General features: G+C 45.1%; 1 protein-coding gene across 1 annotated transcript; it reads right to left on the bottom strand.

Annotated features, from left to right (window-relative positions):
* Positions 1–42,658: 42,658 nt before the first annotated feature.
* ERP27 (endoplasmic reticulum protein 27) lies at positions 42,659–142,714 on the bottom strand. The gene is made up of 7 exons (XM_069233329.1): positions 142,566–142,714; positions 139,613–139,704; positions 77,435–77,572; positions 76,734–76,850; positions 50,885–51,010; positions 44,452–44,649; positions 42,659–43,331 (listed from the first exon to the last, which is right to left on the bottom strand). The coding sequence occupies exons 1-7, from the start codon at positions 142,666–142,668 to the stop codon at positions 43,281–43,283; spliced, it is 825 nt and encodes a 274-aa protein (XP_069089430.1). The 5' UTR covers positions 142,669–142,714; the 3' UTR covers positions 42,659–43,280.
* Between the last annotated feature and the right edge of the window lie 1,465 nt (positions 142,715–144,179).

The following is a 144,179-nucleotide window of genomic DNA, read 5'->3' as shown; positions in this document are numbered from 1 at the left end:
GTTCTTTATGAGGGGGGGCAGACACAGTGGAAGAGGACACGGGATGTGTGCATGGCTGTTGTGGAGGTGTCTGCCAGTGAGGTGTGTGTTCTGCTAGGTGTGGTGATGGTGATGCTGGTAGTGGATGAGCATGTAGTGCATGCAGGTGTGAGTGTAGATGGAACTGGGATGGAGGTGGAGGAGAAGGAGGAGGGGGACACAGTGGAAATTATGGATGTTGGTATTTCTGCATCTGGATGGTGTTTGTGTGAGTGCATGTGGGATTATGTGTGGTGCTTGTGTTTGCCTGTGACACTCTTGTGTGTTGTCTTGTGTGCATGCTCGTCTGCCTGTGAGCTTGGGATAGGTTGGGGTTGAGGGGAATGGGAAGAGTAATTTGGAGGGGGAGGGTGGAAACAGGGACAATGGCTGCCATCAGAGAGGGGGCCAGAGCCTGGATTGATCTCTGTTTGGCCCCCAAGCCAGTGTGAATGCCCTCCAGGAATGCATTAGTCTGTTGCATCTGGGCTGCCAGCCCCTGGATGGCTTTCACAATGGTTGACTGCCCTATAGAGATGGATCTCAGGAGGTCAATAGCCTCCTCACTCAGGGCAGCAGGTCTCACTGGGGCAGGGCCTGGGGTGCCTGGGGCGAAGGAGATGCCCACCTTCCTGAGTGAGCGGGCACGGGCAACTTGATGAGGGGCTGCTGGGAGGGCGGTGCTGGTACAGGGGTGGCGGCTGTACCTGTAGCTGGTTTGGTCACAGAGGTGTCCACCACCACCAGGGAGCTTCCATCGAAGGAGGTATCTGTGTCCGAACTGTCCCCTCCAGTCTCTGTTGTGATGCTCCCCTCACCCTCCATCCCACTGGTGCCCTCACCATGGGTGGACTCTGGCTCCTGTGGGATGCAGCTCCCTCCGTCGCCGGTGCCTCTTCTCCTCCGCTAGATGAGCTAATGCACATAAGGATAGGGTGACAAAACAAAAAAGGGGGGAAGAGACAAAGGTTTCACTGGGTCAATGCCTGCACCAACACCACCGTTGGCGTGCACACCACTCCCACACACAGGGAACAGCCCTACGCACTATGCATTGCACTACCAGTTATATTGCTAGCCACCAAGGCATGGGGAGGGGCACACACAGCCAAATGCAGCACACCTGGGACCCACGAAACCCTGACCAGTAGTGGATGGCTACAAGCTAGTTAGCACGTTGATCACTTCAGAACCCTGGGTACCATGGGACCTACTCTGCAATGTCAGGCCTTGACTAGGAGCACCCACTGACACACATCCCGTACCCGGATACCACCCTATCATGCGTAAGTTGTAATGATGGGCACTGTACTCATCCTCTTGTGGCTGCTGTGATGCCCTCAAGCGCCCATCCGGCTCAGGATAGGCCACCGCCAGTATGCGGGCCTTCAGGGGGGTCAGGGTTCAACGGTCACCACTTCCTCATTGGGAGGCCATCCCCAGCTGGGCCTCTGCTGTCTTCCGTGCCCAGCGCCTCAGGTCCTCCCACTGACAGTGGGTGCTCCACCTGCCGTAGACCCCCAGGGTCCGCACGTCCTTGGCGATGGCACGCCATATTCCCTTCTTTTGATGGGCGCTGACCTGCAGAGGAAATACACATAGGAGAATAGTATCAGGCAGACTGTCCTGCCTGTTACACTTTGGCCCACCATACCACTTCACATCAAAATTTACACACACATGGCCCAGCAGACAACCTGTATGCCGCCCAGGGGACTTCCACCAACCCCCCCCACATGAGGCCTTCACACACACCACTCCATGCATTCATGCCACATGCATAGTGCCCACAGTGTACTCACCTGTTGGTCTGGAGGCCCATGCAGCAGTCCGTACTGGGATAGGACCCCATCCACCAGTCGCTCCAACTCTGCCAAGGTGAAGGCAGGGGCCCTTTTCCCAGTCACACGGGCCATGGTAGGTTCCAGACACAGGTCACAGCAGCACATGCAGTGTAGGTCCTCTCCTGTTGAAGACCAGGTAGCAAGTGAGTGATCAGATGGAAAATGGCAGTCACGTCCACGGCGGTGCATACTGTCACCGCCGGCGTACATCACCATTGGTCACTGTACCCCACAGGGCCCAATGTTACCCAATGAGGAGTTGCACTGCAGTTCCTGACCGCCTCCCTCAACGGCGCACAATGTCAGCGGAATTACCTCACTTCCACCTGTCCCTCCGCACAGGATAGGCAGACGCCATTTCGTGGGGGGGGGGCAGGCCCTGGATAATAACTGCGTCACAGTTAAAATATGGACATACAAGACAAAACCCACTTACCCATTACAAATTAACATCATGCATTGTACTGTTGTGGCTCCAATGTTCAGTTTGTGACCGGCTCCTCACTCTTTTGTTCCTTAGACTGCTACCGCTGCGGATGAATAGGAGATGAAGACATACCCCCGTGTACAGACCCCTAGTGGACTTGGCAACACTGGAGGACAGGCACATTATCCTCACCTATAGACTTGACAGGGCCTCAATCACAGAGCTGTGTGCCCAGTTGTAGCCTGACCTGATATCTGCTATCTGTCACCCCACTGGGATCCCCCCTCTTGTGCAAGTCCTATCTGTGCTCCAGTTCCTGGCAACTGGTTCTTTTTAAGTGACAGTGGGCTTGGCAGAAGGAATATCACAGCCAATGTTCTCAATAGTGCTTACCAGAATTTTGTCTGCCCTGATTAAACACATGTGCAGCTACATTGTTTTCCCCCAAGTGGAGGATTTGGCCACAGTGAAGACTGACTTCTATGTAATGGGACATATCTCCAACATAATTAGGGTGATTGATGGAACTCATAATGCATTTGTCCCTCCCCCGCCAGAATGAACACGTGTTCAGAAATCGTAGGAGTTTCCACTCCATGAATGTCGAGATAATGTGCTTGGTGGACCAGTACATCTCCCATGTCAATGCTAAGTATCCTGGGTCTGTGCATGATGCCTTTATCCTTAGGAATAGCAGCATCCCAAATGTGATAGGCCAACTACAGAGGCACAGGGTGTGGCTAATAGGTGAGCCATGGTTCCCACCCAGTAGGTGTTGGTGTATGGGTATGGTGTTGGCCATATGGGATAGTGTGTGGCTAAATGTTGTCCCTTGATATTTGCAGGTGACTCAGGTTACCCCAATCTATCATGGCTACTGACCCCTGTGAGGAATGCCAGGACAAGGGCAGAAGAACGTTACAATGAGGCACATAGCCTAAGTAGAAGGATAATCGAAAGAACCTTTGGCCTCCTGAAGGCCAGGTTTCGGTGCCTCCATCTAGCAGGTGCTGCTCACCCAAGAAGGTCTGCCAGATAATCGTGGCATGCTGCATGTTGCACAACCTTGCCTTGAGACGCCATGTGCCTTTTCTGCAGGAGGAGGAGGCTGGAGATGGCTGTGTGGCAGCAGTGGACCCTGTGGACAGTGAGGATGAGGAGGCACAGGATGAGGATGAGGACAACAGACCCGCAGTGATATGATAATACTTCCAGTGACACACAGGTAAGACAGTGTTACTTCACATTTCATTGTCATTATTTAGGATAACGTTGGCACTGGCATTCTGTTATTGCCCACTTCTATGCCCACCTACTGTACCCTATGGCAATTCATTTTGCAGATGCTGGTGTCCCACTATCGCTCCTGGTGTGATCACTGCAGGAAACTACAGGTCTTTCCTATGTGAACAATTACTGTAAAGTTGAATTGCAATGTTTGAACCTGGTTAAATAAATATGTAGTACAAACATTTAACATACTCCCATACTTGTGGTTTTTTCAAAGGATGTTTATTGAAGTGCTAAGAAGAAGAGGGGCAAGTGCAATGGGATGGGGTGATGCTGGAGGAAAGTCCATGGTATTGTTCCAGTCTATTTGTAGCACGGTGAATAGTCCAAGGGGACATAGGAAGGGGAGCAATGGCAGTTCAAGGTGGTCAGGGTGACTGAGCGGGACACAAGGGTGACAATCAGGTGAGTCTCATTTCCTGGCGAGGGTCTTGGCAATAGTCTCTGGCTTCTGCCTGGATCGTAGGGAACGTTTGTGGGGTGGTTCACCCTCTGCAGGGGAGGGATGCTGCTGGCCTGTTGGTCCTATGGAAGGGCCTCCTGTCCACTAGCAGCAGCGGAGGCGGAAGGCAGTTCAGATGTCTGGCGAGTGGCAGGGGCCCGCTGTTGTGAGACTGCCTCCCTCATAATATTGGCCATGTCTGCCAGCACCCCTGCTATGGAGACCAGGGTGGTGTTGATGGCCTGCAAGTCCTCCCTGATCCCCAGGTACTGTCCCTACTGCAGCTGCCTGATCCCCTGCACATTGTCCAGGATCTGGCCCATCGTGTCCTGGGAAAGTTGGTAGGCTTCCAGGATCTCAGTGAGTGCCTCCTGAAGAGTTGGTTCCCTGGGCCTGTCCTCCCCCGGCGCACAGCAGTTCTCCCAGTTTCCCAGTTGTCCTGTGCTTCTGTCCTCTGAACCATGTGCCCACTGCCACTGACCCCAGGTCCCTGATTGTCTTGGGTATGAAATGTGCCCTGGGGTCCCTGTAGAGGTGGACACACTGCTGTTTGATGTGTCCCGGGGACAGAGCATGGGTACGCTGGGTGGGTGCTGTGGTGGTGTTCCCTGATGGGGGAGGCTCTGTGTAGGAAAGTACCATTTTGCCTGGCATGTTACCCCCATATTTCACTGTATATATGTTGTTTTAGTCTATGTGTCACTGGGACCCTGCCAGGCAGGGCCCCAGTGTTCATAAGTATGTGCCCTGTATGTGTTCCCTGTGTGATGCCTAACTGTCTCACTGAGGCTCTGCTAACCAGAACCTCAGTGGTTATGCTCTCTCTGCTTTCCAAATTTGTCACTAACAGGCTAGTGACTAAATTTGCCAATTCACATGGCATACTGGTACACCCATATAATTCCCTAGTATATGGTACTGAGGTACCCAGGGTATTGGGGTTCCAGGAGATCCCTATGGGCTGCAGCATTTCTTTTGCCACCCATAGGGAGCTCTGACAATTCTTACACAGGCTTGCCAGTGCTGCCTGAGTGAAATAACGTCCACGTTATTTCACAACCATTTACCACTGCACTTAGGTAACTTATAAGTCACCTATATGTCTAACCTTCACCTGGTGAAGGTTGGGTGCAAAGTTACTTAGTGTGTGGGCACCCTGGCACTAGCCAGGGTACCCCCACATCGTTCAGGGCAAATTCCCCGGACTTTGTGAATGCAGGGACACCATTACACGCATGCACTGTACATAGGTCACTACCTGTGTACAGCGTCACAATGGTAACTCCGAACATGGCCATGTAACATGTCTAAGATCATGGAATTGTCACCCCAATGCCATTTTGGCATTGGGGGGACAATTCCATGATCCCTGGGTCTCTAGCACAGAACCCGGATACTGCCAAACTGCCTTTCCGGGGTCTCCACTGCAGCTGCTGCCAACCCCTCAGACAAGTTTCTGACCTCCTGGGGTCCAGGCAGCCCTGGCCCAGGAAGGCAGAACAAAGGATTTCTTCTGAGAGAGGGTGTAACACCCTCTCCCTTTGGAAATAGGTGTGAAGGCTGGGGAGGAGTAGCCTCCCCCAGCCTCTGGAAATGCTTTGATGGGCACAGATGGTGCCCATCTCTGCATAAGCCAGTCTACACCGGTTTAGGGATCCCCCAGGCCTGCTCTGGTGCGAAACCAGACAAAGGAAAGGGGAGTGACCACTCCCCTGACCTGCACCTCCCAGGGGAGGTGCCCAGAGCTCCTCCAGTGTGTCCCAGATCTCTGCCATCTTGGAAACAGAGATGTCTGTGGAACACTGGACTGCTCTGAGTGGCCAGTGCCAGCAGGTTATGTCAGAGGCTCCTTCTGATAGGCTCTTACCTCTCTTGGTAGCCAATCCTTCTTCCTAGGTAGCCAAACCTCATTTTCTGGCTATTTAGGGTCTCTGCTTTGGGGAATTCTTCAGATAACGAATGCAAGAGCTCACCAGAGTTCCTCTGCATCCCCCTCTTCACCTTCTGCCAAAGGATCGACCGCTGACTGCTCAGGACGCCTGCAAAACCGCAACAAAGTAGCAAGATGACTACTAGCAACCTTGTATCGCTTCATCCTGCCGACTTTCTCGACTGTTTCCAGGTGGTGCATGCTCTGGGGGTAGCCTGCCTCCTCTCTGCACCAGGAGCTCTGAAGAAATCTCCCGTGGGTCGACGGAATCTTCCCCCTGCAACCGCAGGCAACAAAATACTGCATCACCGGTCCTCTGGGTCCCCTCTCAGCACGACAAACGTGGTCCCTGGAACTCAGCAACTCTGTTCAAGTGACTCCCACAGTCCAGTGACTCTTCAGTCCATGTTTGGTGGAGGTAAGTCCTTGCCTCCCCACTCTAGACTGCATTGCTGGGTACCGGATGATTTGCAGCTGCTCCGGCGCACTCTTCCAGGATTTACTTTGTGCACAGCCAAGCCTGGGTCCCGACACTCTAACCTTCTGAGTTGTCCTCCGGGTTCGTGGGACTCCCTTTTGTGACTTCGGGTGGACTCCGGTTGACTTTTCTTCTAAGTGCCTGTTCAGGTACTTCTGCGGGTGCTGCCTCCTTCTGTGAGGGCTCCCTACGTTGCTGGGCACCCCCTCTGTCTCTTCATCCAAGTGGCGACATCCTGGTCCCTCCTGGGCCACAGCAGCATCCAAAAACCCTAACTGCGACCCTTGCAGCTAGCAAGGCTTATTTGTGGTCTTTCTTCGTGGGAACACCTCTGCAAACTTCTTCACGACGTGGGACATCCATCCTCCAAAGGGGAAGTTCCTAGTCCTCTTCGTTCTTGCAGAACACCAAGCTTCTTTCAACAGGTGGCAGCTTCCTTGCACCCTCAGCTGGCATTTCCTGGGCTCCTGCCCACTCTTGACACTGTGGCGACTATTGTACTTGGTCCCCTTGTCTTATAGGTACTCAGGTCTGGAAATCCACTGTTGTTGCTTTGCTGGTGTTTGTTGTTCCTGCAGAAACCCCCATCACGACTTCTGTGCTCTCTGGGGGTAGTAGATGCACTTTACACCTACCTTTCAGGGTCTTGGGGTGGGCTATTTTTCTAACCCTCACTGTTTTCTTACATTCCCAGCGACCCTCTACAAGCTCACATAGGTTTGGGGTCCATTCGTAGTTCGCATTCCACTTTTGGAGTATATGGTTTGTGTTGCCCCTATACCTGTGTGCTCCTATTCCAATCTACTGTAATTTTACACTGCTTGCATTACTTCCTTTTGCTATTATCTGCATAATTTTGGTTTGTGTACATATATCTTGTGCGAACGATTTAGAGACATCAGCTTGGGCAGAAGTGGAGTTGGAGGCTCATGCAGCAAAGCTGGGCATTCCTGGGCATATTTTTGTATTGACAAGGGCTCAGGCCAAAAAGCAAAAAGGACAGGGTAACTTGGATCCTGGAACAATAGACCAAGTGCTCCCTAAAGCTAGGGGTAGCAAGGGTAAATCCCTACCCACTAGCCCTCCCTCTACAGATGATTCTCCATCTGAGGAAGAAGAATTTCCTCCCGGTGCAGAACCTTCACCAGATGAGCTGGCAGCAGACACTGCTGAGCTTTTGGGTGGAGGGGGGCCTGCCAGGGAAGAGCTGAGTGTGGCACAGCAAACCTGTCCCACATTAAAGGGTCTCAGACAGCAAGCTGTCAAGCAGCAAAATGGGTATGTTAGTGACTCACATAGAGTTTACTGGGAGGACAACCTCTTGTACACAGAGGCAAGGGACCCAAAACCTGGAGCAGCCAGGAGATTGGTCATTCCCCTGCAGTACAGAGAGTTCCTCCTAACTCTGGCACATGGCATTCCATTGGCTGGGCATTTGGGCCAGATCAAAACATGGAAAAAGGCTTGTCCCCCTGTTTCACTGGCCTAGGATGTCAGAGGACACTAAAGATTTTTGCAAGTCTTGTGTGACCTGCCAAGCCAGTGGCAAGACTGGTGGCACACCAAAGGCTCCCCTTATTCCACTACCTGTGGTTGGGGTCCCCTTTGAAAGGGTAGGGGTTGACATAGTTGACCCCCTTGACCCTCCTACTGCTTCAGGCAATAGGTTTATCTTGGTGGTTGTGGACCATGCCACAAGATATCCTGAAGCAATTCCTCTAAGGACCACTACAGCTCCTGCAGTGGCAAAAGCCCTCCTAGGAATCTTTTCCAGGGTGGGTTTTCCTAAGGAAGTGGTGTCAGACAGAGGTAGCACCTTCATGTCTGCATACCTAAAAGCAATGTGGAAGGAGTGTGGTGTTAACTACAAGTTCACCACCCCTTACCATCCACAAACAAATAGTCTGGTAGAGAGGTTTAATAAAACTCTCAAAGTTAGGATAATGGGACACCCTGAAAAACTCAGGAGGAGATGGGATGTCCTGTTACCTTGCCTCCTTTTTGCTTACAGGGAGGTACCCCAGAAAGGAGTGGGCTTCAGCCCCTTTGAACTCCTCTTTGGGCACCCTGTAAGAGGCCCACTAACACTTGTGAAGGAGGGTAGGGGACAACCTTTAAAAGCTCCCAAACAAGACATAGTGGACTATGTACTTGGCCTAAGATCCAGAATGGCTGAGTACATGAAAAAGGCCAGTAAAACCCTTCAGGCCAGCCAAGAGCTCCAAAAGCAATGGCATGACCAGAAGGCTGTTCTGATTCAGTACCAACCAGGACAGAAGGTGTGGGTATTGAAGCCGGTGGCACCAAGAGCACTCCAGGACAAATGGAGTGGACCCCATCTAATTGTTGTGAAAAAGGGTGAGGTTACCTATCTGGTAGACCTGGGCACTGCCAGGAGTCCCCTTAGGGTGATTATTGTCAACCGCCTAAAACCCTACTATGACAGGGCTGATCTCACCCTGCTCATGGCAACAGATGAAGGACAGGAAGAAGAGAGTGACCCTCTCCCTGATCTCTCCTCCTCCACTGAAGAGGATGCATTAGTGGAGGGAGTAGTGTTGGCAGATTGTCTAACTGCAGAACAGAAAGACAACTGCATAAATCTTCTTGGACAGTTTTCTGAACTCTTTTCAACTGTGCCAGGCATCACATCTTGGTGTGAACACACAATTGATACTGGAGACAGCTTGCCTGTCAAAAATAAAATCTATAGGCAGCCTGACAATGTCTGGAACTGCATACAACAAGAGGTTCAGAAAATGCTGGATCTGGGGGTGGTTGAACCTTCTGAAAGCCCATGGGCGAGTCCTGTGGTGCTTGTACCAAAGCCTCACTCAAAAGATGGAAAAAGGGAGATGAGGTTTTGTGTTGACTACAGAGGTCTCAATCAGGTAACAAAAACTGATGCTCACCCTATACCCAGGGCAGATGAGCTCATAGATACACTGGCATCTGCCAAGTATCTAAGCACCTTTGATTTGACTGCAGGGTATTGGCAGATCAAATTGGCTCAGGATGCTAAACCTAAAACTGCATTTTCAACTATAGGAGGGCACTACCAATTTACAGTGATGCCCTTTGGTTTGAAGAATGCACCTGCCACTTTTCAGAGGTTGGTGAACACAGTCCTGCAAGGGTTGGAGGCTTTTAGTGCAGCATATCTTGATGATATAGCTGTCTTTAGCTCCACCTGGGATGAGCACCTGGTCCACCTTTGGAAAGTTTTGGAGGCCCTGCAAAAGGCAGGCCTCACTATCAAGGCATCAAAGTGCCAGATAGGGCAGGGAAAGGTGGTTTATCTGGGACACCTGTTAGGTGGAGAACAGATTGCACCACTTCAGGGGAAAATCCAGACAATCATGGATTGGGTGCCCCCTACAACACAGACCCAGGTGAGAGCCTTCTTAGGCCTCACTGGGTATTACAGGAGATTCATTAAAAACTATGGCTCCATAGCAGCCCCACTTAATGATCTCACCAGTAAAATGATGCCTAAAAAGGTATTGTGGACAGCTAGCTGTCAGAAAGCTTTTGAGGAGCTCAAACAGGCCATGTGCTCTGCACCTGTCCTAAAAAGCCCATGTTACTCCAAGAAATTCACTGTTCAAACTGATGCATCTAAATTAGGGGTAGGGGCAGTCTTATCACAACTGTATTCTGAGGGCCAGGATCAACCAGTTGCTTTTATCAGCAGAAGGTTGACCCATAGAGAAAAGCGTTGGTCTGCCATAGAGAGGGAGGCCTTTGCTGTGGTCTGGACACTGAAGAAGTTGAGGCCATACCTGTTTGGCACTCACTTCATTGTTCAGACAGACCACAAACCTCTACTTTGGCTAAAACAAATGAAAGGTGAAAATCCTAAATTGTTGAGGTGGTCCATATCTCTACAGGGAATGGACTATACAGTGGAACATAGACCTGGGAGTACCCACTCCAATGCAGATGTACTCTCCAGATATTTCCACTTAGACAATGAAGACTCATCAGGTCATGGCTAGTCTTATTGTCCTTCGTTTGGGGGGGTTGTGTAGGAAAGTACCATCTTGCCTGGCATGTTACCCCCATATTTCACTGTATAAATGTTGTTTTAGTCTCAAGCCAGTGGCTCCAGTGCTCATAAGTATGTGCCCTGTATGTGTTCCCTGTGTGATGCCTAACTGTCTCACTGAGGCTCTGCTACCCAGAACCTCAGTGGTTATGCTCTCTCTGCTTTCCAAATTTGTCACTAACAGGCTAGTGACTAAATTTATCAATTCACATTGGCATACTGGTACACCCATATAATTCCCTAGTATATGGTACTGATGTACCTAGGGTATTGGGGTTCCAGGAGATCCCTATGGGCTGCAGCATTTCTTTTGCCACCCATAGGGAGCTCTGACAATTCTTACACAGGCCTGCCAGTGCAGCCTGAGTGAAATAACGTCCACGTTATTTCACAGCCATTTACCACTGCACTTAAGTAACTTATAAGTCACCTATATGTCTAACCTTCACCTGGTGAAGGTTGGGTGCAAAGTTACTTAGTGTGTGGGCACCCTGGCAGGGTACCCCCACATCGTTCAGGGCAAATTCCCCGGACTTTGTGAGTGCGGGGACACCATTACACGCGTGCACTGTACATAGGTCACTACCTATGTACAGCGTCACAATGGTAACTCCGAACATGGCCATGTAACATGTCTAAGATCATGGAATTGTCACCCCAATGCCATTCTGGCATTGGGGTGACAATTCCATGATGCCCCGGGTCTCTAGCACAGAACCCGGGTACTGGCAAACTGCCTTTCCGGGGTCTCCACTGCAGCTGCTGCTGCTGCCAACCCCTCAGACAGGTTTCTGCCCTCCTGGGGTCCAGGCAGCCCTGGCCCAGGAAGGCAGAACAAAGGATTTCCTCTGAGAGAGGGTGTAACACCCTCTCCCTTTGGAAATAGGTGTGAAGGCTGGGGAGGAGTAGCCTCCCCCAGCCTCTGGAAATGCTTTGATGGGTACAGATGGTGCCCATCTCTGCATAAGCCAGTCTACATCGGTTTAGGGATCCCCCAGCCCTGCTCTGGCACGAAACTGGACAAAGGAAAGGGGAGTGACCACTTCCCTGACCTGCACCTTTCAGGGGAGGTGCCCAGAGCTCCTCCAGTGTGTCCCACACCTCTGCCATCTTGGAAACAGAGGTGTCTGTGGCACACTGGACTGCTCTGAGTGGCCAGTGCCAGCAGGTGACGTCAGAGGCTCCTTCTGATAGGCTCTTACCTCTCTTGGTAGCCAATCCTCCTTCCTAGGTAGCCAAACCTCCTTTTCTGGCTATTTAGGGTCTCTGCTTTGGGGAATTCTTCAGATAACGAATGCAAGAGCTCACCAGAGTTCCTCTGCATCTCCCTCTTCACCTTCTGCAAAGGATCGACCGCTGACTGCTCAGAACGCCTGCAAAACCGCAACAAAGTAGCAAGACGACTACTAGCAACCTTGTATCGCTTCATCCTGCCAGCTTTCTCGACTGTTTCCAGGTGATGCATGCTCTGGGGGTAGCCTGCCTCCTCTCTGCACCAGGAACTCTGAAGAAATCTCCTGTGGGTCGACGGAATCTTCCCCCTGCAACCGCAGGCAACAAAAGACGGCATCACCGGTCCTCTGGTTCCCCTCTCAGCATGACGAGCGTGGTCCCTGGAACTCAGCAGCTCTGTCCAAGTGACTCCCACAGTCCAGTGACTCTTCAGTCCAAGTTTGGTGGAGGTAAGTCCTTGCCTCCCCGCGCTAGACTGCATTGCTGGGTACCGCGTGATTTGCAGCTGCTCCGGCTCCTGTGCACTCCTCCAGGATTTCCTTCGTGCACAGCCAAACCTGGGTCCCCGACACTCTAACCTGCAGTGCACAACCTTCTGAGTTGTCCTCCGGCATCGTGGGACTCCCTTTTGTGACTTCAGGTGGACTCCGGTTCACTTTTCTTCTAAGTGCCTGTTCAGGTACTTCTTTGGGTGCTGCCTTCTTTTGTGAGGACTCCCTACGTTGCTGGGTGCCCCCTCTGTCTCCTCATCCAAGTAGCAACATCCTAGTCCCTCCTGGGCCACAGCAGCATCCAAAAACCCTAACCATGACCCTTGCAGCTAGCAAGGCTTGTTTGCAGTCTTTCTGCGTGGAAACACCTCTGCAAGCTTCTTTACGACGTGGGACATCCATCCTTCAAAGGGAAAGTTCCTAGTCCTCTTCGTTCTTGTAGAACACCAAGCTTCTTCCAACAGGTGGCAGCTTCCTTGCACCCTCAGCTGGCATTTCCTGGTCTCCTGCCCACTCTCGACACTGTCGCGACTATTGGACTTGGTCCCCTTGTCTTACAGGTACTCAGGTCCGGAAATCCACTGTTGTTGCATTGCTGGTGTTTGTTCTTCCTGCAGAAACCCCCTATCACTACTTCTGTGCTCCCTGGAGGTAGTAGGTGCACTTTACACCTACCTTTCAGGGTCTTGGGGTGGGCTATTTTTCTAACCCTCACTGTTTTCTTACATTCCCAGCGACCGTCACCAAGCTCACATAGGTTTGGGGTCCATTCGTGGTTCGCATTCCACTTTTGGAGTATATGGTTTGTGTTGCCCCTATACCTGTGTGCTCCTATTGCAATCTACTGTAATTTTACACTACTTGCATTACTTCCTTTTGCTATTATCTGCATAATTTTGGTTTGTGTACATATATCTTGTGTATATATCTTATCCTCATACTGAGGGTACTCACTGAGATACTTTTGGCATATTGTCATAAAAATAAAGTACCTTTATTTTTAGTACTTCTGTGTATTGTGTTTTATTATGATATTGTGCATATGACACCAGTGGTATAGAAGGAGCTTTTCATGTCTCCTAGTTCAGCCTAAGCTGCTTTGCCATAGCTACCTTCTATCAGCCTAAGCTGCTAGAAACACCTCTTCTACACTAATAAGGGATAACTGGACCTGGCACAAGGGGTAAGTACCTCTGGTACCCACTACAAGCCAGGCCAGCCTCCTACACTCTGTGGTTGTCTGTGACTGGGCCTGGGTAACTGACTGTCCAGAGGTCCCTGATGGGCCAGGTTGGTCATCCAGATCCTGGCGACTAGAGTTGCTGTCATCACTGTGGGCCTCTTCAGTTGGGGGACTGGATAGTGCTGGCACCTCTTCTTCACTGACATTGGCTGGGATACCTGTGGGTATGTAAATGCTGTGTTATTGTTTCTGTGTGTGACATATTGTGCATCAGTGGGTTGCCCTCTTTGGTTGTATTTGCCCTGGCAGTTTTAACTTGTAAAAGTTGGTATGTGGTGGGCTAGCTGATTCTCTCTAGTGTGCATGCTTTGGTGATAGGTGTCCATGGAGGGCTGTGAGTGATGTCCATGCATCGGTGGTGCATGTAGGGCTTGGCATTGGGATGGGTGAGATGTGATGGTGGGGTGTGTGGGAGGTGGTGGAGTGATGGGATTGAGGGTGGGGGTATTTGATGGCATGCAGGTAGGGGGGTGATAGAAGTATAGAGTTGACTTACCAGAGTCCAGTCCTCCTCCTACTCCGGCCAGGCCCTCAGGATGCATGATTGCCAAGACTTGCTCCTCCCATGTTGTTAGTTGTGGGGGAGGGTCCACCGCCATTCCTCTGGATAGCAAGCTGGTGTCTTGCTGCTATGGTACACACCTTCCCCTGTAGGCCGTTACACCTCTTCCTGATGTCATCCCTAGTTCTTCAGTACTGTACCACGGCTTTGACCCTGTCCACGATCCTTCGCCATAGCTCCATCTTCCTAGCAATGGATATCTGCTGCACCTGTGCTCCAAATAGCTGTGGCTCTACCTGATGATTTCCTCCACTGTGACCCTTAGCTACTCCTCTGAGAATCTGGGGTGTCTTTGTGGTGCCATGTGTGTTGCGTGAGTTGTGTAGGTGAGGCTTATGTGTTGGGGTGTGTGATGTGGGGTGCGTGGGTGGTTATAGGTGTAGGTAGTGTGTGGCTCTGGTTTTGTCTGTGGTCGTGGTGTCTGTCTTGTGCCAATGGTTTGTAGTCATAAGAGGTTGTGGGTAATGTGGGTGTGTGTTTTATAGTGGTGTGGGTGTGTGAGTGTGTATGTCTGTCAGGTGTGTGTAGTTCGAATTGTCCAATGTGGTGCTGTTTTGTTTGAGTGTGTGTATTTTGAGCGCAGCAGTATGTACCGCCAATGGTTTACCACCACTGAATGTCTGCCGTGGTGATTCGTGGGTCATAATGTGGTGGGTGTTGATCTGTTGGCGTAACGGTGTGGGTTTTGCTACTGCCAGTTTATCACTGACCTTTGGTGTGGCGGACTTGTGTCTGTGGCTGAATAGTGATGGATTGGTGTGTGTGTGTCATAATATGGTGAACGGATATCCACCGCTGCGGCAGTCAGCATGGCGGCAAGTGGGATTTACTGCCAATGTCATAATGAGGGCCATAATCTTGAAAGGTCATGACTGTTGCCTTGCCACATTGTAGTTGGTTCATTTTCCTGGCAACCTGCAGTACAGCATCTCTGTCTGCAAAGGTGAATATGGGCGCAATAACAGGGTGAGGTGGACGTGAACCGAAGGATCTGTGGGCCCCATCATTGATGAAGCAGGGATATATATCCTTTGTTGAAATCCATTACTTGAGTCAAGTAGTAATGAAGAATTTTGGTAAGGGGCCATCTGTCCCCTCTGCAACTCCTACTACCTGGAATTGTTGTCTTGATCATCCCTCAGCATCCTTGGCAAGGCACAGCCAGCTACTAGACCATTTTGCAAGGGGTTACATCTTTTGTCTGGAGTCTTTGCATCGAGGTTTCGTCCTCCAGTTTTCTATCCTCTGTCTCTGTACCTCTGGTGACCGCATTACACAGGCCTGCCTCATTAACAAGAGATCCAGGCTTAGCTCACCAACTTTGCCTTTTGGAGAGTTTCTGGATCCCCCTATACTGCAGGCAGGACAGAAGTGGTGTCTTCAGAGGAGGATGTCCTTGCTGTCACCACACATGTCTGGGAATTCAGGATGTACGTCCAGAATCCCGGAGGGGATGAGAGATAAGGTGGTATATAGGGCATGTCCTCCCCCTCTGTAATTCAAACAATGTGATATACATGATTAAGTTCGCCTGTTGTCTAAGATATATAGGCATGACCTTGATAAAGATGAAAATTTACATTTGGGAACGTTGCAGATGTCAGATGTTAGCGAACGCACCGAACAGCACATCACATAGAAAAGAACCATTCTGAGAATGATCTGTATTGGATAGTCATAGAAAAGATAGATACAAAATACAATAGGTCCAAGGCATTATCACATTGCGAACAGCGATGTGTATATAGGCTGCATACCCACATTATAGGACTCAATTATGATATTCCATGGTCCCAGTTAAACTCTGCATGACATAATGTGACATGAAACAATAAACTGGCCTGAAACTGACTAGGATTTAAAAAATACATTTTTAGCTTAACCTTCTACATATGGATGTTGGAACCTTCTACTAACTCTATCCTTAATATAGTTTTTTTTCTGTTTATTTTTAGTTTTTACTAAGACACCTTTTTCACTATATGTTTGGTTGTACACTATAAAGGTCCAGTATGAGAAACACTTTTTGTTGTTATACTGGGTAAAAGAGTACTGTATACAAATGAATACAATAAGCAAATATCAATAGTAATAAGAATGAGGAAGGAAAACTAAAATACTTCCATAGGAAGAGATTCCCCGTCTTATGCCCCTGCCACAGAATTACATTGGGGTCATAAGATAAGTGTAATAAACTCAAGATTTGAGTGCCCAATCTGAAACACACTACTGAGGGTCTGCAAAGGCATGTGTAACAAGGAATGAGAAAATCAACAGTCATCAAATAGGGGCATACAGAGCCTACAATGTGCTTGTAGAACGCGGGCTTCATTAAAAATACATTTCCTATGAGCTCCTCACAGATGCTCTGCATATGCAAATGCAGTGACACCATGGCGAGCTGCAGCGCAATTACGTCCTTTAGCTCAGCAACGGAGGAAAGGATAAGAACAATCCTAATGACTCCTCCCAACCACAATAGTGAAGAAGTAAGTACATGGGGTTTCCCCTGGGTAGGCAACTCCTTATTATGCATGAGGCGTGCTTCTAATATATTTTTGTCTTTCTCTCTCCTTCCGTTTGTGTTGGGGCTTATCACCAAGGGGCATATTTATACTGCGTCTGCGCCGATTGTGCGTCAAAAATGTTGACACACATTCAGCGCAAACGTTGCCCCGTATTTAAACTTTGACGCCCGAGCCCGCGGATGACAAAATTCCGCCGTGTGCGTCATTTTTTGGATGCAGCAACCCGCCTTGTGTTAATGATATGCAAGGTAGGCGTTCCTGTCCAAAAAATGGCTTAACCGGCCGTGCGTCGTATTTATGCTTTTGGGCTAAAATGACGCACGGCCGGGAGGCGGAGCCGGAAAATGACGCACAGCCTGATTTGCGTGCAAAATTAACGCCTGGGTCAGGACAGGCATTAAAATGGGGCAAACACACCTGTATTTAATCAGAACACACAGAACAAAAAGCAGAGCAGCAACAGGGAGCCATGGAGGTGATCCTAATCCATCGTGCACGCAGACGCAGAGCCCAGCAGCAACAACACCAGCTACAACAACACCAGCAGGGACCCCAAAGGCAGCGCGGAAGGCAGGAGAGGATGTTCCATCCCAGAACCACCCTTCAGGGCCTCAGGGACACGACATCATCCAGAGGTACCGGTTGAACTGGCAGGCCATTCAGCAGCTTCTGCGCAACATTGAACCGCAGTTGGCCCCCACTTTGCTGACACCCCGCACCATCCCAACAGAAACCAAGCTGCTTGCCGTACTTCATATGCTGGCAAGTGTTTTTTTCCAAACAACTGGTGCCCTGGTTGGCGGAATATCACAACCATCATTCGCCGCCTTTTTGCCCAAAGTACTGGATGCCATCATTGGACTGACACCCCGTCACATCTGCTTCCCTAACACACTGCAGAAGCAGCAGGAAACAAAACAGGGGGTCTACCTCATCAGTGGCTTCCCACACGTCCTTGGTGCAATCGACTGCACAAATGTACGCCTTGTGCCACCTGCTGCAACTGAACACCTCTACCGCAACAGGAAGCACACACATTCCATCAACGTGCAGGCCATAGTCGATCACCAGGGATTGATCACCAACATCGTGGCTAAATATCCTGGGAGTGTACATGACTCATTCATCTTCCGTCACTGCGCCATCAATGAACACTTCCAGGATGGACGGTATGGCAATGGACTACTTGTTGGTAAGTACAAAAACCTACTTATATACACACACTGCACAGCAACCCTCTAGGACACACAATACATACACCACAACAGCAACATGTGAACAGGAACATACTGAGGTTGTGACATTGCTAGCCATGTTTCTGAGGTCACCATTGAACCTGTCACACATTGGAAATTACTGTCCAGCCTAATGTTAAGACGTCAAAGATCACAACGTGTGGAGTGGGTTGCCCAAATGTCACATTGCAAAATGTAAGTGTCCCAATGACCTTTACATTAATCCATTGCCTAAGTCTAAAGGTATGGGATGTCCAGGGTACATTGATATGAACGTGTTAACAACACTGTCAATTTTAACTGTGTGTGGAACTATCATCTCACCCCCAGTGAAGACACATTGACACCTGTATCACAAGTCACAATGCTAGGGAGGGCACACTGTACTGCAAATCCCAAAACATACTGCTGACAAACGGTTACCAGACAAACACTCATTCAGCCAAGGAAACAACACAATGCAGATGGTACATCCTACAAGCCTAGGATGCTACATTATTACATAAAAGAGTCACAGACAACACAAGACAACTACAGCCATAAAAGGTCATTTCAATAGGGCCAGCTACATCAACATGATCCCAATCATTTTCTCTTGCAGCTGATCAGGGGTATGGCATCCAGCCATGGATTATGACACCATTTGGCAACCCAAGTACTGCTGCAGAGCATGCCTACAACGACGCGCATAGGAGGACACGCAGCATTGTCAAGAGGACCTTTGGCATCCTCAAGTCAAGGTTCCGGTGCCTCGACTTCACTGGTGGTAGCCTCCTATATTCCCCGGAGATGGTCTGTAGGATCATCCTAACATGTGCAATATTGCACAACATTTGCATCAAAAGGAACATTCCCCTCCTGGAACCAGAGAAACACATGCCTGAAGAGGAGGAAGAGGAGGATGCTGGCCTGCAACATGAGGGGGAACTACAGAACACGGCCGCTGGTATACGCAGGCGGCAACAAATCGTCAACAATTTCTTTTGAATAAGATCACCTTCACCACTTTAGTTAACTAATTTAAATAAACACCTATTATAATCAACATATAATGGTCTGGCTATTCATTTTTGCACACCTTTATCTCTACTTATCAGAATAAGAGTGTTGCCTCATGGAGCATTGCTGATATACTGAGTAGGACACTGAAAACCCCAGAGCTAATGTGATGCCTAACATACAATGGTCACACACACACACTGTTAATGACATATATCATGTACATTTCTCCTTTGAAGGCCAATAGCAGAGGACCACAACGATTTCACACATACATGTTGAAACAAGGTCCAACGCAGCATATGGCACACAACTAAGACACCATCACTCAATAAGGGGAAAACAAGCCTCATACATGAGGCAGTCAATGTGCTTTGGCATCAGTAACAGGAATGCCTGACCAGACCCTTGACAGCAGTAAGTCCAACTGCATCCAATATTTGCAAGGACTATCTGTGACTAGAGTCCCATAGAAGCAGAACATAGACAGCACAAGTGCCACACATATGAGCAGCATTGCACACATGACATTCCATGCACGTCAGCCCATTTCCTAACTCCTGCAACACCCATGCACCTGGTCACAACCTACCTGTCGGAAGAGGTCCCTGGAATACTAAGACGTGTACCCTGATATTCCCTTCTCCACACACACAGACCAACATTAGCAAACCAGTGTGCTACACCCTTTCCTATGGTATGCCATTGTCATAGAACATCTGACCGCATGGACGTCAGGTTAATTTATACACTGTCTTCTAGTTTCAAAGCCCTGTTAGCACCTGTAGATTGCTTCCCGTGTGAAAATGTCTGTTGGCCCTTAGAATGCAAGTCTCACCTACAGGACTGGTGAGAAACAGATGCAGCCCACACCTGTGATCACCTCCATGCACACCACCCATTTCAAAAAGCACTGCTCCTGCTGATGCCTGGAACAGCATAGGAGTTGCCATTATGTCAAATACACTGTTAAGCATTGATACTAATTAAGCCGTGTAACACAGCCACTGGGTTCATTTGTCACCTTCAAAAACACAGGACATACACAGTTTGAGATATCAGCTCTCTAGTTTGTCCGCCAAACAGTCTGAGTCAGACCACTGATTATGTAACTTGTCAAATAGCTGGATCCTGAATCACCTTGCATTCTGTCAGCCTGACTGGCATCTGTCTGTGCATCACACTAAAGTATCCCTGTGTCTACATATGTACCGCACTTGCGTCAGCAAACCTCTCATTCATCAGGGGGTATTGGGCATGGGCTCTTCAATGCATACACAAATACATTGTATAGCATCATCTGCCTTTTAACTGTACCATTTGCGTTACATCCTCTTGGAAAAGCAAAATTCATGGCCCATCACTTGTCTGGGTTGTAATTATGCATGAATGATAAAGTGTGACAGTGTCCCAGGGCCGTAGGCAGGGACTGGGTACGGGGCTTTCAGCACAACCAGCAACCTCTGATAATGTCTATGAAAAATACACAAATGTCAGGACCATGACAGTTCACACACAGAATCACAGTGCTCACAACATAGTGATGGGCCGTGTGTGGTGAATAGCTGCAAGAATAATCAGCAGAGAGGCTATGATGTTCCCAGATGCAGTGGGAATTTCAGAGGCTAACCTGTGTACAAATGTTGTAATGACACCTGCTGGAACACGACACCTGAGACATTATGTCACTCAGCACACCAAGGTTGCCCTGTTGACTGTCTCATTACACGTCTTTAGTGACAGGGTGGGACCATCCACATGTTGGTTCACATGTCCACATCCACTTTACTCACATTGATCAACCAAGGATACTCAGTAGATACAGGAATAGCTGCCACTGACTCATGATGAGTCCTGGACCGAACTGTGACAAATTACACCCCAAACAATATACAGGATCATCATTGGACCACACATATGAACAAGATACCTATGTGCAATTATTCACTGGAAATATGTGGACACGTGCTGTCTTGTATGCTGGTCCACCACAGCTACTTGATAGTTGGGGCTCACTTCTACGGCCTCAACTGTGGTGTCATCATACATTTGAGATTCACCCTTGTCTGTCTGTGCAAACAACATGGTACCCACTTCCTCAATTCATGTGTATGACTCACTGTGGGATTCACCAACTAGTGCCTAGGAAGCTCTGACCAATACTCTAGGACATAGGATGTAGAAAATGTGGACCATTGACATGAACAAGCGTCTGCCATCTATCTGGTGCATGCTATGTCACATGTGGTGTCTACGTGACCCTAAATCTTGGAAGTCCACTTTAAGGGTGTTGTTACATGTATGACTAACATATGCCCTCTCTCATTTCCACAATGACTTGCATCTAAGGATTGGACACATGGACATCACATTCATACAAGCATATGTACAAATATGCTTCAAGTGATACACACACACTTGGTCAACAAATACATTAGTTGCCAAAGCACACACTTTGAGCCAAAGGCATTTAGGTATTGTACATATGTGCGTCACATTGCTATCCTCTCCTTATGGCAAACATGCACAATTTCTGCAACACATATATGTAGGCCACACTTATGACCAACTATTGCGTCAGCCAACCGTAAAAATACTGTGAAGGGAGTAGCAGATCATGGTCCACTGCAGTATGATGTCACACATGTGAACATACACCTTCAACACCATAGTGTCTTCAATCAGCCTATCTCTGATGTGTCCCTAATGTTACATAACAAAAAAACAAGAACAATTGCCCAAAACCAGTTAATGCACTGAAATTTTGACGTTCCTATGGTTATGCGTCATTTTTTGTGTACCAAAACTGTATTTGCATCATTTTTTGGGACGCACAGGAGTGAAATTTAGCCCGCATCCAGATATTTGTACAGGCCATGTACTATTATGTGGATGCGGGCTAATTTTCACTTCTGTGCGTCAAAAAAAATGACGCAAATACAGTTTTGGTAAACAAAAAATTACGCATAACGCGAAAAAGGCGGGACTTTTCATACAGGAAGTGATGTAATAGGATATCCTGTTTACAGATCATGTAAAGTGGGTGTACTTTCACTTTCACTTTGCAGTCTATGATCCTTCTAGACTGTGTGGCTGTGTAGAGAGTGTTGTCCTGAGATTTTGTGCTTTTTTGTCCCGTGTGCTATCTGTAAAGTCCATTTGTGAAATACATATTGTTGCTGTATAATGTACTACTGTGTTTTGTCTACATTTGTCCATTTATCTTGTGTTTTTGTTGTTTGTGGGAGTCTGTTGTGGGTAGTGGTAGTTTGGGGATAGTTGGGCTCTTTTAGTGGTTAAGTTTACTTTTCATCTGTATTTGTACCACTACTTTCCCCCTTTTCCCCTTTCTATTTCTCTTACCCCTATTCCCTTTCACTTCTCAAGTTTGTCTGGTAGGCCACGTCTTGGAAGGATGGGGGAAGAGGAGTTGGGGGGGTTCAATTGGCTTGTGTGCCATTTCTTGCCGCTCATGATCCAGGCAGGGGGCAGGGTGATCCAGGGGTATCCAACAGAGGCATGCAGAATCCGGTGGGGAAAGGTGCTGCATTACCTGCAGCGTGTGTATGCCAGCCAGAGGAGTGACCACCAGCTGATGCACCAGTGGGCTGACCTCATCACCAGGGAGCAGGATCTCTTGGACCACCTGGGAATCATGATTGGTGGCACTGTTGATGAGTACGAATCATGGTAATGTGCACGATTAAATGCTCTGTCGTGACATAAGGGGATTAGTACAATGTCTGCCAGCTAACTTGCTGACTGTGTGTAATGCTGGGGAAACATAAAGGGATAATTGATGCACTATGGCAAGGATCACAATTGCTAGCTGTCAGGTAGCACGTTCTCAGCAAACTTACAGGATACTTTTCCATGAAGGAAATTGGTGCAGCCTTTTTGTCAAAAAAGCAAACAAAATAGGAGCCAATCATGTCTATATAGGGTACTATTGACAGAGAAGTACAGATGTATCAACATTTAGGCCAACTTTGTTGACGCAATTGCTAGACTGACTTTAGAATCACTACATGATGCAGAAAATGAGTGCTGCCTTCACGTCAATTGATAATAGCAAAGTGGCTCAGACATATGTCTCATGTGAGTCTGGTGAGTGTGGAAGGAAAGCGTTCACGGAAGTACTATGAATGTGTGGGATTATTGTGTTCCTTGATCTTTTTGGATACATGTCAGATCTGGATTTGAAAACATCGTGAAAAGGTGTAAGGTGCCCTCAGCTAACATCTTAGAATGTTTGTTGGAGTTAGTTGTGCCACATTCCAAATATGGATGGCAGTCGAAGTGTATGCACATGGCTTCACATCTCCATGGTTGGTGAAAATCACCATAGCTGGGCCACATCAATTGAATCAAATGTAACAACAGGGGGGCTTACAAAAGTCTCTGCCCCTCCCTCTGTACATTGTACCTATGTGTCATTAATGTGTCATGGCCACAAGGCATGTTTGACTGGTAATGCAGTCCCCAAGTAACCAGGCTTTGGATGTCTCTCTTGGATGCACATGATGAGACTATTACACTCCATATTTTTTTCTGGTCACCAATTACGGGGCATGTTTGCAACCACATGATAGTTAGGGCCAATGTATGTGTGCAGATATGTGTGTAACTGTCACAGGAGACCCAGGCTATGTACAAGTTGGCCGTGATATATCAGATGCAGTACCATCATGTCTGAATGGCTGCCATTTCCTTATTCAGCCTATACATTGTATATGTTTATGAAATTGTTGCGCTGTGCACAGATTTTGAGCACATTTCTTCCTTCCATACCTTACAGGTGGACCGGCACCCTACACTGTGGGAGAGGTGGTGACATTTGAAGACCCCGACCACTCCAGTAAGTGTTGATATGTCTGTTATGTGTTGTGTTTGCTGGTTATGGACTTGTGGGAGTTGAATGCATAGCAAGGTGTGATGCGTTGGGCAAGTTTTTCTCTTGTTCCATGAGTGGGAATTCAGTTTCTCACATGTTTTGAGTTGGCCAATGCGTATCCAATGGTATTATGTAGGGATTGTAGGCCACTCCTGTAGGCCCCACTGTGAGTACAGGGGTTAGTCATGTGGATGACACTTGTATCACCAAGAGTCGCACTGGAAGTCAGGTGCGATTTAGTCAGCCTGTCAGACCCACATTCTTCAAGATTGGTACAGCAAATTGCTTTCCAATAGACATCTGCTTCCCTATTTACCTACGGAATTATGAAACAGTAGGTAGAACCTCCTAGCAGCATGTACTTCCACATGTAGTGCTACAAGTATGTGGAACTTGAGTGCAATGGCCTAGGTGTGCATGCAATTCATGATCATGGGTGTTCTAGCAACTATGGGGGTCATTCTGACCCTGGCGGTCGACCGCCAGGGCCAACGACCGCGGAAGCACCGCCAACAGGCTGGCGGTGCTTCCTGGGCCATTCTGACCGCGGCGGTAAAGCCGCGGTCAGAAAAGGGGAACCAGCGGTTTCCTGCCAGTTTACCCCTGGCCCAGGGAATCCTCCATGGCGGCGCTGCTTGCAGCACCGCCATGGGGATTCCGACCCCCTTCCCGCCATCCTGTTCCTGGCAGTTTTTACCGCCAGGAACAGGATGGCGGGAACGGGTGTCGTGGGGCCCCTGGGGGCCCCTGCACTGCCCATGCCACTGGCATGGGCAGTGCAGGGGACCCCTAACAGGGCCCCACAATGATTTTCAGTGTCTGCTTTGCAGACACTGAAAATCGCGACGGGTGCCACTGCACCCGTCGCACCCCTGCAAATCCGCCGGCTCCATTCGGAGCCGGCTTCCTCTTTGCAGGGGCTTTCCCGCTGGGCCGGCGGGCGATCTTTTGGAGATCGCCCGCCGGCCCAGCGGGAAAGTCAGAATGACCGCTTCGGTCATTTGACCACGGTGCGGTCTTTTGGCGGTCTCCGCCGGGGTCGGAATGACCCCCAATGTGTCTGATGTAAGTCAGGCCTCACTGGAAGTATATGTTGTGTACCAAGTTCTGCATTTCCTGACATGTGTGGCCCAATGATTGCTCTAGGGTTTGCTGACTCCTAATTGTTGATAGACCTTACCTGTGGTGTGTCTGTAGAGACAAACATGTGTGGAGTTTTCTATACACTCCTCGGTGTACATGTTGTTGGCAAATTATGGTTGTTTATCCACCCCACCACCCTCAAACATGGGCATGGGTTTGTGAATGGGGTACCTAGTACTGATGCTACCAGTATGTTACACATACATGTGAATAAGTGACGGTTTGGTTGCAAACTAGTATACACACTCAGGTTTGTCACTTGGTACTATACTGGCAAGTCCAGTTACAACTTGCAGACCATGTGGCTTTAGTTTTGCTTTCCGTACACTGACATTTGTAGCCCAGGTCTTGGCGGAGGATATGCAGCATGTTTCTTAGCTGATAACTGGCAGAACTCAGATTGCAAGTCAAAGCCAGTTGTTACCCATCTTGTACGTTATGGATGTGCTATGTGTGATGTGACCTTTGTAGTCTGGCCTGCCATGTACTTCCTCAGGGACATTCAATGATCTGTATTGTGATATGAGATGTTACAAGTACAGTAGATGTATTTTCTGATTAACTTCTTGTGCCATTTCACACAATGCAGTTACTAATGTAGAATATCTGCATTTGTCTTCACAGCTGCGAACATGACTCCACACCAGGTCCGTGAATTCCAGCGCCGGGCCATGAGATACTAGCACATCCTGCTGGTGGAGGCGGGTTCCGGAGGATGGCCTGGCGATATAGCCATGAACGGGCCTCCGGGACATGGAGAGCCTTCCCACAGGGTGGGCCTACTTTGCCCACCACAGCCACCACCAGCACAACCACCAATCCGAGCGAGGTGGCCCCACCCACAGCTGGGACTGTTGGTCCGACATCTGCTGGACGTCCAGGCCCCAGCATTGCCACCGGTGCAGGACAGCCCACTAGGTCTGGCACCACACCCACACAGAACTCCTCCACCGGTACCCAGACTGCCACAGCTCCATCTGTTGACCCTGCAGCCTTCAACCAAATGGAACGTAAGATGGACAGAGTGCTGCGCAAGTTGAGCCACCTGAGCCGGGATGTGCGCCACAATAACCGGCGTGTTAAGTCTATTAAGAGGACCCTCCGGAGGGCCAACCTCTAGACATTTTTAGATGGACATGATTCCCTCCCCTCCCTCCTCTTTCCTTGTTCTTATAGTTAGTGGGCTTAGGGGGCTTAGTGTTAGGTTAGTATAGGCTGTTAGTTTAGTTATTGTTAGTGGGTGGGGGGTCCACAATCTTTATATATTTACTTCTTAAGTGTGTGGGTGGGTGGGTGGTTGGCTATGATGGGGTTCTTGTGTATTTAAAAAACAAATATATATATATATTTGTATAGGATAGTATAGTATGTGTTTAGGTTAGTATGTGTTGTCCTAATGTGTCCCGTCTCATAAGGGGGGTGAGGGGTAGATGTTTAGAACGTTTTGTTACATGTGATAAGTAAGTGTAGCTTAGGTTAGTTAGGGACAATTGTGGGTAATGAGTAGTCAGGGTAGATTAGGGTAGGTAAGATTTTTTCCCTTAGTTTCCTCTTCTGTGATTAGCATTTAATAAATATTTGGTTAACCCTTAATAGTATGTGTTGAATAGTACTTGATCGTGGGTTTGGATTCAGTGTACATCAATTTTGTACTATAACATCTGTATCCTATGCTACAAACAAATCCCAACTGAGCTGTACGATTGGCAGCTAGCCCAGAGCTACCTTGCAAAGTGTCGACCCTTCGTTGCAACCACCAATCACAGCTAATACGGATGACAATGTGTTTCTGTTGATAAGTGTGTTTTGAAACTCACAAACAGCGCTTCCATTCTTGGTATTGGGGAAACAGTTTTAGGTCTGACTGCAGTGTTATGATCATGGACACCCTTATAAGATGAGTTCTCATTGGCAATCTTGTATTCTTGTCTTCATGGCTCTCATACATCATTTGTGACACAGTTCAGCATGATTACCTATTTGTATTTAAACTCAGACACCTTCATTTATGCAGTTTTTGTAGAGTTTGCTTAGATTAGTGTGCCATGTTTTTTGTGTTATTTTTGCATGTTGACAACATTTTGCGGCCACTATTTGATAACTTAGTTATCCCCTGAGGAAGCATTCTTCTGTCCAACACAGCATGATGGTGTATGGTTTCTTACTTCATCAGATTTGTCCCTCAGGATGGGCAGAGTATGATGCAATCATGAGCACTGTGCAGTATTCTCTAACTACATAATATCAGGACAGTTGTATTGACAAGCTACGGAATTTGACAGTAGGCACATTTCAGTTATCTACTGCACAGTTGATATGTCACATTACCCAGAGACAGATTTGTTGTGTAAGTGCTATTTATTGAAAAGTGCTGTAGTGCTATCTGTACATTGTCCATGATTGTGAGTCCATTATAGTGACATCTTACATTGTGATCCAACACAAGGGTTTACCAAAATGCTTTTGACATACTGGGGTTGATGTTTCAGACAGTGCAGAGGGACAGAATTTGCCAATGAGTTGGAGAGAGACAATCACTGGGCTGGGTGACAAGATATACAGTGGTTTGCAGAACAGTGCTTGAGTAAAGTTGTTGCAAGACTGGCAAGTTACAAAGCGCAGGAACTTGGTAAATGTGAGCCATGTGGCAGGGACTAGTGCTTCCGGGTCATTTTCCTTGTGAATGTGATCTGTTCCATGTCTTCTTCTTCTGATGTGTGTGTTGCCTCCTCTGCCCTTGTTGTTGTTGGTTGTGAAGGGGCAACACACACCATAGTGTTAGAAGACGTGGAGTCAGACATCCCGGTCGCTGCTCCCTGTGAAGGTCTTAAGGGCAGTACTGCAGCAAGGAGGATCTGCTGGTTCTTGAGAATAGCAGCCACATCACGATGGTAGGCAGCCAGGTCGGCCCTGAGGGGGTCATGATTGCATTCGTGCATGCAGTGGAAGGTTTGGGGTGCGAGGTGTTGTGGCAACTCCCTTACTGCAGTGGTGAATTCCTTGACAGTTTCTTGTAGTCCTTGCAGGATGGATGTTAGGGCTTGCATAGCTGCTGCCTGATCTGCAGATTACATCATGCACAAACGCACCCCCTCAAGGCTGGCTGCCATAGTTTGCATCCCCACCCGCACCTCCTTGGCCAGCTCCTGCTGTGTCGTCTGAGTCCTCAGCTGTATTGGAGCTGGCAGGTCTTACAATTGGGGTGGTGGGTGGATCCTCTGCGATGGCTGCTTGTTCTGTGCTCCTCCTTGTGACTGAAGGTGGGGTCTGGAGGGTTTCAAGGACCTTTTGGATAGTCTCCTGGGGAATGTTTATCAGCTCGTCATCCATGTCATCAGGGAAATCTGGGGCAGGCATATCCGCAGGAGATCCATCTTCCTCTGCAATGAAACAGGGTACAATTAGTGTGTCTGTGTTGTGGCAAATTTGATGTGACGTGCCTGCCTTTTGATGAATTCACTTTGTGATCTTGTTTTGTGTTGATTTCTCCAGTCCTTCAAATGGGCATTCTTCCAGGCCTATGGCCCACCTGCATGTCACATGTATGTTATTGAGTTATCAGACTTGTCAGCTTCATCGCCTCTAGGTGTTGGTTTATGCCAAATAGAGAAATGCCACCTTCTTTTCCTACTCAAGCCTCCGTCTACATCCATTCTCATGGTGAGACCTTTCACTGGCTGTGGGTGTACTGATGGCCCTGGCAGCACACTTAACAATCTGGACCTGCCCCAATCTCTGATCTTTCACATCCACTTAAATGTAGTTTACATGTGGCATATCCTATGCATGGCAATGTTATGATCTGATATGGATGTTGACATTGGTAATGTGTCCTGCTGATGTTGGGGAATGTGTGTTACATTGGATTGCCCTGATAATCATATCAGTGTCCTATTTCCTCCTCTGACTGTGCAGGTGTATTTCAGTGACCAGTTACATGTGTCCCACCCTCAATGCTGTTGTCTGAGCAGTATGACATTTGGGATGTTGCATTGTTACCCAGGCCCAGGATGGACCCTGACATATGCAGCATGGGTGTGTCCTTAGTGCTGTGTAGCTCCTATTGTTGTTTACATTGGCTGATGTTTGCGACAACTATGGGCATTGATATTTGAGAGTACTGGGGCCTTTGTCTTGTTTCTAGAGATTGTTGAAGTTGTCATCCTCACCCCCTAATTTAGGTGTGTATTATCCATGGGGAGGTTACTGCCATTGGCTACTTGAGCTGCTCACCGAGCAGAGGTGGTAGTGGCAACTGTTGTCGCAGTTACATTCCAGTTGTCGGTATGGCTAGAGGTTGTTAAGAGGTCCCTAGTTAATGTAGGGGTATGGTGGCTGACGTGTGTCGGGATGTCAGTTTGACGTTGTGGCCTTCCCTCCTGGCGTGTTTTCCCTTTGCTCCATCATTTGCATGACAGCATGCCCCCATGGGACTGTTGTTGGTGTTGTGTAATGGTGTGCCCCAGGTCTTCTCAGAACGGGCCATGCCCCCCTGCCGTGCCCCTTTACCCATGCCACTCCATGTATAAGATGATTTCCATGCATTTTGTGGTCGGTATCCCCCCCCCTGCTCACAGTTGACATTATTGCATTATAATTCCCCATACGACTTACCCTGCATGTGCGTTGTCTCCTGGTAGTCTTCGCTGTCCTGTCCTTGAATCCCTGTGACGATCCCCTCAGGGATGACGGCTGTGACCATCTCCTCCATGTGGTCCAGGGCCTCCTGGTGTGCTGGATTCCCACCTCCAGTCTGCAGTGCTGCCTTCCTGTTCCTGGCCATCTTTTCCTTGGTCCTGCACTTGCAGTCATGCCAGCGTTTCTTGCACTCGATGACTGTTCTGCGTACTTTTGCCACACTGTTAATCTTGTTGACAATTTGTTGCCATATAGCCTCTCTCCTACTGATTGGCAACTTTGAGGTGGCAAACAGTTGGTGCTGGTGTTCCGTCACCTCTTTAACCAGAATTTCCTGCTCCTCTGCACTAAAGCGACACTTTCTTTTCTTCTTAAAAGTGTCCTGGTTCTTGTGTGGGTCCTCCTGGCTGGTTCCTGGTCTGCTGTCATCTTCCTGGGGTCTGTAGTGGCATCTGGGATCCATTTTGGCTCTCCTCTGGTGAAATGGCAGTGTTCGCGTTTTTATTTTGTACTATTGCGTCAAAAAACGGCGCATATCCGGTTTGTGGGGTCGTAAATCCACCCACAGTCATTTCTGCCGCGTTAACGTCGTTTTGCTTTACGACTTGACGCAGCGGTGTGCGTAAAAAATAACAACTCCCACCTGTGGTTTGCGCCGCCGTGTGTCAAAGTATAAATATGACTCCTGCACGGCATACCAAAATGGCGTTAGCCGGCGGTAATATTTTTGACGCAAAACTGCACCGGTGCAGTTTTGCGTCAAAAAGTATAAATATGGGCCCAAGGGGGTCATTCTGACCCTGGCGGCCGGTGACCGCCAGGGTCACCGACCACGGGAGCACCGCCAACAGGCTGGCGGTGCTCCCGAGGGCATTCTGACCGCGGCGGTTCAGCCGCGGTCAGAAAGGGTAAACCGGCGGTCTCCCGCCGGTTTACCGCTGCCCCATTGAATCCTCCATGGCGGCGGAGCGCGCTCCGCCGCCATGGGGATTCAGACACCCCCTACCGCCATCCTGTTCATGGCGGGAAACCCGCCATGAACAGGATGGCGGTAGGGGGTGCCGCGGGGCCCCTGGGGCCCCTGCAGTGCCCATGCCAATGGCATGGGCACTGCAGGGGCCCCCGTAAGAGGGCCCCGCAAAGTATTTCAGTGTCTGCTTTGCAGACACTGAAATACGCGACGGGTGCAACTGCACCCGTCGCACCCCTGCAACTACGCCGGCTCAATTCTGAGCCGGCGTCCTCGTTGCAGGGGCATTTCTGCTGGGCCGGCGGGCGCTCTTTTGGAGAGCGCCCGCCGGCCCAGCGGAAATGTCTGAATGGCCGCCGCGGTCTTTTGACCGCGGTGCGGTCATTCGGCGGCGGAACCTTGGCGGACGGCCTCCGCCGTCCGCCAAGGTCTGAATCACCCCCCAAGTGTGTGATTACAGGGGCATGCCATACACCCATCCCACAAGCCAGTAGGCTATACGACAAGGGCAGGTTTCATCTTGACAGTGACCATTTTGACAAGAACCACATGTTTTGCATGGAGTTTTAGCCATGTATTCACCATTTTTATAACACAGCTGCATCATAGCAAGCATGAATTTGAGGAAACACATAATTCATAAGTTTAGAGAGAGGAACCCTAATTAAGGAATCCTGTACCAAATAAGCGCCAATTAGTCTTTTAAAACATGCTATATGTATGAGACTCGAAGATGATACCTGAGGATGAATCATGACACCAATAGGGTTTGTGGGGATGAGTGATGTATTGACTAACAACAGAACTTTACTCCGCAGAAAATAAAAAAAACTCTGCTGGGACGGGAGGATCTCCCTGTGCTTGACAAAGGTCCACTGGGCTCTATCGGGCAATGGTTGTTTGTGTCCTTGTGTTTTTGTCCATTTTCCACTGCGCAGATGGTGGTGGTGTTCATCTTTGCCCATTTTCTTGAGGACAGGCCCTGGGCAAGGAGGGGCAAAGGTGTGGCCCACTCTATCACCTCCTGTATCTAGCCAGCCAGCAAATTCCCAGGGGCAGTCAAAACCAGGATGTCCCAGGTTCACTGTAGAGGGGCATGTGCAAATATCCGTAGCTCCTCATTCCCCGTGCTCTCCTACTCTGCCAGGCAGGATACATTCCACAGCTCCCAAATCCTGGGAACATGCTCCCTCCCCCACCCCCCAATTTCCCTATTCAGGCCAGTCTCCCAAGCAGGAGCCCACCAACATGAGAGGCCCCTCTTCCTTCACCAGATCGATGTGAGGAATGACCTCGGTGGCCCAAGGGGGTAACACAGAGGATGATTCCACCTAAGCTGGTGGGGGCAAGTACCCCCCTCCAACCATTGTCACAGTTACAGAATTCCACAGGACTCACGGCCTGTGTTTTGCCGGCTTGGCCGGTGTCCTCTGCTTCTGCCCACCACTGGAGGCTTGTGAGGTGGTGATCCGGTGCCCCCAGAGAATTGCGTTCCGCCACCCTCACAGCTAGTCAAGACCATTCTGTATTACTCAGCAGCTTGACATCCTTCCCAACCACATCGTCTTCCGCTGCCTCAACGGCCTCTTGAAACCTTGCAGGTTCTGGGAGCTCCTTGATCAATAGGGGCTTAAGGGACAGCTGACCAGTGGGAGGTCTCTTCCCCAGGGGCATTTGGGCATGAGGTGGCACAGTCTAGACAACTGTGCTACCTTTGGTCTCCATCCAGTAAAGGAGGTAGCCCAATGGATATATATCCTCCATCTTGTGGTGCTACCCACCATTTTTTTTGGGTAGATGTACACTGTGGCAGCCCCGTAGTTAGCTGTAGGCAGTAAGTTTGTGTGAGGTTGCTATCAGGATCTAGCTGTAGGGAGTATTGCTTAGTAGTGGAGATTAGGCACGAGGCATCCAGTGAATAACAGGATAATCACTGGGAGTAGAGCACACCTACACGTTACCGAAAGGTATAAATACATAAAATAAGGTGGAATTCCTTACGTATGGTGTCCAACACGTTGCCGGATGCGAGTGCAGAGGGCACTGTGGCTGCTGTCGGAGGTCGGGTGCCTGGATATTTTGGTCGGTGAGAGTGCATCAGTGCAACCGGCACAAAATGCTTTCAGTGGCGTAGCAGCAGCAGTATTAGAATGCTCGCCACCATGCCTTTGCTCTGCTTCTTCTGGGCCACAGGTAGGGGTGAGGGGCTGCCCCCATACAAGCGGTGTGGCCCTGTCAAGCACGAGAGGGAGGGGCAGGGTAGGGAAGGGGCCGCAGACAATAAGCGGCCCAGCGAGGAAGTCAGGTGAGGTACAACAAGGCAAGAGGCAGCAGAAGAGTGGCCGGGGGCAGAGTGGGCCTCAGGGGACTTTGGTAACACCGCCCAAGCGTGAGAGCTAGACCGTAGAAGGTCTTACAGCTCTGGAGGCCTCAAGAGTACAATAGAAACGTGGGCAAGGCAGTCCCCGGGTAGTACAGGCGGAGGCCCAGGCATAGACCAACAGGAGGCAGTGTTGCTACTGGCAGCAAGGGAGCAGAAAGGGGACACAGCTTGGGGCAGGAGGACAAGGTCAGTGGTGGGATAGAGGTGAGCCTATCAATGGGTTACTCAGAACAGTTGGCACAGGCCCCGGTAGGGATGCAGAAACAGTGGAGGGAAGCAGGCCTCATGGGGGAGCCTTGGGCAGCTTTGTGTTTTTGGGGGGGGCAGCCACAGCGGGAGCAGGGCAGTATGGGGGCACAGGAGTGGCAGGCGCAGGATGTGGGAGAGGGCACAACGGCACAGGAAGTAGCAGCTCTTGAATGGAGAGAGGATGAAAGGGAACTGGCACATTCCTGGAAAGGGGAGAAGGAGACCTCAGAAGGTATACGCTCAGAACAGGGGTGCTAAGCTGCACTATTTAGAAACTGGGATCAGGCTGGAGACACCATCTTTAACCCCAATAGATAGGTGGGAGGAAGGGGATAGTGAAGTTGAGGGGCATTGCACACCAGACTTACCTTTTTTCTTGCAAGTTCCAGGGGTGAGCAGAAATGCAAACTCGGGAGAGCACGTGCGGCTAACAGACTTCGAGGGGAAGGGACAGCATGATGTGGCACTGCTGGCTGGACATTGGCCGTGGGACAAAGAGATAAGCACCCCAAGGGTCAGTTATGGCCTCGCTGGTGGGACAGCAGTGGGAACGTGCAACATCATCAGCTGCACACAAGGGAGTTTGGTGCGGCTCCTCGGGGTGAGTTGGACCGTCCAATGGGGGACAAAATGACATGTAAGATGTTGGCAGAAAAGGCCCCAATGTTAGAGACAGACAGCACCTCGTTAAAGGGGGCAACAAAGCCACAAAATGTGCAGGGGCAAAGCGCTCATAGGAGCACAGAGAATTTTCAGACCCAGAGGAATTATATTAAAATGAAGAGAGTATGGAGGAAGGGAGAGATAGTGGAGGAGTCTCCCTATAGGGGAGTGCAGGCACAAGTGTCAGGAGATGGGAAGGTCATAATAATCGTTCTCAAGGTAGTATCTTGCAGATGACAACAGCGTGAAGACGTCAGCTGGAGATGGAGAGAGCCAGGGCAGAAACAAAGAGGCAGGCTTCGGAGCAGGTGCTGTCTTTGAGGCCAAGTAAGACAGACAACAAGTATCAAGGGGTAGACACGGAATGGACAGGACCTGGAAGGCACAAGACTTTACAGAGGTAAATATGTAAAGGACACAGGGGTAGGGACTTTGAGTTAGGGGCAGGGAGATGGGGTGGATTACAGAAAGCAAGACGAAGAAGGAATCCAAGGCATTGGGGTCAGCAGAGGTAAGCTCGGAAAATGTTGTTGAGCCAGTCGACGCAGGAAATGGTGAGCAAGGAGGGGGAAAAGAAGGAAAGCAAGGAATTGAAAATAAAAAAACTCCCATACATGGGAGTGACAAAAACATTGGGGGCACACCTCATGTTAACAACAAAAGAGAAGATATGGAAAGGGGAGTACGTTGAAATGTTCACATGATTACATAGGGAAGTGAGGGTGAAGGAAGGCTCCTAGGAGGAAGAGTATGAACTGGCAAAGTGCCCCTGAGTGCCTATGACTATTGAAAATTGAACAGCGGCCTTTTTAATATATGCCAGTGTCTACTGTGAGAGGAACCCGGATAGGTGCGTTGCCCTCTTCCTTACATGGATGTGATCTGTAAAGCGCAGATATAAGTTTGGGGCAACCCCCGGGTGCAATATGATGGAGAGTTTCAAGGGAGATTGGCGGTGGACCCAAAAGTAAATTGGGGGACATTGCTAATGATTTATGGCAGCATACAATGGGCCCTGCAAAATTTGGCAAGACTATTTCTACAGCCAGTGAGCTGCCAATTGTGTACTGCCCTTCTCAGGCCCGTCCCACCCTGGGTTGGGGTACCGAACAATACACAGGGAAGAACCATAGGTGCATGCTGGGACGTCTACAACTGTATGTGTACCAGAGAATATTGTAAGTTCTGTCATGAATGCCCTAAATGTTCAGGGAAACATGCATTGGTCCAATGCTATGGGGCGGCAGGGACTAGTCAAGGGCAGCAAACAGAACACCGATCAACCATATGTCAACAACCAACAGGAAACAACACTTACAGGGGGGTAGAGGAACACAAGGGGCTAAGGGAAAAGGCAATTACTCCGGTGTAGACTGGAGAGGCTGCTGTATTGGCTATCCTTTTTTTTGGACAGGGAGACTGGACAACATTTGCTACTGGGTATTCAAGAGGGTTTTAGGTTAGCTTACACAAGTCCCAGAACATGGAGGTGATCTGAGAATCTTAAATCAGTCAATGAGCACCCTAAGGTGGTTCAAGAAAAACTGTACAAGGAGGTCCAAGAAGGCAGGATGGAAGGGCCATTTAACACCTGGCCTATACAGGACTTGATTGTCTCCGGATAGGTGTAGTCTCTCAAAAAGAACCAGGACAGTACAGGCTTAGCCAACATTTGTCATGGCCAGAGGGCTCGTCTGTGAATGACTTTATCAGGGATGCGCTTATATCAATGTTGTGTTCTTCAGTTGGCATGGCTATGGGGCTTATAGATAAGGCAGGACGGGCAGTATCTATGACAAAATGTGACATTAAGTCAGGATTCAGGCTGCTACCAGTACACCCAGACGATTTTCAACTCCTGGGCATACAATTTGGAGGTCAGTGGTACATGGATAAAGCGTTGCCCATGGGTTGCGCCACATCATGTGCACTGTTCGAGAAACTTAGTTCTTTCTTACAATGGTGTTTACTTAGCAGGCATAATCCATTATTTGGATGATTTCTTCCTGGTCAAGGACGCCGGCTCTGCAGACTGCCAAAGTCTTTTGGCAAGTTTTGAAGAGCTCATGGTGGATGTTGGAGTGACATTGGTACCAGAAAAGACGGAGGGACCGACAGAGGTTATTTCATTTTTAGGCATTGAATTGAATTCCCGAAACATAGAGGCGTGTCTTCCACAGGAAAAAAAGTCAACAATGGAGATTTTGTTAGACAATATATTGATACAGCAAAAAGTTACAATAAAAGAAGTTCGGACACTCTTAGGGCACCTTAACTTTGCTTGTAGGATTGTCCGGGCAGGCAGAACATTTTGCAGAAGACTCAGACTTGCCCTCTCTGGCCTCTCGCTGCCACATCACCAGATACAATTGTCAGATGGAGTTAAAGAGGATTTTTGAATGCGCTGTTTCTTCTTGGATTCCTTAAATGGGAACTCCATTTGCGGGTCCCAGGCAAAGACTGAGATGTGCAAATGTTTTCTGATGCATCAGGAGGGGTAGGCTTTGGCATTCACTGGCAGGGAAAATGGTACGCAGAGGAATGACCCAATTTTTGGAAACAAGGAGGGTAAAGCATTGCATTCTTAGAATTGTTCCCACTGGTGGTGGCGGTACATGTATGAGGTGCACTGCTACAGCACACAAGAGGTATCTTTAGAATTGATTACTTGGCAGTGGTACAGGTAGTGAACAGGCAGTCAGCCAGGGACCCTCAAGTGCTCAAGCTGCTGAGAGTTTTTGTGTTGGCCTGTGTTGGACATTTTTTGCTTATGCAGGGTCATCCTCAATCTTTTTGCCTCCTGTCTCCTATTTTTTCTGACCTGTTGCCGTTGGCTTTTGAACTCTGAGCACTTTACCACTGCTAACCAGTGCTAAAGTGCATATGCTCTCTGTGTAAATTGTATGGTTGATTAGTTTATCCATGCTTGCCATATTTGATTTACTAGTAAGCCCCTAGTAAGGTGCACTAGAGGTGCCAGGGCCTGTAAATCAAATGCTACTAGTGGGCCTTCAGCACTGGTTGTGCCACCCACATAAGGAGCTCTGTAATCATGTCTCAGACCTGCCACTGCAGTGTCTGTGTGTGCAGTTTTAACTGTAAATTCTATGTGGCAAGTGTACCCACTTGCCGGGCCTAAACCTTCCCTTTGCTTACATGTGAGGCCCCCATAAGGTAGGCCCTGGGTACCCCCAAGGGAAGGGTGCAGTGTATGGTTAAGGTAGGACATATAGGGGGTTATTACAACTTTGGCGGAGGTGTTAATCCGTCCCAAATGTGACGGATATACCACCAGCCGTATTACGAGTTCCATAGGATATAATGGATCGTAATACGGCTGGTGGTATATCCGTCACTTTACCGTCACTTTTGGGACGGATTAACACCTCCTCCAAAGTTGTAATAACCCCCATAGTAATGTGTTTTATATGTCCTGACAGTGAAATATTGCTAAATTGGTTTTCACTGTTGCAAGGCCTGTCCCTCCCTTAGGTTAACATGGGGGCTACCTTTAAATCTGATTAAAGAGTAGATTCCCTTTGGGAGTGGATGGATATGTGCAGTTTGGGGTCTCTGAGCTCACAAAAATACATCTTTTAGTAAAGTCGATTTTAAGATTTTGTGTTTGAAAAAGCCACTATTAGAAAGTGAGCATTTTCTTGCTTATACCATTTCAGTGACTCTGCCTGTTTGTGGAATCCCTGTCTGGGTCAGTTTGACAGTTGGGCTGGTTGCACCACACACTAGACAGTGACACAAAGGGAGCTGGGGTGTAGTCTGCATTTCCTGATCAGCCATCTGTGCTAGGAGGGAGGAGAGGAGTGGTCACTTAGACCTGAAAGGGCTGTGCCTGTCCTCACACAATGCAGTCTCCGACCCCCTGGTGAGTATCTGGGGCCTGGCCTGGGCAAGGCAGGATTTCACATTCAACAGAGACATTACTTTGAAGTAGGCCTACCTCAAATGAGAAATTGGGTATAAGAAGGGCACCCAAAACCACAGACTTTAGAACACTTCTGGAAACTAGAGGAACCTCTGCCTGGAGAAGAGCTTAAGAGCTGAGGAAGAAGAGCTGCCTGCCTGTGACGGTGCTTTGTGGAGCTCTCCTGCAGTTGCTGTTTCTGCCAGAGTAAGAGGGCAAAGACTGGACTTTGTGTTCCTTCCATCTTGTGAAGAAATCTCCAAGGGCTTGCCTCCTGTTGTTTGAAGTCTCAGGGACAGCAAAGACTTCTCTCTAACAGCACCTGGAGTCTCTGGAGAGACTCCTGCTCTGACAAGTGGTGCCCTATCCAGTCCCTGGGCCCGTGGAAGGAAAGCTGGTGGAAATTCAAGGAAATCGAATTTGGACGACTTCGGACCGACACCGCTCCTGAATCCAGTGATGTTGCCTGCACCCGACTCTGTAAACTTCGCTGGAACGCGACGACCTTCGCAGGCCCGACATCGCTGCAGCCCTGCCGAAGTCTGCGACTCCGTGGAAGTTGCCGCACCACATCGGGACCGACGCCGCTCGAAGTGCACAAATTCAACATTTCGCACAGACGCCGCGATCCCCGACTTCGCGCATCGGCTCGTTTTCGTTTCTTCACAAGGTACTGTACCTGGGGATCTACGCGACTCCGTGTCCGGCGCCGCTGGTGTCGGATTGTTGGGAACAACTCAGTTACGACGCCGTGTTAACACCTCATTGAAGCATTTTGTGTTTCTAAGCGCTATTTTTGAGTTTAATCTTTAAAAATTCATAACTTGTCTTGGGTATGTTGGATCTTGGTCGTTTTGGTCTTGTTTTGTTTAGATAAATATTTCCTATTTTTTAAAACTGTGTTTTGTCATTTTGTAGTGTTTTCATTAAGTTACTGTGGCCCGTATTTATACTCCGTTTGCGCCGAATTAGCGTCGTTTTTTTCGACGCAAATTCGGCGCAAAACTAACGCCATATTTATACTTTGGCGTTAGACGCGTCTAGCGCCAAAGTATGGGCAAATAGCGTCATTTTTTTGCGTGAACGCCTTCCTTGCGTTAATGAGATGCAAGGAAGGCGTTCCCGTCTAAAAAAATGACGGCGACGCAAATGCGTCGTATTTATAGTCCCGGGCAAAAATCACGCCCGGGAGGTGGCAGGTCAAAAAACCCCGCATTTGCGCCACTATTTAACGCCTGGGTCAGGGTAGGCGTTAAGGGGCCTGTGGGCTCAAAATGAGCCCACAGGTGCCCTCCCCTACCCCCAGGGACCCCCCCTGCCACCCCTGCCCACCCCAGGAGGACACCCAAGGATGGAGGGACCCACCCCAGGGACATTCAGGTAAGTTCAGGTAAGTATAATTTTTTATATTTTTTTATTTTTTTGGGGTGGCATAGGGGGGCCTTATTTGTGCCCCCCTACATGCCACTATGCCCAATGACCATGCCCAGGGGACACAAGTCGCAAATCGGGTTGAGGCGATTTTTTTGCCTCAACCTGACTTGCCCCATTTTAAGACGCCCTAACGTCATTTTTTCCCAACGCCGGCGCTGCCTGGTCTACGTGGTTTTTTTCCACGCACACCAGGCAGCGCCGGTCTGCTTGCGCCGGCTAACGCCATTCCATAAATACGGCTCCCGCATGGCGCTTCAGAATGGCGTTAGACGGCGCTAAATTTTTTGACGCTAAACTGCGTTAGCGCAGTTTAGCGTCAAAAAGTATAAATATGGGCCTGTGTGTGTTGATACAAATACTTTACACCTAGCACTCTGAAGTTAAGCCTACTGCTCTGCCAAGCTACCAAGGGGGTAAGCAGGGGTTAGCTGAGGGTGATTCTCTTTTACCCTGACTAGAGTGAGGGTCCTTGCTTGAACAGGGGGTAACCTGACTGTCAACCAAAGACCCCATTTCTAACAGCATGTCTCAAGTACGACATCGTATTTACTGACAGGCACGTCCCAGGGGTGGACAAGGACATTGCGGATGCTTTGACTCGTTCACAGTGGGAGAGGTTCCATGGACTCGCCACGTAGGCGGAAGGAGACATGACTCTGATGCCACCAGAAATGTGGAAGATAGGTGACAAAGAATGCTTCAGCTGGTGACAGACTCACTGTCAGTATTCACAAGGAAAGCATATGCACAGACTTGGGTGGAGTTTCAGGGAACAGGGCGAGACGGAGAACAACAGAGTGGGAAAGGGCGGAAGAAGTAGTACAGTTCATTATGGGGTAAGTAGAAAAAAGGTAAATCCAGGGTTGCAATAGCAGGAAAGTTGTCAGGTATAGCATTTGTAGACAGACTCTGCTGGGGTTATATACCCTCAGCAAAGGAATTAGGTAGGAGGCTTTTGAAAGGATAGGCGAGGGAACAGTGGAAGTTCAGGTTCACTGACACTGAACATTTGCAAGAAACTACTGGACATTTTGCCATGGATTTGCAGCATGAGTTTTGAGGCCACAATATTTACTGCACTCATGACGTGAATGTTTTTTGGGGCATTCAGAGTATCTGAGCTACTGGGGAACTGTAGGGACAAAGGGCTGAGTTTCGAACATGTCAGCATGCAGACAGTGGAGGTTCAGATTCATCTTCAGCCCTCCAAAACAGATCAAAGGTATTAAGGAGCATCAGTTTTTCTGCTGGCACAAGTGGGAAGAAGATTTTTGCCCATTATCATGGGGTATGCGTTTAAAGGATAGCATGCCCTCACAGGTGGGGCAGATTTTTCGTCAGGACAACGGGAGAGGGGTCACAGCCAGCCCGTTTCCAGGCATTTTGCGTAAAGCATTCGAGGTTTTGGGTATGAAGGCAAGGAGTATGGTACACATTCATTCAGGATTGGAGCGGCAACTGAGGCGGGGCAACAGGGTTGGTCATGAAAAAGGATAGTGAGACGGGGAAGGTGGTCCTCTGATTTTTTTCAGCATTACATTCGAAAGGGAGAGCAAGGTGATGGTCAACGAAAAAAATTCTCAGAATGAATTCTTCAACTCACATAGAAAGAGAAAAATCCCTGCATAATTGTTTTTGTGCAAGAAGGTGTGCCTTCCTGCACAAAAAAACTATCATACCTGCAGCACAGACATGATGCAAGGGTGCCTGCATTGGCACATGGCCAGCCCATTGTGTGCCAGCATGGGGTAACAGGACAAGAATGCACTGTATCTTGTAGGTACAGCGCATTCCTCCCACTTTCTTTGGACACAGGGCCGCACAGCAAGAAGGCTTGCGGCGCTGCCCTGCGTCATAAGATTGTAAACATGCCCTACAGGGTGTACTTTGATGAGATCTTTAACATTTATTAAACACCTTTGTTTACTTTTCTAGTTCTTTTGGCATTACATTTTTTTTACTATGCTGTTGATAATAAATTCCTGATACAACAAAGTGGAAGTAACTCCCACTTTGTCCTCAAACTTCAGAAATGTATTGCTTGAGCTGCATGTTTGATGACCAGTAACCTTTTCAGGTCAAATGAAGATAAAACGGAGGTACTGGTTACAGTGAATCATCTTAAGTCCTTGACCTTCTTTTGGTGGTCACTGGCAATTGTCCCACTCTTAGCCTCTGATTCTATGACTAAAAACATTGATGTTACTATCAGCACAGATTTTGCTGTCTGCTTGCTTGGCAACAAAACTGGCACATGTTACTGCCTATTAAAGGGCATAATAAAATGTGTAATTGCCTTTGAGTTGAAGGAGAAAGATTGGTGATCCAGGCAGCTTTCTCTTCCTGTATGGATTGAAGGAATGCTTGAGTGGATGCCTAAATGTCTGATCTGTCACTTTCAAACTGTGCAAATTGCAGCTTCCTTGCCTGTAATTTACCTTAAGGTGCTTCTGTTAAATCACAGTTCAACTACTTCCTCAGGTTACCAGTAAACAATTTAAAATGTCAGAAATTGAATGAGCCCCAGTGGTTTCTTAGACAAAAAAGCATTCTTAGGTTTCAGTGCCACTTCCTGGTGAAATAAATACCTAATCATTCCCAAAGAGGTACAAATTATGTGGTGAAAAAGACAGCCATTACAGATTTTAGCTTGATTTTTCCTTTGCATGATTTCCAAAGCCTTGAAGATTTTGATAGGATCTCCGGGGTAAATTTATAAGATAACATCACAGGTTTAAGATCATGGGGCATAATACCTCTCAAATACAGTCATAGATATATATAACCTTCAGAATATGATTTCTGGGATAATATCTTGTGAGTATAATCCATGGGATACCGTTTATTAAATTTGATTTCTTGCAAAATATATTAGGGCCAAGGTCTTGATGATAGCATTTTCAGGGATAATATCTATAAGATCACAGAAACATGACCTGGAGGATAAGTGCTAATGCCCTTGCTCCCCTACATAAACCTTCTTAGGGAAGATCTCTGGTATAAGACAACAGAGAAAACATCTGTAAGATAATATCACTGTATGTGGTCTTAGGGATAAGGTCTCCAAAAGATGATCCTACAAAAAAGAACAGTATAATTAGGTTTCTTGGACAAAATCTAAAAGGGAGTATGATCTTAGAGATATCATCTGTAAGCTAATATCTCCCACAGAAGCTCTTGTAGGATAAGACTCTGGAACAAGATCTGAAATACGCTCTGTAAGATAATATTGCAGTAATATGATCTCTGGGGTATGATCTTGTGAACAAGCTCTCTCTTTAAGATCCCTGGGGTAAGATCTCAAGAAAATTACTTCTGGGATAAGATCTGTTGAATAATATTTTGGAGTTATCATCAGAGGGATAAGTTCTTCAGAAAAGACTAGTAGCTGTGGGACTCTGCTCTGATGCCCGTTTGGAGCAGATACCGGTCAAAGATTCCTGCCACTGGAGATCACCTTATATCTTACTTCTCGGAAGTACACTCAGAAGTACACTAACCAAGGAAAGCTCACCTCTAAGCCCAGTTCAATGTGAGTTGTGTTCGTTTTTTGGCTCAACAACATTAAGAAAACACTCCAAATCACAATTATTTGTTTGTAAATATGTCGATATTTAATATAGAAACGAATTAATTAAGAAACGTACAGTGAACTGAGAAAGCAACATGATGAGTTGGAGTTGTTTTGTACCCTTCCCTCACTACACGGATGTTAAGTCCAACCTTCAGTGTTATTTATTGCCACTGTGGCCTGAGTCTTGCTTAGTAGGCCGCCTGTGACTAGAAGGCACTATTTACACACGGAACCTACTTCTTCAGGAAGATGACACACCCCATCAGCATTGAACATCACATCTAAGCAGTCACACGTCCTTAACTCCATGGAGATAGCTTAGTCACCGTCTTATGTTTCCTCACGTTTCTGTAGCGATGCCAAGGTTTTGAAATGATGTCACGGACTGATATAAAGTTCCTGGAGTGAGGCCAAAGCGTGATTCCACTTTCCAGTAGTAATGACTGATGTCAGGTTCTTACAGTGATGCCACAGGCTGACATCAACTTGCTGGGCTAATAATCTCAGGTTCAGAGAGATGGCACAGAGGGACTTTGTGTTATTGAAGTTTTGGGAGGCCGCTTCCATTCATGTGTACACAGGAGATACTGATTGTTCAGTGGTGGCACTAGGGTCATGGGCAGTTAAGGGATCAAGCCGGACTCAGAGTTCTGTCTTTGGAATTTTGTTGTCGGAGTCAACACTCTCTTCCTTCTGAAATTAACACAAAAAAAGAATTAAATGTATCAGAGTCTTTTTTCCTCCTAAGTGAGACTCTACTTAGGTGGATGAGAAGGGTGATGGTCATAAGAAAGACTTCACTGAAGTATCTGAATTTCAGAATATTGATAACAAAGATATCCTCTGATATAAATATCATGACCTAAATATCATTTACAAACTATCAATCCTTTGGAGGCAGACTGTCAATTTTTATCTCCAAAAGAGCTATATTTTTGTAAACGATATTTAGGACACTACATTTCTGTCAGACGATCTTTAGACCATGGTATTCTGCTACCATACCACTGAGGCGCATGAGGGCTCTGAGGGGGGAATGAGTCACACACCAGTGAAGTGAGTGATGCCAGTGATGGAGAATGAGTGAGATCTCAATGAAATGTGTAAGTATAGTGCTTTTAGAATGAGTGGGACAGCATCTAAGTGTAGGAAAGCCTCTGATGGGGAATCGGTGAGATGCCACTGTAGGGCCCCGTGGAGAGAATACACAGTATAGTCTCTCCACTGGAGTATTCGGGCCATAAGGAGACGGCCATGAAGGGGATAGGGCAGGAGTCAGGTGGGAGAGTCAAAGGTGGTGGAGTATATAGGGACGAGCTGGGCGTGGGACCGGCCTCTTCTGTGATAGCCTGTCGCTAGGGGGGGAGGTTGTGTGAGGGGGTAATGTGGGGGGTGGATGCCAGTTTTAGGGCAGGTTGCTAGGTGAGGACAGTAATGGGGAAAGGTGGAGAGTCAGATGCGGGCCTGGCCACCCTTCCAGGGGGGAAAAAGAAGCAGGTGAAGGATGACAGAGCGGGGGATGCCAGATTCAGATAGGAGATGAAAGGAAAAGGGAACATGTTGGGGAATGGAAGTGGAGGCTGGCTGAATGGAGGCAAAAGTGGGGGAATAGAAGTTAGAATGGAAGATGGGGAGAGTTGCAAAGGGTGAGGATGAAAAGTTGGTAATTTAAAGTTCCAGTTTATGTTAATGTTGGATTATGATGAGCAATCCTGTCCTAATAAATGGCCTTTTACACTAGTCAAATGAGTGTTGAAGTCTATGTCCTGATAAAGCGCATGAGACAAGAGACTGCAGAAAGCAAGAGACTTACGCTGCTTTTCCCATCCAAGAAGCGAAGGCTGAACTCTACGAGTCGCTCAGTGGACATTTCCCTGCTGTCCATCACTTCCTTCTTTTCAGTTTCCACATGAAAAATTGCAGCCGCTGGAAGCTGAGCCCGTGTCACGTGGAAGTACGCCATCACTCGCTGGTTCCCCTTGACCGTGATGTCCACCAGTACACACAAGACCTGGCAGCAGGATGAGAGGGTAAAAAAGGGCTATTATTTGGAAGATGTGGAGATGAGGAGGTGTAGAAGACTGGAGAGCTAGGGAGAGGAGGAGCCTGGTCAAATATAAACAGACATACATGTCAACAGTTTGAAATTAGAAAGAGATATTTTGAAAAAGAAATCAAGGGACTGCATTATCCCCAAAGACTTTCATTGAAGCAGTGGAAATATCATGCAAGCGACTGTTAAATAAAGCTGCTTTTGGCTTTAAAAATCGGGAGTCTCCTGCCTGAATCCAGTCTCTTGCATTTAAGAGACATTTCAGTGTTACCATTTATCACACAAATTATACCACTTGTCATGTGACTTATTTCACTAAATTAATTTAAGCATGGACAGGCGGGTTTTACCACTTCAAGGTGAGAGCTTGTCAGGAAGAAACAAGTATAAAGAGTGCTGTAAATATTGGACAATATTTGTCTTATATTGGGGTTACAGGTAGGGATCAGGGTATGATGATTTAAGGGGGAAAAGGAAAGCAATACAATGTTATTGGGATCAGGTGCTTTTGATTTTAAATACCAATGTTTAGAAATGTACATTGCTTAACTTCTACCACATCTGGAATATGCAATTTCTTTAAGAATTTATCTTTCAAGTGGAACACAAACCTGCATGTATTTTCTCGCATTATTTTTAGTAATTAACATTTGCAAACCAAAAAATAGACTGTGGGTGCCAGGGAGGTGTGGGTGAAATCGTGATTTTTCCCACAAAATTTTCGCAAAATGTGCTTGGTATCTCACCTGAAACTTGAACTAAATAGCGTACCTCAAGTTGAAACCTTCATGTGAGAAACCACCAGGAGACTTTTGGATGTAGTTTTACTGTCCCTTGAGACATTTTCTGCTCAAACCTGTTTCCCGAGGACAAAGATCATGCAAAGTTCTGTATATGAGAAATTTCCTGAAAGTCATTGGGGTAAGATTTCGCATGATTTTTAAAATATTTTCATTCAGGCTTAGTTTCAGGGGCATTATAGGAGAATCTTTGTACATGAATGGAAGTGCCACTGAACACGGATGATGGTGCCTTAAAATGGTTTCTCCTCTACCTAAATCCACAATTGTAACCTTTACCCTGCCTTTTCAGATGCCTACCTAGTCATTCATTTAGAAAGCTGGGTCCATCACTGGTTTACAGAGGTGGGTGGTGCCAGGTTTAAGTCCGTATGAAATCAATGTACATAGGGGCATATTTACAAGAAAGTGGAGCATCGGTCCTGATGCGCCAATTTCCCCATTCAATGACACCAAGGTTGCGTCGTATTTACAACACAGCGCACAATGGCGGTTGTTAAGACAATAGCGTCAACATTTTTACGCTACTGTGGTGCTTTGCTACACTAGCGTCACAAATGTAGACGCTAGTCCAGCAAAGCACAGGATGTCCATTGATTAAAATGGTTGCGTCTTTTTCATGACTCCTCTGAACAGGCGTTAAAAGTGACAGAAAAAAAGGCGCATTGAAATGCTGTTAATTTCACTGCGCCATTTTTTGCCCCTCCCTGCGTCGGAATGCTCCCTTGCATACATTATGCCTGACACCTGAAATGGTGCAAAGCAAGCATTGTGCCACTCTATAAATATGGTGCGGTGGAAAAGCCACTTTAACGTAACAAAAAAATTACACTATGGTGGCACAAGGTGGCACTAGGGGCTGGTAAATATGCCCAATAGTGTAATAAGGCACCTACTCTGTGGTTATCCTGAAAATCTGGCATAGCTCCGTGCTCTCCAGTCCTATCAAGTTTAATATTTTGTCCGTGACCCTGTCCCTTAAACCCTTAAAACCAGCCCCTGTCTCTGTGGCACTCTGAGCCAGGTCGAGGAAAGAGGAGGTGGCTTTGCTGTTAACTCCAGTTGCCTTATGGTTCAGGACACAAGACCCCTGTCTGCATGTACTGGCAAAGATTGGCTTCTATGTTGTGCAGTATAAACATGCATATCTTGAGACACCAATTGTGTCACTGGATCAAATGGTGTAACACATTACCCTTCATTAAATTGTTTGCTTTACGACATGATTGGAGATCCACTCTCATCATTGTGCAGAGCATCAAAACGCTACCTGGATAGGACACAATAAGGAGTCTCAAAAGGTCTCATCAGGAGTATAATGCACTATATACGCGTTGTCAAAGTTTGAATAATTTAAAATATGGGGGCAGATTTATGGAAAGTGGTGCTGCACCAAGTGCAGCGCCACTTTCCCTGCTTCCCTTAGCACCCCCAATACCGCGCCACCATGTGTGAGCCGTATTTAAAACATGGCGCACCATGGCGCAGGAGGGGGCAATAGCGTCATTTCTCATGACGTTATTGATGTACTCCGCAGGAGTAGCGCCAAAATTGGCGCTACTCCTGCAGAGTAGATAGGGTCCCATTCTAAAGAATAGAAGCCCCCTTTTAACACCTGCTCTTCGTGCAGGCGTTAAAAGTGCTGTAAAAAAATGGCGTAAGGAAATCTCTTTGATTTCCTTATGCCATTTTTCTGGCTCCTCTAACGGGGGAACACCCCCTTTGCATACATTATGCCTGGCACGGGCATAATGTAGCGCAAAGGGTTATTACAGAGTCGTGCAATGCATGCATTGCACCACCCTGTAAATAAGACGTGGGGATTTCGGCCTTGTTGGGCCACATTAACGTCAAAATCAATTACATTAATGTGGCACAAGGTGGTGCTAGAGCACTATAAATATGCCCCATGGACTCTTAATGACACTCTCAATCAGTGCACTTTAGAAAGTGCAAACATTTTAATTATAAGCAGATAAATATTTCTAATGAGCGTTTAAGATGGATCATATATATTAATGCTTTGTAATGTGAACAGCATATGCTACCAACATTTAATAAGACGCTAGCCGAAGTCTAACTTACCATGAAACAACATTTCTAATTGGCTGCTGATTTTGATTAACACCTTCAATTATAAGTACAAAAATACCCTAAATGAAACTAGCATGACTTCATATTCCCATAGTTAATTTGCATAGTTTGTAATATTCAGAATGAGAGATGTGCAAAGCTCAACTTATTTCCTAATCTTCAATTTACTCCTCCTACAATGGTCATCCTTCAAACTCCTGTCTCTCAAAGACCTCACCAACATCCTCAAATTCTTCATAACCAGCATCCTGTGAAGATGATACCTTACCCCCATCCTTTATCAGACGCTCCCCGGAGAAGCTTTAATAACGAATAATTGTCAATGCCTCCCTCACTCAAAGCAATGTCCCTTAAGCTCTCATATAAGGCCATGGCCTTGCAACTCCTAAAGAAATCCACACGAAACTCAAACGACCTTGTCAACTACAAGTCCTTCATTCAGCTATCCTTCATTGGTGAAATCATAAAAAATCGGTCTACGCACAACTTCAAGGTCACATCAACACCAAATATCGCCTGTATATCTATCAACCAGCTTCATTTTTTAAACTTTGTTTCATTAAGCATTTCTCAACAATACAATTGAAGAATAATCCACACCATATCAGTTATTGCCTGTATTTAACAGAGAGGCTAATTACAACTGTGGCTCAATCAGAGTTGGTTATTCATTTTGGAGTCTACAGCTGGGCAAATGTAGGCCATGGTAGGATAACAAAAAACTGGAGTTAAACAGTGAAATTAAAGAACATAAAGATACTCCCTTAAGTAAATAATTGCACTCTCGGACCTTCTGAAAAGAGCAGGTGTCCATAGCTCCCACATATGTGGCTGCTGCCCATGAGGCTGCCCTCTGGCTTGTGGAAATGCAATTTTTACAGTAACTAGATAGTACAGGTGGATGCAAGATATGTACTACAAACAACAAGATTTTCTGCATCGACCATCAACCAGCTTTATATCACTCTGCAGCACAGAGACGGCTATCTTACAAATCACAGACAAAGCCCTCCTAACCACAGATTAACCTAAACCCCTTCTCCCAATGTAACTGGGCGGCTCTGCTGCCTTTGATGCCGTTGTCAGCCCTACCCTTAACCACTCTCTAAGTTTCAAATGGTATTCAATGGAAACATCTGTCATTGGTTCTCCTACCGATCCACCTGACACCAGTTTGTTCATATGTGGCACTCCATGTCCCAGAATTCCTTGATCACCTGCGAAGTTCCGCAGGTTTTTATCTTGTACCCGATGATCTTCAACTTTTACCTGGAGCCCCATGGACTCCACTCACAAATAACATACAAATTCACCAATATGCCAATGACAAAGAAGTTTATTTTAAAGTCTCCTCTACTCCAGGCATCTAATGTTTCAAACACTGCTTGCACCTCATCAGACCTGGATATCCAGCACCTTCCTGAAACTTAACCCCAACAAAACATAATTTCTGCTAAGGCCAAGAATAACAAGTAACAGCTAGTCAGACCCTGGATTAATTAATTTAACCTGGATGTGTTCAAAACCCAATTTGCACAGAATGCCAAGTCACTAAGACTCATCCTAGTCATGAATCTCTTCATCAAAGAACACATCGGTAATAAAAAGAGGATTGCCAGTTACCAGCTCGCTCAGCTGAAGAAAGTGAAACCATTCCTCCCAAAAAGTAACTTCAGAAGTACAGTTTGTCCTCATATATTTGTATTTGAGTGGTGGCAATGACCTGCTCCACGTCTTCCCAGGCTCCAACCCCTTTCTGGTCTACACCGTCTTCAAAAAACACATACATCAGCCCCAGAACCATTATCACCAACACCCTTCCTGCCCTCCTGCCAAGCTCACCATCTCTGGTGGATCTCAGTACACCTGCAGAACTCCTGCAGTCGGGACATCACTATGCTGAACATGAAGTATACGCAAAAAAGAAAACAGCAAAACAACAGTCCTTCTCCATTAATGCACCCTGAATCTAGACCAATATCCCTGTATTCATTAGGATTTCCCAGACCTGCCCTGGGAGACACTGTGATTTGTTTGGTCCAGGAGGAGTACTGATGAAGATATTTACAGACAAGATGAACATAGGCAGAGGTCTATAGACACAATGATTAAACACACTTTTATTTGGAGCCACATCAGAGTGGTTGGAGGGACACTGCTGCATGACCTGCATGCAGACAGCTCCCTGCACCACTCTGAATGTCTGACCCTGAGCATAGGCTCAGCACACTCATGGTAAAGGAAGGACCCTAGCTTCCTGACAGTTCAGGTTTTATAACTGACACCTCATCAGACACCCCACTCACACTGGAAAATGGCACCCACAGATACGTCAATTCCTGGATATTGTTTCTTCCTTCAGTGTCAGAGCCCCCAAAAAAGAGATTTTGGTTCTGACCGGAGCATATTTTGCATAACATGGTGCAAAAATCCAATGCTTGTGAGTGAGGAGAGGAAAGATGATTAGAGAGGAGACTGGTGATTCGGGGGACAGCTAACCAAAGGGGGGTCTGCCCCGGGATTATTGGGGGAGTAGTGGAGTCTGGGTGACTGCAGATAGGATTTGAGCTGCCTACTTTAATGAGGTAGCCCAATGGGTTATATACACCCTTAATTGGGCTACTCTGCGACCATTTTACATCCTATGAACTGGTGGCTCGTTTGTTAGGAGCTCAGTAGGAAAAGGTTTTCCCCTCACACCCTCTCTGCAAAATGGAGTGCATTGTCAGGTCTCATTCATGTCTATGTAGACCATCAGGGAGGTGCTTATACTTGGAACAGGTGTCCAGAAGGTCTAGCTGTTGTTTCATTGTTGCTTGAGACAGGCGCCTGTCAGTTGACAGAAATATTTGCATGGGTTTAGATGTTATTGTTGTTGCCCCTGGCAAACTAGTTGGAAAGGGAGAGTATGAACAAGCTCACACCTGGATGAGGCAGGAAGTTAAGGGTTACTCTATGGGAAGTTAAAGTGGGTAAATGTTAAAAGATGAAGTGATAGGTTGTAGGAGAATTTAAAGGTTAGAAATTGCAGAAGTTTAGTACAGTAGGAAGTAGATAGTTGCAGAGTTAGGTTAAATGAGGGGGGCTTTTAGGAGTGGGAGCAGGACAATATATGGTTAATGTTTTGTATAGTGAGGCCTTAGTTCTGTAAGGCGGAATGCCTAGGAAAATTTTGTGATGTGCACCTGTTTCAATAAAAGCGGCCTTTTTCACACAAAGAATGTTGTCAGTGGTCATTGCCCCGCCCATTTCATCCAAAGAAATTAAGAAAGAGCTCCGGGGTCTCTTGCTCTCCTCACCTTTCCCCTCAGCTGCTCCGCAGCTTCTCGAAAGGACTTCAAGGCGTCTTGCTGGGTCTGGGAGGGCTTGTCCAGGAACAGCAGAAGATGGACCTGCACCGAGCTGTTAAAAAGACCGATGGCCGACTGTAAGAGACAGGGCAAGATTGAAAGAGAGAGACGTGAGCAATGACAACTGCGACAGATAGCGGAGTTTCCGAGAGACACATAGAAGAAAATCCTCAAACCACAAGAGACGCGCAAGATAGGGGGAGAGAGAGAGAGAGAGAGAGAGGAATGATCACAAAGTGAAGACAGCGCAAGAGCGAAACAGTGAGGGAAACATAAACAACCAAAAACTACAAGAATTCGTCCGAGGTGCTTCTGCGAGGGCGACTCAAAAGATACGAGTAGACAAAAACAGCATCAGCTGGAAAATACACTAACGGCCTGAGAAAAATATTCACAAAATATATTAATCATGGATCCAAATAAACGCTGCAAGAGTGAAAAAGAGATAGACAAGAACAACCACAATGTGCAAGGGATAGCCGAAGATGTAGGAGAGGACATATACATAAAATAAGCAAGATCGTGCGAGTGAGAGAAGAAGGGACAGCCAGGATGTACATACTGTAAGAGACACACAAAGACACACGCGTAATATAAGTAACCCCCAGGCCACAGGAGACGGTGCATGGGCGAGAACGAAAAATAGACAATGGTAATTTCAAGCTGCAATCGATAGCACAACACGTGAGAAACACACACAAGATGAATCACAAACCCCAAGAGAAGAGACAGAGCGAGATACAAGAACCATCACGGATAACTAAAGGGTGATAGAGAAACATCCGCACTGTACACAAGATATAGGCCACACCACGGAATTGATGGTCCTATGAAAGAGACATACACAGGAAACAGATCCAGCCTGAAAGAGACATTAAGAGGTGTTAGATTCAAACAAGAGACAGGCCACAGGGATGAAGAGACAAACGTAAAAGCAGGGCATAAGTCGAGAGAGTACACTCGGGAAGACACTGTCCACCCACTAATTTCACAGGCTGGACACCATCTACCCTGCCAAGAGGTTTGGCCCCACAGAAACATGCTAAACTTGTCCTGGAGTAAGATTCAGACACCTAGACACATTCAGCAGCGCCTGGGCCATCAGGCCTCCTTTTGTGGAGTATCCGGGGTGGGAGCAATAGGGAGCCTTACACATAAAAACAACAGAGGGGAAACAAAGGCACACACCTTATCAATTCACACATACTTATGCATCATTTTGACTTTGTTCAGTCCCTTCATGTAACAGATATGCATGCACTGAAGGAATGTCTGTCTGATGTGCTGGTCTGCCCCAGTATTTTACACAAGTAACAATTTAAATACCACTATTTTGTTTTATTTCTTTTACAGTGCTATGGAACTACTCGTCCCAATACAGAGTGTCAAAGCGCTTTCCATTAGGCGTACACATTATACATTATCAATTGCGTAAATCAATGTGTAGATATGTGTTATGTAAGACAGTGACAATTCATGAACTGCGAAAAGCAGCATGATCTTTGTGTTAAAAGCACCTCATGCAATTACAAAAATAAAAATCTGTCAATCTGGCATCTTCACATTACATGATGTAATTTACAGGAGACATATAAACTTCCTATTCTAGTTTGACTCAAAACTAGGAGTAGCCAAAACACAGATCTCTCCAGCAAATACCTTAACCTTCAGTGTTATCTTACCATTATTAATATTATTATTCCAGGGCATTTATTTGGTATACAAAAATCTCTGCAGAAGGTGCCTTAACCCCATAAAATATTTTAAAGTACAGACTTTGCAACCAATTAAGCAGAACGGTGTACTGCCTTGTCTCTCCTTGTTTCTAATTTCTTTGTTGCAGGGTTTAAAAAAGTAAATGTATAAGTTGAGGTCCAGGCTTTGGGTTGGGATGCGTCACTTTTTTGGCACAACCCCAACATGAAATCTCATTTGGTAAATATTGTAATACGCTTATGCTCACGTATACTCATGATAGACCTGCTAAACATAAGTGTGCATTCCTATGATCTGATAATTTTTGTGATGTTACTTTCTCTGAGGTCATGGGTTGTGATGCCACTTCCTGCAATGCCACAAGCCTTGTCACGTGCAGTGATGTCACACATTGTGATGTCATGCACCATGATGTCACTTGCTTACTGCCTAACTTGGTTAATCCTCTTAATTTGTTTAGGACTAGTGCCCTGCTTAGAAGAGACTCTTCTCAGGTCGCACTTGAGGAGTCCTTCATCACTCACGAGGAGGTGACAAGTATTTATACAGTCCTAGGAGTGTCATCTGTAACTTAATAAAACTCAATAGTGTTCCTGCTTAATGCATTTACTATGTGACACTTGGGCTAAAAGCCGATCTCCGCAGCAGACCTAATAACCAACCAGGCTATCTGACCAGGTGTAACAGGTGTGATACTCTACACTCGCATGTTCCTACCCCTGGCGCAGTCTGTCTTTCAGCTGGTTATTTAAAACTCTGCAGAGAAACGGACACAGGCAGGCTGAGGGCTGGTGTCATTGAGTTTGACTGTTTTTGTCACCCCTGGGAGCATAGGCTAGAAACCTTCCAGAAGCTCCAGTATGAACATCTGGCAGAATCTGACCCATTTGTTTCAGACAGCCCATGAAATTGTGGTACAGACCCCGGGACATACTGTACTTCTGAACGTTTATGTGAAAATGCGAACAAGAGTATTTCTTTCCTAGTATTTGTTTGCAAGTTCTAGATAGCGCGAACTCTCTTTATTTTTTTAGGCACTGGGAGATTAAGTGATGTGCCCAGAATCACAGGATGTTGAGCCGACGCCGAGACTCGAAATCGGTTCCCCGGTTCCAAAGGCCAGTAGCATAAGACCGCCCTCTAGCAGGACTAGGAGAGATGTTCATCACTTGTCACGGATGATTTATGACTGGCAAATTATAATCTGGGCCGACCAGACAGGGAGAAGTACTTCACAATAACCTGCTGAAGTTCATCCGCTGCTTCTTGGGTTGGAGGGAAGATCAGGTGGTATTAGAAGAAACAACACCCGCCCTATCTCAGGGCGCTGTCAAGTGCTTGGGAACATACGGTCACTAGCATTTCGCTGGGAGTGACTACCTTCCTGGCTTTCTGTGAGGTAAAGCTCACCTCCATGTGACGACTCCCCCACTTTTGGCCTGTAAGCCCCCTGGCCAGGAACCCCAGCAAGTACTCAGCACACTGCTACCTGTATGACATCAGACAGCACAACCCTCCGGGAAAACTGGTAGTGAATCTGTATGCTGTGCTTTAGGCAGCTGCTGCCCTCAGGCCCTGCCCAACTTGCTACCGCTTAAAATGCTACCTCTAGCCTCCCCCGCACTTGCTGTGTCCTCTCCCCACACCACAGGCCAAAACAAAGCTCCGCACCCATTTGCCACCTGCTTTTTCCTCAAAATTGAAAAAAACACACAAACATGGACCCTGTATTCTCAGTCCGTGTGTTATTCCACAATCCAAAAGAAATAATATGTAACCCCTGTATTAAGATCAGGCCACTGGAGGTATACAGCAGGAGAGGACCAAATTATGCAGCAGTGTTGACTAAATTAAGCTGCAAGAAAAGGCAAATTGTGCGGCGTAATGTGGCATATACCATGATAGCATTATTGTCATTTTTACACTTAAGCACCATCTGGATAAATTGACATATGTGCAGATCCACAGTTATAAGGAAAACACTACAGCTACAAAATCGTATATTTCCAGTGACTGATTAAGTTGCAGGAATACTGTCTGGAATCGGTGATTCCGGTCTCCTGTATCCGTTCACCAATATATAGGAAACTCATAAGAAGGGCCTTAAAAGACAACCCAAACCAAGAAACATACAATCGGTAGACATACATGCATATAACAGTGGGACCCATATAACATAATTCATCACTTAACATTAATTTGTTTAGTGCAATATTGCTGCCAACATCTTAGTTTGCATCTAAAGCGGCAAATCTCCTTTGTTATTTTATATGTTAGGAAAACTTATAGAGCACATATGCATACAAGAGTCTCATGGTGCTATGACAACCAGGAGGGAAATGAGAGAGGGATCTGGCTCATCAAAAGCTTGCTTAAAAAGCCATACCTTCAAAAGCTTCCAGAACCTTAGAAAGCTCCTTCCCCCTGCCCTCTGTCCCTTGAGCCGAGGGAACCTCAACTGGTTGGCAAGAGAGGATCTGAGAGCTTGAGCAGGACCATATCTCTTAATTTTGCTTGCTACAAAGGCTGGAGCCGGGCCATGAATGGATTTGTAAAAAATACAAGCTGGTTTAGAAAAAGCTGTATGTTTGACAGGGAGCCAGTGAAGCTTCATTAAGGCAGGAGAGATATCCACATGTCTATGCAGTTTATAGATTATCTTCACTGCTGTATTTTGAATGATTTGTAGTTTGTGTAAAGAAGTTGCAGGGAGACACAAATACAGGATGTTTGCATAGTTGAAACGGAACACAATTACTGCTGAAATAGCTACATTCAAAGCCTCGGGTAACAAAAGAGGAGCAACCTTTATAATGGATATCAGTAGGCCAAAAGCACTTAGCCGTGACTGTCTTGATCTGGGGGATCATGGATAGTGCATTGTCTATCACAATTCCCAGGCTCTTGGCAGAGGCCACCGGGATAGGAGGGGCACTGAGCTCACATGGCCATAAGGTGTTCGACCCAGAAATCCTTCCTGTGATTGAGAATACCCATCTCAGTAGTGTCAGTGTTTAGTTTGAGGAAGTTAGTGCCCATCCAGTTCCATATAAAATTCAAGATAGATTGAAATTCCTGATGGAATTGGGTTGTATCCATAAGCCAGAAGATTAGCTAAGAGTCATCTGTAACCACGACTAACCAGGGCTAAGACCAATGGACAGATGTAAACATTAAACAAGAAAGAAGATAATGTTGAGCCCTAGGGGACCCCACTGATGACATGGGACTTAGAAGATGAACATGGGCCTAACTGCACCTTCTGTGTGTGGCCTCCTAAAGAGGATACTCAACTCAGAGCCTGACCTGATAGACCAGTCACCTTCAGATCATTCAGCAGAATCACATGGTCAACAGTATCAAAAGTGTCCGATAGATATAGGAGAACTAGGGCAAACACCTATCCCGAATCCAACTCCCATTGTAGATCATCAAGGAAAGAAAGCAGTACTGCTTCTTTACTGTGGTTTGAGCAGAATCAAGCCTGTAATGGATGAAGACAATTGGATGAATAATGGAACCTGCTTAGCTCCTAAGTAACACATTTTTCTACAATTTTGGCTACGTAGGGGGGAACTGAAATGGGGTGATAATGTTTTAGCACGACAGTCCACGTTCTCCCCAGGCAGTGGAGGGAGAGAAGTGGTTGGAAAGTTATTCTTAATTAACTGAATTTGTTCACTGAAAAAATGCTGAGTGTGTCACACAGAGTTTGGGAGGGTTCTATCTCCTGGGTTACTCACTTGAGAGAACTTAGGGGGCATATCTATACTTGTTTTGCACCGAATTTGCTACATTTTTTTAATGCAAATTCAGTGCAAAACTAACTCCATATTTATACTTTGGCCCTAGACCCGTCTAGCGCCAAATTTATGGAGTTAAAGTAATTTTTGGGACGTGGAAACCTACTTTGCGTCAATGAGATGCGAAGTAGGTGTTCCCATGCAAAAAATGACTCTCTGGCATTAGGGCCATGTTTATCCCCCGTGCTAAAATCACGCACGGGTAGAGGAGGGGTCAAATAATGGTGCAAAGCTTGCTTTGCCCCATTAGTTAACACCTGGGTCAGGTCAGGCGTCAGGGGACTTGTGGGCCTATTTCCATGGTGGAAGAACATGTAATAATTCCACAGGTGCCCTCCCCAGGCCCCAGGGACCCCCCTAACCACACCAGAGAGACAGCGGAGGATGGGGGACCCCATCCCAGGTAAGTATAGGTAAGTACAGGTAAGTATTTCATTTCATTTTTAGGGTCGAGCCTGCGTCGCATGTGCTTGCGCATGCGTATCGCTTGCGAGATGCTTTAGTAGTTAGAAATGGGCTCGGAGCCCTGACCATGTCACGTCAGTGTCTTTTATTGGTTTGTAGGCTTGCCTTTTAAAATCTGCTTGCTTTAGTTAGTGGAAGGCATGCATACGTCATGCCTTTTCCAGTGGTTAGTCCTCTTAGAGCACAGCGACCAAGTACTGAAAATATACGAGGCTTGCTGTTTTCCGTCCGGTTTGTGGACTACATTTTATCTTTTTTCGCAGCGCAATCTCGCTTGGCAGAAGTCTAGCGCTTTGCATGACATCGACCCTGTTACATAGTTAATTGCACTTTTGCTGGTTACGTAGATAATTGCACTTTTGCCGATAGGTTTCACTACGAGTGAACTGTAGCAGCGCGATAGTGCTCTTTTTTTCCATTTAATGTGGCAAGAAAAGTCCAGTTAGGAGTTTACAACTGCTAATAGCTCCAACTCGGATAAATGCGATACCCGTTGCATTGCAAATGCTTGTTTTAAAGTGCCATTGGGGGCCCTGAAATGGGCCCCCCTAAATGGCACTGGGTGCAATGGCCCCTGGTCCCCTGTCCTGGCCATTGTGGTGGTGGGCATCGCTCCTGCCTTTTTTAAGACAGGAGTCATGTGATATGGATGGTTTTGTGTCAGAAAATTACGCTAGACTGGTTAGAGTCTTTTTATTTTACTCTTACCTGCCTAACGTCATTTTTGGGTGCACAACCCCCTTCTTCCATACCGCCAGCCCCACCTGGCTAACTTCATTTTTTTACTCTAGCCTACCCTTTGTACCGGCTTGCACCATTCCATAAATATGGTGCCCAGCTGGTGCTCAGAAATGGTGCAAGCCGGTGCTAGACGTTTTGGTGCAAAACTGCGTTAGTGCAGTTTTGCAACAAAAAGTTAAAATCAGGGCCTTAGTTTGTTTAATATCCTAAAAGTTTCCTTTTGTTTATTAGTGCGGCTAGAATAAAAAGAGGATTTGGTGGTGAGGAGCAAGCTATTTTACTTCCTCAAACCTTCACTAAAACAATCTCTTTCTAAAGTACCAGGGCCCTGATTTATACTTTTTGGTGCAAAACTGCACTAACGCAGTTTTGCCCTGAAATGTTTAGCACCGGCTTGCAGCAAGCCAATTCAAAGTGGCACGGCCGCCATGAGCATGGAGAGACACAAAGGGAAAAAGTTTGCTTGCAGTTAAACGTATTGGCAAACATGCAATTATCCATATGACAGGGTCGATGGCCAAAGCGGTAACAAATTGCCCCAAGGAGGAGCAAACACAAAGCATTTACCAATGACAACAAAGGATTTTTGAAAGGCAAGCTCATGAACGAGTGATAATGATGGGCATGCGGTGGGTGTGGTTAAAAGCCCACAAATAGATTACAACAGGATAGAGAGCTTAAGTGCTGAATCTAAAAACACATAGACGTCTGTTTAACAAAGGGGATGGGGACTGAACTGGTTTGGTTCAGAGTATTAGCCATTTCTCGGCGATTCACCCCGCTCCTGTTGCAGAAGGTGTTCAAGCACACATTAGTCAGTGCAGTACCAGTCCCTTGAAACGCTTCAAATTTAATGAGGTGGTGGTCTGACCAAATGGGAGAGAGAACTGACATCTTCTTTATAGGTGAGTGTGAGGCCATACCAAATCCAAAATATGCCCATTAGCAAGGGTGAGTAATTGAACCTGTTGCATGAAAGATAAAGAAAACAAGAAGTCAAATAAGTCTTTGTCCTTGGAATTTGTAGGAGGGTTGCTGTACCAAAAGTTTAAATCCCTAATGACCAACAGATGATTATATGAGGTACAAAAGCCACATATTAATTCAAAGAAGATATCAGTAAAGTTGGGCTTGAAGTTCGGTGGCCTGTATATTACAATGAACACTAGACAGCAAGAGAAAAATTAAATTTTTGCTGTCATAATGTCAACTAGAGGAATAGTGGTACATATCACAGCACGTAAGTAAAGGGCGCAGTGGGTGATAATGGCAACCCCTGTCCCCCTCTTGTGATGTTTGCATGTATTCCTTTAAGTTCCATTAAATAAGTAACTTAAAACGTTAATGTTAATTAATACCAATGGCGTGGTAACAAATGTCATTTCAACTTCGTCTGTCACACGCCAGTGCACCAGCAAATGCCACACAGAGAGCCATATTTACAAGAAAGTGGTGCATCACTAGTGATGCGCCACTTTTCTTGAGGCCCCCTTGCATCCCCTAACGCCACCATGGTAGCGCTGTATTTACAATACGATGCACCATGGCGCATGTTAGGGGCAATAGTGTAATTTTGGTGATGCTATTGTAACGCTCTACTGGATTAGCGTGAAAAAATGAGCCTAATTCAGTATATTGTTAAGAAGCCCATTGAAATCAATGGGAGCCTCATTTTAACTCCTGTTTCAAGCAGACATTAAAAATGATGCTAGAAATGGCGCAATGGAATCTTGTAGATTCCATTGCACCATTTTTAGCGACCCTCTAACGAGGGAAATACTTTAAAAAGACCCACCACATATAACATGTGTCCGAGGGAAACAATATCTTTGATCCTAACCAGAGGAAATCAAACGAACTATGAGGAATGTCTTTCAGACCTCAGACTCACTGCAGATAGAGGATTTATTCCTGGGGGGGTGGGGTCAGAGGAGGTTATTGGGGGGAACCCTTCGCTGGAACCCAGGCAGTCCTCATCACCATGCCTCTAGCCTCAAGTAAGGGATGATAATAGGCTGGAAGAGAGGTCGTACTCTGTCTCAGAGAGAAAGGAATAGAGGGAGGACCTTCTAGGAGGTCTAGGGGAAGGCGTCAGAGAAGAAAGTAAAATGGATACATGTTTACCGCCCTCCCCTTTGGGTAGACAGTCTGCATTTACTTTAGACACCACCGCTGTACCTGCTGAATCATTATTAGACGTAATGTTCTTAATGCAAATAACTCTACAGGCAATTCTAGAGGTCCTAACAGCAAATAACAGCTTGGGGAAAGCACATACAAATCAATTGCAAGGGATAACGGAGGAGTTGAAATATCTTAATAGCAGTATGCCAGTACTGGTACGGCCTGTACCAGAAAAGAGGGATCAAGAAACAGGTATTGCAGAACAAAGTATAAAAAGAGGGGCAGAAAATATAATAAAGACATCAAATCAAGCCATCAGTATATGTCTCTAAGCAACTAATGATGGTGATAAGAAGGAATCAAGGATGGGGGAGGAAAGGATATAGGTCTCATAGACCCTATCATAATCCCCAATGAAGTAAACAAAGTAAGCAAAGAAATGTCAGGAGCAAAATATTAGTAGAAAGAGAGGGAAAGGTAGCCCAGGTAGCCCAGGATAAGAAATTAAGGTCAACCCAAGGACAAGGATGGGAAGTAGGAGTCCCAGATCGGGGGAGCACACTATAAAAGACACCCAGTGTACCTTTTAAAGATGATAGTCAGCGAGAAAAAAGAAAAAAGGGCATCCAAAGAAAGGTAATAGAAGAAAGAAGGGAACGTAAGGGATTAGAGGGAGAGAACAACATTAGGAGATTAGTAAGAAGTGGGGGAAGTGGAGAATGAAATAATTCAGTCTGCCCGGAGAAGAGCATGGCTCTGTTTCCACCAAATGGTCTTGGGAAAGATAGGAAAACAGGTAGCCCCAAAAGAAGTATCAGTAGGTGGATATATTTGGATCCCTGTGGAAGGGAGACAGGGAGAAAATGAAGGAAAAAGCTGAAGCCCTTGAATCGTAAGCGCCTTTTAGAAGTGATGGCCCTTTGTCCAAGCCTATGTGAGATTGAGTCAGAAGACATAAAACAAATTGAATTCCTCTTAAACTCGGAAGGGCCGGAAGTGACAAAGGAACTCTTCCACTCTGAATGCATTAAACAATTGGTACTGCAAGCTGAGATGGAGCTAATGAATTAGGGTATAAGGATGGTGCAATTAAGCCAGCCAGAGGTAGAGGAAAGAAATAGTAGAGTCCTTAGGTGCCATGCAGGCCTGCTACCAAATCAAGTACAGTATAACTTGGTACGCAATAAAAATCAAAGAACGTGTGTGGATAGAAATAAGGGCAGATTAAGTGTAACTATAGCCACTGAGTACAAAAATTTACAATGAGGAATCGCTTTTGCCCCTTGTAAATCTACATGATAATTACAGTAGGGGGGAATCGAGCGATGTGGATTAGGAATTAAGCTCCTCGCACAGCCATCTGATTTTTTCCTGGAATTTAGGAGGTTACAAAAAACAACTAGAACAAGATTTATTTAAGAGAGAGCTGGAAAAATGCGATATAATGTGTTTCCAGGAAACTTGGCTGTGCGATGAACCCGAACCTGTAGATGGTTTTATGAGCCTCTTTAGGGGAGCAAACCAGCAAGGTCCAGGCCATCCATCAGGGGGCCTAATAACTTTGGCCTCAACCAGAATAGCAAATAGGTTTACAGAGGTAAAAACTAAGGGGGTCATTATGAACCCCGGCAGCTCAGACCGCCATGCCGGCGGCGGGTGCAAAGAACACCACCGGCATGGCGGTCTGAACCGCCATATAATAAACACAGTGACCGCCAGGCTGCCGCTGACAGGCAGCCTGACGGTGGAGGGAATCATTTTCCGACAGGGCAGCGCTGCCCCTCGGATCATGATCCCTTCTGCCACCAGGCTTTCCCTGGCAGGTTCCCCCACCAAGGAAAGGCTGGCGGAAGGGGTGCTCGGGGGCTCCCCTTGGCGCCCCTGCACTGCCCATGCGCTTGGCATGGGCAGTGCACGGGCCCCTGTGCAGTGCCTCATCATGCAGGTTACTGCCCGGTTTAAGGACAGTGATCGGCGCGACGGGTGCAGCTGCACCCGCCGCACACCAACATTGTCCGCGGCTCCATTTGGAGCCGCTGTCAATGTTACAGCCCAGCGGGGAAAACATTATGCGGCCGGTAGGAGGGGTAGTCGCGCTGGCGGTCTTCTATTGACCGCCAGCGCAGATCTCGGCGGTTTTAACCATAATGAGGGCCTAAATGTTGCTGGCTATTGGTAGGTCAGGTAGATCTCTATAATATAATTGGAGGGACCAGACAGCTTATGATAATTAATGTCTACATACAACCCGGGAATACATATGATTATGACACCCAACGGGGTCTATTTGAGGAAGACTTGGAATCATTATGCATAGGTAAAGCAGGACACATGGTTTTAATGCTTGGATATTTCAATCATAGACTTCACCCTAACAGCAGTTACAAATTGTATAAGGAGCTGCTAGAAGCTGAATGAATTCCATATAGTAACTTTCCAGATGTAGAATGCTCTGCCCGGGACTTGTCCCTAGTAAGAACCCTAGGATCCCTAGGTATGTTTTGTAGAAACAGATGTATGAATACGGATCGCCTGGCAAAACAGACCTTTGGTATAGGTAACCAGGCATGCCCTATTGACTATGCCTTTATATGTACTTGGCATTTTGGAGAAGTATTGGACTTCAGAGTTGAGCATTTAGAGGACAGTGATCATTGCGGTTAACAATCCGGTCAGCAGATAAAGCCCAAAAAGGAAGAGAAAAAGCACTATTCATGCAGGTAGAGTATCCTCGTAGGACAACTACATGAATCACAGAAAGCAGCTTAAAAGCGCTGAATGAAGTAATATTAATAGTAAACTATACAAATATCAGAATGGAGGAAGATTAGTTGCCTGTTTAAAAGTAACTCTAAAAACATTGCAGGAGGGAAAGGTGAAGGGAGAAGCGTGTAAGACCAATAATAATAAGATATGGTTTAATCAGGATTGTAGGAGACAGAAGCAAAAGGTGCAGAAACTAGAAAGGGAATTTAAGAAAAGACCATCTATTGATATAAAAGAGAAACTCTGCCAAGAAAAGCGAATTTATAAAGCAATTATAAAACAGAAGAAACAGGCATTTATAAATAGGAATTGGGAGATAATGACTGAGGTGATAAGATCACAGAATAGTAAGGTTTTTTGGCAACTGATAAGGGAGGGGAAACTACAGGAACAATGCAGTACTTAGTTGGAGAAAAGGACTGGAATAAACATTTGTGTAATGTATATAAAGGAACTGATGTAGAGGAAGAATACGGTATCAATAGGAAGATAGGTTGAGACGTGAGATCAGCTTTTGCCCTACGAAAGATAAAATAAATCATTGTAGCACTTAAATTAACCAAAGCTGCAGGACCAGATAATCTCCCAGCAATAATACTAAACAATAATATTGATTGGTGTACTTAATTCTTGTATGTTACGTTTCATAAAATCTTTGATTACGGTTGTTTTCCCGAGAATTGGAAGGGTGCTATCATGAGGCCAATTTATAAAAAGGATGACCCCACAAAACCAAAAAACTATCGACTAATAAGCTTATTGGGTGTAGGTGAAAAGGTATTTACAAAGTTATTACTGGGGTTAATTAAATTATGGGCAGAGGAAAATGATTTGCTACCAATAGAGCATGGTGGTTTCAAAGAAGGCCACTCGACAATAGACCACCTGTGGTTATTAGCAAAAAAATCGATTGAAATGCGAGGAAGTCTGTTTTGTTGTTTTGTTGACTTCCACACTGCATTTGATTTGGTAGATGGAAAATTACTATCGGATATGTTAAAACTGCTAGGGATTGACTTGGATTTATTATTCCTTCTTCAGGGTTTGCATTCACAAAACTGGGCCCAAGTAATTTTAGATACGAGTGGGTCACTTTCAAAGAAGATCCCCATAAGGAATGGCTTATGTCAAGGGTGTGTTCTGGCTCCATTATTATTTTCTATATTTCTGTCAGACTTACCAGGGTTGCTGAAGGAGGATAAAGATTTAGGCCCAAAAATGAATGGAGCACATATCTCCTGCTTATTATGTGCAGACGATCTAGTGATAATTGATATGACGGAGCTAGGGCTTCAAAGAAAATTAGATGTAGTTAATTCTTATTGCCAAAGGAAAAAAATGATAGTAAATATGGATAAAATGAAAATAATGTCAATAGGTAAAAAGAAGAGTGTATTCACCTACTATTTGGGAGGAGAAAAAAGTAAAAGAGGTAAAAAATATAAATATTTAGGCATGTGGTTTGATTCGGAATTGAGATGGAAAGATCATATTGATGCTCTAAAGAATAGAGCTCTAACATCAATTTGGGGATTGAAACAGTTTAGCTGGAAATATTGGGGACCTTCCCTTCAGCCGGTTGTCTCTGCTTTTAAAGCTATGGTACGCCCTCAGTTTCAATATGGGGTTGAAGTTTTACCATTCTCTGGGAAATTACATTGGGAGGCAGAAGAAAGCACATGTGTAAAGCATATGCTATCACTATCTCCTTCAAGCATGATACAAGCTATAAGAGCAGAATGCCAAATGACGGCATGGACCTACCAGGGACTGCAAGCCTCGTTGAAATTTTGGTTAAGTATAAGAGATGAGGGAATTTCTAAGATTGCAAGAATGTGTAAAAAAGAAATAATAGCAAGTGATTTACACTGGGCATCACAAGTGAGAGGACAGTTAAAAAAGATTTGCGTCCTCTTAGGTTTCCCTGGTAACCAGTGGCATGGAGATCAAATCTCGAAGCACTCTTTACGTATAATGGTAAAGGAAAGGGCAAGACAGGCAGATTTGAAGTATTTGGAATGTAAAATATCCACTCAGATTATGGGTGGATGGAGGAATCCCAATAGTTTCCCTTATATAGAGGCCTTACCCGACCGAAGATTAAGGGACACAGTGCTACAGTTTAGAATCGGTTTAAACCCAGGGAATAGGGCCTTTAAACAAAAGCTATTCGTAAGGATGCTCAGGCCCTCTGCTCTTGTGGCTTATTACAGAACTGCAGTACTCAACATATACTTTTGGATTGTCAGTGGTTTTTAGAAGTGCGTAAGAAGTTTTTAAAACCAATTTTTAAGGAATACAATATTATAAATCGGGATCAAGCGCTTAAATTACTAGTAGACATGAGATCTTTGAATGTAACGTGCGCGCTAAGCAGATTTTTAATTGCATTACAAGAGGGTCTTAAAGGGTCTCGTAAAATGTAAGAAGTGAAGCTGAATAAGAGATCTTTTTTTTTTTTTTTTAATTACAAGGTTCGATCGTAATATGGGACAATTACTTTGTTATAATGAAACCCAAAACAAAATGCGGTGTCACTTTATTTAGGATATGCCCTTTGGGAAATATTGAGAACTAAAGGCTTAGCAGAACTGTAAGCGGGAAAGTGAGTATGCACAATGCACTTTGTAAATTAGTAGGAAAATGAAATTTGGATTTGAGGTTAGAATAATTAATTGAATTACGTAAAGAGGGTATGGTAATTATGAATTGGAATGAACTAAGAATATTGTATGGGAAGGTATTATGTAATAGATAATTTTATTGAATTATTGAACTGTTTATTGTGTCTTGCACTATTAAGGTTTTTAAGCCACACAAATAATTTATACAACAACAGGTCTGTAGGAGCAAGTTAATCATGGCTATATAGGTTGAATTTAGAAGCTGATATGTTGAATGTTGACCCAGATAGTTAAGAAAAGTTATGTTATCCTTTAATAGTGAACCTGAACATATTTAGGCCCTGTAGCTGTATGGAACTAGGTACAGATTTCCTGTGCGTAAGGTTTAGACTGAGTTCAGGTCATACAAGAACCTTTCTGTTAGTTATGTAATTAAATATTTAGAGCATGGCTTAAGATATGAGGTATAACTTGACTTTTCTTTTGCTTATTTCCTTCTTATGGTCTGAATTGACAGTGCAGCTGTTGCCAGACAATTATGTGACCATCACTAGAGACACACTTTGGCTCCACCCACATATAGGAAGCCATGAGTATGTTTTGATTGGGCAGAAGTTGTGTGCTTCCACAAACAGTGCTTGCTCTCCACGCAGCTGTGATCATTTGGTTTATTTATCCAGCTGTCTAAGCTTGTACTTTCAAGGGCACACACATGACACTGGATTGCTAAAGTGTCTTAGATATCTAGATAATTTGTTGGTTGTGTTTATTTCTGGCAGCATTGCAAGTGGGAAGAGGGCAGTCATTATTATATGGAGTTTTAGGTCAGTGCAACGGGCACCTGTCCCTTTAATCTACACCAATGTTATTCTACAGTTCTTTGCTTCCCCAAAATTCCATATCTATTCCCATCTAGTTACTTGTAAATGTTTCACATTAACATAAAAAAATCCTTTAAAACTAGGGCCATTCCCAATTCTTGATTTTTCTTTCAACTGTTCAATTACAGTTACATGACTGGAAGCAGTGCCCATAATCACCTGGAGGGAGGTGGTCACCGTAGTGAGAAGACAAGTACATGGTGCTTAGCAAAACAGAATGTCTGCTCCTGGTTTGAATATACGGAGGAAAACCAAAATAAGACACAATTGCACATATTATGGCTTCTGACAATGAAGGTCAAGTCACTATTATATGCTAGAGGAAAAGCCATCAGTTGACTATTGATTAGGAGTGGGTAGAAACAGACTAATGGAAGTGAAACCTCTCCTGCTCTGGTGAGTGTAAGTGCCTGGGAATATGTAGTCACTCATACATTTTGCAACCCACAAGGATTGCTGGACAATTCAAACAAGAAATGATCTCCTTCTGAATCATTCATGGGGCCTTGGTGAACTATGCAAAATCTTGTGTACTTAATGTTGCACAAACATGCACTGTACACTAGTTCTTTTATTTTATTTCATTTTTTAAGTACATTTTCACCACAGTTTCATGGTGCTGGAGAAAAAACAAAGCTAACACTGCATCGATTTTAGGCAGGAGAAACTAATAGGAATACAGCCAGGTCTTCCCTGCATTTGGGAAACTAGATTTGAACCAAAAAAGAAAAGGAAAAGCAATCTAGAATCTGTCTGTGTCTACAATTAATGCCCTATATCCCGATTTTACAGGTCTTATGGCCAGTACCTGCAGCAGAGCTAAGTGTGTGTGTGTGTGTGTGTGGGGGGGGGGTGATCACAGGGCTAGGTGAGGTACCGACTAGGAAATCTTGGGAGGCAGAGAATAAATCCAAAGACCTAAGGTTGACAGCTCTATGAACAATTGTTAGTGCCTTAAGCTGGACTGAATTTCTGAGTGGAAGACTGTGTAGACAGCATACAGATAATTGGAAATAGTGTGGCTCTCTCTTTGACTGGGGAACAACCTTGCTGATTCCTTCTGGATCAATGAGAGATGGTCCAGGACTTTTTCACCCACCAGAAATGCACACTATTTAAATAGCTTAGTTATGATTGTGTTAGAGCCTATGGGTATGAGAAGATGAGGTGACAAGGGGGTCTCTCAGATGAGCCTCAACTGGAAGCTACTAGGAAGGACATAGATAATGGGTTCGAAATGGGAGGGGTACTATTCACTGTTTTGTACAATAGCAGGGAGGCGGAGTTGGACACCAGTTAACCACCAGGGGTCAGGATGGTCTTTATTAAATGATGATGAGGGGCTCTGACCTCATATTAAATGCAGCATACCACTGATGTAACTGAAGAAGCATTTTCAGCTTTTCAGAACCTACATCAAAATGACTAGAGCATAAAGCAGGCATTAATGGAAACATCATTTTACTGTCTAGCTACAGACAACATATAGTTGATGGTGCTACTGCCAATGACTACATTATGCCACAGATGAAGCAAGTACAGTTATTTCCTAGTTAATTTCAATCATGGAATAATGGTGACACCCTGTGCTTACTGTGTATATATATTACATGCAACACAAATGGTTTGACTTTGACAATGTTTGTTTTTAGCTTTCCATTAACTCCCGGCGTTCGTTGGACAGCCGGGAGCCACCCGCCGACACAGTGAGTGTGTGCGAAGGATGGCTCCTGGCTGTCCTGGCACCCACCCACGGGGAAAGCAATGGCACTCCCCGGTGTCCCACCCCTCTGAACCCTGCCACCAGGGATGGCAGCAGAAGCGCTTCCGCTGCCTCCCCGTCACCGTGGCATCTGATGATGTTGGCGCGCTGTTGCCAGGATGAACTAGAAGCCATTTGCTTCCAGAGCGGTGAGGGGCAAAGAGTTGTATTTCTCGTTGAGGTGGGGGGGTCAGGAAGAACAAAGAAGCATCAGAGGAAAGGAAAATGTTTTCCTTTTCTCCGATGTCTCTTTGATGTGCATTCCATTCCTGCTGCACGATCGCATATGTGACCAGGATCGTGCAGCAGGAACAACTACTAGACACCAGGGAATTTAATTTGTTTGCGTGTTTTGCCATTATGGAGCAAGTATTTTGGCTGTTTCTGCTCCTCTTGAGGGCAGGTTAGCCTTTCTTTTAGGCCCATCTGCCCCAAGGGAGGCAAAAACTTCTAGACCTCCAGGGATGTGTTTGTTGCCATTGTTGCGGAGACTCCCCTTGGGTAAAAGTGGCTCCAATTATGGGAGCAAGTATTTTGGCCCATCTGCCTCCCTTGGGGGCAGATCAGCTTTTCTTGTAGGCTCATCTACCCCCAAAAGGGGGGCAGAAACCACTTGACCACAAGAGATGTGTGTTTTGCCTTTGCTGGGGGGCGGCATTGGGAAGGGTCGCTCACCTTTGGGGAGCAAGTATTTAGACCGTTCCGCCCCCCTTGGAGCGATATCAACCTTTTTTCAGGCCCATCTGTCCCCAAGGGGAGCAGAAACCACTAGGCCACCAGCGATTTGTATTTTGGCGATGTTGAGAAGTGGCCCCTTGGGGAAAGGTCGCTGCCCTTTAGGGGGTAGCTATTTTGGCCATTTTTGTCCCCCTTGGGGGCAGATTAACCATTTATTTAGACCCATCTGCCCCAAGGGGGGCAAAAACCACTAGGCCCCCAGGGATTTGTATTTTGGCGATTTGAGGAGCAGCCCCTTGGCAATGGTCGCTTTCCATTAGGGGGCAAATATTTTGGCCATTTCGGCCCCCCCCAATTAGGGGCAGATTGGTCACATTTTAGGCCCATCTGCCTCCAAGTGGTGCAGAAAACCACTAGACACCAGGCAAAGTATCTGAATGTTTGGTGGCGGGGTGTGTGTTGAATGGGGCATCATTTGCATTTGTGATCATAATGTTTTATTTCTTCTTTTTATTCTTATGCAAAGCTTTTGATTCCTTTGCTGTGACTTCTGCTTACGGTTTCGACAGTGGTAGATCAGGAATTTGTTTAATTGCATGAGTTTGGTAAGAAAAACGTTTTTGTACTGTTGTCTCCAAATGAGTATCATTGCCATGCATGAAAGAGTTTTTTTGTAAATGGTGTAATAACACCAGCATATTTAGCTTATGTTTTATTGTGTGTGAAATTCTCCTTGGATTTGTGCACTATGTGTATTGTGTTATGTGTAATTTTTTTTTTTTTCCTTTTTAGTGGGATACCGTTGGTGCTTGCTGTGTCTTTGCAGAGTAGGTGGTGGTGACTCTAGTTGTCTCTGGCAAGTGAGTGATATCATTTTTGAGCATATAGGTCTTTGTGATAAAGTCACACTTTGTTTATTACTCATCTTACACAGTGTTGGTTGTTGTTGACTTTTCAAGTTACTTTTATTAATAAGGATTATGGCTAGCCACAGGATTACAGCTCAGCAGATTGTTGATATGCTATTTGAATCTTCCTCTGACCATGATTATGAGACTGACTCTGCATTTGAGGCAGAGGAGGAAGTGCAAGATTCTGGAAGTGAATTTTCTGTCTGAGAGGAATCATATGATGATGAAGTCACTCTCAGTGCAGATGAAGTGCCTGTTTTAGAAGAGGACACTGATATGCCGTTAGTGCAGCAAGAGGCATCTATATTGCATCCGGGACTGAAAGGCTTCCCGTTGCATAAGCTGAACTCTGGGTTGCCCTAAACAGGTGGCACTGGCGTTGCCAGCCTTTACTGGTGTAGCAGTGCGTAGAGTGAATACTGAAAACAATTTGCCTCTAAATTTCTTTCAGTTGTTTCTGGACGATGCATTTTTGGATAAGATTGTTGAACAGACTAATTTGTATGCTGTACAGTATTTAGGGGGGCAGCAGTGCCAGACTTAAGCCCTGCTCTACAGTTACCCGGTGGACTCTCACAAATCTGGGGGAGTTGAAGAAGTTCTTGGGTTTAACTTTTTTGATGGGCTTGATAAGGAAGTCGTTGATGTCTTCATATTGTTCTACCAGTCCCTTGATGGCAACAGCCATATTTTCTGCAATCATGAGTCATGATTGAAATTTGATTCTGCTTTGGATGCTTCATTTTGTTGATAGTGCTTCTGAGTTGCCACGAGATCACCCTGATTGTGACCGTCTTTCTAAGATTCGGGCTGTCATTTATCATTTTGTAGATAAAATTTCAGAGATCTATGTTCCAGGAAAAGTAATAACTGTGGATGAGTCTTTGGTCCTGTTCAAGGGCTGTTTGGTTTTTTAGGCAGTACAGTCCTAGCAAAAGGACACATTATGGAATTAAGAGTACCACAGGAAATATCTATAATTTCCAGGTCTACTATAGATCCCCTGGTTGTCGGTTCACTTTCAGAGTTACTGAGAGTTACTGAGAAAATTGTGCGGGAACTTTGTAGAGGACATTTTAACAAATTTCACCATTTATACATAGATTACGTCTACACTGGTGTGCAATTGTTCAGGGAATTGTTCAAACTGGACACTGTTGCTTGTGGCACAGTCCACTCTAACTGTAAAGATTTTCCAAGGGAGCTTGTTTGCAGAAAACGTGAGAGGGGACAGTGCAGTACCTTGTGAAGTGATGAAGTGCTAGCTGTGAAATTTGCAGTTACGAGGGATGTCTACATGCTGACTACCATCCATCATGAAAGTACTTCACCTGTGACTGTTTGGGGTCAAGTTGCTGAAGTGCGCAAACCTGGGTGTGTTTTAGACTACATTAGGCACATGGGTGGTGTAGAGAGAGTAGATCAGAGATTGGAACCTTACAGTGCTGTTCGTAAGGCGTATTTTTGGTATAAGAAGTTGGTTATCCATTTGTTTAATCTTGCAACCTTCAATGCTTTTGTTGTCTTCGAGGATTGTTTTCCAGAGTCAAAGATGATGTTTGTTCAGTTTCAGTAGCCTGTGATAGGCAGCCTTGGGGAACAGGCAAGTTTTCCTAGAGCTGGAGTGTTAAAGGATGTGGCTAGATTGAAAGATCGCCACTTTGCTGACTGCATTCTTCTCATGCCCCAAAAAAACCAATCACTGTAAGAGATGTAGATTCTGTATGCAAAGAAGCATGCAGAAGGAGAATTGCATGCACTGCCCTGGATGTCCTTTTAGACCTGGGCTGTGGGTGCCTGCATGTTTTAGATTATACCACACGTAAAAGAGTTTTTGGGAGCAACAAGAGCGTAAAATTGAACTGCCACTCCTGTATAATTTTATAGTTGTTGTAGTTTCACGTTTGGCATTATTGTGACGTATTTAGTTGGAGCTGTTGTGTTTTTAGTTTTGAATAAACTTACAACTGGTTTGTGTTTTCTCTCTTGGTAAAAAAAATGTGATGGCAGTGGCTGTGTGCATGGACTGGCACTTGGCTGGTGGCGTGCGTGTTCTGGCGCTTGGCTGGCAGTGTGCACAGACTGGCACTTGGCTGGCACTGAGAGTGGACTGGTGCTTGGCTGGCAGTGTGCAAGGTCTGGCATTTGACTGGCAGTATGCATGGACTGGTTCTTGGCTGACGGTGTGTGCGGACTGGCGCTTGGCTGGTGGTGGGCGTGGACTGGCACTTGGCTGGCAGTGTGCACGGAGGGGCACTTGGCTGGCAGTGTGTGTGAGCTGGCGCTTGGCTGGCAGTGGGTGAAAGCTGGCATTTGGCTAGCAGTGTGGGTGACCTGGCATTTGGCTGAAGGTGCGTGAGTAGAGACATGCTGCTGATCATTACACACACTGCTAGCCAAGTGCCAGTCCACACGCTCTGTCAGCCGGTGTGATTGCTGTGTCAGGCAGGTGGGTGTATGAAAGTGATAGGCCCTTGAATGGCACTGTCTGTTGATGTGAGAGTTGTAATGTGTTGAGCCCATGACGAGTGGCGTGAATGGACTTGTGTGTGTTACGTATGAAAGTTGTGTGAATGGTTTATAAAATGGTGCCTTGACGCAGCTTTACAGCTCACAAGCTGTCAGTCATTGGTTCAGTTTTTTAACTTTTAAATCATTAACAGTGTATTTCATTTTGTAAAATGCCTTGTAAATAAAATTTTATATATTGAACCAACACTCACCCTCGTGCCCAATCCAACCAGTATGTGTGTGTACTTGATGAATAGATGGTTGTGCAGCAATGATTGTTTTTTCTGTCTTCTTCTGCCAGAGTGTAGATTGTCTCTACATTGTCTCTTGATGTGAGTGTTGTAATGTGCTGTTGCCCGTGGCTGGCGTTGGGAATTGTCTTGTGTGTCACGTATAAAAAAAGGTGTGTGAATGGCCTGTAAAGCAGTTGGTTTATTGGTTCCGTTTTTTGACCTTTCAATTATTAACAGTGCATATCATTTTTGTGAAGTCTCTTGTTATTAAAATTCTATGTTCTGAACCTTCACTCACCTTCGACCCAAATCCAACCATGATGTGTGTGTACCAATAAAGAGAGAGAGAGAGAGAGAGAGAGAAGAGAGAGGTCGCTCACCTTTCCAAATGACTATTAACAACCACAAGAAGCAAGAACGCTACCAAGTCTCTTACTTTTGTGATGTCCCAAACACTCAAATTATGAAAATCACTGTTTTTAACCTTTGTCCAAGGTTACCATGAATAAAAACACACTATATTTGAGGGTAACCACAAGACAATTTAATAGCACTTTTCCTCTCAGTTGGGAATTCCACTCACAAAAACCTTGCTCTGGACACCCCTGACACGCTAGGTGTCTCAATGGGACCCCCAATAATGAAGCATGCCACCAAATAGGTTGGTGGGTGAGGGGTCTTTTTAACAAAACCTAAGGGCGTTTCTTTCACAATTTGACTGTTTGGGACATCACAGAAGTCAGAGACTTGGAAGCATGCTCGCTTCTTGTTTAGGAAAAATCTACCACCTACAGATATTCCTGAAAACTAGACACCCAGGGGAGTACAGAGTGGTTTGCCTCTCATGGATTACAACACATTTTGCTCCCCACAATGCCCTGCAAACCTCAAAATGGGACTAAATTCACACATTTTCCTTGCATTTCTGTGCCATATTCTCGGGAAACAGAAATAAAACACAAATTTCCTACCACCCAGTTTTCCTTTGGTCTCGCCTTAAAAATGATACCTAACGTATGTGGGTGCACAAAGCAGAGTCAGCCTAAAAATTTATCAAAAAACTGCACTTTTGGACCTCCTTTTCTTCCCCCTCAAACTCTGCAGGTTTTGGCCCTTCCCTGTCTCAGGCACTTGGCCCACCCACACAAGTGAGGTATATTTTTTATTGGGAGACCGAGCGGAACACTGATTGGTAGTAAATTTATGGCTCACCTAAGATCCTAGAACATTTCACCACAGAAATATGAATAAAATGTGTTTTAGACAATTTTAAGGTTTGCAAAGGGTTTTTGGATGACAGAACCTGATGAGAGCCGCACACGTCACCCCTAGGTGACTAGTTTTAAAAAATGTACAGAATTGCTCGGTTTCTCAAGGTGCCGGATGAGCTAGGGCCCAAAATCCACAGCTAGGCACGTTGCAAAACAGGGTCAGTTTTCAGTGGAAAAATGTGATGTGTCCACGTTGTGTTCTGGGACGTTTCCTGTTGTGCCCAGTAGGCCTACCCACACAAGTGATGTACCATTTTTATTGGGTGGCTTGCAGGAATGCTGGGTGGACTACCCTCACATTCCAGAGCTTTCTGCCACAAAAATGTGAGGAAAATTTGGTTTTAGACAAATGTTGAGGTTTGCTAGGGATTCTGGATGACAGAACCTGATGAAAGCTACACAGGTCACCCCATCAAGGATTTTTCCTAGGTGTCTAGTTTTCAAAAATTTACAGGTTTGCTAGGTTTCCCTAGGTGCCCACTGAGCTAGGACCCAAAATCCAAAGCTAGGCACATTGCAAAAAAAGGGTCAGTTTACAATGGAGAAATGTGATGTGTCCATATTGCCTTTTGGGCCGATTCCTGTTGTGGGCACTAGGCCTATCCACACAAGTGAGCTAACCATTTTTATCTGAGGACAAAGAATACACAAAAGTAGAACAAGTGTTATAACCAATTGTTTTTCTCTGTGTTTGTGCCTTCCAAATGTAAAACAGTGTGTAAGAAAGAAGTCATTTTGAGAAATCGCCCTCTTGTTCACGTGTTAGTATGAGTACCCACAAATTCAAAGATGTGCAAATAACCACGTCTTCTAAACTCCATATATGGTGCATATTTGGGAAATACATAGGTTTCTTTGATATCTATTTTTCACTCTTTATATTTTACCAAATGAATTGCTGTATACCCGGTACACAATGAAAAACCATTGCAAGGTTCAGCTCAGTTATTGGCTCTGAGTACCTCAGGTTCTTGGGGAACCTACAAGCCCTGTATAGCCCCACAACCAGAAGGGTCCAGCGGACATAACTGTATATTGCTTTTGAAAATCTGCAATAGCAGGAAAAAGTTACAGGTGAAAATATAGAAACAAATGGCTGTTTTTAAAGTCAATTTCAATTTTGTTTTATTTCAACTGTTACCTTCTTTAGGAAAACCTTGAAGGATCTACACAAATGACCCCTTGCTGAATCCAGAATCCTGTCTATGTTTAAAACATGTATAGCTTTTTAAGATCCACTATTAGTTTAACACCCATTTCTACTATTAGCTGGAAGGAGGTTGAAAGTCCAAGAAATAGGAAAAATGGGCGATGTCTGAGTAAAATGCCAAAACTGGGATGCCAAAGATATAGAAAGAAACTAGGTACTAACTATTACTGCCTACTGTCGACTGCCTGTAGGTAATATATTTAAATAATTCAACAATAAACAAACAATTTTTAAAATATTTTCATTCTCAGTATTAACAGCAAAATAAATTAAAATACATAAATAGAAACCAACAAAAATGTTTAACCTAAATAAAATATTAAAATAAAAATGTACTTATACTGTACACTAAATTAAAAAAATATATATTTCACATATATTAATAATATTTAAATATTCTTACTTTTTACAAAATAAAATTAGCCATTAAATAAAAAAACTAACTATATAAAACATGTATTGCGTAAAGAAATATACTAAAACAAATATGACAAATACCGTATTAAATACAAATAAGTATTGCTAAGCACAAAAAATAAAAAATAATAACAATAAAAAAACACTATATTAAACATGAAAAATCGACTGTAATCAACAGTAGGGAAAAAGTTGGACTTCAAAGGGCTTAGACTTACTATCTATTTAATATTCCTATTCCAGTCTAAGCAACAGTAGAGAAGGTTTTGGACTTTGAAAAGGTTAGATTTACTATTCGAAGGCTAAACAACAGTAGGGATTTACTATTCCCACTCCGGTCTAAGCAGCAGTAGGGAAAGTGTTGGACTTCAGATGGGTTGGTTACATTTACTATTCTCACTCCAGTCTAAGCAGCAGTAGGAAAGCAGTTGACTTCGGAGGGGTTAGATTTACTATTCCTACTCTACAATAATCACCAGTAGGGAAAGTTTAGGTTTAGTACTCCAACTCCAGTCTAAGCAATAGTAGGGAAAGAACTTGACTTTGAAAGAAATACATATAACAATAAATGTTCCAAATCTTTTACTTAAACTATTTTAATAAATAATAAAACAAATAAGAAATTATAGTACATATAAAGTATGAATACTATATTAGTTAACAAGAATCTAAAAAAATGAACACAATTTAAAATGTATAAAAAATAAACTAATAGAAATAATAACTAAAATATACATTTAAATGATCAGAATAAATGTTAAAATATGTCTCAATTATACAATTAATATAATTTATAATCAATGTAATAATTAATTTACACAAAATAATTACTTATTATGAAAATTAAATTAATTATAATTTATTCAACTTCCCACCTTATACACCATAAAAACCCAGTACCAAAAATAACATACTATTATTAATAACATAATTAAAGTATGCATTAAAATTTACCTAATAAAATAAAAAATATAAACTAACAATTAAACTATCAACATAATTAATAATCAATTAAATACTTAATATATCATAAACAATACTTACGCTATATTGAAATTAATTGTAAATTAATTATCTTCCCACCCTAGTTCACTACAAACCCAACAACCCACTACTAAAATATGTCATAAGTATGACTTAGTATTATTAATAATAAAATGAAAGTATACCTTACAACTAACAGAAAAAATAAAAAATATAAACTAACAAGTAAACAATTAACATAACGAATAATAAATTACATAATTCATTAACAATCAGTAGTTAGATATGAATGCTTTATGATTTAATTAGTTACCCATCATATTCCCCTACAAACCCAACAATCTACCACTAAATTCAAAATTGCTAATTAAATTTCAAAATAAATCACTAAAAATCTTAAAATTCCAAACTATATTTTGAAAACACTAACAATTATGCAAACAATATTACAACCTAAGACTAATATAAAACGATATTTTTCAACTATATTAATGAAAACGATATTCGAAACAATAATATTTTGAAAACAATATTTCTTACCAAAAGCTATAATCTTGACAATGATATTCTGCATGGCGGTATTTTTGGAGTAATTATATTTTTTACGATATTTCTGTAGCACTATATTTTAAAATATTCTGTCTAAATACCCTGTTATTAGGAGGCATATTTATCCTCATTGCACAAGGGCACATTATTACCATCGGGTTGTACTCCGTGACCAGCCGAATCTCATTGATCTTGAAGAAGCGGAAGAGTTTGGTAGTGTCGATTTCTTTGCTGTCCTTGATCTCCATGAAGTCACGCCTGTTGTCAACCTAGTGTAAATAAATAAACTGTAGTCAAATGAGAGAGAAGAGAGGTTATAATAGGCGGAGCATACTACAGACACCTGCACTCCTTCAGAGGCCCCCAAACCCTTTAATAGAGGACCACTCTGCCTGAAGTCAACAAATGTCTCTGAGATATGAGAGACTCAGGTGTCCCTCTTCACTTTCTGCAGGGAGGCCTCATCATTTTAATTTATTCCACTTATTGTAGGGGATAGCCTACGCTTCAAGGCACTGAGAAAATTCCTATAGCTACATGTAAAGTGAACCCTTAAGGTAATACGTCCTGTCAGAGATCAAGGGAGTCTCGGAGCAAGGCGGGAAATATAGGTGGATGTAAACATAGAGGAAGTTCACCGCCTCCCTCTCCCCCTCCACCTCATGGGTAGTCAACAGTGACATCCTGCCTCCATTATACGCATCCTGCTCTTTGATGAGCCATCTCACCTGGGAAAATGGGCGTGGGAGGCAGGGATTGCTGTGATCTGCACAGAGAAGCAGTGTTGTTGTGGTCAGGGATTGGTGGCGACTAGCCCTGGATGATGTTGTCTCAGCCATATGGCACCTCTTACCTGCCTGAACAGGGCCACGGTGCTGCAGTTAATGTTGAAGTGTTTTAGAACCTCGGAGCTTGTGCTGAGGCCACAGCCCCAGTCTGAGAGGTCTTTAACCACGGACAGGTAATCCTTGGCCTCTGAAGCATCCAAATCCTGAAAGAAGGAGCAAGACAGAGGGTGAGAGGAGGAGAGGGCCTATAAAGTGTGATGAAAGTAGGGAGAGTAACGAAAAGAGAGAAGCCAGAGAACAAAGGGTTAAGGTGAGAAGGTGAGAGAAGGAAAGGATCAGCGAGAAAGGGTAAGGGCGGGAGATGGCCTAGACAGGGAGGGTTGAAAGGGAGATGATCAGTTTAGGGGAGAGGTGCAGAGACACACGGTGAGAGAGTTAAATTTAGAGGGAGAGACAGAGGTAGAGGCAAAAACCATTCCGAATTAATTATATCATAGTATACAGAGGGGCATATTTATGGAAAAGTGGTGCATCATTCATGATGCAGCACTTTTCTAGCGCCCCATTGGGTCCCCCTAATGACACCTTGGCCCAGATTTAAGAAGCACTAGGCCGCATTAGTGCCATTTTATTTACTCTAATGTGGCCTTAGGCATTGCACCACTTTGTAACCCTTTGTGCCACATTATGCATGCGCCATGCATAATGTATGCAAAGGGTGGCTACTTTTAACGCCTGCTCAGAAAAGGCATTAAAAGGGGGCACACAATCGGTTACAACGGGGCCTTAAGTACTGTTCAGGGTTAGCGCCCACATTTTGGCGCTAACCCTGAACAGCACATCAATAGCCTCAAAATGTTTGACACTATTGCCCCCTACCCTGCGCCATGGTGCACCATATTTTAAATATGGTGCACACATGGTGGCGGTAGGTGGGTGCTAAGGGGTGCAAGAAAAGTGGTGCTGCACTGGGTGCAGAGCCACTTTTCTTACATCTGTCCCCATGTGTCTGCCGTATTTACAATACGGTGCACCATGGCTTTTGTAACCACATTAGCATCATAATTTATGGTGCTGTGCTGGAAAAACTCCATGAATTATGGCGCTAATGTAGCAAAGCACAGGGAGGCTCATTGTTTTCAATGGGATTGTCATCTTAATGCCTGCCTTAGGCAAGTGTTAATAATGACGCTAAAATGGTGCCGTGAAATCTGGTCTTTTGCCACTCTGATCCTGACACCTGCTTCAGATAGGTCTGAATGAAAACAATTGCTTATGGATAGTACACCTATAATTTTATAGAGCGTTGAGACCCAAGGGACCAGTTTCGGTGAACTGTGAATATCAGATGTTATTATTACCTAAAGAAAATGGTCCCTTTGTTATGGACCCCAAAACAGTGAGCAAATAAGCGGACCCTCCAGGATTGCCTGTGATTTGCAGTTACAAAAACAGCACTTATCCACAGATGCTCAACTCGTTGAGTTATTTTGGCAGATTTTAGACGAGCTGTTGGTTTAATGGTGCAAGGGAAGCACATTAATTTAGTGTCTCATTCTGAAACCAGGTGTGCTGTCATGAGGCAAGTTAGTGAAATGAATTGTGGGCGTCAGAGTAGTGAATGTAGGTATGTTGGGGGGTAGCTGCCAAGGTTGTACCTCACTTCAAAACAATGAAGCGCTAACATTGGTAGCGCATCAGACCTTCATAAGTAAACTTACAAGGGGATGCAAATATGTTGATGAATCTTTTGACTCGCAATCAAGATGTTCCCACCATAACTCCAGTACATGCAGATCAATAATCAATCAATAACATCAATAATCAATGATAATCAATGACATTAATAATCAATGGAGTCAGCAATTGTCAGACACCATGACCTCTCAGTCATGAATAACCACATCTTTAGTAACAGTTAGAATATTTATTTCCCTAAATGAATGATGCTAATGTCATGTAAGATAACCTCAAAATCAAATAATACACATTACGAAACAACACTGGCTGCCCAAACCTGCGAAAGAAAAGCAATCTAATCAAAGCTTGAATTACTACACATTCTAAGGTTGCAGAACAAATTCATAATAATAGCAATTGTGCAAATGATAACACATACATTTAGATTCAGCAAAGAAGAGCATCAAACGTTATTTCCTATTAGCAGTCTTTCATTAGTGAGAATCCTTAACTAACACCAGATTAGCATCAGCATGTTGTGCTTCGTGCAAAACAATTTAGCAAACAGAAATTTGGAAAACATCTAGCTATGACACTATCAAAACAGTGCGGTTGGTCCCTAGAAAGAAAAAGCAAATAGGCATTACAAACACATGGGTACAAGAATACCTCTCCTCAATTGGATAGGCAAGCTAAGATAGTCTTTGTCATCAGGACATCAGTTCAGTCAGCAAGGCATCAGGATTCAGCATGAAAGTTCAGAAAAGGCAAAGTCTTCAAGCAACTTGAAAGAATAGAGGTAAACCCTCAAGAAGGATTGAGAGAATGGCTAATGCACAAGGGCAAAATGTGCAAAACTCAATGCTGGTTTCTTCTCAGTGCAGTCCTGTTAAGTTAAATTTCCTAAAACTAATTCCCAAGACCCTATTTGTCAAGGGATCGCATGTTCATACTTTGTCCAATAAAACTAAAACTTCAAATCTATGAATTCTACCACTACTCCGTTCACATGTCGCTGATTGGCTTCACTTTTAATGTTCTCATTGTCCAGCTTGTCAGGTAACATTGTTGCAGCTTATACTCCAGGCAGTGTCTCCATTATTCTCCTCCTGAGAAAGTCAGTCTCACACACATTACACTCATAATGTTACATTTAGCAAGACCAGCATCTTCTAGCAATTGGTTCTCATGAGAAAAACTTTTAGCTACGAGCACATTTAAACAGTACAATGGAAAATCACAGTTTAATTTTCTAAGACAGCCATTTCATTAAACGTTAAAAAATACAGCTCAACATGAGGCCGGGCAACTAGGCCAAGACCTCCGCTAGGTTAAGGCCTACAATTAATAAAACTAATAAATGATGCATAACTAATAATATGACATATTACTACACTAATCTAACATATAATCAACATTTCATATTAATAAACCATTAATAGGTATACTTTGTGAACATTAGCGGCCACTCATTGTGATCACATTTTCAAATGCATGCGTTATTTTTTTACGTTATTACATTACGTTATTACATTTTCTACACAAATTCGTTACTCATAGTACAAGAACTCTCATTCAAAAAATGTCTATTAAAGTACCTGCGCTAGCAATCCCTCCTCTAATGATTAAATGTGACATCACATCAAACTATCACTCACAAATGTTTGTATCAGCTAAAATTCTGTCACTTCAATCCCTTCATACTTTTGTCCCCTTCTTGAATTTTCCCTGAACAATTGTTCCCTTTTCTTTTCTTCCCTCTTCTGATCATTCTTTGACTTTTTCAATTTAATCCCTTTAAACAATTTATATATTCCCCATATTCCAATGAGGCAAACCATAATAATTAATATCCCCTGTATAATTTTCAACAAAATCCCTTTCCCAAGGTTGCTGAGCCAATTTCCCACTGAAGCAAAACCTTTGCCAACCTTTTCCCAAGCACCTGGTTCTTTTAATTATTTCAAATCAGCACTTTCATTAGTCAGATTAGCAAGTAAGGCTATAAATTCTTTACTATTATTAGGAATAAACGAGCAACAATGCCTAGAATTAATCATTCTGCAAACTTCGCCATCCTTCACTAAAAGAATGTCTAAAGCAAGGTGATTTTGAAGCATCATAGCTCTTTCAGCAGCTAACTCAGTATCTATCAGGAGTATGGCTCCTGAAAAATTTGTCAGCATGTTATGCACAATAGTAGACAACTTTCGAATTTTTATCAAATTCAGAACAACTCCCACTGAAAGAATCATTGCTCCAAATATATCTCCCACTATACCAGAAGGAGACTGCCTCCTCTGTCTCATATGACGTAATTCAGTCATCTTCGGAAACTTCTTTAAATCATTAATTTGAAAAAGTTTTGGGAAAACTATTCCCAAGTAACATGTCCCATACCATCCTCTTGGAAGACGGTAATAAGAATTGGGACCACAGATGTAATATATCCCAGGAATTGCCAGGTCCTGTCCATTCAACATAAATGTCCATTTACTCTGAAACAAAAACACATGTCCACATTCACTCGTTCCCACAAACAAAGCATCAGCGTGTGATTTAGGCTATATATGCAAAGTTTCCCTATGTGTTGCACATCTAGAGCTAATTTCCAATCTGTTTTAATTGCGCCATAAGCATAATCATTCTTGTAAGTCCTTTTTCTAACTTCTCCTTCAACGCCTTTCTCTTGTCATCTGTGTGATCTAAGAAGTTCTTCTCGAAAGGTGTAAGCAAGCATGTCAGATTATTGCAGTGCGCATTAGCTGTGCCGAATGTCAATATAGGTTCAAAGAAATCTCTAACTAATACTATGTCATTATCCTTACCTACCCTACTCAAATATCTAATTATGGGGACAAATGAAAACACAACATCATAATTGGAGTAGAAATACTGAATGTTCTCCTGGTTATAGAATCTTGTTAGTAGCAAACTACAACTTATTCCATATGTTAGAGGCAGACTATAGTAAGTAACTCCTTCTTCAACTGATGAGGGAACTGCGTACACACAAAACAATTACTCGCATCCATCGTCTCAACTTTCTCACTCAGCAAGCAATAGAAGACATTAGAAGAAAGTTCTCCTTGCGCATTAGTACCCTCATGCAAATACTTCCCATCTAGCCTAAACTTCTCTATTGCTGTTAGAACAGTAGTCATCTCAAAAGCAGAAGTATGGTTGGCTTCACTATTATCAAGAACAGACATACCCACAATCAATACCACAAACAATATCCCACCTACAATCGCTAAACAAATACTCATATATTTACAGCGCCTATTATTCCTACCCTGCTGGCTAATGTTACTCATGATCTGTAGAGAATCAGAAAGCAGAAGAGAAATTTAGAAAACTGGAGCAAAAACCAAAACAAAATCTTTTTTCAGCAGTTATATACAGCTTTCAGTCGTTCTTCCAGGATCCTTTGTCAAAATCGGTAAGCAGCTTGTCAAAATCAGGTTTTAGAAAGTCAAATCAGATTATCAAAGTCTTTTATGGTTACTTTCAACAGTCTCTTTCTCAAAAATGTTTCTCTCAGATTGTTTCAACAGTTCAGTTCATCCGCTTCCTTCAAGTGCCAAAATATTGACCCAGGATGTCTCATCAAAACAAAAAGACAAAAATTCTTGCTGCCGTCCTATAGTAGTTGTACACGCCCATTCAGGACCTGCGTATCTTCGACCTGCTACTCTCTTTCTTTTCAACTTTTGATCACCATTCAATTCTCCTTCACTTAGATCTTCTCTCCTTGTTGTATCCACTTCTTCTTCAATTGGTGTGCCAACAACCACTGCCTTTCCCCTTCCGTGTGACTCTGGCCACTTATCTCCTTTTAGTGGACCCTTAGTCAATGTTCTTTTCAGAGTCGAACTTGAAACTTCTCCTTGCTCTGCAGTGTTTTCTCTTGACGGACCTGTAACTGGTTCAGGAGGAGTCAGATCACAGTGACTTCAATCCGCCTCAACTCCTTCCTCCGCGGGGTCTGGCAATTGCTCTGTTTGTCTTTCATGATCATCTGCTTCTGGGAAAGCCCTCCTCTGACTAGGCTCTCCTCCTGCCTCAATTGAGATAGGCTCTCTGTCACCCTCCTGGAGGTCTTTTCCTTTGTCTCTCACAGGAGTGACTGAACCGTCCTCAACAGGTTCAGATCCGGTCTCAGTTCCTCTTTGTTCTTCTTCCAGCCCTGAGACTTGCTCTGCTGTTGTTGGTAATCTCAACAACCCTTCTTCATGATCCAGTGGTGTGAGAAAACAGGGAAGATTACAGAGGCCCTCTGACTTTTTGCCCCAATTTTTCACTTTTTAATGGTGTTTTCATGACTCTGATGGTGCCCTGGGCACTGCTAACCAGTCCCAGGGCCCGTGCTCTGTATAAAATGAGTATGCAAATTAGGCTAATTGTAATTGGCTAAGTCAACCTACCTATAAGTCCCTAGTATATAGTAGGGCATGTAGGTTTAGGGACCCCAGCATAGGTGGGGCACCCATAGGTGCACTGCTGAGGTGCCTAGAGTCATTTAAAGGCAGGCCTGCCTTGTTGACTACTTTTAAATTAAAGTTACATGCAAATTCGACTTTGGAATTAAAAGTAGTTCCAAAGTCTTAAACTACCTTATTTTTACATATAAGTCACCCCTAAGGTGTGTCCTATGTGCCCCTAGTGTGGGGTGCCATGTAACTATAAGCAGGGACCTTATAAAAATTTTTTTATAAGCCCTGGTGAGGTAAAACAGCCAAATTAGTTTTTCCCCTAGTTGTACTGAATGGCCTCCATAGGCTAGAATGGGGAGACTTTATTTTAATTTATGAAGTCCCCTTAAGTGACAGATACCTTAAATTTGGTATCAAATTAATTGTTATAATAAATCACACAACTTACAATTGTTTGATTTAATATAACTTATTCAGGTAAAGAGTTTTAAACTTTACCTGAAAAGTTGCCAACTTCAGCCCTGCAGTGTTTTGCTGCTTTGCTCTGATTGGCCAGCATCTGGCAGCCTGACCAGACTGCATTGATGAGGTGTGAAGCGGCCTGGTTTAAAACAAAGAGATGTGCCTGGGGGAGGAGATCTTCCCTCAGCAGATGGGGAAGCAGGAAGGGGGAGGGCTGCCAAACTGGTTTTTAAAGGCAGGGAAGGACATTTGGAGCAAGCCAGCACCCCCCTCACATCCCGCAAACCCAGACATTTAGGTGCCCCCTGATTAATTAGATTAGGAGAGGGCAGGAGAAGGGTGAGTTTAAGATTTTTAGCCACACCAGTGGGTGGGCTCAGCCAGATGTAACCTACAAAAATCAGTTTCAGCCTCAATGGATTTTTGAGGAATGTTGCTCCCTGGGATTGATTTTTGCCACACTGTCCTGGAAGTGGTCATCACAGGGGGAAGGACCCTGAATCTGACTGGAGAACCAGGACCCCCCTGCTTTTCACCTAGGAGCAAGGATAAATGTGGCAGAGCTGCACCCACACCTCAGATTCCTACCAGATTCCAACAAGGAAGAACTACAGAAGAGGAAGGACTGCCCTGCTGGACCCCTGACCTGCACCTGGACACTGCACTCTGGAGAACTGCACCAGCTGCACACTTGGGCTTCACCACAAGGATGACTTTGCCTGGTTTCAACATGGTTCAAGGAGGGACTCCCTGTTTGATACAGGTAGAAAAATGCTAACCAGAGTCCCCTGCACCAACTCCTGAAGAAACTGACCAGCTGACCACTGTTCAGTGGACAAAAAGGAGTTTGTGCCATGTTCATTCTGGGAGTTGTAGTCAGCACCCTCAAGGAGCATCTCAGAGCTTCTGGAACCTTGGTGTGAGCTGTGGACGTCAAAAGAACCTTAAAGGAACATCTGGAAGAAGATCCAGAAGTTTGGAGAGCTTTTGGTAAAAACCTCCATAAAGGGACTGACCCGCCACGGCAACTCTAGCTTGCCTCAACCACGACCCGGCCTGACTTCCAGGTTTATCCCAGTGAAGAAAATCTCCGAAAAAGTGTCTATGTCCGAACGTAGGAAGTTGACCTGGAGGGCTACCACGATGCGTATCTGAGGAAGAGTTCCAGGAGGTCAGATTGGACTGGCGACTTGGTCCCGATGAAGAAAATCTACAGAAAAACAACTAAGTCCGAAGGTAATCTTTTGACCGATGCCTCCCGCGAGCTGTAGCTGAGCAGAGCTCCATCGCAGTCGGCCTCAAACTTTGACTTTACCCCAGTCGAGGTGTGACCAGATGACCAAGTTGGCGCTATTCCTGTCTAAGCAGTAAAAAGCATTAATTCTCAAAAAAATTATATCTCCTGTTCCCCTTATCCAATTTTAATTGTTTTGGTGTCATTTTAAAGCTAATAATATTTCCTATGTTTATACATTGGTTTGGGGTTTTTGTAACTGTTTCCTGTGTTTTATTTAATTACTGTTTTGTGATTTTTAAATGCTTTACATGTTTGTCTCCTAAATTAAGCCTTGTCGCTCGTTGCCAAGCTGCAAAAGGTTGAGCTGGCTTTAATTTATTGAGACCTAACTGGACCTCAGTGGAGGTTAGTGACCTATTGTTAAGTGTAGGTACTTACCTGCCCTTACCAATAACCCATTTTCCAACAAGTGAACCTGCCACTTTCTTCATGTGACTGGCATGGATCCAGTTCGGAACTCCAGCGCTCTCCACAGCTTTGGTAGTTTTCAGAACTACCCGGAAAGGTCCTTCCCAACGAGGCTCCAAAACACGTTTTCCTCATGTGTTTCCAGACTGCAACCCAGTCACTGGCCCTCAGATTGTGCCCTGGTCATGTCTCGATGGCAGTGTGGTAGCCTCCACCTGCTGAGAGAAAGAGCGAACGACATCAGCCAGACCTTTCCAGTAGTCCAACACTATATCAACTGTAATTTGACAAGTGCACTTGCAGGCCCCGCTGGCAACCTCCTGGCTCGCCCATAAGGATCTCATGCGGCGACAATCCTGTATTTCTGTCGGGTGTGTTTCTCATTGTCATCAGAACTAAAGGCAATGTGCCAGGCCATTTCAAATTCGTTGACGCACACATCTTTGCAACTCTTGACTTTAAGGTACCATTAATTTGTTCCACTAGTCCTGATGCTTCAGGGCGGTAACTACAATGCAACTTCTGCTCAATGTTCAATGCTGCACACAGTAATTTAATTACTTCATTGTCGAAGTGACTTCCCCTATCTGATTCTAAAGAGATCGGAAACCCAAAACATGGAGTCAGTTCCCTAAGTAGTAGTTTAGCTACTGTGAGACTGTCATTTCTCCGTGTAGGGTATGCTTCAATCCAGTGGCTAAGAATGTACACAACCACCAACACATATCTCAAACCTCCACATGCAGGCATCTCAATAAAATCCTACTCTTCCAAATGTGTCTCAAATTAACGACTGTCCCTTTCCCTGCATTCATTTGCTGACAAATGACACAATGATGGCAAACTGCTTCAACAACCTGTCTAAACCTTGGGTTGAACCAATCATGTTTAAACAACCGAATCATGGCATCCCTCCCAACATGTTCTTGACCATGACAGTACCTAGGCATTTGAGACAACAAACTATAAGTCAAAACCAATTGACCCTCTCCTGAAACCCACAATTCATCTTGTCTTTGCACACACTTCATTTTACTCCATGAACGTTTTTCCTCCCTGTCAGCATTATTTTTGCAACATTTTCAATTCCTCCAAGGTGTCAATTACTTTCAATGCAAAACTTGGACACGTTTGGTCGTCTTCAGGTAACAGTTCCCACTTATCTTTAAACGATATACAGTTCAATGCACAGAACCTTGTGCCTTGATCCGCATATCCAGTTCCCAATGACACGAAGTCCTGTGATTTTGGTATGCACTGCATTTCACCACAGCAATCTTTTCAGACATTTGAATAGCATGTAACAGTTTTTTAATCCTTACACCATTTCTCACTGGTGAACCAGAAGAGGTCATGAAACCTCTCTGTGACCACAACTGGAAAAAATCATGGACTATTCCATACTGGCTATCCGAATAGATTGTAACTTTCAGCTGAGCAGAAACATGGCACGCCTTTGTATGGGCTACCAGTTCAGCTACTTGGGCAGAATACACTCCTCGAAGCCAAGAAGCCTCCAAAATACCAGTAATTGTGCACACAGCATATCCTGCTCTCAGTGTCTCTGTATTGTCCCTTAGACACGAACCATCAACAAAGATAATTTGGTCATTCTCTTACAATCGGGTATTTCTAATGTCAGGTTTCGGTTTGGTACACAAGTAAGTTACTTCAAGGCAGTCATGCTCAACATCTTCCACCTTTTCAATTTCAACATTTTCATTAGGAAGTAAGGTTGCCAGGTTCAGCACTGTACATCTTTTCAATTACACATTTGGTGACCCTAGAACACTCGTTTCATATGTGGTCAATCTCGCACCAGTCTAATATTGGGTTTTCGTCCTTGTAAGTAGAATCTCCAGAGAGTGAGGGACCATTATAGTCAAAGGATATCCCATCACAATGCCCTCACACTGTGTAATGCTTTGTCCACCCGCTGCAACTTGGTGCAAACAACCTGATAAGGCTGCTGCAACTGGGTCCAAAATAGCTGAAAAATATGCTACTGGGCAGTTTACACCTCCGTAGACCTTGTAGGAGGCTGGCCTGACTTATAGTGGGTACCAATGGTACTTACACCTTGTGCCAGGTCCATTTATCCCTTATTAGTAGAGTAGTAGTCTTCTAGCAGCTTAGGCTCATAGAGGTAGCTATAGCAGAGCAGCCAAGGCTGAACTAGGAGACATGCAAAGCTCATGCAATACCACTTATATCCTATAGGTACTATATCATAAGAAAGACAATACTCAGTGTTACTAAAAATAAAGGTACTTTATTTTAGTGACAATGTGCCTAAAATATCTCAGAGGATATACTCCCTTAGGAGGTAAGTAATATACATAATATATACACAAAAAAACAAATCAGGTATGTAAAACAGTCAGAAAGTAGTGCAAACACTGCAGAGTACAATAGGATGCAATAGGCCTAGGGGGCAACACAAACCATATACTAAGAAAGTGGAATGCGAACCACGAATGGACCCCTAGGCTAGTGCAGTGTGTAGAGGGTCACTGGGAGTGTAAGAAAACACTAAGGGTGTCCAAGATACCCCACCCCAAGACCCTGGAAAGTAGGAGTAAAGCACTACTATTTCCCCAGAAACACACTAAAGGTGTGATAAGGGATTTTGCAAAGACCACAACAGACTGCAAAGCACTGAAGACAGATTCCTGGACCTGAGGACCTGCAAAGGAAGGGGACCAAGTCCAAGAGTCGCTAAAGTGTCTGGGGGGCCAGGAGCCCACTAAACCTCGGATGTAGGTGCAAAATGGCTGCCTCTGGATGGAAGAAGCTGAAGATTCTGCAACAACGAAAAGTAGTAGGAAGTTCTCCTTCATGCAGAAGATGTCCCACGGAGTGCTGGAGGATGCAGAGTTGTTTCCTTGGCAAAATACCGCAAACAAGCCTTGCTAGCTGCAAGAGTCGCAGTTCCAGAAAAAGGGTGCTGCCCGGGCCCAGGAAGGACCAGGATGTCGCCACTTGGGAGAGGAGACAGAGGGGGCCCTCAGCAACATAGAGAGCCCACACACAAGCAGGAAGCACCTGCAGAAGTCCTTCAACACAGGTTCAAGAAGTCTGAACACAGCAGTCATCTCAACACTGCAAAAGGAGGTCCCACGTCACCGGAGATCAACTCAGGGAGCTGAGCATCGCAGGACAGAGTTCTGGGGACCTAGGCTCGGCTGTGCATGCAGGATTTCTTAGAAATGTGCACAGAAGCCCTTGTAGCTGCAGTTCACGCGGTACAAAGGATTACTGTCTGCAGAGGGGAGGCAAGGACCTACCTCCAAATTTGTACAGTTGGACCACTGGACAGTCTGGGTCACTTGGGTCCACCACCTGTGTTCCAGGGGCCACGCTCTTCAGGATGAGAGGGGTCCCACAGTACCGGTGATGCTGAAGTTTGGTGCCTGCTGAAGGAGGGGGAAGATTTTGTCGACCCACAGGAGATTTCTTCGTGGCTTCCAGTGCAGGGTGAAGGCAGGCAGCCCCCAGAGCATGCACCACCAGCAAACAGTTGAGAAAGCCGGCAGGATTAGTCGCTACAATGTTGCTGGCGTCCTGGAGCAGTCAGCGGTCAATCCTTAGCAGAAGTCGAAGAGAGAGGTGCAGAGGAACTCTGGTGAATTCTTGCAAGTCATTATCTGAGGAAAATCCCACTGGAGAGACCCTAAATAGCCCTCAGAGGAGGATTGGCCACCTACTCAGGTAAGCACCTATCAGGACGGGTCTCTGACGTCACCTATTGGCCCTTGCCACTCAGAGGCCTCCATAGTGCCCTCACACCTCTGAAAACAAGATGGCAGATTCTGAGACACACTGGAGGAGCTCTGGACACCACCCCTGGGGTGGTGATGGACAGGGGAGTAGTCACTCCCCTTTCCTTTGTCCAGTTTCGCACCAGAACAGAGACTGGGGGTTCCCTAAACCGGTGTAGACTGGCTTATGCAAGGAGGGCACCATCTGTGCCCTTCAAAGCATTTCCAGAGGCCGGGGGAGGCTACCCCTCCCCAGCCTTTAACACCTATTTCCAAAGGGAGAGGGTGTAACATCCTCTCTCAGAGGAAATTCTTTGTTCTGCCTTCCTGGGACTGGGCTGCCCAGACCCCAGGAGGGCAGAACTCTGTCTGTGGGGTGGCAGCAGCGGTAGCTGCAGAGAAAACCCCAGAGAGCTGGTTTGGCAGTACCTGGGGTCCATAGTGGAGCCCCGGGGATACATGGAATTGGCTCCCCAATATCAGATTTGGCATGGGGGGACAATTCCATGATTTGAGACATGTTACATGGCCATGTTCGGAGTTACCATTGTGAAGCTACATATAGGTATTGACCTATATGTAGTGCACGTGTGTAATGGTGTCCCCACACTCACGAAGTCTGGGGAAATGGCCCTGAACTATGTGGGGGCACCTTTGCTAGTTCAAGGGTGCCCTCACACTTGGTAACTTTGCACCTAACTTTCAGCATGTGAAGGTTAGACATATATGTGACTTATAAGTTACTTAACTGCAGTGAAAATAGCAGTAAAATAACGTGTCCGTTACTTCACTCAGGCTGCAGTGGCAGTCCTATGTAAAGGTTTGTCTGAGCTCCTTATGGGTGGCAAAAGAAATGCTACAGCCCATAGGGATCTCCTGGAACCCCAATACCCTGGGTACGTAGGTACCATATACTAGGGAATTTTAAGGGTGTTCCAGTGTGCCAATTCTAATTGGTAAAAGTGATCACTAGCCTATAGTGACAAATTTAAAGGTAGAGAGAGAATAAGCACTGAGGTTCTGATTAGCAGAGCCTCAGTGACACAGTTAGTCACTACAGGGAGTGCAGAATTATTAGGCAAGTTGTATTTTTGAGGATTAATCTTATTATTGAACAACAACCATGTTCTCAATGAACCCAAAAAACTCATTAATATCAAAGCTGAATATTTTTGGAAGTAGTTTTTAGTTTTAGCTATGTTAGGGGGATATCTGTGTGTGCAGGTGACTATTACTGTGCATAATTATTAGGCAACTCAACAAAAAAAAATATATACCCATTTCAATTATTTATTATTACCAGTGAAACCAATATAACATCTCAACATTCACAAATATACATTTCTGACATTCAAAAACAAAACAAAAACAAATCAGTGACCAATATAGCCACCTTTCTTTGCAAGGACACTCAAAAGCCTGCCATCCATGGATTCTGTCAGTGTTTTGATCTGTTCACCATCAACATTGCGTGCAGCAGCAACCACAGCCTCCCAGACACTGTTCAGAGAGGTGTACTGTTTTCCCTCCTTGTAAATCTCACATTTGATGATGGACCACAGGTTCTCAATGGGGTTCAGATCAGGTGAACAAGGAGGCCATGTCATTAGATTTCCTTCTTTTATACCCTTTCTTGCCAGCCACGCTGTGGAGTACTTGGACGCGTGTGATGGAGCATTGTCCTGCATGAAAATCATGTTTTTCTTGAAGGATGCAGACTTCTTCCTGTTCCACTGCTTGAAGAAGGTGTCTTCCAGGAACTGGCAGTAGGACTGGGAGTTGAGCTTGACTCCATCCTCAACCCGAAAAGGCCCCACAAGCTCATCTTTGATGATACCAGCCCAAACCAGTACTCCACCTCCACCTTGCTGGCGTCTGAGTCGGACTGGAGCTCTCTGCCCTTTACCAATCCAGCCACGGGCCATCTGGCCCATCAAGACTCACTCTCATTTCATCAGTCCATAAAACCTTAGAAAAATCAGTCTTGAGATATTTCTTGGCCCAGTCTTGACGTTTCAGCTTGTGTGTCTTGTTCAGTGGTGGTCGTCTTTCAGCCTTTCTTACCTTGGCCATGTCTCTGAGTATTGCACACCTTGTGCTTTTGGGCACTCCAGTGATGTTGCAGCTCTGAAATATGGCCAAACTGGTGGCAAGTGGCATCGTGGCAGCTGCGCGCTTGACTTTTCTCAGTTCATGGGCAGTTATTTTGCGCCTTGGTTTTTCCACACGCTGCTTGCGACCCTGTTGACTATTTTGAATGAAACGCTTAATTGTTCGATGATCACGCTTCAGAAGCTTTGCAATTTTAAGAGTGCTGCATCCCTCTGCAAGATATCTCACTATTTTTGACTTTTCTGAGCCTGTCGAGTCCTTCTTTTGACCCATTTTGCCAAAGGAAAGGAAGTTGCCTAATAATTATGCACACCTGATATAGGGTGTTGATGTCATTAGACCACACCCCTTCTCATTACAGAGATGCACATCACCTAATATGCTTAATTGGTAGTAGGCTTTCGAGCCTATACAGCTTGGAGTAAGACAACATGCATAAAGAGGATGATGTGGTCAAAATACTCATTTGCCTAATAATTCTGCACTCCCTGTACACAGGTATACACATTCAGGCCACAAACTATGAGCACTGGGGTCCTGGCTAGCAGGACCACAGTGAGACAGGCAAAAACAAACTGACATACATGTACAAATGGGGGTAACATGCCAGGCAAGATGGTACTTTCCTACAGACCTGTGTCAAGACAGGCAAAGAACATGCATTACGCTCATGACAAAACTAAGTGAAAGGTTTTGTGTAGTCAGGCATACCCAAAGCCGGAGCCTTGCACAGACTCTCAATTCAGTGAATGCTTTCATTCCAGCCTGGTCTAACACTATGGGATCAGTGACTTCCTTATGAGTCAGCTTTTGCAATGATCTCGAAATGACTGAAAAATTTGGAATCTATTGGCGACATTAACCTACCATCCCTAAAAACATCCTGACATCTCTCTGTGTAGTCGGGGATTCTTCTGCAATATGATCGTAACCCTTTCTCTGGATATCTTTCTCAAACCCTTTTCAATCTGATGACCCAAGTATTTCACTTCTTTCTGACAATATTGCAATTTAAGCGGGGACACTTTATGACCATTCTTTCCCAAATGGTTCAGTAGGGCAATTGTGTCATACTTGCACTTGTCCCTGGTTTTGGACACAATCAGCAAGTTATAAATGTGCTGTACCAAGGTTGATTGGAAAGGCAATTCCAGCGACTCCAAATTCTTTTTCAAGATTTGATTGAATATGGGAGGTGACTCTGAAAACCCTTGAGGAATTCTGCACCAACAATAAACTCGGTCCAAAAATTTTAAACAAAAGAGAAATTGTCTGACCTCATGAAGAGGCACAGAAAAGAAAGCTTTTGACAGATCAATGACTGTGAACCACTCAGCATCACATGGAATCTGAAACATTATCACAGCTGGATTTGGTACCACGGGACAACATTGACCACAAGCTCATTTATTTTTCTCAAATCTTGGACAATTCGAACTTTCCCACAGGGCTTTTGCAAACCCATTATCGGTGAATTACATGGGCTGCTCAATACTTCATTTAAAACCCCTTGTTTCACAAAGTCTGCAATTATTTGGGGGACCTTCATAGGGACATCTTGTGGCATGTGGTTCTGGGGAATTTGAGGAAAACCTGCATTCGGCTTTACAGTAACTTTAACTGGCTCAACTCCCTTTATTTGACCTATCTCTTTTCCTCTCCAATCCTACACATGCTCCTTAACTGTTCCCTGCAAATCAGGATGAAGCTCCTTCACTGTGAATACTGGGAAAAATTCAATCAGCGGATATTCCCCATTTGTAGTTTCACATTCGGTCTCTGGGGCTTGATCATCTTCATCATCACTATTTGTCTGAATCTCAATTCCATCATTTGAACAAGTAATCAAGCATTTGTTTTACACAGCAAGTCTCTTCCCAGTAGGGATACTGGACTTGAATCACAGACTACGAATTTGTGAAATCTTTGAAAGTTACCAATTTTAAACTGAACTGGTTCTGTAATCGGGTTAGTCAAATAGTGATTCGCTACCCCTACAATCTGAACTGTTTTACCTGAAAGGGGCAAGTTTGGAACGTCTGCACTTCTCACTGTAGAGCGTGTAGCTCCAGTGTCAACCAAGAATAAAACTCTGTGCCCCATGACTTTTCCCTTCATATAGGGACCTCTCTGATCTGCTTCTAAGGAGGTTGCAAGCAAACATGGCTCCTCTTCTGAACGTTCGCTCATCCAATCATAGTTTATTCCATTCTCACTGTTTAACGGGAATTGGTGCACTGTATAATTACTTTGGTTAAGCCTCTGACCTTGGACCTGTTGAGAAAGCATCATTTGCTGCTGTTCCATTGGGGCTTGAGGAATATGAATTTGCTGTCTAGGTACCATGGGAACCTGCTGCTGCATTGGCTGCAACTAAGTCATGTGCACCTGCACCTCCTGTATGGGTTGAAAATACTGCACTTGATTCACATTATTTTGAAAATTTGGGTTAGGACCTCTCACTCTCTGTCCTCTCATGTTCTGGAATTAATTGATTTCATTACTTTGCTGAACAACACCTTCCTGCACCACCATCGGACACTCTCGTTTCCAGTGTTCAAAGGCTCCGCAAATGTGACATGGCAATAAAATCTTCATTCCCTGCACATCATTCTGGACCACTGCAGTACTTAAGTCTGGACCACGATTCATATTACCTCCGCGACCTCTACCTCTCATCTGTGGCTGAAACATCATGGCCCTCACTACAACTCTGGTGGTAAATGCCGCCTAACGCCTTGCTGCCGGCCGCCACTATAACGTGACTGTGGCAGTAATCTGCCACAAGTATTATGACCCACACATAGAATACCGCCACAATACAGACACCCACACAAGTCCGCCAGACCAAGGTCAGTGATAAACTGGCGATAGCAAAACCCACACCGTTACGCCAAGAGGAATACGTCCACAGTATCATGACCCACGAATCAACGCGGCGGTCTCTCAACCGCGGTAAACCATTGGCGGTACACACCGCCGCGCTCAAAACACACACACACTTACAAAACCACACCACATTGGACATTTCAAACTACACACACCTGACACACATACACACCACACCCACAACACTAGAAAACACACACCCACATTATCCACAACCCCTTATAAAGAAAAGGAATATAGCTAACTGAGAGAGACAAGCCAGGAGCACCCACTCAATCAGAGGCACAGAACACCATCACCCATACACCATTCACGCACATCACAGCATACACAACAACACATCACCCCACACATCCTCACACATCACTCACACCACATCCATGGCACCCCAAAGACACCCCAGGTTTTCAGAGGAGGAGCTAAGGGTCATGGTGGAGGAAATCATTTGGGTAGAGCCACAGCTTTTTGGATCACAGGTGCCGCAGACATTCATTGCTAGGAAGATGGAGCTATGGCAAAGAATCGTGGACAGGGTCAATGCTGTGGGACAGCACCCAAGAACCAGGGATGACATCAGGAAGAGGTGCGTTCCGTGGTATCAAGACACCAGATTGTTGTACATAGGACTGGCGGTGGACCCCCACCTCCTCCCCCACAACAAACAACATGGGAGGAGCAAGTCTTGGCGATCATGCATCCTGAGGGCCTCGCAGGAGGAGCAGGAGGTCTGGATTCTGGTAAGTCAAATCTCTAATACTATCACCCCCCTACCTGCATGCCATCACAAACTCCTACCCCTACCCTCACCCCCATCATTCCACCAACTCACATATACCCCACTAGCACAACTCACCCATCCCAATACCAAGCCCTGCATGCACCCCCAATGCATGGACACCCACCACAGACCTGCATGGATACCCATCATCCCAGTATACCCAATAGATAGACTCACCCAGCCCATTAAATCACCACTCACACAAGGCCAAGCCGACAGGGAAATCACAATCATACAGGGAAAAAAACCCATGCACAAGATGGCACACGCAGATACATTAACAATACATTTGCATCCCAACAGGACGCCTACCCAACGTCACCGGAGAGGAGGTGCCAGCTACATCCAGCCCCCCCCCCCCAGAAGAGGCCAACAGTGATGACAGCAGCTCTGCATGCCTAGATCAGGATGACCAACCTGGCCCATCAGGGACCTCTGGACAGTAGGTTCCCCTGCCACAGTCCCAACCCACCACAGGAAACACCAGCACAGCACCCACCCAGCGGGCCCATGCCACTGTCCCCAGGACACATCATTCAGCAGTGTGTCCACCACTACAGGGACCCCAGGCAACCCTACAAACACAGGACAATCAGGAACCTGGGGTCAGTGGCAGTGGGCACACGGTTCATGGGGCAGAGGCACAGGATGCCAGGGAAGCTGGGAGGACTGCTGTGCGACAGGGGGAGGACAGGCCTAGGGAACCGACCCTCCACAAGGCACTCTCAAACATCTTGGGAGCATACCACCATTCTCAGGAGACCATGGACCAGGTACAGGCCAAGTTGCAGGAGACCCAGCGGCTGCAGGAGGGACAGTACCTGGGGATCAGGGAGGACCTAACAAAAATCTACACCATCCTGGTCACCATTGCAGGGGTTCTGGCTGACATGGGCAAGACCATGACGGAGGCAATGGCACAACAAAGGGCGCCTGACACTAGCCAAACCGAGGAACAGCCTACCATCTCCGCCGGTGCTAGTGGACAGGAGGCCCTGCCACAGGACCAACAGGCCACCAGCACCCCACCCCCCGCAGAAGGAGAACCACCCCACAAACGGTCCAGGCAGAAGACAGAGAGCGTTGCCAAGACCCCCGCCAGGAAATAGGACTCTCCTGATTGTCACCCTTCTGTCCCACTCTGTTACCCCGCAGTCCGCCTTGAACTGCCATTGCTCCCCTTCCTATGCCACATTGGACAATGCACTGTGCTACCCAGAGACTCGACTCTATACTGGACTTTCCTCCACCATCACCGCAGCCCATTGCACATACCCCTATACTTATTGGCACATAATAAACACGCTTGAAACAAATACAATAGTGGTGTTAGTGTAATGATTCTCACATGTATTAGTACAACATCATCAAAGCATTGCAACGTTTATGTTCAGTGAAATATACTACAGGATGGCCTTTGGTGGGCAGTAGTACATATAGCAGGAGCCAGAATGGGGCACACAGATCTGAAAATAGAGAATCCAAAGGGAACAGTCAGTGTCCATAGACAGAGGGTAAGAGGCTGCCATGTACGATGTCCAAAAGATTACTGAAATGTTAAGTGGAGTTACAGTCTCTTACCTATGTGTCACTGGAAGTACTGCTGTATTATGTTTGTTCTATTGTCCACATCTTCTTTCTCTGCCTCTTCTTCGTCACTGTCCACAGGGTCCACCGCTGCCACAAGATCATCTCCAGGCACATCCTCCTGCAGAAAAGGCATCTGACGTCTCAAGGCCAGGTTGTGCAACATACAGCATGCCACGATGATCTGACACACCTTCTTGGGTGAGTAGTACAGGGATCCACCAGTCAGATGGAGGCACCTGAACCTGGCCTTCAGGAGGTCGAAGGTTCTCTCAATTATCCTCCTTGTACGTTATGTGCTTCATTGTAACGTTCCTCTGCCCTTGTCCTGGCATTCCTCACTGGGGTCAGTAGCCATGAGAGGTTGAGGTAACTAAAGTCACCTGTAAATATTGAGGGACAACTGTTAGACACACACTAACCCTTAGGGACAACCCCAAACCCAGACACCAAGGTATACTGTGTGGGGACCTTGGGCTCACCTACTTGCCACACCCGGTGCCTCTGGAGTTGGCCCATCACATATGGGATGCTGCTATTCCTCAAGATATAGGCGTCATGCACAGAGCCAGTATATTTGGCATTCACATGGGAGATGTACTGGTCCACCAAACACACCATCTGCATATTCATCGAGTGATAGCTTTTTCTATTCCTGTAAACCTGTTCATTGCTCCGGGGAGGGGGGGACAAATGCCACATGTGTACCATCAATGGCACCAATGATGTTGGGGATATGTCCCAGGGCATAAAAGTCAGCTTTCACTGTGGCCAAATCCTTCACCTGGAGGAACACGATGTAGCTGCGCATGTGTTTCAGCAGGGCAGACAACACTCTGGACATCCCTGATGCCATGGCCACTGTAGTTTGAAAGGAACCACTTGCCAGGAAATGGAGCACTGACAGGACCTGCACTAGAGGGAGGATTCCTTGTGGGCTGGCAGATAGCTGACATCAGGTCTGGCTCCAATTGGGCACACAGTTCTTGGATTTTGGCACGATCAAGTCTGTATGTGATGATAATGTGTCTGTCCTCCATTGTCAGTTCTTTGATTGTGGCACGATCAAGTCTGTATGTAATGATAATGTGTCTGTCCCCCATTGTCGACAGGTCCACCAGGGGTCTGTACACTGGAGGATGCCGCCATCTCATAATCTGCCTCAGCGGTTGTAGCCTATGGAGGAGAATGGTGAGCAGAGGGTCATATTTCCACATAGATTGCACTACTGTTGCTGAATTTACGTTACAGAAGCAGTATGTGAAGTCAAGAGTCAGTTGATGTGCCAATGTCTGCTGTGACGCAGTTAGGTGCCATGCCATGTGCCCATCCGAAATGGCGGCTGCCTTACCTGTGAGGAGGGACAAGTGGAAATGAGGTAGGTAAGTACGCTGGCGTTGTGCGCCGTCGCGGTAGGCGGGTGATGACCGCTGCGCAACCTCGCATTGGTTATCATTGGGCCCTATGGGTTCCAGGAGCCAATGGCGATGTACACCAGCGGTGATGGTATGCACTGCCACGGACGTCACTGCCATTTTCTAACTATTCACTCACTTGCTACCTGACCATCAACAGGAGAGGATCTACACTGCAAGTGCTGCTGTGACCTGAGTCTGGAAGCGACAATGGCTCATTTGTCTGGGGAAAGGTTCCCTGCCTTTACTGCAGAGGAGGTGGAGAAACTGGTGGATGGGGTCCTACCCCAGAACACATTACTCTACGGTCCTCCAGACAAACAGGTGAGTACACTGTGAGCGTGATGTGTGGGCAATGTATGTTTGGTGTGGGTGTAAGCCACATGTTGGGGGGTGCTAAGGCATCCTGGCCTGAGTGCTGCAGGAGAGGTGGTCAGTGTATGTGCATCAGGGCATGGGTGGGAACTGGTGGGCAATGAGTATGAGTGTCCGGACGGGTGAGTAATTTCCTTTTCTGCTGTCCCCCCGTCCTTTCCCTCGGGCCAGGGTGTGAAGATCTCAGGCCAGCACCTTAGCCACCAAGTCGGCATCCGTTGTGGTACCAAGTCCAAGAGGATCAAAGGGGGCACCCATCAGGGCAGCCAGTGTGCCACTGTCACCTGCAAAGGACCAACCCATTCTGCCACCTGCCAAGGTGAAGAAGGGGCCAGCATGCAGCACAGCCAAGAAGCACGACCCACCCAGCAAGGCCTCCTCCAAAACTCAAGCTGCCAGTGCCAAGGTCCCAGCAGCATCTGCCAAAGTGGGGAAGGAGAAGAAAACCCAAGGCAAGGCACTTCAGGCCTCGGAGGCTCCAGGTCAGGGACTGGTGCCCACCATCAGTACCGATAGCCCTGCAACCTGTACAGCGGAGAGCATGGCCGCAGGCACCGCCATCTTCCCCACCACCTGCACAGCCCCCTGCAGTGCCGCTGCCACAACAACTGTCAGCGGCATCATCCCCAGTGGGCAGCCGTCCGAGGCTGCAGGAGACGGCCTGGTGTCTCCCTCCACCATGACCAGCACCGGCAGCATCCCCGCCGCAGACACCGCCGCAAGCACCGGCACCTGCACCGCCATCTGCACCGCCACATGCCCAGCCAGTGCCACTACAACTGTCAACAGCAGCATCCCCAGTGGGCAGCCGTCCAGGGCTGCAGGAGACGGCCTGGACCCTCCCACCACCACTTGAGGCACCCCCACCAGCACCGGCACTACCAGCAGTTTGCAGGCTTAGTCGTCGCAGGAGGGAGTCTGGCTCTGCCTCCATGGAGTATCATGCTACCTGTTCCCTGCACATCTTGTGCCTCAGACACCCAGGTGAGGGAATGGGAACTGCCACACCCCAGGTGCAGCATCACTGGGCACAGGGCCCCCTCCAGAACCAGTGGAGAAATGCATCCACTATCACTTTCCTTGGCAGGATGAAGAAGACTGGGCAGAAGGTCCCCTCCAGAACCAGTGGAGATATGCATCCACTATCACTTTCCTTGGCAGGATGAAGCAGACTGGGCACAAGGTCCCCTCCAGAACCAGTGGAGATATGCATCCACGATCACTTTCCTTGGCAGGATGAAGCAGACTGGGCAAAAGGCCCCCTCCAGAACCAGTGGAAGAAGCCACCCACTTGAGAGACTGTGGCCTTGCACTCCCTAGGACCAAGCAGTGGGCAACCCACCCACTTGAGAGACTGTGGCCTTGCACTCACCAGGACCAAGCAGTGGGCAACCCACCCACTAGAGAGACTGTGGCCTTGCTCTCCCCAGGACCAAGCAGTGGGCAAAGCATCCACTTGAGAGACTGTGGCTTTGCACTCCCCAGGACATCGCTGTGGGCAACCCACCCACTTGAGAGACTGTGGCTTTGCACTCCCCAGGACATCACTGTGGGCATAGTGCCCCCTCCAGGACCAGTGGCGTAGTACCATCTTCTGGCTGAGGTGCCCCCCCGAGATGCCTGTGTGTTTTTGACCTGATGCCCCTGCAGTGTTATCTCCGTTTTGAGGCAGGAGTCAAGTGTGGGTTTCGCCCGTGATTTTTTGCCCACTGGGCCATGGACATTTGCAAAGTACAGTGTACGGCCTTCTGTACAAAAATATTTGTATATACTGTTTTTTCCAATCCTTAAATTTATCTGCATATTTCAAAATATCCTTATTTGCACTCCTTTTGTCCTTGCATTCTTCCAAAGGGTAACAGGGTGTAAATGTACTGTTGCTGCATGTGTTTGTGTGTATGGTTATGTGGGTGAGGGTAGGGGTGTTGCGTGTGTGTATCACTCTCTTTTTCCTCCCCCCTCCCCTGGGTGCTAGGTTCAGTACTCACCGTGGTCGTCGCCGCCGCCGTCTTTGGTGTTTCTGGTGTATTAGCAGATACACCAGCATCGGCATGACCTGCAGCTCGGGCTCCATGGCTTCCTGGTTCTTCGTTGAGTGTCGAGAGGTGAGTCGTTTCCCTTCCAAGTCCTGTTTCCGCCAAGCTTTTGATGGTGTTAGTACTACCCCGGAAAAGCTGGCGGATTGGTGAGTTGTGATAGGGTGGGCGGTACACTGTCTTCCGCCTGTCTGTTGGCGGTTACCGCTGCGGTGTTTGTTGCTACCACCGTAGCAGTCGGAGTGTTAAAGTGGCTGTCTGTGTTGCCGGTTTCCACTGTGGTCATGATCCCATTTTTTTTACCACCGGCCTGTTGGCGGTATTACCGCCGCTTTACTATCGACCGCCAGGGTTGTAATGAGGGCCCATGTTTCCCTGCTGCTGCTGTGGTAACTGCTGTGGAAAATTTCCTTGCATGCCTGTCTGAGCAGCTTTAATCTGCATCACCATAGCCTTCTCCTTTAGCTTTTTCTGCTTCAACTCAATCTCATCACTACAGTACTTTGCATATTGCAACACCTCATCGATTGGCTTTGCTTGCCAGCAAATCAAATGATTCTTAATCATCTGGCTAATTTCAGGTCTCAATTCTTCCACAAATCTGAACACAAAATGAATCATGTCCTCCGCCTCAATTGTCTCTGTACCACTGTAATGACTGAACGCCTGTAACAATCTCTCATAATACGCATGTATCGACTCCTTTGCTTCCTGAGCTGTCCTGTCAATCCTCTGCCAATCAATATTCTTGGGCGGAATTCTCATTTTCACAAATTCAGTCACTTTATAGTAATATTTCATTACCTCGGAAGACGGGCACCTGTATTTTTATCTCTCTCTGGTTCGCTTGTTGGCCAATCCACACTCCTCTTGCATTCTATCCACAGGTCAGCTGGAACCACTATCTACAGTAATATGTTCAAGTATTCACACAACCACTTTGCAAGTTTCACAAACCTGTCTGTCTGATGATACCACTCCACTGGCTTCTCTCTCAATTTTGGATAATCATTCGTAAATGATAGAATGTCACTTCTGCTCCAAGGGACATGAATAAAATTCCCTCCTGGGACCTCTCTCATCGGTAAAATTTTCACTGTATCTGGGCTTTGCTGCACATTTGCAGTCAGTTCCACAGAATCTCTTTTCCTTTTGTCTCTTTTCTTTACCCATCTGCCTTCCCATTTGTCTAATGCTCCCCAGGTCTGGGCACTTTGAAGCACTTTCCTAAGGTGTGCCTTCATTCCGGCCGATCTCATGTGTTCAAAATCTTTAGTCTTGAAATCTAATCTGTAACTCCTTTTTAAATGCTTAATTTTCTCTATTTCTATGCCGTACTTCTCTGCCAGGTCGGATAGCTTCTGATGCACCTTGCTCACCGCCCTTGTAATCTCCGGGCTCAAATATCTCAACTCCTCTTCTGTGTAGGAATCTAACCTGTTCACACCCATAGTTCCCTCAATGAGCTCACTCTCTTCCATGCTTAGCCTAGCATAGTTCAAACACTCCTCTCCCTTAGGAGCACTGTGCAGGGTATTCAGTTTGTCTAACCACTCAGTCAACTGGTGAGCTGTCAATCCTTGCAAACAAGATGTTACTGGCTTGGACTGGTGGCACCTGCTGTGCAACTGTATTCCGGGTCTGTGGTGTCAACAATTACAAACTCTGTCTAATGTTTGACCCTAGCATAATATCTGGAAGTACTCTGAATGGACTAAGGTCCAACAGTGATCTTGATCTGTTAAAAGTCTATCCCACAGGAGAGACCGCTCGAGTATTTTCAATATGTCCTCCCCCCATTACATTCTGTGTCATGACACCCTGTTCACTTACAGTAGGTTTCTTCTGTGCAAATAAGGGTACGCCTGGACCAACAGTAATAGGTAAAGATATTGCATCTGGGGTTAGTCTAGTACTTAAGCTCCATGGGAGAGTACCTCCCATGTTCCGATTCATCCTTGAAGACATATCTGACTGTGTCCCTGTTACTGGAGTGAATCTTGGCATGACTTGTGGCTGCACTTGGGGAAGTAAAACTGGAGTTGGTTCTGTCTGAAACAACATAAGTCTTGGGAAAACCTGTTCCGTAGGCGCTATTAAGTTCAAAGTCGTTTCCATAATGGGCACATCAGGGTAAATATCCTGAACCTGGGTGGTTGCACCTGATTTAGCACTACAGATATATTAGGCACGTTAAGACTACTCCTCATCGGACTCTGTGGCGGGCTAGTATTAACTTGCATCGGACTCGCTATCCCATTAACCTGTGTCGGAGCTGTAGGATCAGCAATGGTGCTCGGATCACTCTCATATGCTGCATATGGTGGTGGGCGATTTCTCAATAACTGCAAAATTAACTCATCATCATCTGATTCTTCCTCCACTGTTGAAGACTTTCTAGCCTTCCTACTTTCAAAAGGGCTTCTGTCTTTCTAGTAGCTTTCCTTCTTTCCGGTTCATTGTCCTGCGTAGTTGCCGGAAACAACGTAATTCCATGCAAAGTCTCCATTCGCCACACTCTCTGAGCACTATCCCACCTAGCCTCTGTTAAAGTCTTTCTCCTTTTCTCATTCTCCTCTCGAATTTCTGTTGCTGTTGCTGTCTGGCTACTAGTTCCCAGATCGCTAATGCCCTGAACTGTGCTGGTCTCGGAAGGGGCTTCGATTCATATAGCACCATCCTTAAATGCTCTAAAACCCTCAAATTGAACGTTCCAATTGTTGGAAGTGCTAAGTTCCCATCTTTCTCTATCACTTTGCTCCACTGCTTAAGCCAAAGACATGGCACAACACCCTTCTCTTTCATTACAATGTAAGCTGGTGTACCTTCTGGCGGTGAAGCCTCGCCTACACTTCCTGTAATGTAAGTATCTCCCCTTAAAGCACTCTTTAAAGCTTTGAAAAATGTCATTGTTTCGACCTTTTTTTATTCAAAATCAAATCAGGAAGTGACTTTCAATCCCAGAATTCTCTTCACCCACTTTCTCAACCAATTGCCTCTCATGGACGGCTGCCAATCTGTGCGCAACCCTTCTCATTAACTGACCTATCGCAGCGCAGTACTAATGACGTCACACTCGTACGTGCTGCGGCTGACAAAGTCTTGCAGCTTGTCCTCCAAAACTTCGATTCACACAAAACTAATGCAAAAATTGGGAGCACTAAACCCAAAATCAAAAAACAACTCTGCTGGTTTACTACAGGAAAGGTAACACAATCACTTCAGAAACATTACAAATTTGTCACTGACTGCTCTAGCAGCTACTCTTTCTTTCTCAGTTTCCCTGATTTGCAAGCAAAATTCGACCCGCAAATTTTACTCTCAACTGATCAGTGGGTCTGTCCTGGTGCACATAGGACTCGCCAGATTTCAGTCTACGCCGAGAGCATCCTCAAACAACCATTAGCAAAATCTGAGATTATGGGAAAGTCATTTATGGATTTAGGGGAACATTTTCTCTCCAATTAACATCATTGGAAAATAAATCCAAATCTCAGTAATAATGAACTCTCAAAAGACCAAATCATCAAGCTACTACCATCTCTGGGAACACCTATGACGGGCTCTTAAGGAGACGAACCATCCGTCTCTGCTATTGTCTCTGTTAGTACCTGTAACCCTGTACCGGACGTCTATGATGGGCTGTTAAGGAAACTAACCATCCGCCTCAGCTACCATCTCTGCTAGCGCGTCACACCTTAATAAGTAAACTTACAAGGGGACGAGAATAGGTCGATGAACCTTTTGACTCGCAATTAAGATGTTCCCACCATAACTCCAATTCATGCAGATCAATAATCAATAATCACTCAAAAACATCAATAACCAATGATAATCAATGACATTAATAATCAATGTAGTCAGTAAGTGTCACATACCATGACCTTTCAGTCATGAATAACCACACCTTTAGTAACAGTTAGAATATTTATTTCCCTATATTAACAATGCTAATGTCACGTAAGGCAATCTCAAAATCAAATGATACACAGACAGTGTTAGAAATGGGGTCTTTGGTTGACAGTCAGGTTACCCCCTGTTCAAGCAAGGACCCTCACTCTAGTCAGGATAAAAGAGAATCACCCTCAGCTAACCCCTGCTTACCTCCTTGGTAGCTTGGTAGAGCAGTAGACTTAACTTCAGAGCGCTAGGTGTAAAGTATTTGTACCAACACTCACAGTAACTTAATGAAAACACTACAAAATGGCACAACACAGAAATATGTATCTAAACAAAACAAGACCAAAACGACAAAAATCCACAATACACAAGTCAAGTTATCAATTAAAAATCAAAAAGAGTCTTTAAGTAGTTTTAAACACACACTAACACTGTTAGTGTGAAAATGTACCTTGGGTGCGTCAAAATGGGCTTGTGATGCGTCTATTTCACTCACGAGCGAGACCTTGTGTCGTTTCTCCTTTCTTCGGGTCGTGCGTGTCGTTTCTTCTCTACGCAGGAGAGCAATGCTCCGATCCGGTCAGGACTCTCGGGTCCGGGCAGACCTTGCGTTGTTTTTATAGCCCAGCGGTACTTGCATCGGAAATCCAGCCACATGATGATCCGAAAACCACGCAGCGCGGGTTGCGATCTCCCTGTCTCCGTCAGCGATACTGAGAATAGTTTCTCCTGCTCCGTGCATCGATTCTTTGGTCGCGTTTCCAGCGAGCATCGATTTTCAGCCGCGGAGCCGTCGGTGCGTTGTTTCTTCAGCCGCAGATCGGAGTTGCGTCAATCTTTTCCCTGTACGGCGCTCTGTGCGTGGATTTCCTTATCTTAGGCTGCCAGCTTCTCCTTTCAGGGTCCCAGGAACTGGATGGGAACCACAGAGCAGAGTAGGAGTCTCTTCAGAGACTCCAGGTGCTGGCAGAGAGAAGTCTTTGCTGTCCCTGAGACTTCAGACAACAGGAGGCAAGCTCTAAATCGAGCCCTTGGAGATTTCTTCTCAAGATGGAAGGCACACAAAGTCCAGTCTTTGCCCTCTTACTCTGGCAGAAGCAGCAGCTGCAGGATAGCTCCACAAAACACAGGCACAGGCAGGGCAGCTCTTCTTCCTCAGCTCTCCAGCTCTTCTCCAGGCAGAGGTTCCTCTTCTTTCCAGAAGTGTTCTAAAGTCTGTGGTTTTGGGTGCCCTTCTTATACCCAATTTCTCCTTTGAAGTAGGCCTACTTCAAAGTAAAGTCTCTTTTGAATGTGAAATCCTGCCTTGCCCAGGCCAGGCCCCAGACACTCACCAGGGGGGTGGATACTGCATTGTGTGAGGGTAGGCACAGCTCTTTCAGGTGTAAGTGACCACTCCTCCCCTCCCTCCTAGAACAGATGGCTCATCAGGAAATGCGGACTACACCCCAGCTCTTTTTGTGGCACTGTCTAGTGTGAGGTGCAACCAGCCCAACTGTCAAACTGACCCAGACAGGGAATCCACAAACAGGAAGAGTCACAGAAATTGTATAAGCAAGAAAGGGCTCACTTTCTAAAAGTGGCATTTTCAAACACACAATCTCAAAATCAACTTTACTAAAAGATGTATTTTTAAATTGTGAGCTCAGAGACCGCAAACTCCACATGTCCATCCGTTCCCAAAGGGAATCTACACTTTAATAAGAATTAAAGGTAGCCCCTGTGTTAACCTATGAGAGGGACATGCCTTGCAACAGTGAAAAACGAATTTAGCAATATTGTCAGGACATTTAAAAAACATTACTGCATGTCCTACCTTAACCATACACTGCACCCTGCCCTTTGGACTACCTAGGGCCTACCTTAGGGGTGTCTTACGTGTAAGAAAAGAGAAGGTTTAGGCTTGGCAAGTGGGTACACTAGCCAAGTCGAATTTACAGTTAAAATTGCACACACAGACACTGCAGTGGCAGGTCTGAGACATGATTACAGAGCTACTTATGTGGGTGGTAGCATTTGATTATAGGCCCTGGCACCTCTAGTGCTCTAGTGCACTTTACTAGGGACTTAATAGTAAATCAAATATGCCAATCATGGATAAATCAATCAACCATACAATTTACACAGAGAGCATATGCACTTTAGCACTGGTTAGCAGTGGTAAAGTGCTCAGAGTTCAAAAGCCAACAGCAACAGGTCAGAAAAATAGTAGACAGGAGGCAAAAAGATTGGAGATGACCCTGCATAAGCAAAAAAAAGTCCAACAGACCGAAACAACACTGGCTGTCCACACCTGCGAAAGAAATGCAATCTAATCAAAGTTTGAACTACTACACATTCTAAGGTTACAGTACAAATAATAGTAATAGCAATTGCGCAAATGATATCAAATAAATGTAGATTCAGCAAAGAAAAACATCAAACGTTATTCCCTATTAGCAGACTTTCGTTAGTGAGAATCCTTAACTAACACCAGATTAGCATCAGCATGTTGGGCTTCATGCAAAACAATTTAGCAAACAGAAATTTGGAAACCATCTAGCTATGGCTCTATCAAAACAGTGTGGTTGGTACCTAGAAAGAAAAAGCAAATAGGCATAACAAACACATGGGTACAAGAATACCTCTTCTCAATTGGATCGGCAAGCTAAGATAGTCTTCGTCATCAGGACATCAGTTCGGTCAGCAAGGCATCAGGATTCAGCATTAAAGTTCAGAAAAGGCACAGTTTTAAGCAACAAGAATAGAGGTAAACCCTCAAGAAGGATAGAGAGAATGGCCAATGCACAAGGGCAAAATGTGCAATGCTTAATGCTGGTTTCTTCTCAGTGCAGTCCTGTTAAGTTAAATTTCCTAAAACTAATTTCCAAGACCCTACGGGTCAAGGGATCGCATGTTAATACTTTGTCCAATAAAACTAAAACTTCAAATCTATGAATTCTACCACTACTCCGTTCACATGTCGCTGATTGGCTTCACTTTTAATGTTCTCATCGTCCGGCTTGTCAGATAGCAATATTGTTGCAGCTTATACTCCACTCAGTGTCTCCATTGCTCTCCTCCTGAGAAAGTCACTCTCACACACATTACACTCATAATGTTACATTTAGCAAGACCAGCATCTTCTAGCAATCGGTTCTCATGAGAAAGACTTTTCGCTACGAGCACGTTTAAACAGTACAAGGGAAAATCACAGTTTAATTTTCTAAGACAGCCATTTCATTAAACGTTACAAAATACAGCTTGACATGAGGCCTGGCAACTAGGCCAAGACCTCCACTATGTTAAGGCCTGCAATTAATAAAACTAATACATGATGCATAACTCTTAATATGACATATTACTACATTAATATAACATTTAATCAACATTTGATATTAATAAACCATTAATAGGTATACTTCGTGAACAATGGTGGCCACTCATTGTGATCACATTTTCAAATGCGTGCGTTATTTTTCTACGTTATTACATTTTCTACACAAATTCGTTACTCATAGTACATGAACTCTCATTAAAAAAAAATCTATTAAAACACCTGCGCTAGCAAAATTGATGCGAGATTGGGCTCCAATCTGAATTTTGTGATATTCAGCTTTGTGATGTTACTACTGTGGGTGTTAAACATCCGCACAGCACAGCTATTTTGGTCTTGATTGCAAGGTTTAGCGCCTCAAAGACAAGTCACTACTGGTGATGTGTTCAAGAATGGTGCACAAATATTTAGTGCTAGCTATCAGACGCCATGAACCCTTCACCCCTCATTCCCCTTGACAAGCATTGGAATGTCAATAAGTCTGGATTATAAATGAAAGTGACACTTTGGTTACTGGAGAGTTTAGGTACTAAATAACTCATCATAAATTGACTCTGCCATCAGGGGTGGCTCTTTCACAATGGCGAAGGAGCGTCGTCCCCCTGGCTAAGCCAGGAGCTAAAAGACAAAACGATATTTAGTTATCGTTTTATCTTTCAGCTGCTGGCTCAGCCAGCAGCATGTTCAAGGAGGGGTGGGGCTGGGCCAAGGGAGGGGAGAGAGGGGGGAGGAAGTGTGAGTGTGTACATAAGTGCGTATGTGTGTTTGGCCTAACACACATGCACATTTAGGTTTCTCCAGCCCAGCTGCATTGAACTCTGCCAACACCTGTTGCCTCTCTCGTTGCTACTCTTCTCGTGGTGTCCCAATATTCACTGGGGCACCAGCACAGGCCCCAAAGTAATCCTGGCACTGCTTTCATGCCAAACCTAGCATGAAAGCAGCTCCACAATTGGTCTGAGCAGCTTGGACTGCCACTCAGACACAGCCCTGCGGGTCTGTGAGGCCTGAGACGGCCGGCTAAACACACATGCGCACTTAGGTGCACTCTCTTTTCCTCCCACCGCCCTTGACCCAGGTGGCTGAGCCAGCAGATGAAAAGTAAAACAATAGTAAGCTATTGTTTTATTTTTCATCTCCTGGCTCTTGGACAGGGGTGCAATGCTCCTCTGCCATTGCAGAGGAGCCATCCCTGAATGGAATAGAACAATATCTGAAGACGTGTCAGTGTATGTAGAAGTATGTATTAATTTATGACAAATTTTTACTACATTAGCCTTGGAGACAGTTACAGCTATCAGGCAAGATCAAAAGTCCGTTCAAATACACAGACCTAAATACTATTTGTGAAATTACAAATATTCACAAAGCTACAGGTGGTAAGCAATATACAACACCTCCTAAGAGAATCTAGCAAGGATTGTCACAGTGCAAATCTTCTACATGCAGGGTTAGTCAAAGGGGAAACCAACTACCACATTCCTGCTACAACAGTAATCCGTGAGATTTCATGTAACAAAATACTTGCTTGCAGGTTATAACAGAGAATAATAATCCACGCTTAAGGCTCATTGGCTTTCTCATATGCTTTTACAATAAAAAATCAGGACTTCTGCATTTGTTATAACATTTAATAATAACCAGAGCAGACTATGGGTCTCTTTATAAGGCTGGCGGTCCAGAGACCGCTAGCATCCCAGTGGCGACTGGAACGCCGCACTCCTGGCAGTCCGACCGCCACATTATGACCCTGGTGGTCGTTCCGTCCAGAGACCGCTGTCCCCGCCAGGAACATGGTTCCCGACGGGCTGACAGTGGTCGGACTCGTGGTCAGACACGGCGGTGCTGAGTTCAGCACCGCCATACTGATCACGAGTCCCTTTTCCACCAGCCTTTTCATGGCGGTTTAACTGCCATGGAAAGGGTGGTGGAAGGGTAGTGCTAGGGGCCAGAGGGAGGCCCCTGCACTGCCCATGACCATGGCCCCCCTCGCCAAAAACCCTCAGAATGCACACTGTCTGCTTTGCAGACAGTGTGCATTCAGAGGGTGCTGTTGTGCTACAGTATTTGCTTCAGCTCCCTTAAGGAAGCCAAGACCAATACGGTAGCACAGTTCCTGCCGGGCTGACTGGCGGGAACCTCATAATACGATATTCCTGCCAGTCAGCCCAGTGGGAACATCGTAATAAGACTGGGGGTGAGGCCGCCGGATTGACAGCGGTCTCATCCCCAGGAGTTTATGGTCGGCTCGTCCGACCGCCAAACTCATAATGAGGCCCTATGCCATTTGTCATATATCTTAATCTGTGAGTAACAAAATACATGCCGTAGTTCTTAACACTGTATAATACCAATTAACCCTTAGAGAATAATCAGATTTTTCATATGCTTCTCACAATATATGTCACACTTATTGCCTCATTGTAACTTTTAATAATAACAAAAAAAACTTTGATTTGCCATAATGCTGCTCAAAGAACAAATCAGCCTTGGTTATTATTTGTCACTGTAATTATCTTAGACGTTCTCTATTCAGAACAATCAGTGCAATACAATTACTCTTTTTCAGCTGAAGTACACAGCTTCTGCCCCTCCATTTTCTGTAGTGCTCTTTAAAGCTGTTTTTCTACTGATCTCCTAAGGTGACAGCTGTGTTGTCAAATCAGAATTTAAAAGTTAATTGTTTGGCTGTATCCAATTATTTTGCACAAAATAATGCAGAACGCAGACCCTTACCTACTTGGCAGTAGAATTCTATGGTACAGGGCTGCCAGAGAGAATGAAGTCATTGGTACACTCTAGTGCTTAAATTGTGCTTGTTGTTTCCGGTGCAGAGCACCAACACTTATTTTTGAGGGCTGGGACTTATTTTTTTACCTCAAGCATTTACTGTGAGCAAAAGACATGGGAAAGACAGAGGAAAAGAAAAACGAAAAAGCGTCACAATGGGAGAAAGCGGAAAGCTGCAAGAGTGAGCTGAAGGGGCAGGGAGTGGCTTTAAATGGATTGAAGAGCCCCGAGATGGCTTCAGGATTATGCTGCCTCAGTATTCTGTGCTTGCACATTTAATTGCAGCAGCCGCGTGTTTAAGAGGAGGGATTTGGGCACAGACACCTTTTTATTTTCAAATTAAGCACTGGTGCAATCCTGAATGCTGTATTTTTATAAGTGGCTACCTGTTCTGTCCCTCGGTCACTATTAAATTCAATGTTTTAAAACTTGGCCATCAGCATTGGGCTAGCAACAGGATGTAAACAGCGAAGTTGGTGTTGCAGTGAATTGGCTCCTGAAAACTCTTCGATAGACTATGGGCCGTATCATGATGCCATCTTCTGTGCTGTACAAGTGCTTCTTTTCAGCCATCTTGAGTGCATATATTAATTCGAAATATCTCTCATTTAATGCATGTTTTTCTGACAGCAGAATTTGAAAACATATAGACGCAATTACTGAAGCGTGTTTCAGAGGTCAGCTGTCTGAAAAACAGGCCTTAATTCTGAGATATTTAGAGCTAATAAATGCACTTCTAGAATCAGACATTGAATCAACTTGTAAAGACCCGCTGTCTAACTATTTTGCAAGGTATGAAAGACTCCTTGGATATGTGGCAGGCAATGTTTGTTTTAGTATCAGGGAAGTTAACAATTAAAGCTGGCTCACGAGACCATAAACCAGGCCACAAACAGGAAAAACACAGACCCTCACACTGGCCTTTCAGACTGGCCTATCGGGAAATGGCTGATTGCCCCATAGTCCTATTCGACCCTGCTTCCCAGGTCTGAGGGCTAGCAGCATAGTCTGGCACAACATCAACAGGCTCTGGGCATCCTGTTGCCTCCTTCGACAATGCCAACTTTTGTAACACTACTCATACCAATGGAGGGTGTAAATCATTGTATAGGAAATATTACATAAGACACTGGAGGCTACAAGGTGTAGGAGTAACATGTCATCCATACTGGTAGGTATCTATATTTTAACTGTTTGGCATGTAGAAGGAGAAACTTAGGATTTAAAACATAACACAGTGGTTGGGGTTGGCTTTACTAATAAGAATTAGTAGACTGGGGAAAGAACTTAGGGCCAGATGTATCAAGTTCCATTTTGCATTAACTAAATAACGAATTATAGGTAATTGCTATTTAGGTAATGCAAAATGGAATGTAACTACTAGCGATCACTTAAAATTCACAATCGATATTAGGGAATAAGACTCCATTTGTTCATATGGGCCTGAAGGCAAACAGATACGAATGGTTTTGCAAAACCAAAAATGGAAAACCAAGGGTGCTGAGATCCTAAGGCTCCCTTTGATGCACCGCCCCCCCCCCCCCCAACAATTGTGCACATGTGGAGCACACACATGCCCAACTCACACTTAGGGAATGCTTGATACACATGCATAGGGAATCACAAATAGGTATTCCCTATTTGCAATTTCCTATCCAGGGAATCACAAATTGCAATCCCCTATTCGGAGTCATAATTTTAGGGAATCACAAAGGCTGCAATTTCCTAAAATGGGACTGTGATGCCTTTCATAGATAGTGAAAGGCTATTTTGCATTCACAAATGGTGGAATTTACTGATTTGCACTGTTAGAGGATGCAAAATCCTTTGATACATCTGGCCCTTAGATTTCTGACCTATGTCTTGCAGTTTGCATTCAACCCTTTGATGCACGTTCATAGCTCACAATGCTTATGAACTGGAAGTAACAAAAGTAGCTCTGTGATCTACATGCTACATGTGCTTTGCAGTTGGCACATTAACCTTCTGAACTACTTTATAGTGAGTCAAAACTGTGACCAGATGAAACCCTGATCTGCAGCAGGTACATTAAAATTGTCTTGAAATTTTTATAGCTGCCTGAAAATTGCAGGACACATGAAACTCTGCAACAGTTGTTTTTAACACCATAAAATATTTCAAAACGCAGGGCACCCCAAGCTCAGTGCCGGTCGCACCGCCCTGAAGCCAGCACTAATAAAGAAAGGAGTCCATCATAACTACCACAGCCACCTCAACATATTCTAGATCCACCCTTGCATTCCACCCTTTATTCAACACAACAACAATCAATTCCATTACGTAGCAATAGCTTGTTAAATAGCCTTTCCGAATATTCCTTTGCCCAATTTGACAAAGTCTAAACTACAGCATTAGAATTTTTCACAGTGTTCGAAGGAGAGTCTCATATCGCCACCAGACTGTTTGGTGCCACCATAGCTAACCAGACCACAGGACTCAAGCTGCACCTCAGGGATGACAGTCAAAATCAAAATAATCCTTGGCTGCTTGCGTTTCTGTTCCGAGAGAGTGTGGCCTAGCAGTGCAAAACAAGCTTTCCTATCTGAGCAGGAACTTGTCCAGTGGTTGCTCCCTGTCCGGGGTGGCACAGTGAGCATATAATGCACTGACATTAACCTGAATCTTTCCCAGTGAGTTTAATTCAAGCAACCCACCTATGACATTTTTGTATTCCCACCAAACATAGGTTGTATACCACTTATTGACACTTGTAGACAAAGTTATTGAGGTTTGTTTACTGACTGTCTGTTTGATAGTCAGATATCTTGTCTTGCTACACTCCAACTTGGAACCTAAGATCTTCTAGTCATACCCTACTTGTCTCACATAAGCCACCCTGTGCTGGATCAGAGTATTGGACTTTTAACCATGGACATAATTTTGGAGTCACCAAGGGTCGTGGGGGAGAACCCTGGCTTGTCCTTTACAACCCCTGACACAGCATTTGTGACCCCTGGCTTCAGAGGTGGCAAATTTATTGCAGGAACACAGTAGCAGTTCATCCTTATGGAAGTCAGTCAGGGCTCAGCTCTCTTAGCTTTCAGTTAATTTTTTTATGAAAACTATATGATTTACTATTAGTGTAATACAAATGTGACTATGCCCTCTCATGGCAGCTGAGGTAAGTAAAAATGCTTTTAAATGTATGTTGTGTGTGTGCTTGCAGGTGAGTATGTGTCTGTGAGTGAAAGTGGAGGCCAAAGGGCATGTGATGTCACTTCCACTACCTCTGGCTATGTGTTGAATTGAAATCCATGCCTTTAACCTTTTGGATCACTACACTTAATGCATTAGTAGGATTTCTATACTCTACACACTAGAGGCTACACTCAATATTATATTTGTGTATGCTGCTTTTGCACAAAATGCAGTGGTATGAAAACTCATATTTCACAGGGAACGGTGAAGCATTGAAAATATTTCATGGTTCACTGTGAAATATGGATTTCATCATACTAATGACACCCTTAAACCACATTACAGAGCTTAAGCATTATCAGGGCTACTAGGATATGGCATGCGGAGGACCAAATTATACAACAACGTTATCCTAATTATACAGCAAAATATGCAAATTAGCTGACACAATTTCTGGCACTATTATTTTTAATTTACAGAAATTTCACGTGGGCCAAACACATACAAATGTTCAATGCTGCGGTTTACCCTGCTGTGATAGATGTTTTTTTTTTTACTGGGTTACCCCCAGCTCCTCTCCCCATCCTGTCCACAGCCATTTTGCCACCTCCAACTACAGCATTGTTTAATAAAGCACTGCAGTGCAGGTGATGAAATGTCCTTTTGTAAAAACAAATGTGGCACAAAGTCTACATACCACTGTTTATCTATTTTAGCTAGAAACAATTTGTCTCATGAAATCTGCAGCCAATCAAATTTGGTGGTAACTGCAGTAAATCCATAGTTATGTAGTAAATGCTGCAGCCACAGAAGCAGATAAATTCACTGGGCCTGCTCTGTTATCCATGGTTGTATTAACAATACGTTCATGAAAAGTAAACAAAACCTAAACATCCTACAGCCAATCATTGTCCATTAGCTGCACTTTGAAGAAAACAGCTTTTTTCAAGCTAACTCCTCAAAACTAAACATGTCATCTAAAAAAATTACATAACTGCTAAGGTGTGCAAACTGGTCTAGTATTACCATCTTGAGGTGCTGTGCTGATGACATTTACAAATCGATCAGCTTCCGGCCTCATGGTTCATGATGTCTTCAGGACCCTCAATAGCAATGTTGGCCATATTACGTGATTACACATCTATCTATCTATCTAAAAAAATCAAAGGTTACAGGGATATTATAGTTAGGTTCAGATTTTACATGCACAATACCACAGAAGTTCAGCTGTTATAGTGAGAGATATTTCAAGTAACTATAACTTGTGCCCTAAGGTAACTATAACTCACGCCCTCACCATGCAGTTTTCGCATCAAAAATTTTACTGCAAATCTTACAGTGATATTATCAATGATGTCAAAGAATACTTCACGAGTGACGTAATATCTCGGGTAATTATCAGTGCATGGGGAGGAGGTGAGTTATAATTACATTCATTGCACCCCTGCCATGCACTGCTTATGATCTCACATACTACATCACTCATGACATGTTCTATTACATCATTTATGACATCACTGAAAACATCTCAAATGACATCATTGATGCCATCACTGATGACATTATCCACTCTTCTTTTGCACACATTGCTCTATAAACGGGTATCGCATTACAGCTATGAGAGTTAAGTACAACATAGCTCAGAATAATATGAAGCATCATTACTGCTATTATACATACCACTCCTAAAGATTAAGCAAGCTTGTGCTATGTGCAGCATTGACCCAATAATATATACTTGATGGGCAGTCAAGTTCATGTTGGCTATTAACCACAGATAAAAGGGTAACCTACCCTGCACATGGTGTTCAATCTGTATACTTCTGTTAAGGGAAAACCATATCCTTCCAGGTACTCTAAGCCCTGTTGCATAACTGATGCCCTACTACAGAGAATCTTTTCCTGTTTCAAACCCCTCACTGCCACTGAACCTACATTGAGAAATGAAGTGGATATGGTAGAAAAGTGGATACTGTTAACACTGTTTACTCTATGGAGAGAGTTTACTTTGTACCACACTTCTTGCAGACAGTGAAACTCTTATGAGAAATACACCACAGATTATTAAAAAGATATCTACTACAAACAGTGTACACTCTATGCCAAAGAGAGACTAGTCACTTAAAATAACCAAGGTCTGAAGGTGCTAAAGGTCATACTATCTGAGCCTTCATACTGTGGTGAAAACTTTACAGATAACCCATCTTCTTAAGCAAAACAAGCTCATGTACATAGGTTATTAGCTTGTGCACCCAGTCTTCTACAGGGAGTGCAGAATTATTAGGCAAGTTGTATTTTTGAGGATTAATTTTATTATTGAACAACAACCATGTTCTCAATGAACCCAAAAAAACTCATTAATATCAAAACTGAATATTTTTGGAAGTAGTTTTTAGTTTGTTTTTAGTTTTAGCTATGTTAGGGGGATATCTGTGTGTGCAGGTGACTATCACTGTGCATAATTATTAGGCAACTTAACAAAAAAAAAAATATATACCCATTTCAATTATTTATCATTACCAGTGAAACCAATATAACATCTCAACATTCACAAATATACATTTCTGACATTCAAAAACAAAACAAAAACAAATCAGTGACCAATATAGCCACCTTTCTTTGCAAGGACACTCAAAAGCCTGCCATCCATGGATTCTGTCAGTGTTTTGATCTGTTCACCATCAACATTGCGTGCAGCAGCAACCACAGCCTCCCAGACACTGTTCAGAGAAGTGTACTGTTTTCCCTCCTTGTAAATCTCACATTTGATGATGGACCACAGGTTCTCAATGGGTTTCAGATCAGGTGAACAAGGAGGCCATGTCATTAGATTTCCTTCTTTTATACCCTTTCTTGCCAGCCACGCTGTGGAGTACTTGGACGCGTGTGATGGAGCATTGTCCTGCATGAAAATCATGTTTTTCTTGAAGGATGCAGACTTCTTCCTGTACCACTGCTTGTAGAAGGTGTCTTCCAGGAACTGGCAGTAGGACTGGGAGTTGAGCTTGACTCCATCCTCAACCCGAAAAGGCCCCACAAGCTCATCTTTGATGATACCAGCCCAAACCAGTACTCCACCTCCACCTTGCTGGCGTCTGAGTCGGACTGGAGCTCTCTGCCCTTTACCAATCCAGCCACGGGCCCATCCATCTGGCCCATCAAGACTCACTCTCATTTCATCAGTCCATAAAACCTTAGAAAAATCAGTCTTGAGATATTTCTTGGCCCAGTCTTGACATTTCAGCTTGTGTGTCTTGTTCAGTGGTGGTCGTCTTTCAGCCTTTCTTACCTTGGCCATGTCTGAGTATTGCACACCTTGTGCTTTTGGGCACTCCAGTGATGTTGCAGCTCTGAAATATGGCCAAACTGGTGGCAAGTGGCATCGTGGCAGCTGCACGCTTGACTTTTCTCAGTTCATGGGCAGTTATTTTGCGCCTTGGTTTTTCCACACGCTTCTTGCGACCCTGTTGACTATTTTGAATGAAACGCTTGATTGTTCGATGATCACGCTTCAGAAGCTTTGCAATTTTAAGAGTGCTGCATCCCTCTGCAAGATATCTCACTATTTTTGACTTTTCTGAGCCTGTCAAGTCCTTCTTTTGACCCATTTTGCCAAAGGAAAGGAAGTTGCCTAATAATTATGCACACCTGATATAGGGTGTTGATGTCATTAGACCACACCCCTTCTCATTACAGAGATGCACATCACCTAATATGCTTAATTGGTAGTAGGCTTTCGAGCCTATACAGCTTGGAGTAAGACAACATGCATAAAGAGGATGATGTGGTCAAAATACTCATTTGCCTAATAATTCTGCACTCCCTGTATGTTATGTAGAAATTGTCATGCTGAGACGATTCTGTATAATAACTTAAGGCTGCTAAAAAATACCTAGGGGCAGATTTAGGAAAAGTGGCACTGCACCCAGTGCAGAGCCACCTTTCTTGCACCCCTTAGCACCCCCTACTGCCATCATGTATGAGCCATACTTAAAATACGGTGCACCATGGCACAGGGTAGGTGCAATAGCATCAAAATGTTGGATGCTATTGATTTACTGTTAACGGTTAGAGACAACATTTTGGCACTAACCCTGAACGGTACATAGGGGCCCATTATAAATAATGATGTTCCCCCCTTTTTTTTAAATTAATTTATTTTTGAAGTGTCCTCATTTACTTATTTTCTTCCATTCTGAACTCAAGACCCATGTTCCGTTCTTTCACCCCTCGACAGGCCCAAATATTCGTAATAGGAAGTCTGGGGGAAAAGAGACATGACTATGTATGGACCCATCCACCATTGTGTTTCAGTCCCATATGGCTTTAATCATCGGACTGGTGCTAGCCTCTAAACAGAACGTTTTTTATATAAGAAAAGCACCCTGATCCACACACCTTAACCAGGGCCTCCACAGCTTTGCCACCTCCTTTGCATGAGACCGACTCAAGTCCATGTTACATGTGCTGGCCACAGCAGTCAGCCATTCCGGCTTAGAAGGGGGATTTGGGGATGTCTATTGCCTGCAGATCTCCCTTCTACCCACAAGTATCAAGAAGAACAACAAATTCCTTTTATAACCATACAGGTTGCCTATCTTGGGGGACCAGCCGAAGATGATTAGTTCTGGGGTCAGCACTAACTGTAAATGTAATACTGCAATTAGCACCCCAAAAACCTCTGCCCAAAAGCCCAGAATGTGGGGACAAAGTACAACATGTGGAGATCATCAGCCATAGAAAGGCCACACTTACTGAAAGCTGTGTTCCCTTTGGATCCAAATTTGGCTATTTTCTTGGGAGTGTAATATGCCCTATGAAGAACTAAGAGGTGATTCCTTCTCAAATACTCAGGTTTCACCACTTGAAAGAAGAGATTCCATGAAACTAAACATAAGCGAGTAACCTCTTCGCTCGGGGCAAGTCCACCCCATAAAGAACCAGGGAGGTCCTGGTCTTGGTCCAAACTGTCTAGAAATAAGCTATAGTAAGCAGCTACTTCTTTCCTTCAAGATGGACCATTGACCAGCAGCTCCTCCAGCTTGTTTGTGTCAGCTCTCGCTTCTCACAGAGTGAGCCCAACTTTGTAGTTGGTAATACTTAAATCTAAATAGAGACCCCCACGTCGTTAGCACAAATTCCTCCCAGGAGTTTAGTTTCCCTTCTTGAAGTACCTGACCCCATTCTACAACGCCTGCTTCCTTCAACGGTCGAGATAGGGAGTCCTTAAGACACTCTGGTGTGCCCGGGGAGTCCCACATGGGGGCATAAATACTGTAATATGAAAGGTTCCTAATTTTCCTTATCTGTCCCCATAACAGAGCAGCGGCTTGTAGAACTTTCAGTATTACTCTTTTGTAGAATTTGGGTGACCGTATATATACATACATTTTTGCCCATCTCCACCCTCACTTTTTAACATGGCCATCTCTAACTGATTACCCCCTTCCCTAATAACAAAGCTTTTGCATTCTTTAACTGAGAGGCCCAAGCATATAGCTGGATATCAGGCAAAGCTATCCCTCCTTTATCGTACTTCCTTCTAAGCTTCTTCCTTGCAATTCTGGTTCCCTTAGAAGCCCAGATAATGCTATCCATTTTGGCTTGGAATTTTTGTATCCCTGCCTTCTTAAAATGTAAAGGAATCATATTGAAAAGAAAAGTAAGTTTTGCAAGTATGAGCATTTTTATTAAATTTGGACTTCCATATAAAGTTAGCAGGAGATGCGACCAGCTCAGCAGGAGTTTATTTACCTCTTGTTGTACACATGTCAGGTTTACTTCTAGAATATCCTCCAAATCATTGCAGATCTTAACACCTAAGTACTTTATCTCTTTTCTTATTAATCTATGCTCTTCATCCATATTCTATGTCATGATTTCTGTTTTGGCCATATTAACTGCATACCCCGACACCTGGCCAAATTCTGATGTTAAAGACTCAAGCCTATCTAACGTGGAGGACAGATTTCCAGTATAGATCATGATATCATCCGCATGTAATGAGATTTTCTTTTCCCAGCCCATATAGGTAAATGGTTTGATTAGGAGATCCATTTTAATCATTAAAGTCAGAGGTCCAATATAGAGGTTAAATAATAATGGGAAAGCGGGCAGCCCTGCCTGGTTCCCCTTGTAATGGGAAATGCTGTGGTTAAATTGCCATTTAGGGCTAATCTAGCTGATGGGGGTTTATAAATGTTTCTCAGAACTCTACAGAAGTTCACCCCAAAATTAAGATGTTTTAAAAGAGTATTAAGGTGTCCCCAGTTCACTGTGTCGAAAGCGTTAGTAGCATCTAATGTTATAACTGCCAGGCGAAGTTAATTTGCTTTTGCCAAATCTATTGCTCCAATCAGCTCATGGGACAGCTCATGGATATATCTACCCTTTAAAAAGCCCTTCTGGTGACCCTGAATCAGAATCACCGTACCCAACCTGTTAACCAATATATTGGCAAATAGTTTATAATCGTTGTTCAGTAAGGAGATTGAGCTGTAAGATTCACAAGATAGGGGATCCTTCTGTGGTTTTAGTACAAGGGTGATCACTGCATCGTCCCATGATCTCTATGAATTATGTTAAAAAGCTTAGTTAGAACCGAATTAACTGCCTCTTGCATCTCTGGGTAGAATTTGATTGGTAAACCATCAGGTCCTTCCGCCTTCCACCTTTTGCCCTTAGAAATAGCCTATGCAACCTCCCACGGTGTAATCACCTCCTCCAGGGCGGCTTTGTCTTCTTCGTCATGTTTCCCCATCTGCTAGTCCTCAAGGCATTCTGGCCTGGGTGCTACTGTTTTTGGTAAGTTTTCAGAGTATAAGGACTCAAAAAAGCTCACAAACGTCTTCTGCACCTCTGAAGCCTCTCTCAGCACTTTCCCAGTAGCAGTACAGCTTATCTCCCCTACTTCATTTCTTGCCAATTCTGACTTGCCTTTCCAGGCCAGCATTTTCCCTGCGCTTTCGCCATACTCAAAGTATGCTAATTTGCTTGCTTCCCATCTGCTTTTCACTCTGGCTTCTATCACAGCTGCTAAAGTGGCCCGTTTGGATAGCAGTTCATTCCATAGAGTTTTACCGTCCTTTCTTTCCGTCTGTAGATCTGGTAGTTCTCGTTCTAAGCGAGCGATATTGTGTTCAAGATCCTGTGTTATCTTCCTGTAGTCCCTATTTTTCTGAGCAGAAATATTAATAAGGACCCCCCAATAAAGGCCTTGTAGGAGTCCCAAACCACGTGAGGAGCCGCCGAATTCATATTAAGCTCTAAAAAATCCCTAGTCTCAGTTTTCAGAACCTCTACCACCTTTGGGTCATTTAGGAGTGACTGGTCTAATGTACATCTTCTCAAGTGTGGCTCTGTGTCACACTTCAATCTTAGAACCACCGCTGCATGGTCAGATAGATGTGCTGCGATATGCTGAATGTCCGAGATAGCCCTTTTAAGTGACCTTTTATTAAAAAGTAATCTATCCTGGAATTATGTTTATATTTCCTATTATGAAATGTATAACCTTGGGAACGACTGTGAGTTTCACTCCATATATCCACAAGCACAAATTGTTTCATTATTGCCCTAATATATGTCTGCGACTATTGACACCCCGACAATCTACTTCCACTTGATTTATCCAGTGAATCATTTAGCACAGCGTTAAAGTCGCCTGTTATTATGATTGGGTACTGGGCATCTAACAGTTCTCAGCATAAATCCTGTAGGGGGACTATGTCATCCGTGTTAAGGCCATAGTAGCAGGGCAATGTGTAGATATTTTCATTGATTTTAATATCCGCAATAACCCATCTGCCCTTCCTGTCCGATTTGTAACTCAAAATTGAGGCATTTGACTGGACCTTAGTGAGGAACAGGTCACCCCTAGAATGAGACATGTTATCCGAGCAGACCATATGTTTCACCCACCACTGGGATTTAAAAATTGCGTGAGTCTCTTTACTTGTAAAATGTGACTCCTGGAGCATTATTATCTGAGCAGGGGAATCTCTTATATACTGGAGAATATAGTTCTCCCTAGGTTTTACTCAGAGATCATTCACATTCCAGGAGAGGAGTTGAACCCTCTTATACGCCAGAGGGGGTTGGGGCTTGCCCTTGGAAGGTGGTGGAGTGGGCTTGGACCGGGGGGTGGCAGAGGGACCTGGGACAACACGGGGCTTCTTCCTCCCTGGGGAAGGGGCACAGGAATGGGAAGCTTGGACTGGGGTAGACTTGGGTGTGGAAGGAGTGGACTGGGCAAGGAGGTGGGCACGTTTAGGGATGAGACGGGGTGGGTCAGTGGGTTCAAGCAGGTCAACACAGGAGAGGAAAGGTTTCTTACGGGCAGTTGGGGTGGATATGGAGGAAGGTGTGGGAGTGGAGGTGGAGGGAGTGCTTGTACCAGGTGTAGGTGTGCTGGACGTGGATGCAGGTGCCTGTACAGTATGCTGATGTGTGGTGGATGTGTGTTGAGTGGGTGCCTGTGAACGTTTGAGTGTCTTGGGTGGAGGGGGGGTGGAAACAGTGGGACAGGCTTCCAGTGTACATGGATGTTGTCTGGGTGTCTGTAGTTCTGGTGAGTGTGCTGCATGTGTCAGTCAATGTTGTTGTGGTGAGTGCAGGTGTGGTGTCTGGGGTGCATGTCTGGATGTCAGATGTTGTGGTGACTGCAAGAATGGGGCCAGCAGCAGTGACTGAGGGTGCAATGCATGTGGGTGTGCATTTTGAGGTGACAGACATGGTGGCAGGGGAGGTTGACACAGTGGGGGAAGTGGATGTTGTTGTCTCTGCTTTGGTATGTTGGGTGTGTGCATGCCTGTGGTGGGAAGTGTGGTGATTGTGTTTCTCTGTGTGCTTCTTGTGTGTTGACCTGTGTGCATGGCTGTCTGGAGGAGTGCTTGGGATGGGTGAAAGGAGTGGGGTGCTGGAAGGGGTAGAGGTGGTGGGAGGGGGGAAGGAAAGACCAGGGACACTGGCTGGAGTCAAAGAGGAGGCCAGAGCCTCAAAATATCTTTGTAGGCCAGACACAGCACCGTGAATACCTTCCAGGTATGCATTGTATTGCTGCATCTGGGATGCTAGCCCCTGGATGGCATTCACGATGGTTGTCTGCCCTACAGAGATGGTCCTCAGGTGGTCAATAGCCCCCTCCATGAGGGCAGCAGGGCTAACTGGGGCAGGGGATGAGGTGCCTGGGGCGAAGGAGATGCCCACCCTTCTGGGTGAGCAGGCACGGGCAACTGGGTGGGGAGCAACTGGGAGGGTGGAGATGGCATGGGGGTGGCGGAAGATGACAAAGAATGGGTGGGCCCACTAGGGTCTGCCACCACCAGAGAGCTGCCATCGGAGGAGGTATCAGAGTCACTACCGCCAGTGGTAGTTTCCACCCGTGGGACTCCCCTCATCCTCCAACCCACTGGTCCCCTTTGGCTCCGCTGATTCTGCCTCCTTGGAACCGTGGGTCATTGCATCCCCACTTGCTTGTGGCACTGCTCCTTCGCCAGATGATGCTGATGTACACAAAGAAAACAAGAGCACAGGGGTGGGGAGACAAAACATGAGAGAAATCTGTAAATACCTGAATGAATGTACATACTTGGTGCACACACAACCACATCCAGCTCACACACTTACATGCAGCACCTACAACAATAGTCATGACTATGCCCCTGACTAGTGGCCACTACCCCAGCATACAACTCATCTCCCACATGAAACACGAACCTGATGAACTGTGTGGACTACACACATGGGGGACCATGCCCAGCCAATTCACCCACTAGTCAATGGGCCCACAAAGCATCCAACAGTACAAGAAGATCAACCCCCATGGACCTATTTGGACCTTCAACACCTGTCCCACACCATTTCCTTGTCTATGGGGGGCAGGACTGCAGGAACACACCTGTCAGGGGGCCTGGCACTAGACAGCATACATACCACAGCACCCAAACACATCCATCAAAGTAGTATTAAACAGTGTTGGTACTCAACCCCTTGTGGCTGCTGTGCTGCCTTCAAGCGCCCATCCAAATCCGGATAGGCCACTGCCAGAATGCGGGCCATTAGGTGGGGTCAGGGTCTGACGGGCACCCCTTCCTCGTTGGAAGGCCTTCCCCAGCTGGGCCTCGCAGGTCTTCCTGGCCCAGCGCCTCAGGTCTTCCCACTGCTTCCTGCAGTGGGTGCTCTGCTGGTTGTAGACCCCCAGGGTCAGCACCTCCTTGGTGATGGTTTGCCACAGGCCTTTCTTTTGATGGGCGCTGACCTGTATGGGACACACACAGAAGAAAAACTGACGTCAGGATTTGGGCATCTGATACAGCTGACATGTTGTCCCCTATGGGACGGAAACTTCACAGATTCATTTTACCAACTCACAAACAGTACATGCCACACAATCTATGCCTGTGAAGTTACATATCGAGCACACATGCATGCAGGCATCTGCCACCATCACACACATCCAAGCAAGACAACCATCAACTCACCTGCTCCTTTGGTCGCCCATATACCTTGGCATACAGGGGTAGGACCCTGTCCACCAGCTTCTCGAGCTCCTCCGTGGTGAAGGCCGGGACCCGTTCCCCTGTGAGTCGCTCCATTGGAGTAACCAGAGACAGGACACAGCAACATACTCAGTGGAGTACTTGCATGCACAGGAAAAGGGAGTCAAGTGTAATGGCGTCATGTGACGACATGGCGTACGCTCCGCCGGCGGTAATCTTGATAGGCCCAGTTTCCCCATTGACAACCATGTAAACCAATGAATGGGTGCACAGGGGTGAACACCGCCTTCCGCCATGACAACTACTGCAAGCGGAATGATATCACTTCCACTCCCTCAGACCTGGATGGCAAGAGGCTGCCATTTTGCACCTTGTACATATATCCTGGTCAGGGGCCCCATTCAGGGCCTACAAATCCCAGCCCTTAGGTACATGCTCACATGAGTGAATGATCCTCACATGCACCCATCTCATGAAATGTATCCACACTGGCATGCCATTAGAACAGAGGTATCTCTGCATACATGTGCCTAACATTGTACATAATACATGGCTTTTGTGTGTAACCTACGTATTGCACACCAGTTGTTCATTTACGACCTGTTTTGCACGTGTACGTGTGCCCCTCATATGTGTTCTTTCCTCCCCCATAGGTTCAGACCCACGTGGTGAGGGAGGGCCCCATCTGTGTACAGACCTCTTGTTGATTTGGAAACCATGGATGAACGTCACATCATTGTCGCCTACAGACTCAATCGTGCAACAGTCTATGAGCCATGTGCCTTACTGGATCCTGTACTTAGACTGGCTAATCGGAATCATCATGCAATCCCTACTGAAGTGCAAGTGCTATCTGTACTCCATTTTTTGGCTACGGGCTAATTTCAGGTGACAGTGGGCATGGGTGCAGGGTTCTCATAGCCAATATTTAGCCTCATCCTGTCCATATTCCTGGATGCATTTGTCCAACACATGCAGACATATGTCCAGTTTCTCCAAAGGGCTGAACTCCCTGCCATCAAGTCTGGATTTTATGCCTTTGCTAACATCCCCCATGTGATAGGTGCCATTGATGGAACCCACATAGCTCTCGTCCCCTCAAGAGTGAATGAACAGATGTACAGGAACAGAAAGAACTTCCACTCAGTGAACAAACAATTGGTGTGCACTGCTGACCAGTACATATCACATGTCAAAGCCTGGTTTCCAGGATCAGTCCATAATTCCTTTGTCCTGAGGAACAGCAGTGTAGAACACTTGATGGGACAACTACAAGGGGACAGAGGGTGGCTCATAGGTGAGTGTGTATGACACTAGATCTGTACATAGCTGACAACCAGCCTGTATGCAAGTTCTGGCACTATGTTAAGGTCCTCCTTCGCTCATTATTGCAGGTGATTCTGGGTACGGCAACTTGCAATGGCTACTGACACCTGTGAGAAATCCCAGGACAGATGCAGAGAGTAATTATAATGAGCCCCATGGCCGTACTAAGAGGTCTCCTGAAGGCTAGATTCTGTTGCCTCCATCTCTCTGGGGGATCCCTGTGCTATGGCCATGAGAAGGTGTGTAGACTAATGGTGGACTGCTGCATGCTGCACAACTTGGCTGTGAGGAAGCCATCGCCCCTACTAGAGGAGAAGGGTGCTGTACATCCAGACCTGCAAACTCTGAGAGGGGATGAGAGTAATGGTGAGGATAAAGAGGGGGAAGATGACAACTCCAGGAATCAGCTGATCTGACTATACTTCCAGTGACTATGAGGTACTGTTCACTGATGCTGTTGCCTGCACTGCATAATGTGAGTCTGACTCATTTGCTTGGGGATGTGCTGTCTATAGTCATTGACACTGTTACCTGAAGTGGCATGTGCCAGAGAAACAGAAATTATGTACATTTTGACTTACTTCAGACACTGTTGTGCATGGGGTACCATTCCTGCAATAAAGGTATGATTATGGAATTGACTGGCTAATGCATACGCACTGACAACTGTAAACTCATAATGACAGGGGACATATGATTTGGTGTAGATGTGTTTTATTACTTGTCACAATTCTATAAGTGCACTCTACAGTGATAGGGAGTGGGCTCATGGTGCATATCCATACCAGGTACATGGGCTCAGTGATTGGTGACAATGGGTATTGGTTCATATGTCCCTTGCTAGTTGGTATGTTGGTATTGGTGGGTCAACATGGTAGCACAGTGGCACACTTGGGAAACAGTTCAGAGCAGAGTCACTTCTTAGCGGGGGCCTTGGTCTTGGCAGGTGTTCCAGTGCCATATCTGGGTCTGAGGGCACATTTGAGTGACTGGTGCTGGGCATCAGGGCTAGGGGTGCTGGTCTCCTGTGTGTCCTCTAACAGGGCCACCAGTCCAGTAGCTGCTGCAGATGTGGATAGCAGGTCTGTGTCCTGGGCAGTAGTAGGGCCTTCCAGGTAGGTGGAGGTCTCAGGCTGGCTAGGGTAGTGGTGCTGCAGCACCCCTGCAGTGGTGGCCATGGTGGCATTGAGCTGCTTCCATTGCTCCATGGCCTCTTGGTGTTGTGCTAGCTGCAGCCTTTGATTCTGCTCCAGGGTGGCCAGGATCTGGCCCATCCTGTCTTGGATATGGTGGTATCCACCCAGGACCTTAGTGATCACCTCCTGGGCTGCAGCATCCATCATTTGGCCTCCCCCCTGGGCCACTGATGCCCTCCCATTGGCCCTTGCCCCCTGTGTCTGTGTCCTCTGCACAGGTCTGGCAGTCACACTTGCACTGGGGCCATCATCATCCTTCCTGTTGGTTGGTGGAGACTCTAGCCTCTGCACATGTGGTCCGCCGGTCTTTGGCCTGGAGACACTGGTGTGGGGTTGTTTGGCCAGAGCTGATGGTGGTGGCTGGGTGTTAGGGGTGTTAGTGGTATCCTGGGTGGGGATGCTGGAGGGTGACAGTCCAGGACTGTGTGATGGGCCAGGGTATTCCTCACTGTCCATACATCCCTCTACAGTCTCCTGAGTGTGACCTCTGTATCCATGTGGGTGCGCTGGCACTCCTTGGCCTTTCCGTCCGGGTGGCATGGGTGGTGGTGCCTGTGGGGGGGGAATGGACATGTATGTTACATGTACTGATTCGAAAATGGATGCACAGCTCTGCCCTATTTTGTGCTGTTTATTCCCCTGTCTGGCCATGCAGGAACCTTTTGTGGGATTATCCTTTCATTTTGCGTGGGATGTGGAGGTGCATTGTGGGTGCAGTAGTGCCATTGTGAATCCTAGCAGGGGTAGGTGACTGTGCACAGGGGGAGGGATGTGGGCCTGTTAGTGGGTGTCAGGATACTTCAATTCAATTTCCTCAGAAGCAGAAGATAACTCCTCAGTCCCGACCCGAGCTACTCACAACGAATATTAATCCTTCGTGCTGAGTACCCCAGAGGGGGAAAGGGGAATGGGATGGTAGAGAAACGGCCACAGAGATGATGAACGCCAGTACTCAGTCTGCCTCTTCACATCTAAGATTGGATACAGCACCTGCAAGAGTCACAGGGACATACAACATCAGTTTTTCACTTTCTACTCTCAACACTTAATTCTCTTTAATTCTATTATTTTTTCACTCACCCTGAGTTCTCTGTAGCCTTGCTTCTCTCTATAAATGATAGCTCTTCTTAAAAAAATGCTTATTACTGATTCTGGAAGAACTTCTCAACCTTTGTTAGAGATTGGTTTTATGTTGCTATATATATATATATATAGTTGGTGATAATGCGTTCTTCAAATCAGCTGATGTTATTTAATTTCTCCTGTCTTATTGTGACTTCTGTCAATACTTGTATTTGTAAATGCTTGTTTATTAAAGTTAGTTTCTCCTTTCTTACTTCCACATTTGTTGATACTTGTATTTGTAAATGCTTGTTTATTACAGTTAGTTTCTCCTTCCTTACTTCGACATCTGTCGATAACTTGTAGTTGTAAATGCTTGTTTATTTAAGTTTGTTTCTCTTTTAAACTCTATTTTGGCTTATTACCATTGAATTTGTAAATGCTTATTGTTAACAGTTCGTTTCTCCTTTAAACTTGGCCTTTGTTTATAACCTTGACATTTGTAGATACTTGCTCTTTTAAAGTTCGTTTTTTCTTTGACTTTAATATCTTAAACAAGAACCTTGTAAACATAAGGTTAATTCATACATTAACTCTGTAGCCTTGCCGACTTCCACGGGAACGGTCTACTATCAAACTCTTCGAATAAACCTTGACAATATTTATCCGTTTTCTGTAATATAATCTTCAAATGTAATTTTACCTCACAGGAGTTTCTGTTCTGAAGCGCGCTCTCTCTCCACACAGCTGATTCCTGTCAGACCTCAGTTGAAGTGCAAGGCTTCCAGCTGGAGAGCTCGTAACCTAGCAGCCAACCGATTGCAAGACTAGAACTGTAACTAACCTTCAGGACTCACAGCGGCCATCTTGGATCTTCTCTTCTTGATTCTTCCTTTGAAATAAGCGCAAGATTACTCTGCAAACCTTCTTCCAGTTTGGGCTTTGCTGTCTCCACTGAGGATATCTCTTTGCTTTTCTCATGCACTTCTTTGATTTGACTTGGCAAGTTTGTGTGGTCATGACAGTACTCCCCCTCAAGGAACAGTTCTCCAATTTAGGTTTGCTTGGGTAGGTTCTATGAAAGTTTCTCACTAATCTTGAAGCATGTACATACTCGTGCGGCTCCCAGGATCGTTCCTCTGGACCATAACCTTTCCAATCAATTAGATAATAAAGCTGGCCATTACGGATTTTGGAATCTAAGATTTGATTGACCTCATACTCTTCTGCAGAGCTAATCTGGATATTAATTGGAGGGGAGTTTTGACGTAAATTTGGAGGACTGTTCTTTAACAAGGAGACATGGAAAACAGGATGTATCTTTAGATGAGATGGCAACTGCAATTTAACTGCCACTGGATTGATCATCTTGTCAACTTTGAATGGGCCTATAAATCGTGGCTGAAATTTGCGATTTCCTTTGAGACGTAAATGACGAGTGGATAACCAAACTTTGGGGGTTATTCTAACTTTGGAGGAGTGTTAATCCGTCCCAAAAGTGACGGTAAAGTGACGGATATACCACCAGCCGTATTACGAGTTCCATAGGATATAATGGACTCGTAATACGGCTGGTGGTAAATCCGTCACTTTTCCGTCACTTTTGGGACGGATTAACACCTCCTCCAAAGTTAGAATAACCCCCTTTGTCTCCTTTCGAATAAATGGGTCTCTCTCTTCTTTTTCTATCAGCCTGAGTCTTATATGAGTCTTTTGCTTGAATGATGTTTTTTCTAGCCCTAACTAACGTGGTCTGCAAATCCCTCATTATCTCTTCTACTGCAGGCACTGAATCATCTTCTTTACCCAACATTACAATAGGATGTCTACCATGGTTCAGATAAAAGGGGGTGAACCCAGTGGTGGAATGAACAGCATTATTGTAAGCAAATTCAGCTGCCCACATCAACTCGGGCCATTCCTTCTCTTTATCGAATAAATTGAGTCTTAAATACTGTTCTAACTCTTGATTCACTCTCTGTTTGCCCATCGGTTTCAGGATGGTAACTGGTAGAGTAACGAGAATCAATTCCTAATCTTTTACTAAAGGCCTTCCAAAAGCGAGAAACAAATTGGGACCCCCTGTCTGAAACTAGAATTTTTGGGATACCATGGGCATGTACTATGTGTTGTGTAAACAACTGTGCAACCTGTGGGGCTCGAGGGATTTCTTTCAAAGGAATGAAATGCGCCATTTTAGTGAAAGTGTCTACAAAAACTAGGATAGTGTTAAAACCTTGGCTACTAGGGAGGTCCACTATAAGATCCATAGTAACAGTATGCCAGGCATGGGGTGCTGTGGGCAAAGGTCTTAACAGACCTTGTGAAGCTGTTCTATTTGATTTCCCTTTTTGACATTTGTCACAAGTTGACACATATTGTCTTATCTGAGTTTTCATTTTTGGCCACCAAAATTCTCGTTGTATTAGATTTTGAGTCTTTTGAATTCCTTTGTGTCCAGCCAATTGATCGTCATGATAAGCCTGAAGAATTTTTTCTTGCAGCTCCACAGTCGGAACATACAGTGCACCTTTAAAGTATGGCAAACCTTTTTTGATTTCTCTTCCTTGGCCTTCTTTGGACCACTTCAGCATTCCTTCAAATGTTAAGTTTTCTTGAATTTCTTTGGTTAAATTTTCATACAATATGGCAGATATGAACTTCTCTTGTGGAATAATCAATTCTTTTTCTGGAGGCTCTTTAACTGCACTGGTATCAATTTGAGATAGAGCATCTGCCTTCCCATTTACTTTTCCTGGTCTGAAAGTGATAACAAAATCAAAGTCTGCAAAATATAGGGACCAACGCAGCTGTCTAGCTGTTAGAGTTCAAGCTGATTTTAAAAACTGTAAATTTCAGTGGTCCGTGTAAACGGTCACTTTATGCTTAGCTCCCAAAATGTAATGCCTCCACTCACGAAAAGTTTCTTTGACTGCCAATAGCTCCTTATCCGCAATTGAATAATTTATCTCTGGTGGTGTTAATTTTCGAGAGAAATAGGCCACTGGATGTAATTGACCTGTATCTTTATGACGCTGGGAAAGGATACCTCCTATGGCAACATCTGAAGCATCTGCCTCCACATAATATGGCTCATCTGGATTGGGGTGGAGCAAGATTGGAGCTGAGACGAAGGAATTCTTCAAAAAATTAAAAGCATTTTCAGCTTCTTTTGTCCACTCAAACTTCACTCCTTTCTTCAACAATCGAGTAATGGGTGTAACTGTTTGAGAAAAATTGGATATGAATCTTCGATAAAAATTAGCGAACCCCAAGAAACTCTGGATCTCTTTGACATTGCAAGGAGAAGGCCAATGTTGCACTGTCTTTATCTTGGCAGGATCCATACTAACTCCTTCTGGTGACAAAATGAATCCTAAGAACTCAACTCGTTCCACATGAAATGCACACTTCTCCAATTTTACATAGACATGGTTTTCTTGCAGCCTTGTGAGGATGGATCGAACATGGGAAATGTGCTCTTGTAGATTGTCGGAAAAGATTAAAATGTCATCTATATAAACCACGGCAATCCGGTCGAGGAATTCTCGTAATATATCATTAACGAAATGCTGGAAGGCAGCAGGAGCATTGCATAACCCATAAGACATCACGTGATATTAAAATAATCCGTATCGAGTCCGAAAAGCGGTTTTCCATTCATCCCCTGAAGCCACTCGAATCAAATGATATGCTCCTCGCAGGTCCAATTTGGTGTAGATTCTAGCATTCTTTACTTGATCTAATAAAACTGACACTAAAGGCAGTGGGTATCGATTCTTGATGATTGAGGGCTCGATAATCAATGCAAGTTCGAAGACTTCCATCCTTCTTTGGTATGAAAAATAGTGGGGATGACACTGGAGATTCAGAAGGATGAATAAAACCATTAGCAAGATATTGATCCAAATACTCCTTTAAATGTTGATTCTCTGCTTCGGTCAATGCATATATTCTGCTACATGGCAATATCGCACCTGGCTCCAGTTCAATTTTGCAGTCGTAGGGTCGATGTGGTGGCAATGTCTCAGCCTCCTTTTCATCAAAAATGGCGACTAAATCCTCATATTCTTTTGGGATTTCTGCTGTCTTTAGTGCACAGATCATTGAAGAGTGTGATGATAAACAGGCCGCTTGGGACTTGGTGGACACTTCCACTCCATCATGAAAGCAATTCTCTTTGCAGTAAGAGGAATTCATCTTGATCGTTCTTTTGCTCCAATCAATTTGTGGATTATGTTCTGTAAGCCAGGGCAGACCCAAAATGAGTTGAAATTGTGGAGCATCTATCAAATTAAAGATTATCTGCTCCTGATGTCCACCAAAACCTTGCATCTGAATTGGTTCGGTCTCATGGGAAATGGGTCCTGAAGAAAGATTGGTTCCATCCACAGCTCTTACTACTTCCAAAGTAGATTTCTTGATAAATCGAATACCCATTTTACGAGCGTATTTGATATCACAGAAGTTGCCCGTAGCTCCAGAGTCTATCATAACTGAGATCCCTTGAATTTCCTTCTCAAGGGTCTTAACTGATACTGTTTGTACCAAATGTGGCGCTGCGGTTTGTAAGGTATTCGCCACTCGTTGATCTAAAGGAGTTGTCTTGGGTTCTGCTTTCATCAGGGCAACTCCCTCTACTGATGAAGCTGGCCTTTTCCCGACTGAAGAGCTTTGGGTTTCTTGGGACAGTTTTTAACAAAATGCCCAGATGCACCGCAATATAAACATAGTTGATTCACTCTTCTTTTCTCTTTTTCTTCCTTAGATAAAGGACCTCGGATGGAACCAATTTGCATTGGTTCTTCTATCGTTATCCCTTCTCCGGCTCTCGTATGATCATTTCTTATACGATCAATTCTCAGGGGAAATGGTCGATACTCTCTTCTCTTTTCTGCTCTTCGTTCAGTTAACCAGTGGTCAATCTGTAACACAAGATCAATTAACTCCAAAATTTCGGTGGGTCTATTTGGAACTTGTACTAAGGCATCTTTCAATTCATCTCTCAGTCCACGATAAAATATGGTGGCTCTTTTTGACTCCGGCCAGGCAGTCTCTACAATGAGTTTATTGAAATGAGCCAGATAGGCTACTAGATCTTTATTACCTTGCCTGATTTCCAGTAGTTCATTGTCAGTGGCTTGAGCTGCAGTTCGCCGATCAAATATTCTTAAGAACTCTTCCTTGAAATTTTGGAAATTATATAAAACAGGATCATTTCTGGAAATTATTGGCATGGACCATGCGGCCGCATCTCCTGTCAGATAAGACAATATAAATGCCACATTGGACTGGTCTTTGGAAAAAATGACTGGTCTACATAAAAAATGCAATGAGCATTGGGTCAGAAAAATCTGCGCCTTATTTGGATCCCCACCGAAGCGCTCGGGTTGAGCCAAAGGAATAATAGGGGAAACCGCATGAATTACTTGAGTGGATATACCTGAAGACTGTGAAGGGCTAGGGATTTGTGAAAACACAGATTCATTTGATTTAGCGGTGTTCCCTAACTCATTTATTCGCTGTTTTATTTGGACTGTTTCTTCTATGGTGTTATTTAATTGTTTCTGTAACCCTTCCAAAACGGTGGCTAATGCTTTTATATCAATTCCTTCTGCCATTCTGCTCAGGAGGAAATCTGTTTTTTCCCTAAAATTAGGGTGATGGCACTTCAATCTGTCAGGATACTTCAATTCAATTTCCTCAGAAGCAGAAGATAACTCCTCAGTCCCGACTCGAGCTACTCACAACGAATATTAATCCTTCGTGCTTAGTACCCCGGAGGGGGAAAGGGGAATGGGATGGTAGAGAGACTGCCACAGAGATGATGAACGCCAGTACTCAGTCTGCCTCTTCACATCTAAGATTGGATACAGCACCTGCAAGAGTCACAGTCGCAATTACTAGGGACATACAACATCAGTTTTTCACTTTCTACTCTCAACACTTAATTCTCTTTAATTCTATTATTTCTTCACTCACCCTGAGTTCTCTGTAGCCTTGCTTCTCTCTATAAATGATAGCTCTTCTTAAAAAATGCTTATTACTGATTCTGGAAGAACTTCTCAACCTTTGTTAGAGATTGGTTTTATGTTGCTATATATATATATATATAGTTGGTGATAATGCGTTCTTCAAATCAGCTGATGTTATTTAATTTCTCCTGTCTTATTGTGACTTCTGTCAATACTTGTATTTGTAAATGCTTGTTTATTAAAGTTCGTTTCTCCTTTCTTACTTCGACATTTGTTGATACTTGTATTTGTAAATGCTTGTTTATTACAGTTAGTTTCTCCTTCCTTACTTCGACATCTGTCGATAACTTGTAGTTGTAAATGCTTGTTTATTTAAGTTCGTTTCTCTTTTAAACTCTATTTTGGTTTATTACCATTGAATTTGTAAATGTTTATTGTTAACAGTTCGTTTCTCCTTTAAACTTGGCCTTTGTTTATAACCTTGACATTTGTAGATACTTGCTCTTTTAAAGTTAGTTTTTTCTTTGACTTTAATATCTTAAACAAGAACCTTGTAAACATAAGGTTAATTCATACATTAACTCTGTAGCCTTGCCGACTTCCACGGGAACGGTCTACTATCAAACTCTTTGAATAAACCTTGACAATATTTATCCGTTTTCTGTAAGATAATCTTCAAATGTAATTTTACCTCACAGGAGTTTCTGTTCTGAAGCGCGCTCTCTCTCCACACAGCTGATTCCTGTCAGACCTCAGTTGAAGTGCAAGGCTTCCAGCTGGAGAGCTCGTAACCTAGCAACCAACTGATTGCAAGACTAGAACTGTAACTAACCTTCAGGACTCACAGCGGCCATCTTGGATCTTCTCTTCTTGATTCTTCCTTTGAAATAAGCGCAAGATTACTCTGCAAACCTTCTTCCAGTTTGGGCTTTGCTGTCTCCACTGAGGATATCTCTTTGCTTTTCTCATGCACTTCTTTGATTTGACTTGGCAAGTTTGTGTGGTCATGACAGTGGGTTTGTGGGCATGCAGGGTGACTGGATGTGAATTTTGTGGCCTGGGTGGGGATGTGGTCCTGGTGGTAGTTGGAGGAGTGTGGTGATACATGCATTACAGGTGTGGTGGATATGAAATAACTGTAGTTGACCTACCCAAGTCCAGTCCTCCAGTGAGTCCAGTGAGGCCCTCCGGGTGCAGGATAGCCAGTACCTTCTCCTCCCAGTCGGTGTATTCGACCGGTGTAGGTGGGGTCCTCCTCCAGTCTTCTGTACCGCACTGTTGTGCCTGGATGCCAGATACCTCACCTTCCCGCGCAGGTCGTTCCATCTCTTGCGGATGTAGTCCCTTCTGCATGGATGGTTTCCCACTGCGTTGACCTTGTTGACAATTGTCTGCCATAACTCCATCTTCCTGGCGATGGTTGTTTGCTGCACCTGTGCCCAGAAAAGGTGTGGCTCGACCTTCAGTATTTTGTCCACCATGGTCCTTAGCTCCCTATCTGTGAGGCGTGGGTGCTTAGGGTGTGCCATGGTGTGTTTTATGGGTGTGGTGTTCTGGGTGTATAGGTGAGGGTGCATTTGTGTATATGTGTGTGTGACTTTTGTTATGATGTGTTCAGTGTATGCATGTAGAGTTGTCAGTCTCATTCGTGCTATTGGCATTTCAAAGGATTGTTGGGGTGTGTATGTGAGTGTTTTATAGTGTTGTGGATGTATGTCAGGTGTGTGGGTTTCAAATTTGCCAATGTGTGGATTTCTTGCTGTTGGGTTCCATTGCTGGCCGTGACGGTCCGTACCCCAATCGTCGTTCGACATCCACTATCTGCCACAGTAATTTGTGCATCATTATTTGGTGGGCGGAGGATTTGACTGCTTGGCGGTAGCAGGTTGAGGTGTACAGCCTTTCAACTATCATGGGCCCTGGCGGTGGCTGAAGGTTGCAGGATCTTTTGAGGTTTTCGATTTTGGCACCATTATACTGTGGTGTGCTGTTCACCGCCACTGGCGGTCTTCTGTTTACCGTCGCCACGGAGGTCGGTGATGATTGCTGACATGTTCATAATGAGGGCCTTAATTTTTGCTTCCATTTTCCTGCCCAGAAACTTCTGTATCCTGGGTGTGGGCTCCCCGTAACACAGTAAATGACCCAGCCCCAGGGGATGGGGTCCCTGGGGCCAATAAAGTCCAATGGATGTGGCCCATGTGGCCCCCTCTCCTTTTCTACATTTAAGCCTGTGAGGATGTGGTCCCAATTCTCTAACTAGGCTGAGGGAGGAGGGCTACGCTACTGTGCCCCCTTTCTATATATATATATATATATATATACATATATATATACTAAAAGCTGATGGTTGCCACTTTTATTTTAACCACAATCTTGTGGGACTCCAGCTGGATCGCTTCAAAATTTGCCTATTTTTTTATTTTGGGCCCCATGGGGGTGAGCCTCATTTGGTCCGCCCCATGGAGCCTAGGGAGGCATGATAACTGTACCCTGCCCCCTTATATCAATTTTAGATTTTTAAATTCCGGGCGGGAAACTGTGTCCCCAAATCCTGTAATGGCTGCCTGAACCATTTTTCTCATGTTGCTGGCAACCAATCAAAGCATTTACTCCTGTGGCCAGATGGCCCAAGAGTAAAAAGGGTTCCTGGACCAATCAGAACACTCTATTTTTAATCTGATGCTCCTGCAAGACTCTCATAGACCCAACCATCCAGTTATATAAATATTTTCAAACCTTAATTTTTCAATAACTACTAAACTGATTTGCACGAAATCACAAAAAACACAAATGGTGTAATCCCGTTCGGCAGTAATTGTCGCGGCGCTGCTCAAAATAAAGAAGTCTATAGAAAATGCATGAGGAAACTAGATTTTTGACCCCCTTTTTTTCTTCGGCCCCATGAATTGTCCATGTAAAAGCAATCCTAACTAAAACTACTCAGGGGCGTCCACCACTGGGTAATATATATTATGTAACATATACACTTACTGTGCTCGAATGAGGGGGGAATCAGACAGCTCTCAGGTCAGATAATTATAATTGAGCTAAATCAGGGATGTGTCTAGCCCCAGTGAAATACGCTAAATGTGTCCTGATGTACATTGCCAATACCGGGATACAATTCAGTAGCGCCTGCACGTTGTCTGCTTGAAGCAGCAGGAGCATGGAGGCAACAACGGCGCTTCCTTGTTTTAACTTCCAGCTGGACCTAAACCAAAGCCTAAATTTAAAGAGCCATCAGCCTTCAACTTGTTCGAGTATATTTCTGGCCTGCAGTTAAATCGAGACTGACACCTAAACAACAATTCAATTGATGGAAAAAAAGGCACACAGCTTGTTTTCACTTCACAAGTACTTAGGAGAAACTACGATTTGGGTGCAGGTTTTTAACTTTGTTCAACACCCCTAGGTAAGAGACATACATGCACTTTAAGAGGCCAGATGTACTGTGTGCATGAGTAATTACACAAATAATAATTTAAGTTGCACTTACTAATTTATTTTATGTAATTCTTTTATAGAGCTACTCATTCAAATGTACGTTGTCTGAGTGCTTTGAATTATATGTGCATATTATACATTGACAATAAATCATAAAAGAGTGTAAACCAATGTGCATAATCTTACATGAGACAATAAGGATTTCAAAGTGTATGGGTCACACATTGTGTATAGCGGTAGGGAGTATATGTTAAGAGTGCATAGCTGGGAGGAACAAAAACTCAGGATTTAAGAAGGAGCACAGTGCTTAGAGTTGTCTTCACTAATAAAAGTATATATGTGTCAAAAGCAGTAGCCCACTTACATATCTACATAAAATAAAAATCTTTCATCTGCATGTTACACAATGTGGTTTGCAGGAGACATTTTAACCCTCTATGCTACTTTATGAGTCAGGATGGACTAAACAAACACCGATCTCTCCAGCAAGTGCATTAACCATCAGTTATAAAACCATTAATATTATTCCCTGAGATTTGCTGGGCCCACAAATCTCTCTGCCACAGGTGCCTTAACAGCATAAGATATTTTAAAACACAGCATCTACAACCAGTTAAGTAACTACAAATTTACTGTTATGTTTCTCCTTGCTGATGATTACTTTGTGGCAGCTTTTTTAAAACATAAATGTGTAAATTAAAAGTCAGACTGTTTTTCATGATTCTGCTCTTCTGAGGCCTCATGAGGCCTCTTCAGTGTTATTTTATCTTGCCTCATAAATGTCACCCCCTATATGCTGGTTTGGTTAAATAAATCTGTATTTAAACAAATACCTAAGAAAAGTGCCATAGCATTACCTATAAGCAGATGTGTTAAAAGTAAAATGCTGTTTATCACCATTGTTGGGGGAGGGGAGGTATATCATAATCAACTCAATGCTTCTCCTCTTGTGTGTCACAGTACCTCCTCACAGTCAACAATGGCAATATATAGCATATTACTCTCCGTGCATCTATATGTGAATTTACACCAGAGGCTCTTGACCTCACCTTTGATGTGACAGATGCAATGACAAATGCCGTAAATAATCTTAAACATGAGATTACATTTCATATTACTCTTAAATCTATGAAAGAGACAACTATTATTATTATTTTTTTGGTGTGTCTATGTATTGTTGTTCAATTACATAGTGTTTTTACGTTTTGCAACTTATTTGGATAAATACAGTGGTGGGTCCGCCATTAGAGTGGAGGAGCGTTGCTCTTCTAAAATGCCCCCGGAAATTAAGTTAATTACTTAGCATTTTATTTTTTGTCAACCAGTTGTGAACCGAGTGCCAGGATGGCACAGGGCCTGCTGAGTGGCAGCAGTGGTGGGCTGCCTATGCACTCATTTTAAAGTGTGCATGTCACACTGTGACATCCACACTTTTAACCTCCCAACCAAGCTGTCAAAAGACAGCTGGGCTGAGAGAAAGCATAGGGCTCCAGTGTCCTCGGGAGGACCGAGACAGGCCACCGCCTCCATTCCTGGCACTTCTCCAATGCTGTTAACAGCATGAGAGCAGCACCAGGATTGGTTAAGTGAGTTGGCTGGGGCCCTGGACCTGATGTGAGAAGGAAAAAAAAGAAGGGTACCGGAGCGAATAGGACATGTCTGAGAAAACATGGTGAGTAACTTTTCTTGTACTTTTTTTTAAGTTTTTTTTTTTTACTTCACCCATCCACCACCTATTTGCTTTCCCCTCCACTTGCTATAGTTGACAGCCGCCACTGGATAAATATTGTGCAGTCATAAGCACTGCATTTGTTTTTTCAGTGATTTGTTTTATCTTATACCATATGCAATAGTTCCCTGTGACCAACCAACCATAAACTGCGCACGGACATTTTCCATGTACATTGGGTTTGGCCACGTGCTACAGCCAAGGTCTCAGCCTAGCCTTCTGCGGGCAGTAAAATCTTGCTGCTCACAGCCTTTGGACATGCATAATAGGGATGAACCACAACAAATGCTATTCGGCCAGAACGGCATAGAGCCTTCCATGGTAGATCCACTCCTCTACACATGGACTTCAGTTGTGCACAGCAGGGACTGGTCGCAGGCGGCCAGGCAATCCACTCAACCCGAAGTGTGCAGCCAACTCTCGCTTCTGAAAACCTTGTCTCTGCTTAGGAAGCATTGGCTGCAGGACCCCATCCAGCGGGGCATTTGAATAGTCACACAACGACACTAATGGTTATTTTCTGTGAAAAGTAAAAATGTTTGTCTTTGCAGTAGTCGGAGCTGAACTGTTATTTGAGAAAATGTATGATAATGAATCAATGAACCTACATTGAAGAATCCGATGACGGCAATTTCTGATGAATCGATAAGTGCCTGCGCGGCTGTGACGTCTTCTAGGAACACGGGCTTCTTTTCAGCACCTGGAAGAGAAAAGCAGGTGTCCGGGAAAGAAAGTCAGGGTGAAAAAGTAACTGCAAGTCCATCAACCTGAAAGCAGTAATCTGCAACGGAGTCCCTCTCTGGAATGGAACTACTAATCTGTAATTGATTCCTCCTCTAAAATGCAACCAGCAATTTGAAACCGATTCTTTCTCTGGGATGAAACTATTAATCTGTAAATGACTCCTTTTCTAAGGCGTTGTTAATAAGATGTAACTGATTCCTCCACTGAGATAGGCTCAGATATTGGTCATCAATTACCAACCAATCATTAATTTGAAATTGGTGACTTTTCAGAGAGGTAGCTCGGAATTGTGACAATTCCTTCTCTATGATGCAGCCAGTAAACTGTAATAGATTCCTGTTAGATTGAACCAGTAATCTTTAATTATGTCTTTCTTTGAAATATAATCAGTAGCCTGTAGCTAATTATTTCCAGAAGGAGTCAGTAATCTGACCCAACTGCTTATCTAGAATGTAATCAGTGATCTGCAAACAATTCCCTCTCATTAATATTGGTAATCAGGAACAGATTTCTTCTCTGAGATGTAATCAGTAATCGACAATGAACTCACTCTGTGCAAAATCGATAATTTGTAACCGATCTCTTCAGATGTTATCAGAAACCAATTTCTTTCTGATACTAAAACAGTCATGAATAACTAGTTTACTCATTCTAATATAATCAGTTACCTGTTAAGAGATTCCCTCTTCAAGATGCAAATGTTACACTCTAACTGATTACTTCTCTGAGATGCAATCTGTAAACGTGTTTTTTTCTCTGAAATATAATCAATCTATCAGCAACTTTTTCCTTCTCAGTCAGTTTAACCAGTAGTCTGCAACTGATTCCTTCCAACTACAATCAGTAATCTGAACTGAATAGTTCTCAGCCTGGAACGAGTGACCACCAGGTTAGATAATAATTGCTAAAGCAAAAAAAAAAAACTGCTGCAGCATATCACAGGACTTGGAACCAGCAGGTTACTCTCAGATTTCTGCAGGACTGACATTACCCCACTGACCTATCTTCTCATACTGTCTCTGTTCACAGCTATGTTTGATGTTTCCCTGTATTTTGAACATTTTGGTTTCTGATCGACCAAAAAACTGGTTGGATATTAAATTATCGTGGTCAATAATATCGACACATGCATATCACTTCCAACGTATGGTCATATTAATCCTACATATGGGAAGTATAGATTTACTCTTCTTTGTCCAGATTGGCTAACCTTGACCTAACGTTCATAGTCGACATTTTGGAGTCGATGTAAGTGGCAGTAGAAATTAAAAAATCATTAGTTTGTTGGAACACACTCTGAGCTTACAGTCGCGGAGGCCAGAAATATTCCAACCACTGTAGAGGGATGCGGGCAGAGGCTGATAACAGCGCCCCCTCCTGGGGACGGGTTTCATCATTCTTAATAGGACTGACTGAGCTGCGCGTTTTGCGACTTGTGCGGTTACTTTATTGATAAAATATATCTGTGGCGTTATAATACACGCCAACGAATAGGACAGCAAACCTTGCCCTGAGTTACACATGGTCAGACAGCAGAGCTATTCCTCAAATCATACACATTTTACAGCAAAGCTTTCCCTTAAATTAGAAGTCTCCAAAGGCTGAAACAGCATAGACGCCCCTCAAAGTAAACACTTACAGACATTGGACAGGAGAACCATTCCTCAGATTACACACATGTTAAAGACTTGGACATTAGCGTTATCCCTCGGGATTAGACAGTAAAACTATACCTCACATTACACATATTATACCTCTCACGTTTCTGTCTATTTTACACCCCGAGGCAGTAGAGATGTCTCTCTTATTAAGCAGATCTGACCTACACAGCAGAACTCTCCTGAGTTTACACGTCTCAGGCTGGCAGCAGCGCTGTCCGTAAGATTAGCAATCCTTCTAGACTCAGACATCAGAGTTATCCCTCAGGTTACTCATAATTATGACCATAATTAGGCAGCAAAGATATCTCTCACACTTTAAACATCTTACCCCATTATACATATCTTGTACATAGCCTGCTTGCCCAGACAGCTGAGCTAGCTCTCATACTACACAAACGCTACCGACGTAGCTGTACATGTCTCGCAGGGTGACAGCAGAGGTATCCCTACGATTGGACAGATCTTATAAACTAAGAGAGCACAGCTATTTCACTTATATTACACAAATCATACATGCTCCGATGAAAGGGATATCCCTCAGGTTGCAGTTCATGTATAATCCGACAGCAGTCAGGAGACATACGTGTGTTACAGACTCAGTCCTCAGACAGCAACCTCACAGTGTTTTGGTGTCATCTGCAGGTTTGTCCTTAACCTGAAGCTCCTCGCACCCTTTGCCTTTAAGAACCTGCTTATACATACTGTCTGCCCAAGTGTCCCCGTGCTCCTCATAGTGCCGGCGCAAGCACCCAGCCACCTGATACTGTCTGCCCACGCGCCCAGGCTGCTCGTGCTGACTCCCGTGGGCCCCAGGCTGGTCTCCAGCTCCTCATAGTGTCTGTCATGGGTTACAAGCTCCTCATGTTCACATACGTACTCAGGCTCCTCGCCCCGTGCGTCCCAAGCTCCTCACACTCTCCGACCTAGTGCCTGAGCTCCTCACACTGTCCACTACATGTCCCAAGCGTTGCACCCTCTCTTTTCATATTCCACGGCTCCTCACGTTGTCTGCACGCTCACCCTCCCCTCATTACCCTCCGTCGCTCGGGGTCCTAGGTGCTCGTGGGACAGGCAGTCTGGGACTCTCCCACGTGACTCTGGGCCTATGTGGCTGGTAGGCCTCTGAGGCTGGCCATTGTCTTAGTGAGATACACACCTGCCTCTCCAGACCCCGCGCCCTGGTCGCTCTCAGTGGCCCTCGTGGTGGCCAGCAGGAGCATCAGTAGTCCGGACAGCAGCCCCTCCGTGCGTGGACGCATGCTTGGGTCCCCTCTGGTCTCTGCAGCCGCTGGGCCTTTGCCCGGGGACAAGGCAAGTGAGGATGACGTGGCGCCTGCGGCTCGCCTCAGAGGTCTCCGAGGAAGGGTGGGAGCGCTCCAGGTGTGCGCAAGCCTTGGGACTGGAAGATTAAGCGGCTCAAGATAAGGGTGCGTGATAGGTGATATTCTGTATCATACGTCCTTACCTGTAACTGAGTCTGCCTGACTCCGGTCTCTTCCCTAGCTCCAGTGACCTCATCAGTGACATACTGTCCCACCACTGGCCTGACTTAATAGATTCAATCCCAGCCCCAACAGTCTGAAGAGTGACAGACTCTGCTCCAACACCCCTGGCCTGATGTGTGACTGACTCTTCCCCAGGCCCGTTGGCCTTTCAGATGCACAGACCTGCTGGATGACTAATGCAGGCGCAGCAGGTTCTACGCGCGGCAGTGGGGATGGGAGTTGCCTCCACAGTATTTGAGTGCTTATCTGTAGAGTAAGGATGCTGTATGTCCTCCTGGGAGTTACTATCCAGTGGGATTGAGTATACCCTAAGGAAAGGAGGGGAGGTAGCACTCCCACTTTCTAGACAACATGTCCATAGATAATCCAACTAGATATTTTTCCTGATTATGCTGTGTCTTCCATTTAAATATCGATACCTCTGCTTGACTCAGCCCGGTGGGTATCACCACTGAACTTTCAGATAGTTGTTTGATAGATATAATGATGTATATGGATAAGAAATTAACAATGCAAGCATGCATTTGGTACATTAGATTGATACATCACAATGAGATGTTCACTTACGTGTTCACTTACAAGGCGGGTTGACGCATGAGTACTCCAGTCTTAGATAGCTTTACATTACGTGTTTCACAAATATGGCTGCAGAGTGTCTAAGGGCAATATGAACAAAACAAAGGCTTTGCGATTTCCAAATAGCAAATTTGTAGAAATCGCTATTAGAAAATCACAAAATGAGATGTATGTAACAGTGGATTCCACTAATAGTGATTTCTAAAAATTTTGGAATCGCAACTTAAAATTGCACAATTGTGATTTTCTAATAGGAAATCGCTGACTAGGAAAAGTTGCATTCTGGATGTAGAATGATCATGTCAGACCATGAAGTTAAGTAATGCAGGGTGTGGCCACAACCCAGAAGCCTAGGAAGGGGTTGGAAGGAAGAAGTGCACCTGCCTCACCAGTGGCAGTGGAATAACTGTACTTGAACTACACCATGTCCAAGGAAGGTGGGGACAAGGATTATGGGAGCAGAAAGCGCAAGGTCAAGTTCTCTGAAAAGGTGCTGGAGCTTATAACTGAAGAATGTGTGACACATATGGACCAGCTTTTTGGTAAGGCTTCATTTAGTGTTTCTGAAAGCCAGAAAACCAAGATATGCAACAACATCCTGGATTAGGTGAACTCCCTTGGTGTGACCCAGAGGACCATACAAGAGATAAGAAAACACTGGTATGACTTCAGATTCCGCACAAATGGTG

Source organism: Pleurodeles waltl, chromosome 4_2, assembly GCF_031143425.1.
Source record: "Pleurodeles waltl isolate 20211129_DDA chromosome 4_2, aPleWal1.hap1.20221129, whole genome shotgun sequence".
In the NCBI taxonomy this organism is placed as follows: domain Eukaryota; kingdom Metazoa; phylum Chordata; class Amphibia; order Caudata; family Salamandridae; genus Pleurodeles; species Pleurodeles waltl.
Note: the sequence above shows the minus strand (reverse complement) of the source record. Positions and strands in the feature narration are given on the sequence as shown.

Excerpts from the sequence above, each read along its gene's own strand:
- ERP27 (XM_069233329.1), bottom strand. The coding sequence starts at position 142,668 with ATGCGTCCACGCACGGAGGGGCTGCTGTCCGGACTACTGATGCTCCTG. Across the intron at positions 76,851-77,434 it reads CCGTGGCCCTGTTCAGGCAG|GTTGACAACAGGCGTGACTT; the intron begins GTAAGAGGTGCC and ends TATTTACACTAG. Across the intron at positions 43,332-44,451 it reads TCTTGGATGGGAAAAGCAGC|AAGGAAGAGAGTGTTGACTC; the intron begins GTAAGTCTCTTG and ends TGTTAATTTCAG.